Raw genomic sequence first — 143,401 nt, 5'->3', positions numbered from 1 at the left:
AAATGGGTCATGTCAAAAATTAAAATACACCGGTGTTGTCATTGTTGTTTACTACGTACACAATCACCTGGTTTTGTCTATACAATGTATATATCACCCGGTTTTTTATATATATTTTTAAAACCAACAATTTATGAAAAGCAACGTTAACACGGATGTGAACATTGTCTTTTGAAAGAATTAAAATATGTTTATATTGTAAAGTAAACTTTACGTGTTGAAATTTTTTTTAAACGGGCACTTTTGGACGTAGGTAATTATAGTAATACACATTTTCCTAATGAAAGGCGTATCCGGTATTTCACTATCTTCAAACAAATATTAAATGGAATATAAATACTCAATAGCAAACACTGATATCTAATTTTTTTTAACATTATGATATTTTTTTATATAGGTTTTGAGATACATCGCAATATGTGACCACCCCCCCCTTTTTACAAAAAAAACCCACCCTAAATAACACTTAATAAACAAAATCTAAAACATCACCAAAAAGTATTCAGAAGTTAAGATTATATTACTAAGAAGTGTGTTAAGTTTGATGCAATAATGATAAATCGTTTTTGAGATATGGCGCGACTTGTTAAAACACCACACTCCTGTTTTACTTACTGTAAAGTCCTGTAACTAAAAAAGATTAAATTTGATTTTCACTAAAAGGTTAACAGATCGTTTGACTATTACAAGCAATAACTTTCTTAAGTTTCATGAAAACTGGATAAGCTGTTCTCAAGTTACGGTGCGACATGATCACGATGGACAGACGGATAGATAGACGGACGGACGGACAGAATGACTGTTAGATGGAGGAACTGACGGATGAAATGAAGGACAGACGGACGGACGGGTGTATACAATCATACGTCCTGTTAAAATTGTGACGGGCGTGTAAAAATGCAGTGAAATGAAAAAAAAAACTCTTAATTAAAGGTCAATCAGTTTTATAAGGATATTAGACAAGTCGATTTATTTGTGTATCTTGACTTCCTAAGTCATGTTTGCTATATGATTTTTAAATGTTTGAAAATAATAGATCGAAATTGATAAAAAGAACTTCAAATTCATAATTTAAGGGCCATGCAATAACTCCTTTAATTACTTATGTGATAATTTTATAGTAAATGGACAAATGGTGGAGCTCAACATTTTGAAGATAATCATCTGGCCCTTTTCGAATTTTCTATGTCACCGGCTGTTTTTAAATAATTGACATCATGCACTTGCATGCCCCCTTTTATTAATTTCTTAGCCATGACGGCCATTTTGATTGACAAGCGGGGTCGCAGTAAACTTTTTAAAACTAGATACCCTAATTATAATTAAAAAAAAGACATGATTTTAGATAAGGTTTGTTAAAAGCAGCCTAGTAATTTTCGATGTGAAAATGTATGTAAAAAATTGTATTGAAATATAATGAACGACCACCGACCGTTGCCAAGTGATAAAAAAAACTTTCTTTTTTGGTCAAGTGAGCTAAAAACAACCAAGAATTCCAAACAAAATTACACCATTCTTGAATTTAAAAAAAAACGTGTAACAACTGAAGATTTCAAATTTCCCGTACGAGAAAACTTGGACATAGCAAACAACTTCACTGGCGTTTTTTTTCTCTTCAATAAAATGGGGTCAATAGGAAAAAAATCGTTAGATCTGTGTTCCATACTTGTATATGCTGCTTTGAATTCAAATCACTTAGTCCCGCTTGTTTAAAAATATCAATGAGAAAGATTATAATAAACATAATCAAACTCGTCGACCTATTTCTTGCGTTCCGTACTCAGAAATACAAGTATCGAGATGCTCAAAATGACAAGTTTTTTAATCTCCGTGTCAGTATCTATCTTCCCGTACCTTTCTTTCCGTACAATGTGAACAATTTAACGAGAAATTAAACAATTTCGAGGCAAGGTTCACTCAATTCGTCATTTTGACATGCATTTTTACTTATTTCTCCGTTAAATAATATAATACGATTATAAAATATTGCATATCACAATAGAAAATATTTGTATATGTTATTTGTATATGTTATTTGTATATGTTATTTGTAAATATTTTATATATTCTTTGATATAAAAAAATAAGAAAATAAGGAGAAACCTATCTTTATCTGTCTATTGGTGTTCTGTCATTGTGCCGGATGTTTATAGATACCATCGAGTCCGAACAAATTTTTGCCGGTGTGTTTTAGACACAGTGCACTTGTAAATTCTAAAATCATTTTCATCATCAAAGTATGTACATGTGTACAAAATATATTTTGTCTTCTGTGTTTACATTATCGTTTGTTGTCTAAAAATAGTTTAACGTGAGTTTTCCCCCTTGATGAAAAGCTGGAGCTCAAAACTAAAACGGGACAGACAATTAATTTACGTATTTTATAGTCCTTCGCTACTATTTTATTTTTACAATTTATCTGCAATGCTACTATAATTTATAGATAACAACCAAAGCCAGTGGCGGATCTAGAAATTTTCATAAGTGGGGGCCCACTGACTGACCTAAGAGGGGGCCGTTCCAGTCACGCTTCAGTGATTCCCTATATAAGCAACCAAATTGTTTCCCCAAAAAGAAGGGACACGGGACCCCCTCCCCTAAATCCGCCTCTGAAAGCCCTTTCAATGATTAAGAACAAAGTTGTAAACATCAAAGCTACAAGTTGCGTAAATTAGTCATGTCGCAATTCTATACACGGGAATTATAAATTCTATTTTATCCCGAATGATTAAATATTGTTCGTAAAAAATCTTCTGTTTACATATTCGAAATTATATTCAAGTTCTTAAAGAGAGAAAAAAGGCAATTTTGAATAAGTTTATGAGTTAAACAAATTGAACATTCAAAAACAGGTGCTCCGATTACGTTACGTAACATTCCATCGACGTTTTCGTATTATGACGTTTACCTCCATAAGCCTGGAAATGTCATGGCGGGTCACATATATGACCACACTGGGCATAAAATATTAACTTTATCTTAGGTAAACTTTACCCAAAATAGCGCTCACCTTTTTTCTTTCTTTATTGTCTGTGTTTCGAATACATTGATTTGAAGATTTTGTTTTTCGAAACTTCTGTTAGCATACATTTGAAAGAGACAAAAACAATTACGGTCACTGTGATGCTATTCATAATAGTTATCAAAGGTACCAGGACTATGATTTTGTACGCCGAACGCGTAAGAAAATCCCTAGTTTTTCGGAAAATTCAAAGTTTTGTTACAGGATATTTATAAAAATGACCATATGATTGAAATTCATGTCAACTCAGTAGTGCTGACTACTGGCCTGGTGATAAACTCTGGGACGAAACGTCCACTATCAGTGGCATCGACCCAGTGGTGTTAATTACCGATCATTTAGTTGACATCATAGTTACTTCTATTAATGTACGTATCTGATTTATATAAATAAAGGCAACAGTAGTATACCGCTGTTCAAATCTCATAAATCCATGGACAAAAAACAAAATCGGGGCAACAAACCAAAACTGAGGGAAACGCATTAAATATAAGAGGAGAACAACGACACAACACCGAAACGCAACAGCACACAGAAACGGACCAAGCAACAGACAAAACACCACAAGAATAACAAATATAACATCAAAACCGAATACATGAATATGGGATAGACAAGTACCGTGCCACGTCTTATCTCAAAAATAAGAGAAAACAGAAACGACTCAACGTTAAAATGCAACACACACACAGAAACGAACAATATTATAACAATGGCCATCTTCCTGACTTGGTACAGGACACTTTTAAAGGGGAATAAAAGTGGTGGGTTGAAAAACGTTAACATTGAATCGACTAGCATTCGATGAGTTATGTTCCAGTCTTAAACCATATCCAACAGAACTGAACTGTTTGTCTATACGTTTTATGTCGAAGCATAATGATATTTAGAGCAACCTTACGGATACATATAATAAAATGAAAGATGACGTTCCTGTCAAATCGTATAAGCGCTATATATTAACCAGAATCATACAAAATATACACAAAAAACTAAGATTTTTTAGGAAACTTGCTTTACTTCTTCGGGGATAAATATTTGCAAATACATTTACAACGAAAAAGTTCGATTAGATCCACATATGGCCTTTATTCTCAGTTTTACTGTAAATAAAAAGTAAAGCGCCATTATTTGATGGAATTACCATCTAGATAAAGTCTGGATTGAGCAAAGTAATTTTGCTTTTAAAATACATTCGAATGTATTTATTCAAAAATAATCAACGGTTCCTTTAATTGGACATGTAATACAATAAAACATATTTTCTGTTCATGGAGCACAGGATGCATATGTCAACATTATGCGTTTCTTCTTTTGAAAACACTACACTACAAACTGCTCCGAGTCTGAAAATACCAGAGTTTGTGTTCAACCAGGTAAGTCAAGCACACATTTGACTTGACTAGTCTCGAAATTGTCTCGACATTACTCAACTGTACTTAAATGTATTCGACTAGGTCTCGACTTTACTTAATGATTCTGATTCAGTACTTGATCTTGATGTAGTCTGAAATGGTCCTGACTAAACCTCGACCAGTCTCGACCTGTCTCGACTAGTCTGGACCTTCAAATTTAGTCTAAACTGGTTTAAATCAGCCATCTGACTAAATTGAATATAGACCTTACAAAATTCCATTTTATTTGGTAGTTTGGTTTATTGCTGTAAAATTAACAAAAATAATAAATATTAAAGAAAAATGATTAAATTCATATCTTTTATCTTTTAAATAACTTTTCAAAATCAACTTGGATTTCCATCAAACTATACAGCTATCTTAGTCAATTTTAAGAATTAAATCATTCTAGGTCCAAATAGCTTGAATTTGCAGTTCGGACAAAATTCAGGTAGTACACTTTGATTTTTTTTATTGCTGTTTCAAATCAACTGTGATTTTCATCAAACTAAACAAACTATAGCAAATCAAATAAAACACCCAAGGTAAAATCTGGAATAAAACACGTTATTGTAATTATAATAGATACTATAACTAGTCTAAATAGTTGAACATGGCGTCTATATTTTTTTAATACTTTGGGCTTCTTAAAGTGTTTCTCTGCATATTAAAAATACTAAAATTGAATAAATATAAAATTAGATAAAATAAAACGTTTTTTGGGTTTCGAACTAAATTGGACGACAAAAGAGACGATTTCAATTTAACAAGTGTAAACTTTAATTTCCTCGGAAATAATATGTAGATCATATGTTTATCTGTTACCGGATATGATTTTTCTACGTCTCGCGTTTTCCACTGACATTATACTATGTTTGATAACCATATTTTGTATAAAGCTGTATAAGAATACTATTCAAAATAAATATATAAGTATTATATTTGCCAGCTTTTGGAAGTTTTTGAGGATGTGTTGCTGCATTGCTGGATTACAGATGGAAACAGATATGATTCATTTGCCGTACATTTATCTCTTCTTTTCGATTGAGAAATTTCGACTGATCACCAGATATATGTGTGCACATAACAGGTTTTAATACGCGAAGCGGAACCTGTCTAGTTTTCCGCACTTTACACCAGTATTCCCCATTCTACACTAAAAAAACAGTTTGAGAGAATTGGTCTTACTTTGTAAAAAATCACTATGTTTCAAACACAAAATTCTCTGAAACAGATACACCATATACAGTAAAGTCTGCCTCAAATCCTGACTGACATCTAGAAATTGACATGAGGTTCGGTTTTACGAATGTGCCTTACCGAATTAAACTATTTACCGGGTGTTTAAAAACACGAGCAGCACGACGGATGCCACATGTGAAGCTTACCCTTCCGGAGCACCTAATATTACCCAAATATTTTGGTGGTTATTATGTTGCATAGTCTTGAGTTTTCTATGTTGTGTCTTGTGTACTTTTATTTGTCGTTTTGTCTTTGTCATTTTTAGTCATGACATTGTCCGTTTATTTTCGATCTATGAGTGTGACTGTCCCTTTGATATCTTTCGCTCCTTTTTCTGCAGAATAATCCTCTCGTTGGTCGTTAAGTTTAGTTCCAAACCATTCATTTTATCTCAATTCGATTTAACCAACTGTCGTTCACCTAACTGTCCCGAGAACACAGTAACTTTGAAGAACATGTCTTTTACACATCAAATGAAAATTTCAAAAAATCTCATTTGCGCTTTCTCCGTAAAATTTCTACAGCGGGTTGAACTAATTTCGGGACAAATTGTATCAAATTTAGAGAAAACTTCACCGAGCATAACTCAAATTGTTGATATTTATGTGGGTTTTGGGATCTTTTGACAGTTTCTTAAAGACTCATGTTTAAGCTGGACAAAACCACTACTTTTAAAATATATGACCCAAATGTTTTACAGTGTAATTTCATACCCCCTCCCTACGACTTGCTGATTGAGGCATTAAACATTGATGAATGCATTAGGAAGGGGTATAATAAAATTGCAAAAAACACAATGTCTACACTAGGAACTATTCATATAATCATTGCATTTCCCGCCTACTTATAGTATATAAAATAATTAATTGATATTTTTATTCCAGTTATTTCAATAAAGTTAATTTGAAGGCATCCAAAACCGACATTTTTAGTTATGTAGTAACCATTAAACTATTTAAAACTAATAATAATATGTGTCCGTATGTACAGTTGTCAAAATATGTAACATCCAGAAAAATGAACGGTGCAACAGATATTGATCCGCTATTTGTTGACAATAGTAATTTAGCTTTACGCCGATTGTTATTTATAGACAAATTGAAAACAATTCTATCACACTTGGGTTTAAATGCCGATAAATACAGTGGACATTCTTTCCGAAAAGGAGCAGCTACAACTTGTAGTTATAATGGTATCCAAGACCATATGATTCAAACTTTAGGACGTTGGAAATCTGACTGCTACAGTCGTTATATAACAACATATGAAGTAGATATTCGTCAAACTGTCGAAAATGTGTAAATAATTACGATTCAAACTTTGTTAGAAGGAAAATTAGTGATTCGTTATTATTATTTTTTATGTAATTAAGTAGATTATCAATTTCTGCTTATTTTTGTAAAGTTTGCTCTAATTAGTCGAAAACATGTAAATAAGTAGCAATATTCAATTTGGCACAACCACTGTCTCGGAATAATTTTGGGGATACTCAATGCGTTACAAGGGCAGCATGTGTAGCATTTCGTTTTGGCAATGTAATAATGAATTTCATCCATTCTTTACTGGTCACGAAAATATTACCTGAGTTCTAAGGCAACCCTGAATAAAATAAATAACTAGACAGCCCTCTCGTCGGGTGAGCGAATTATTTGTTTGTCCATTTGACAGTTCTTTATATGTATGTTATTTAAATTTTTATTTTTTATATCCATATCAATTGCTAGCATGTTGCCCGTGACACCAATTTTATATTTTGTATTTTTTATTATATTATGTTTTTTATTACTTTTGTTTATATATTATGTCTTGAATACAAGTAGTATTGTTCATTAAGTAAAGTTTATGTAAGTTTTTATTTCCTTGCAGATGCCATTTGTTTACTTTATCTCTTAATCTTGACTTGTTTATAGAAGTCTGGGAATTGTCTGACCGCAATGTTAACAGTCTATCTTGTTTGATATAAGTAACTCCTCCCTTACTTGTCTAGGGTACATCATAATTTTAGTTAAGTTACAGTTGCAGTTTTTATATGGATGAGATACACATGTTTATTTTATGTGATATTTTTATTTGTAATTATACATGCTTCTATATAAAGTTATACATGTAAATTTGTTAAAATCAGTCTTAAATGTATTTTTACTTCGAATTTGAGTTTAACATGTTTCAAGAAAAAATCAGTTTCGATCATAAAAACTGTAAATTCTTAAGTCTGCGAAATCGTTAAAACATAAATATTTACCATACTAAATCATGTATATATTTGAAATTAAAGTAAAGAAATCGCAAGATAAACCATCCAAAGGTTATTTACTAAGTAACTAATTAAAAGCAAAACAACAGTCCAAAGTAAAATCCCCTTTTACAAATGCATGGTTGCTCTTTTTTACATGTTACGATTTAATCTTGCTAAATTAATGCTACGGTAATTAATGCTAGAGTCGCCATCATGAGCTGGTTGGTCATTATGTCAAAAGTGTGTCAGAAATCATATATGATATTCTTCCTCAGTCATAATAACCTACCATTATTACCGAACTGAACAAAGACATTACACGACTGGTGCCGTATACTGTGCAGGAAATGCTTACCCTTCCGGAGCACCTGCTTTCACTCCCAGTTTTTTTGTGGAGTTCACGTGGTTTCCTAATTGTTATTTATAACTGTTGATGTAAATGTTATTTGGTTTAGTGAGTCTTTCTTTACTCCTTGATTTTCATTGTTTTTGTCCTAAACACAGTTGTTATTGAGATTCCATTGTAGCGTGTATATAGTGTGTTGCACTCTTAAATTTATAAATAGAACATCGTACTTTTAAAATGGCCTAGTTTTCAATTTTAAAATCTTTTATATAGTAGATATGCAAGCTAAGTAATTAATGCAATTGGCACCATGCTACGGAAATTAAAAGGTAATGAATTCCAGGTTATAGCTTTTTGAAAGTAATATTAAAGTAGAACTCTATTATGTTGACACATTGCATAGTTATTAAAAATGACTCACATTATTGGTCTTATTATAAATTAATACATTGCATTTTTTGATTATATGATAATTCGACGCTAATGGATCAGCACTTTTACATATATAGTATGTTCTGTTATGTTGCCGATTCAGTCCGTATCTTGCTTAGACCTGTATAGTGTCAATGTAATACATCAGATAGAAAGAAAATGATTAGCATACAATTTTTGTGTTTATGTCTCTTGACAATGACAAATGGTAAGTCTATATACATGTAGCTCTTTTGTAAACATCATCATGAATTAATAGAAAATGAGTACAATTCAACGTATAAGTTAGAGGCATCATGGGTATTTTAATTCCCACACAATTAAAGGCAACCGTAGTATACAGCTGTTCGAAACTCATAAATCGATTGAGAAAAAAAATCAAATCTGGGAAACAAACTAAAACCGAAGGAAACGCATCAAGTATAAGAGATGTAAGAGGGAAAAAACGACACAACAGAATTAGGATGTAACACACACAGAAACGAACTATAATATAACAATAGCCATTTCACGACTTTGTACAGGATATATTAAGAAAAAAATGGTGAATGTGAAACTTTTTTTTTGGCGTGCAACATAATGGTAAAAACACAAATTTAAGATATTTAGACATTAACATACATTTTAATGTGAACATTTCTATATTTAATTTAACACACAAATATTTCATACTGTTCTATTTTTTTACGTGTTATTAAGGAGGAATTTAAGCAAATATCTGTACTGAAAACTAATCTTCGAAAAAAGTAATAGAAATAAATAATATAATTCTATTTACTTAATGGATGTTTCCTAACCCTTTATCCATTATTGCTCTTTATCAAAAACCGACATTATTCTTTTTAAACTGTCCTTTAAGAGCTAACTATTGTCGGGTAAAATTTGTACTCTTATAAATCTTGGCTGAACTAATCGGTTATCAATCTTAGATCTATGAAGAACATGTTTGTTTATTAGTGTATAGATTTATAAACAGCTTTGAAGTGATTCGCTGTTTTATGCTTTGAAAAAGAGCGGCGGAGTTGTTAAAATAAGAAAGGTCTAGTTTGTCTGCTATTGAATATATACCCAGACAAGTGGTATTTGAAGCGGAAGTTTTTTTTGCAAATCGACATCCTACAAAAGACTTTGACTAGCTTCTTTTTGAAAACATGCACTGGATGTGACATTTAGCTAGGTTAAGCAGTAAAGAAACAATTATGCATTGTTCGGCTATCAGATCGGATCCGAGATGCCCGTTCTGTAATTGTGTCTGTATCTTCTATCTTGTTTTTATTATAAATGCTGACACCAACTTGTATCATACTTCTTCATTCAACGCATATATACAGTCACATAATTTAAAACGTAGATTATCTTCTTAGTTATGCATTTAAAATATTATCGTTCAAATTGTGATTTTAGGAAATGAAGTAGTTAACGTGAAATTGTGCGTCAATTGTTATTCAAATCCATACACAGGTAAAAAATATATTAAATTATACAAAAATCAGTTTATATATCAATTGTTTATAATCTTGCACTTATATCTAAGTCTATAATACATATTTGATTAATAATAAACGTATTAAAGATACCAAGATTACATTTGTATGTACGCCAGATTAAGCGGAACTTATTCTCTTTTTGTTTAATCTGATATTAAATTATATATTACAAATACTGTATTAAAATCAAAAGCCATCATGTCCAAGCTCTGAAACATTTTTATCCTAATCATGTATAACTTTAAGACTGTCAGTTTCGGTACTTAATACACAAACAGACTAACATATTCACATACTCAGTTTAATTACCAAAATCAAATGTTATCGGTTTTATATGTATTATATTGTATCTTACTGTACTCAGATTTCTGATTATATTGTAGGTGGTAAAACTTTTTCAAAATTACTGAATTATTATCTAAAGACACAAACAACAACTCAAGGTATCACTTAATACATAAGTTTGGTCTTAGAAATAAATGATTGTGTAATATCCTTATTGACTACAAATCACCGTTTGAGTAAAACCTATACTCTATAGTATTGTTGGAAGATACAGAAAAGAAAACATCAATGTAAAACAAACAAAAATGAGATAAATGCCCGACGGGTTAATGTTTTAAACAATACACCGGATACAAATATGATGCATATGAACAACAAATCAAGAACAACCACTTAATTGCTAGATTCTAACTCGGAACATTCACTTACATAATTTGGCAGCGTTAAAACATTCGAGGGCGCCAAACTTTTTGATAAACACTTCACACGATTATCATTGAATTTGGTGTAAATACGGATTTTTATTTTCAAACAAAGTAGACGACCACTCTTTGCAAAATCATCGGAGTAGGCATTCAATCAAACTGATTATAAGTAAATACGTAATTTATATGTCTGCATCTGACGTAGACAAACTTAAGAAAGAGACAATTTTTGGTTTGTGTAAACGAATTGGCAGAAACACGTGAAATTTGAAATAAATTCCAAAAGTAAAAAGAAGTAAAGATAAAATGATACGATCGATTAATACTTTGCTAAATTATCATATTTTTTGGCCTTTTTTATTACTATGATTATGATGATACACCTATAATTATTTAAACCATAACATATGAATATGTTTTGCATACATATCCTATTATCGAACCGTCTAAAAATGACGTAACGTATTCAAACGGTTGGGCATTTGTTGGAGGAGTATGTGTCTGTGTTGATCTTCGTGTGAAAGTTATATACATAAGCATATAGTATACTAATACGCTTTAATTTGCAATAGAATATAGAAAATTATTAGGAAAAGAGATAAATTCTGTAATCAAATATTTATCATATTTGTTAGAAACCTTTATTATCTAGATTTCAAGACATTACTATTATTATTCAAATCATATTATATGAATACATTGTGCATACAGATCCCGTTTATATGTGTACTGGTGTAACGTGTTCAAACGGCGGGACATGTGTCGGAGGAACGTGTGTCTGTTTAAATGGTTTTACTGGAGCTATGTGTGAAGGTAGGTATAGATAAGCATATATGGTAATTACACGCCTTTAATTTGAAATAGAATTCTAAAATTATGATAAAGAATTAAGACAACTGTAGTATACCGATGTTCAAAACTCATTTATCGATAGAAAGAAAGAAATCAAAACCGAGGGAAACTCATAAAATATAAGTGGAGAAAGACGACACAACATTTAAATGTAACTCACACAGAAAACTAACTAAACATTAGTTAAAAATCCGATGAGAATAACAAATAAAACATCAACACTTAACCTGCCAAATACATGAATTTGGGATAGAAAAGTATCGTGACACGTCTCATAATAATGTGAATTCCCACTCAAATATGAGAGGAAACAAACGACAAAAAAAGAAACACATTAATAAAATGTAACACACATTGAAACGAACTGCAATATGATAATGACTAGATTTTTGTTTTCTCCAAATCTATGGCAGATCTAACATATAACGTCACAATTCAATAACGCCATATGACATCGTCGGCGCTGCAAACGATGGCGGAACCCATAGATTTGAACACCATTCTAGATGACAACTCTTTGACGATGGTTTGCATAAAGATGTGACCCATTATCCAGAAAAGGGACACAATGTGCTGTACTGGTCGAAGTCCGCGATGAACAAGGACACATCTTTTTTTTCAGTAACGGATATTTCAGAAATGGAGTTATTATAGTTAATATTTTACTGTCTACGGTTGGCAAAGCTTATAAAGTGAAACATGAAATTAACGGATACTAATTTTATTTAGATCGTCATAAAATAAAACAGATGCAATAACGATGAATAATATATTATTTGAACATTCAAACTTTTCATTTTTATGTATCCCCCTTATTTTATATATAAAAAATCCACCTCCTTGTTTATTAAGGGACCCCTTTACCATAAAAATAAAGATTTGGTTTTGAAGTGTGGCTGTACCTGTAGAAAACTTATTTAAAACGGGATAGCACATCCTCATTTTTACGGAATTGTTGTTGACCGTGCCCGGAAATTTAGAAATGATCCATGTAAACTTGTTGCTCCTTTAAATAAACTTATTCTAAAAGGTTAACTCTTCAACACTGTAATAAGATCATTGAATATTGTTTTTATTGGTATAAATATTGATTTTGTAGATCAGTAGATTGAAAGCTAACTAGTAAATATTATTATTGGGGCCTTTTATAGCTGACTATGCGGTATGGGCTTTGCTCATTGTTGTAGGCCGTACAGTGATCCACAGTTGTTAAAGTTTGTGTCATGTTGGTTTACTGTGGATAGTTGTCTCATTGGCAATCATACCACATCTTCTTTTTTATATTAACGTTAATTACTAGTTGGTTAAATGAATGCACAGATTAGAAAATGTTTATTTTTACGAGGCACATCATTTCAATCTTGGAAGTATGTATTTATGTTATGAATTCATCATTTACGGGTTTTTTTGCCGCCATGATTTTGTTGACCAGTATTTACTGTTTATTGGTCGTATGTGTACTGCATTATTTTCCATTTGCAATTCATTTTCCGTAGACTTGGACACACTAAAAATTCGCCGACGATTAGGAAATTACAAAACTTGCCATAGATTAGGATTGTAAAAAACCTGCCATAGATTTGGAATGGCATGACGTCACATTTGCCATAGATTAGGAATCTGACATAGACTTGGAACCCACCAAAGATTTTTGCCCTACATATATATAACGTTTTTTCGAATTTCAAGAACACTAGTCTCCGGGAAACTATTCGCTTTACAGGTGCCGTGGATCATTCCACTTGCCTCCACCATTTCTGTAATGCGGAAAAGAGGGGAAAGCACAGACTAAGGCAGTTGTCTTCTCTTTCCCGTTGAAGGGTTTACATGTTGTTGTCGCTCTGCTTTGAATATCTGTATTTACTTCTTATTTACGACAATTTTGTTGACAGTTGTTCATGTTCTTTCGAGGCTTCCTGGTGAATAAAACAAAGATTTCTATGTATGTTTATTTCGAGTCCAACCATACGAGTAAATTTATGTTTCAGTCCTTAAGGTTTCCTACTTTTAGCCCTTAGAACACATGCTGGTTGGACTTGTTTTATTCACCAATCAAAATGACTTTTAGAATACTAATTTTATAAGGACATTTTCTATTGGTTAGATCTTTTTTACCTTATTCACATTTTTGCATAATTTGGGGTTACTATTTTTAATTACTTAAAACTTTGTTTTTACGACCATTAGGGAAATCCGATTATTTGGTTCGATAGAATTCTAAGTGAACAATAAAAAAGAATTAGACATATTTGCTAAAGGAAATACTTCTAAGAGTTTACGCTTTCAAACCTTATTTATGTCGCCCAAGTGTCAAATAAGAATAATTTCACATCTAATTCTGATATATTTAAAGTGTCATAACGTTAAAGACTTTCTAATTATATCTTTTTATACAAAAATCTTTATAAAATAATTGGTTATTTTCTACAATTACATAGAAGATTCACTTAGTTTGATATGAAATATTAAAATTTATTTCTTTACATATTTTACCTCATTTTACCTTCATTATACTGGCTCGAATTGTTGAGTTTTGAGTTAGAGTATCAGTTTCTTTTTATTGTTAACTGCACTTTACATTTTATAAGTATATGATGTTTTTATATAGACAAGAACACCCTTAAATAGAACAAAATGGAATGGACTTTGAATCAGATTAAGTAGAATATCAAATTACCATGGTTTTTTTTAAAACGATTATGTACATGAATGTAAACTTGGTTCTGGTTTTATCAAAATTTGTTCTTTCTGATGCACATTAAATGAACTTGTGCATTATAATATGTGCCAGCATTTTTTTTCTCGTATAACAATGACAAACCATTACTCCTCAAGTATTATGAGTATCAATACATTAAGATATATTTTGCATACATATCCTGTTATTGACCTATGTGAAACTATAACTTGTTCAAACGGCGGGACATGTGTCGACGGAATGTGTCTCTGTGCTCCTGGTTTTTCTGGAAATATGTGTGAAGATATGTATACATAAGCATATATAGTAATTATTGGCCTTTAATTTGAAATAAAATAACAAAATTGTAAGGAATATATATCAAATGCTTCGGTCAGATACTTTTCTTAAATAATATTTCTTAGAAAATTTTATTTCCAAAATTACTATAACAAAAATGGTTGACATAACTATTACTCTTTCAACCATATGATATGCATACATTTTTCATACAGATCCTGTTGATTTGTGTACTGGTGTAACTTGTCAAAACGACGGAACATGTATCATGGGAACATGTAACTGTGCTGCTGGTTTTACAGGAACTTTGTGTGAAAGTAAGTATACATAAAGCCTGCGGCTGGTGTCTGCTCTATGGTCGGTTTGTTGTCTCTTTTGCACATTACCCATTTCCATTTTCAATTGTTTAAGCATATATTCTGATTATCAAAAACACTATAAAGACTAAAGACTTGCACATCAAATAAATAAACAGATTTTTTGTAATTCATATTAAAAAAGTATAAATATATGCAATACAGATCTCAATAAGTAATTATACACTGCGAGTAGAATGACAACATGAATTTCATCAGGTAATAACTTTTCTCTAAATTATTTGCTTGCATTGTCAATCGAATGATTTGTAGTCTCAAGCAAGTCAAACTGTTTTCATGTAATCGTGGCCTTTTTTACATAATACTGTACAAACTATGGAGTATTTCCTTTACCTGGTTTTTTGGTGGGGTTCGTCTTGATGTTGTCCTCGTGCTTTTGACATTTTTACCTATTGTGTCTGTTTGTTTTGTTCAAACATCGTTTTCAGTATAATGGAATTTGATGCGACTGTCGTACCAGCGAGAGGTTCAGCGCTATGTTTATAAACTTATATCCTATAATTCTTTGTTCTTCTTGTCAATTAAAAAAATAATTCATTATAAGTAAAGGCTGTTGGTAAACCAACTTTCAAGTATTATTGGTCACAGGCTACCAGGCCATAGATTTGAAAAATGACAATAAGGTCAATATGTGCACTAAATATCCTTTTCGCGAACAATCTTTTCTAAAATATCTCGATGTTCTTTTACGAGTTGCAATATGAAACATTGTTTTTTATCATCTACTGAATATATTCGTATGTGTTGTTATTTTTATATCGTTTTTGTCAAGGCACCTTTGATCATGAAAACAACATTCCATATTCATATATCAATAGTCCACTTACAAGTTTTGCACTATATATAAAATTCAACATTTATTATCATGTGTCAGTTTAAAATTCAAAATATTTTGTCTTAATCAATGGTTTATCTCTGTAGACAAATCGATGTTTAATCATAAAACAAGAACCAACTTAAATAAACACCATCTTAAGTCATGTAACTAATACGTCAATGATCTTTTATATCGTAATCATAATGATTTACAATTTATTTACCATTAGAACATGTATTATTTGTATTCATGTTGTTTTAGCGACTCCTTGTGCTTCAATGCCATGCTTGAATGGTGGTTCCTGCCAGAGTGTTGGAAATGTATGGACATGTCAATGTCCAGCTGGGTTTACTGTTATTGATTGTTCCGTAAGTAAAGTGATGTGCATGCAATAGATAAATAACATGTATCACCCAATGAACATGCAACGAAAACTGTCATTTAAATTATTAGAATGTTCTTTAGATTTTTATATACACTATAAATTCCAATAATCAATATATATATATTGCCTAATGTATAAATAATGTAATCGAAATGCATGTACACTCAACTAAAAGACCCGTTAATATTATTATCTAGATTACAAAACGACTAAAACATGTAAAAACCTCATTCATAAGAACAAAACACTCATGATACTAGGATTAAACTGTTGTAGCCGAGACGAGCTTTTTTCTCTACGGAAGACTCATCAGAAGAATATAACTGTATCGAAAATCGATGTATAATCATTCATTTTATATCATCAAAGCTCAAACCAAATCACGCGAAGTTAACGGGTATATAGTGTTTGCTGGACTTTTAAGATGCATTGGTTATATTCCATTGATTTGTTTCCTTTTTCAGAGTTAAAGACAAGTGTGTGAACAAAACACAGACTGAAATAGACTGAAGAAATATCTACTGGATTGATAATATTTTACAGTATGATGTGTATCAAGCATATCACAAATAAAGATTGTAACTATTAAATAGTTCTTTTTTTTCTCAAAAGAGGGGCGAAAGGTTCCAGAGGAGCAGTCAAACTGATAGATCGAAAATAAACTGTAAACGCCATGACTAAAAAATAAAAAGACAAATAGACTAAAAATAGTACAAAAACATAACATAGAATACTAAAGACTTAACAATGCATTTTGAATTATTTAGTGAGAAAACATCATTTTTATAGCGGAAAGTGAAGTTAAAGGATACTATTGAATTCTTATCTTTCTTCCTAATAAGTTCCTGTCAGGCTCATAATAATAAAAAAAAAAGTCGGCAAGAAGATAGGCACAATTGGTTCTATTTGGAATCCCGACAGTGTGTTGAAAAACACGTCATCTAATCGGAACAAACATGTTGTTTTATAAGGAATCATGCATATTGTCAGTTTCAGAGAATTTGTTGTTCGAACCAGAGTGTTTCTTTACAAAGTAGGATTCATCCCTCCCTTAGACAAGATACTTGTTTCTTCGTTCGTCATTCTTTTTGATGAACAAAATAAATTCCAGCTTTTTAGATTTGTCTTTTAGTCTGGAATGGAGAATACTTATTTAATTTGTAAAAAAGTCTAATGCTTAATACTATTTCAAGATGGGAAAGTCTTCGATTGTATATACTCTAAAAAAATATTTGGATTTTTTTTGTATGCACATCTGATTCACTATTTTTCTAGAATAGGCAGTTTAACAATAACCTTGAATGCCTGCTTCGATTGCTGATAAAAAAGATTAACTAATAATACTTTAAAAAGAGGTTTCGTAGAGCACTTGTAGAACCCAGTAATATACCGTTGTTTGTAAGGAGACGTACACAGTTTATGTATTCAATACAGTGATGGAATATCCATCATTTCATTTTGGTTGAAATTCTAAAGGAACATAGAACAGACCTATGATTATCCGGGATTTCCTCTTTAGTAAGTGTAATGAGGGTTTATGCAATGCGATTTACACACTCAAAATAATTATTTGTCATGGAGGTGAGACAAGTGCTTTAAATATTGACGTAGCATGGGTATTGATAAACCCGATTAGTTTCTTAATTCTGACTTGAATCAACACGATCATATCCTTAATTCACTCGGAACGAGTATATACGTCTTCTTTCTATTAAAAGAAGTACAGATCCAATGTCAGATAAGGAAACAAAAGAAACTAACAAAAATGAAAACGATACATAAATTAACAAAATACTACTGCAATTACTACTATGCAATCGCAGGTCCTGAATTAAACAGATTGAAGAGTATGTCTTCATCATATGAATATCAACCTCTTGTTAGGGCTTTAGTATCATACCATCAAACAATAAATTAACATAGCCCTTATCATACACACAACTACTTTTAGGAAAATGTGTATATTTTCAATGCAAGTGCTATGTAAGTGGATTAATATTTAAAGCCAAATTTTGCCAAAAAATCAAATAAAAAGATGTTCTTAATGTCTTTTTCTTTTGGTCTTTTTTTTTGTGGCCTAGTTTTCGTTAATGCTTTTATTTTCGTACAAATATTAGTACATGATTTAATTGTTTTTGTTGAGCTTTTAAAGCATGCTGTTTATGTGTCTCTTGATTTTTGAATTTCTACTTTGATCATATCATGTTGAAAAATAAGTTAACCTTTTGATAACTATGTGATTATCCGTTTTGTTGGTGCTGTAGCACCCATAATTCCAACAAGAACACAAAAAGAACTTTATCTTAAGAGCAATACACAAATAAAGAATAGAATAGAACTAAACGACATGCTAATAGTTATTAAAGATACCAGGCTCAAAATAGGTAAGTAAACCAAACAAAGATGAAGAGCATTTATGACCCAAAATTCCTACATAAAGGCAACAATAGTTTACCACTGTTTAAAATTCATGAATCGATTGAGGAAAAAACAAAGCAGGGTTACAAACTAAATGTAGGGAAACACATCAAATATGCCAGGAGATCTCCGACACAACTTTTTCATACTAGTTTTTTGGTACTTTGCATAAAATTAATTACTGCATAGTTGTTTTACATAGTTTCCATGATCCTCTGCTCTAAAAAAAATCTGCATAAGTGGTTAAGTTCGGTCACTTGTTAAATATTAAAAGATGTCCAAGTTATCTTGTTAATACACATTTGTATGTGTTTCTAAATTTCAGATGCATTATGGGTATAGACCAAAAACGATTTTGTTTAATAAAAAAAAACATTTTGCTTATCATAAACAGCAAAATATTTAATTGTATCACACTAAAAGCATGTACGCACGTGTTTTCTAGATGAATGAATTATGTATCAAGAATATTGTGTACAAAAAAGTAAAATCTTGAATAAAAACACGTTTTTTTAATAGTGTGTTTCTTTTAGTTAGCAATATCCTTTAACTCTACATTCCGCTATAAAGATGATGTTCTTTCACTAAATAATTCAAAATTTGGTGACTATGTGGAACTCATCTATCCCATCGAACTAGAGATAAAGGATACTACAGATACAGTTGAGTCGGTTTTATATCTTGACTTACATCTAGAAATTGACAATGAGGGTCGGTTGAAAACAAAACTTCACGAAAAATGAGATGATTTCAGCTTTCCAATTGTGAACTCTCCATTTCTAAGTAGCAAAATTCCAACAGCACCTGCATACGGGGTATATATCTCCCAATTGATACGGTATTCCCGTGCTTGCATTTCCTATCAGGATTTTCTTGATAGAGGGTTGCTGCTGACAATGAAGCTATTAAACCAAGAGTTCCAAATGGTGAAGTTGAAATCATCCCTTCTTAAATGTATGTAAAGATCTTTTTCACCAACAAACATTCATCGGGTAGACTGCATACAAAAGGTGAACAAGTAAAAGTAAAATCCGGAATAAAACACGTTTTTGTAATGATAATAGATACTATAATTAGTCAAAATATTGTAGTCTACATTTCTTTTTTGGTACTTTAGGCCTCTTAAAATGTTTCTCTACATCTTAAAAATACTAAAATTGAATCAATATAAGATTAGATAAAATAAAACGTGTTTTTTGGTTTGGAACTAAATTGGACGACAAAAGAGACGATTTCAATTTAACAAGTGTAATCTTTAATTTTCTCGAAAATAGTATATATATCTGTTACCGGATATGATTTTTCTAGGTTTCGCGTTTTCCACTGACATTATACTATGTTTCATAACCATCTTTTGAATCAAGCTGTCTAAGAATACAATTTAAAATGAATATATAAGTATAATTATATTTGCCAGCTTTTGTAAGTTTTTGATGATGTGTTGCTACATTGCTAGGTTACAGATGGAAACAGATATGATTCATTTGCCGTACATTTATCTCTTGTTTTCGATTGAGAAATTTCGACTGATCACCAGGTATATATGTACACATAACAGGTTTTAATAAGCGAAGCGGAACCTGTCTAGCTTTCTGCATTATACACCACTTTTCCCCATTCTCACTAAAAAACAGTTTGAGATAATTGGTATTACTTTGTAAAAAATCACTTAGTTTCAAACACAAAATTCTCTGAAATGGATACAACATATACAGTAAAGTCTGCCTCATGTCCTGACTGACATCTAGAAATTGACATGAGGTTCGGTTTCACGAATGTGCCTTACCGAATTAAACTATTCACCGGGTGTTTAATAACACGAGCAACACGACGGGTGCCACATGTGAAGCTTACCCTTCCGGAGCACCTTATATTACCCAAATAACACGAGCAACACGACGGGTGCCACATGTGGAGCAAACTTTCCGGAGCACCTGATATTACCCCAATATTGTGGTTGTGTTCGTGGTACTTAGTCTTTAGTATTCTATGTTGTGTCTTGTGTACTTTTACTTGTCGTTTTGTCTTTGTCATTTATAGTCATGACATTGTCCGTTTATTTTCGATCTATGAGTGTGAATGTCCCTTTGGTATCTTTCGATCCTTTTTCTGCAGAATAATCCTCTCGCGTGTCGTTAAGTTTAGTTCCAAACGATTCATTTAATCTCAATTCGATTTAACCGACTGTCGTTCACCTAACTGGCCCGAGAGCACAGTAACTTTGTAGGGCATGTCTTTTACACATCAAATGAAAATTTCAAAAAATCTCATTTTCGATTTTTCGATATCATTTCTACAGTGGGTTGTACTACTTTCGGGACAATTCATATTAAATTTAGAGAAAACTTCATCAGTCATAACTCAAACTGTGAATATTTATGTTAAGGGGGTCTTAGGACCTTTTGACAGCTTATAAAAGGCTCATGTTTAAGCAGGACGAAACCACTACTTTACTTTAAAATATATGAACCAAATGTTTTACAGTGTAATTTCATACCCTCTCCCTACGACTTGCTAATTGAGGCAGTAAATATTGAAGAATTTATAAGGAAGGGGTATAATAAAATTGCAAATAACACAATGTCCACACTAGAAACTATATTCATAGAATAACTGGATTTCCAGGCTACTTATAGTATATACAATACTTCTTTACAGAAAACATATTGATCTGTATTCTGTTTACAATTGATTAGATCTGCTATCGCTGTATGCATAACAAATAATAAACTGCCGTACATTATACATGTTATAGGCGTCTCTCCGATTATTGTTATTTGTTTCCAGATATTGCAACAGCAACACATGCCTCTTAATAAAGTTATATGTCATTTGTTAAAATCTGTCTTAAAGGTAATTTTACTTCATGTTTGAGTTTAACATATTTTAAGAACATAACAGTTTCGATTAAAAAAAAAGCTGTAAGCTTTTAAGTCTGTGAAATCGTTAAAAGATAAATATTTACCATACTTAATCATGTATATAACTGATATTAAAGTATAGAAATCGAAAGGTTAACCATCAAAAGATTATTTAATAAGTAACTAATCATACCCAAAACAACAGGGAGAAAACTCCAAAGTAAAATCCTCTTTTACAGATTCATGGTTGCTCTTTTTTAAACATGCTAAATTAAACACGGTTTTAATTGAGATTCCATTTTAAGAGGTATAGATTGTTTTGAACTCTTAAATTTATAAATAGAAAATCGAACTTTTAAGCTTGCCTTTCTTTCAATAATGATAATGTTTTAATAAGTAGATTATTTTGCAATCTAAGAAATGAGTGCAATTGACACCATGGTACAGAAACTAAAAGGTAATGAATTACAGGTTATAGCAATTGGAAAGTAATATTGAAATATAATATTATATGTTGACATGTTGCATTGTAATAAAAAAAATATTGTGCATTTCTTTCAGACGATGAAATTATTGGTTTTATTATAAATTAATACATGAATTGTCTTGATTATAAGATAATTATTTACTAATGGATCAGCACTTTAACATATACGTTGATATTTATTCTTTCTTCTTTTATATTGCCGGTTCAGTTTGTGTCTTGTTCAGACCTGAATAGAGTCAATGTGATACGTCAGTTAAGAGAGAAAATGATTATCAAATATTTTTTGTGTGTATGTCTCTGGACAACGACAAGTGGTAAGTTTATATACATGTACATACTATTGTATGTCTGTTGTAATAAGTACTATACATAAATAGAAAAAAAGTACAAGCCAACAGTTTGGTGAGAGGTATCATTTGTACATTAATTAAAACCGGCAATATTCACAGCACCAATTGCATTTCCTTGGCGTGCAGCAGAATGGATGAATTACACATTTTATACATTTAAAAATAGAAATACTTTGCATTGATGCTTGAGGCATATATTTAAAATCCATAGACACAGATCTATAAAACAAAGTAGACAAAAGAGTATAGGCAAATTAGATAATGGAATCAGAGCTTTGCATTACATGTACAAGTTGTGGCATTTCGAAATGTTCTAGTGATTGTTTTCAATATAAATGTTCACACCAAGTTCAATAATACTCCTGTTCTCAACAAGCATATACCATTCTAATTTTAATTGTAGGTAAAAATGTAGTCAACGTGAAATTATGCGTCAATTGTGATTCAAAGGCATACATAGGTAACACTTATATTATATGATAGTTTTTTTATCACAAAATTAAAAACACTTTTTGTTCTGAATGTTAAAATACAAATCAGTTTATATATCAATTGTTATTAATCGTGCACGTATAATTAAATCACTAGTATGTATTTAACTAAATGGCATTACATCGGATAGTTAGGTAAATTATAACACATACTGTAATGATATAAATACACATCATCTTAAACGTCCGGTGCAGTTCCGGTACGGTTGTATGTCCTTATCATATCTAATGTAAAGACTGTGCGTTCATTTTTCAGCGCACAACCACATATACTCACATTCTAGTTAAATTCCAAATAATATCCCTTTTTAATTATTTTGTTATATCTTACATAACTCAAATTTTTTTAAAATTACAGGAGTTAAAACTGTTCCAAATTTAATGAATTATTATCTAAAAACACCAACAACAACACAAGGTATCACTTTATATTTAAGTATTGTCTCCTTATCGACTACAGATGACCGTATGATCGTCAACAAGACAAAGAGTAAAACCTATACCTCATCGTAAAGTTGAAAGATACAGAAATGAAAACACCAATGTAAAATAATGTTTAAAAAAAGAGACAAAGGCCTGACGGGTTTATGTACAAAACAATAAACCGGATACAACTATGATACACATTAACAACCAAGAAAGAACAACCAGTGTATTGCTTGATTATATCGCAGAAACGTCACTTACAGAATGTGGCTGTGTAAAAACCTTTTCGGGCGCCACACATTGGGATAATCTGTTAAAAAAGGCCTAACTCATTTAATTAATAGAAAACTAAACAAAAACAAACTTGGTACACATAAAACATATTGTACAAAGAGTATATTTTAGCCATGGTGTTGTCAGTTTACTTACGATCTATGAGTTTTAATGTTCTTCTGGTAAATCCCCCCACAGTTTTCTTTCGCCTCTCTTTTACGAGAAGTTCATGATGATACCCGCTCCTCGTATCATTTGTCTCTTGATTTTTCATATGTTCAACTTTTCTTTGATAAAAATGTAGTATTTAACATGCAGGCTAATGAAGATTATCAAGCCGATCGTACAAGGACTGTATAGCCAGTCAAGGTCGTCAAAAACTTTCAATTGTTGTTGGTTAATCCTGAAAATCATTTCAATTGATGCAATTCATAATGTGTTGTTTTCCTTTTTACGTCACTGATTCAATACATCTGCTAATGGACTTTCAGTAGCCGAGGGTATAATCATCACAGTAATTAGTGCTTGTGTACTGACCTTATTCATAACAAACCTTTCTAAAAGTGGGCTGTTTTGATAACTTTTGAAATTGTTAGAAACTAAGGTTTTATCTTCCTTAGGAAAGTTTGAACTTAGATGGATTTAGCTATCGTTTATGTCGTATTTCGTAATATTGCCCATACAGATCCTGTTATTGACCTATGTGAAACTATAACTTGTTCAAACGGCGGGACATGTGTCGACGATATGTGTCTCTGTGCTCCTGGTTTTTTTTCAAATATGTGTGAAAGTATGTATACATAAGCATATATGGAACGCCAACACTGTCTTATTATGCCCATTTTTCATTATATGTTGTGCATTAACCTTTATTTGATGTGCATTCACCTTTATATGATGTGCACTTGTCATCATATGGTGTGCAAACGTCTTTATATGATGTGCAAATATCCTTATATGATGTGCAAACATCATTATATGATGTGCAAACATCATTATATGAAGTACAAACGTACTTATATGATGCGCATATATACTTATATGATGTGCAAAAATACTTATATGATGTGCAAACATTCTTATATGATGTGAAAATATACTTATCTTATGTTGAAATATCCTTATATGATGTGCAAATATACTTATATGCTGTGCAAATATACTTATATGATATGTACATATCATTATAAAATGTGCAGTTTCCCTTGCATTATGTGCAAAAATCTTTATATGATGTGTTTGTGTCATTATATTATGTGCTTGTAATCTTATATCATGTGGTTTTATTTTCTTCATTATATGATGTCGAAACGTCATTATATGATGTGCTTTCATCGTCGTTATGGTCAATGAACATGATTACGATTAGAATGATTACTGTCTACGTCATAACTGATTCCGATCTGCTTCTGCGGAGTAACCGTTACTACTAATTAGAGCTACCGTTTGGAAAATGGTTGAAACTTGTAAACCTTGGCATGTTAGTACCTCGTTTAAAGATGCAAAAAATCATTTCTGATGTTGTTGGAAAATTGTAAAAATATATATGAATTGCATAGTTTTGTTAAATTCGACGGGTATTTAATAATAAACATACGAAGTCTACAATACGGTTACGGTTATTAAGTTTAATAAATAATTGTTTTATGTCATGCTCTATGGTCGTTTTAACGAGGGAAGGCATTATATTTGTCAATTTCGGTATACCTAACGTTAGCATTTTTTCTATAAGAAGATAATACACGAAGTTTAGTATTTTCATTTATGTAAATATGTCCTTTCTGATCATTTTAGCTGTTCGAGTTTCTCTTTATATATATTCTCATGATAGACACAAACAATTGGGAAAAAATCGGACTCTGATAAAGTAATGGCTCATTTAAGGAACCGGTCATTTGTAACAAAAAAATAAGGGATAGATAGGATGAAATAAAGGGGGTCTTTCATTTTATCATTTTTGAAATGGAAAAGTGGCATTCAATTTTATATAGTTATAAATTTGCCACAGTATAATTTTTTGGCGATTTCTTCGTCAACCGTAGTCATCAATCTTTACGCCTCGTTTTGCTCACCTGAATTGATAAAACCTGAAAATTTAGTTTCAACAATATCTTCTCGCAGAGAATTTTTCATCTGATGCTATTATTGAATGAAGGTGTGGTAAATATTAATGAAACCACAAACGGCAAATCCAAACTAAGTTCCCTGAAGTCGCAAACAACTTTCATACTTGAGTACTTTGATTATATATGTGCTTGTCTATACCTTGCAAGAAAAGGTTTCTCTATTATTAGTTATCAAGATAATAGCCAATAAAACAACAAAACTCTGAAAAGCCAAACTTTCCCATTAAGAACCTTTACTATAGAGTATAATTCAGACACATTGCACTATTTGTTTTTTTTATAAATCTATTATGTTTCCAGGATAAACGCAAACTATTAAAAGCCGCTGCCGTAAATCTTCACTTTGAAAAATTCAAAACACCACTCTCTTCCTGTAAGAGAACAACAGTCCCAGTAAAAAATAAATAAATGCAGTGTTTTAAGTTCATTTAGACACCAGATTAAAAACGCTCAAATCTCTGGTTTTGTTGGATTGATACACACCTTCAAAAATTTGAAGGCTGAAATTTCATTGACTGATGTAATATATACAAGGCAGAAAATAAAATGACGTGTTGTCAGATCCTTTTATCCAAAGCTTAAACAGATGATCTGTACATTTTATATTAATAAATAAATGTGTTAGACACCGACTCTAGTTTGAGGGAAGAAGCACGTGTATTTACGTGTTCGAAATTAATAAAAAAATAAATAAAAAAAATACTGGTTTATTTTTTTTTAAGTTTCATCATTGTTTTATTTTTTCCTCATTTTAAATGCAAACAAACTATTTCGCTTCCCTTCTGAAATATATAAAATCTATTTCAAGAAATTTAGAATCAAACATTTACAAAACAACTTGCCCCCCCCCCCACTCACATAAAAAATCAATGGTTAGCCCTGTTTAATTGAGTCTAAAGTGTATACTAGTATATGAGCGGCTTCCCACGAAACCTTTTATATTGCAGGTAACTGCATGTCTAGTGGTGGTACTTTCGTCGTAGCATGTTTGCCTTGAGTGAGAGAGGTCGTGGGTTCGAAACGCGGCCGGGTCATGCTGCTTCCCAGCTAATTATAAACACGCGGGATTAAGGATTAAGAGCAAAAGCTGGTCGGCTCGGAATCACAAAATTGTGTCCGGGTAAGGTGATATAATGTCTTCCTTCGGAATGCTACCTTTGAACTTGCATGTTAAAAAATGCGGCTCAGGGTGTCAGTCTAGTACAAAACAGGGTTAATATTCATATCACATTAATATGTTCTTGTACGAATATGCACATATCAATTTCCCGCTGGACCTCAAGAATCCACCCATAATCATCTATAGCTGAAACTGTGAAATATGCACAAAAACATGATAAAAAGCTGCACGTAAATGTAATGCACCGAGTTCAGGTTCATTCAATATCTCCTTTAATCCATTTCGGGAGAAAGTGATGGGCGCTCGGTGGTCGAGTGGTTACATTGTCATTTCGGGGCTTTTTATAGCTGAATATGCGGTACGGGCTTTGATCATTGTTGAAGGCCGTACGGTGACGTATAATTGTAAATGTCTGTGTCATTTTGACCTCTTGTGGAGAGTTGTCTCTTTAGCAGTCATACCACATCTTCTTTTTTATAAGTAGTCGAACTGCTGTATCACTAGCATGTCAACACTTATGTGTGCGGTTTCAAATCCCGCACGTGAAAGGTAAGCTCGATTCCAATCTTAATTGACCAGAATTGTCTGTTTTCAAAACGTAGGTCAGGGGGTCTCTCCGGGCACTTTGGCTTTCTCCAAAAGTAAACTCACTGCCACGAAATAACATGAAAGTGTTGAAAGTGGCGCTAAATAACAGCCAATCAATCATCCATACCGGAATGCTTATGCAAACAATATAACAAAACACTTAAGATATATTTCTTATTCTCTTTCCAGATCTTCCGGTATAGTTCTGTTAAGTCCTGTAATATTTTTAGTCACTAAGAAATTATTTTAGTCAATCAAAAGTAAATAAAATAGGAAAGGTGATAAGTTTTCTTCTTGTCGAACACCATTGTCACAAGCATGCAAAGTATTCCGAATTATAATTACTACCGTGAATCATCGGTACAGCGGATATAACATTGTAGGTACTTCGAAGCGTGAAAAACTATACACCGTACATTCATTTAACTATGCACCGTACAGAAGGATTCATGTGGTTAGCTATACACAACGCTTCTTGTCGGAATAAAATATTGAAAAATAAATAAATTATGTACAAAATTATTGAAACAGCTATACTTATTACGCACAAACAGTGGCCTTCTTTCAGAAAAAGAGTTGCAATGAATATAGAATCATATCGGATGAGACGAGCGCCAACTTGTTTGACAAGTATTTGCACATGTTTTAGGAAGGGTTCTTGTTTTGGGCAAATGGTCCGAGAACACAATTAATTCGTAGTGCATTTCTTTTAGAACATAAATGAAAATAAAAAAAATCCCACCTGCGCTTTCTCAATGAAACTTTTACAGTGTGTGTTGTACTACTTTTGGGACAAATTATATCAAATTTATAGAAAACTTCATCGCCTCTAACTCAAAATATGGACAATTTTATGTTTAGGGCGTCTTGAAATCTTTTGACAGCTTCCAAAATGCTCATTTTCAACCTTTTTCAGCTGGACCAAATCACTACTTTCCTTTAAAATTCTGTTTACAGTTTAATTTCATCCCCCTACTTGCAATTTGAGGCATTGAACATGGAGAAATAAATTTGGAAAGGGTATAAAAATTAATGGCAAGTAACCCACTGTCAACACTAGGGACTATATTTGTATCAAGGGACGACAATGGTGGTCTCGGACCAAATAGTGAGACTTCTCAAATCACCAACCTTCGACCAAATCATTTCTTAATACAACAATAAAATTGAGAATGGAAATGGGGAATGTGTAAAAGAGACAACAACCCGACCAAATAAAAAAAAAACAGCAGAAGGTCACCAACAGGTCTTCAATGTAGCGAGAAATTTCCGCACCAGGAGGCGTCCTTCAGCTGACCCCTAAACAATATATACTAGTTCAGTGATAATGAACGCCATACTAATTTCCAAATTATACACAAGAAACTAAATTTAAAATAATACAAGACTAACAAAGGCCAGAGGCTCCTGACGTGGGACAGGCGCAAAAATGTGGCCGGGTTAAACATGTTTGTGAGATCTCAACCCTCCCCCTATACCTCTAACCAATGAAGAAAGGTAAACGCATAACAATACGCACATCTCTCTCAAATATGTTTAGATTGAAGTATATATTGATATAATGTAAACAAACAAAGATTTTCGTACCGTGTCAGAAGAAAAATCGATCGCGACACCTTAGTTAGTACCTATATCCGCTGTACCGATGATACACGGAAATGCGAGCGAGTGAGCAAGTGTTGAAACAAAGAGTGATGACACAGTAATAAGGTGGACACAGTAATGACAAAGTTAATGCTTTTTATTCTATTTTTTTAAAGAGACAAAAAAGAGGAACAAAATGCAAAAGACGGGCGTCACCCCATTCATCTTGGTTGGAAAATAAAAATTTTAAATACCCTAAATTGGAAAAAGTGTGACAAAGTGTGATTTTCAGTGGGTTTTTCCCCTTTTAACTCAATAACTGTATCGTCTACGTAAAATTCGTTACCATTACCGAAAAGGATCAAAATAAGTACCATAATGGGGAAAATCCGATCTAATTAAAATCTAAAACACTTCATCAGGAATCAACCCCTTGTTTCTCAGAAATCGCTGACGCTACTCAGAGTCTAAATCTGTTGACATACTAGTACTCATGTTTCAGAATTTTATAAGCAATTAAAAAAATCTCCATTAAAATAAGCTGAAAATAAACAATCTGTATATGCCAATGTGTGCTCATGGTTGAAGACCGTATGGTGACCTACAATGTATAGTTATTAATTTCTGTGTCCTTTGGTCTGTTGTGGACAATTGTCTCATTAGCAAAGATACCACTTTTCTTTTTTTATAATTACCCACATTGCCATTTCGCATTTCGCGGGCACAACGTCGACTAAGCTTGCAGTCTTCGAAATTGGGTATTTTCTCACATAATTGGCGTTTTCTGTGGAAAAAAGATTGGTTCAAAGACAAATTAAAAGTAAAAAACACTACATGTACACGTCATATCACAAATATTTCCGACTTGGTATGGTTTTAGAGGAGTTGCGGCTTATTGAAATCGGTCTCTTCCTTTAGTAGCATAGATTATATGATATACTAGATTTAATATCATTGTACATATTCAATACTAGATTTAATATCATTGTAAATATTCAATACTGCATTATACATCTTACCATTTACAGATTAATATTATTCAATAACATTCTATAAAACAAACCATCTCGCCATATTATGCATCAGTAGATAATTTTATAGCTATTGTTATGAAATATTTTTGTAACAGACTGTGATTTTAATGGTGTATTTTGCAATGAATATTAATAAGCATATGTGGTATGAGAGCCACTGAGACAACTCTCCATCCAAGTCATAATTTGTAAGAGGAAACAATCATAGGTCAAAGTACGACCTTCAACACGGAGCATATGCTTAAACCGAATAGCAAGCTATAAAAGGCTCTTAAATTTGTTATCCATTTCCCCACAGCCGGGAATTTCTTCAACTAGCTCCTGTATTAACTGATCTTAATAATCTTCAACCGAAATGTTTGAAATGCTGATTTTGTTAAATTGCTTTGTCTCATTTTCCCTATAAAATGCACTTTCACTAGCGATAGACACATACTTGAGCCGGGTAAATAGTTAACAGAAGAGGATCGGAATCAGTTATGACATAGACAGTAATCATTCTAATCGTAATCATGTTCATTGACCATAACGACGATGAAATCACATCATAAAATGACGTTTCGACATCATAGAATGAAGTAAACCTAACCACACAATATAAGATTACAAGCACATAATATAATGACACAACCACATCATATGAAGATGTTTGCACGTAATATAAGGGAAACTGCACATCATATAAGGATATGTACACACCATATAAGGATATTTGCACATCATATAAGTATATTTGCACATCATATATGGATCTTTGCACATAATATAAGTACATTTGCACATCATATAATAATGTTTGCACATCATACAAGAATGTTTGCACATCACATAAGTATATTTGCACATCATATAAGTATATATGCACATCATATTAGTATGTTTGCACATAGTATAATGATGTTTGCACATCATATAAGGATATTTGCACATCATATAAAGGTGTTTATACATCATATAATGACAAGTGCACATCATATAAAGGTAAAAGCACAGCATATAAAGGTGAATGCACATCATATAAAGGTAAATGCACATCATATAAAGGTAAATGCACATCATATAATGAAAATGGTCATAACAAGACAGTGTTGGCGTTCCATAAGCATATATAGTAATTATTGGCCTTTAATTTGAAATAAAATAACAAAATTATAAGGAATATATATCGAATGCTACAGTCAGATACTTTTCTTAAATAATATTTCTTAGCAACTTTTATTTCCTAGATTACTGTGACAAAAATGTACGACATAACTATTACTATTCAATCCATATCATATACATACATTTTCCATACAGACCCTGTTGATTTGTGTACTGGTGTAACTTGTCAAAACGACGGAACGTGTATCATGGGAACATGTAACTGTGCTGCTCGTTTAACAGGAACTGTGTGTGAAAGTAAGTATACATAAAGCCTTCGGCTGTTGTCTGCTCTATGATCGGGTTGTTGTCTCTTTTCAACCTCAGGCATATATTACCTTAGCTGTATTTTGCAAAACTTTAAGGAATTTTGGTCCTCAATGCTCTACAACTCAGAACTTTATTTGGCCTTTTTAACTTTTTTGGATTCGATCGTCACTAATGATTCTTTTGTAGACGAAACGCGTGTCTGTCGTATAAACTAAATTAAGTCCTGGTATCTATGATGAGTTTATTTGGCACATTACTCATTTCCGTTCTCAATTTCATAAGCATATATTTTGATTATCAAAAACACTATTAAGGCTAAAGACTTGCACATTAAATAAATTAACAGATGTTTTTGTAATACATATAAAAAAAGTATAATTTTATGCAATACAGATCTCAATGGGCGTATGACATTTGCGCCAATTTTGAAATTTTTCATTCTTACATTTGCGCCGATTTCATTTTTTCATTTGCGCCGATTTTATATTTTTTCCTAATTGGATTTACAGGTAAGTTACAGGTAAGTTCATACTTTTACATTGGCTGAGCAGAGAGTATAAAGACAAATCAAGTGACATTGCAATTGGTAAATGGCTATCCCAATGTTTCGGGTTACCATTTCTTTCCATAAATGAAATCGATGACTGCTTCACGTTTGACATTGCCTGACGCTCCGCTCCTTCTGATGACAAATGTCATACATTTTTAGACAACGTACAAGTACACATTCGGCATAACGGTAAACCAATTCGTCATAGCGTCCATAAAATTAACGAAGGGATGAATTCAACTTCACCATTTGGAACTCTTGGTTGAATAGCTTCCTTATGAGAAAATGCTATCCCTAGAAATGCCCCCACCAGTACGTATGTCAGACAAATAAAAGGTGGCCTCCATTATCGACAATTACGCCAAAAATAGTAGAGACGAAATCATAAGAAAGATGTGTTGCCTATTCATACTCGTAAAGAACAGATTTATGATTTGAATATATTCCGTTTTTATGGATTTTAATGCTGTACATATATTTTTAATTCGTCATTTTAGTATAAACAAAGTGCTTTTATCTTAGGTTTTTACTTCTTGATTTTAAGCAAAAGACAACAGTTATATACATGTTATGATTGCATGACAATTCATAACATATGTACAACTGGCTAACGGAATAGGTCTTTAATGATAAATGAAAATTACATTACTGGGATGGAGAGTTGTCGCATTGGCACTCATACCACATCTTCTTATATCATTTCACCTGTAATTTACCTGATATTTACCTGTAAAAAAATCGGCGCAAAGGAAAAAAGAAATCGGCGCAAATGAAAGAAAAAATCGGCGTAAATGAAATGCAGATCGGCGCAAATGCAAAACGCCGATCTCAATAAGTAATACACTGAGAGTAGAATGACATGAATTTCAGAAGGTATTAAATTTTTTCTAAAATATTTGCATGCGTTGTCAATCGAATGATTTGTAGTCTCAAGCAAGTCAAACTGTTTTCTTGTAATCGGGGCCTTTTTTACATATAAAATCCATGCGAGACTTGCAATAAAAGTCTGTGTTATGTTTAGAAAAAGGGCACAACGTAGGGCACAACTGTGTCAAATATGTATACTTTTATATATACATTACCTCAAAACATCGATTTATATAATACATTTGTCTGTCTTAACTGATATCTGATTTTTTTCTTACATAATATTGACCTTAAAATATTGATTTGTGAAATAAATCCCATTGAATCATCTATATGAATTCAAAACTATGTTTCAACATATTCAATTAAACACATTCAATTTACATAATGTTTGTAAAATTATCTGTTGGCGCGTTTTGCCACGTTTGGTTATTTTGACGGAATCGAAAGAACACATCTACATGTTTTCTAACACACAACGTAGTCTAAAGGACATTTAAGCCATGTTAACGTACGCTTTTATTAAATTGCGAAACATAATGTATTTAACGAAACGAACTAATTTCGATTTAGCTTCTGGCGAGGAATTTTATTAAACAATCTTCGTGGACTTTCCATAAAATTGAAACATGTCTCCAAATTTGGAAGACTTCAAAGGTTTAATGCAGGTTCAACATATTGCACAGTAATTGAGAAAAGGATTATACTTGAATTTATTGTAAGATTGTTTCCTGATATAAACCAAATACTGTCACCGTCATGAATAAAATAGTATGTTCCGAATCTAGGATCATCGTGTTTTTTCACATGCGCAAAGAGAATAGAGATTTGGTTAATACTATTTTAAGCGTTGGCGCGTCACAAAAAGCTTACACCTTTTTCTACGAATCAAAAGTTAGAGCACATTTCGCAAGAACATTACATATATAATAATCGTTATGAGACCATCTTCTTAATCAGTACTTATTTTCTTAAAATAAAGAAATGAAATTAAGACACTCATTTCTCTTGTGTATTCTGTATAAAGTTATATGCTACAGGCAAAATATAGGAATCGGTATACATACACTTTGTGCTAGTGTAGGATGGTTAAAAAATAAGATAACAAAACCAATGATATACAAAGGTCGGATCAATATCGAAACAACTTTTGCTATTTCTACAGTATAAAATGTGAATCACTAAATGCATTTCCGTATATTAATGAGTAGCAAAGTATGTTTTTATTACCCTTCACGTGCACCTAAAATTACCTTTCGGTTGTTGGTGGGGTTTGTGTAGCTGTTGTTGCCCTGTTTGTGAATTTTTTCCCTATTGTGTCTGTTTGTTTTGTTCACACATCGTTAGTGTAAACAATATTTTATTATGATAAATACAAGTATAAATTATAATCACATATTCACAATAAGGATCCAGAAACAAGCAACACACATCGTTGTCAGTATAATGGAATTTGATGAGACTATCGTACAAGTGAGAGGTTCAGCGCTATAAAACCATATTTAATCCACCATTTTATACTTTTGAAAATGACTGTACAAAGTCAGAAATATGAAAGTTGTTGTCCATTCGTTTGATGTGTTTAATCACTTGATTTTGCCATTTCGTTAGGGACTTTCTGTTTTGAATTTTCGGAGTTAGGTTTTTTTGTAATTTTCCTTTTTTCATTCGATTCTTCGTTTTTATACCAACAATTCATATGTTTAAAAATTGTTTCAATAAGTTGTTTTCTTCGATATGTTAACATCAAATTGGTTTAATTTTCCTTTTTACAATTCAAAATCCTATCAGTTTTTGTTCTTTTTTTCAATTAAAAAAATAAGTAATTATAAGCTAAGGCTGTTGGTGAAACAGCTTTTAATTAGTATTGTTCACAAGCTACAACGTCATTGTGTTGAAAATTGACAATAGGGTCAATATGTGTACAAAATATCATTTTCTTGAACAATTCTTTTAAAATATCTCGATATTATTTTACAAGTTGCAATATGAAACATTGTTTTCTTTTTTTATTTATTAATTATCTACTTAGTATTCTCGTATGTGCTGTAATTTTTATATGGGTTTTGTGAAGGCAATTTTCCTCATGATAACAGCATTCCATATCTATATATATATAGTCCACTTACAAGTTTTGCACTATATATAAAATCAACCATTTTTTGTCATGTGTCAGTTTAAAGTTCAAACATTTTGTCTTAATCAAATGTTTATCTAGAAAAATCGTTGTTTTATCCTAAAACAAGAACCAACTGTAATAAACACCATCTTAAGTCATGTAAGTACTACGTCAAGGATCTTTAATATCAGAATGATAATAATTTACAATTTATCTACCGTCAGAATATATATTATTCATGTTGTTTTAGTGTTAGAGTTTGTTTGTGATTCAACGCCATGTATGAATGATGGTCAATGCCAGAGTTTTAATCGTATTTGGTCATGTGCTTGTAAAACTGGGTTTACTGGAGTAGATTGTTCCATATCCCCCGTAAGTAAATGTATGTGCCATATATAAATTTACATATATTACATGATGCACACGCAACGAAAACTATCATCTAAATTCCAATAATCGATGTGTATAAATTATTTAATGTATGAATAGTTGAACAAAAATACATGTACACTCAAGTAAAAAACCCTTTATTATAATAAGATAGACTACACAACGACTAAAAGCCATAATCATAAGAAATGAACTCATGATATATACAAAAATTACAATTTGTTGGTCCAAACGCGAGTTTTGGTCTACAAAACACTCATCAAAACAATATAACTGTATCGCAAATCGATGTATAATCATTCATTTTAATATTATCAAAACTAGAACAAAATCAGACGAAGTGAACGGGAATATATTGTTGGTTGAAATGTTTAGATGCATTGTTCATATATCATTGATTTTGTTTCCTTTTTAGGGTTAAAGACCAGTATGTAAACAAATAACAGACTGGAGTGATATCAGAAAAGTTGACAATAGTAAACAGTACAATGTATATAACAAATAAAGATTGCAAATATCAAATATAATTCCTTTTATTTCAAAATAGCCAACGTTAATCGAAAGTTTCTCTTTTAATGATATATTTTTCAATTAAATATTATATTTTACAACAATATCACTTGGTTAGCACTGTTGATGGTTTAATTGTTGATAGGCGATAACAATTCTTCAATAACTGTTGAAGAATAACAGTTTATCCATAATGTGCTTTTAAAGCACTTTTCTTGATTTACCGTCATCAAGAACGCTCAAAACCAAACATGACGAAAGCCATATATGTATAAAACATCAATTACTCCCATCAATGCAAAAGGAGTTACATAATATGACCACACAGGACATACAATATTAACGTTGTCTTAGGTTTACTTTGCACATAATAGCACACATCTTTTTTCTCTTTAATTTATTGTCTGTCTTTCGTAAAGATTTGACGATTTTGGTTTTTCGAAACTTCTGGTTGCATACATTTGAAAGAGGGACAAAACATTTACGGTCACTGTGATACTACTCATAATAGTTATCAAAGGTATCAGGAGTACAATTTTATACGCCAGACGCGCGTTTCGTCTACATAAGACTCATCAGTGAAGCTCATATTAAAATAGTTATAAAGCTAAACAAGTTTAAAGTTGAGGACCGAAAATTCCAAAAATTTGCGTCAAATTGAAAGAGAACAAAAAACAGAGAATTACGGTCATTGTGATGCTATTCATAACCCATTATTTAATCGACGTCATAGTTCACGTATCTGATTTATAAATTTCGAGTCCACATGGAGTCCACTTTCATTCGAAATGATGTGTTCCAGCAATAAACCATATCCAACAAAACTGAAATATTTGTCTTTAAGATTACTGTCGATCCGTAACGATATTCAAGACTAACACTACTGATACATATATACAAATCAAATATTTCATTCTTGTTGAAACGTAAACATTTTACATTTTAACCAAGATTATACAAAATATACAAATGTAAAAGCAACACACTTTTAATTCTCCGGATATAAATATTAGTAATTACATTTACAACGAATCAGTTCGATCATAACCATATATGGCACCCGTTTCCGGCTTTACTGACAAATAAAAATTAAATCTGCATATTTTGGAGGAGTTACTATGTAGACAACTGATAGATAAAGACTAGAAATAGCAATGACATTAAGGTAATGTTGCTTTTAAAATATATTCGAGCGGTTTTGTTAAAGCTAAACCTTTTATTTCAATTGGACACAATATACAATGACAACATATTTTTGACGCACGAAGGACGGGATGCATTTGTAAACAAAAGGCGTTTCTACTTTTTAAAACATATGGATTATTAATCTCAAATATTTACATTGGAGAACCATGTTAGCTATGTGTCCCATGTATACGTTTGGATGAAGTAAATGATAATTACACATAAATATATACACATGGAAAAATATATTGCAATACCAAATTGAAATTCAAATTAAAAAACACTTTTTTTTTGTTAAAATGATTTGTTGAAATAGAACCAGTTAAACATTATTTAAATATCACCTGAGTTTAATCAATAAATATCGACTCTATCAGTTCTTAGGGAAAAAAATCATATTGAAGGTTGGTCAGAAGGAACCCCATTGTAAACAATACAATCCTAAAAAGAGAATGATGAACATGCAGGAGCCTTTAAGCTGGAACTGTTCGAGGTCGCCTCATCGCTACTGGTTATCGTGCGATAATACTATTTCGGGGACTTTTGCCTACGAACAGACACACAGATGCCTGTATCCAATAAAGTGCAAAGCTCGCCAAAGTTGGAAACTAGCGTCCCATAGGGAGATCCACTGTTCCAATGGAATTCGGTTTATCTTCCATGTCCCAATCGTAGCCCGAATTTGAACCATATCGAGCATATATGGGACACTATTGGGCGTAAAGTGCATGAAAGGACACCCTAGTTCAAACAAGTCATGAAATAAACAATACCCTTTGTGAAGAATGGTTACTGCTAGCTGAGAAACAAATTAGTGGACGTATGGTAGGAATCCGAAGACGTTAAGATGCGGTTATCAGTTTGAATGGAGGATGCGCACAAAGTACTTATTCTTTGGCGTATTACGATCAACCATGATGTGAACAATCATCATTAAAATATAATTTTGAAATGTCTGACATTGTAAAGTTTGACTACAGTAAAAGTTTTAAAATGCATTTTTTTGTACAAAAACACTTCATTTTGTTATAAAAAATTTTGTTAGATAAAACTTTTTTTTTCATACATTTTTTGTTCGTTTTAAAGCCAATGTTATCATTAACTACGTTTCAATATTTTTTTAATAATATATTAACATTCTCCATCCGAAATAAGAGACTGAATTTTCAATTTTTTAAAAATCAAGGTGTTGCAATACTTTTTCCATGTGTATATAATTTTGACCTTGATTTTAATAAACAGTGTGGGTGTGTTCGAAAAGCAGGTCTTTAAAACAGCTATGTATCACTTTCCTTCACGTATAGTTTATCATTTACTTTTATATTTTTTATCATGTGTTTTATGTTTCATGTGAATTTAGTTATACATCTGACTGATTTGTTAGTCTTTTAAATGTGACAGTTATAGTTTGGCATGCTTTATAATCTTAGAAATAACATTATACACGACATGTGTTAAATAAAATGAAATGAAGGTACCCATGTTTAACATTACAAAGATTAAAAAAAAAATACAAGTGTCCAGACACATATGAAAAACAAATTAATAACCTTCAATTTCTAAATGTGCCTTTACCAATTGAGGATCCCGAATCAGGAGTTGTGGTATAAGTTCCAATGATACAACTCTCTTATCCAAGTCAAAATTTGTAAAAGTAGACCATTATAGGTCAAAGTACGTTCTTTAACATGAACCTATAGCTAACACCGAAAAGCAAGCTTTAAAGGGTCTCGAACATGGCATGCGCTAAAGAGTTCATACTAGGGAAAAAACCGCTCTAACATATATAAAACACGAGAAACGAGGAACCCTTATGAAATGTATCAACAAATTACAACTACTGAACACCAGATCCCCGAATTAGGACAGTTGAAAGCAAATGCAGCGGTTTAAACGTTCCTTCGCACTTATCTGAAACAATAAGAATAAATGGTGGTTACAGTAAATCGTACTTGTGATTCGATTGATATTTTGGAAATACAAACTGATTGTTGTTGGTTTTCTCATTTGAATTCTTTCAACATTTTCAAAATATAGGGTTTTTATAATTTGCTACGCTTGGTATTATTGCTCCATGTTAAACTCTGGTATATTTCGTCCGTCTTTAATAACCTCTAATTTCTAAATGTGCCTTTACCAAAAAGGATCCTGTATTTCAAGGATTGCTTGTTACAGTAAATGATACTTTTGATTCAATTGTTACTTTTGAACATACAAACAGGTTGCTGTCGATTTTCTTGTTTAAATTGTTAAACATTTTCAAGGTTCCGGCTTGGTATTACCGCTATGCTGGGTGAGTTTTCTAGTTGCATGTTTATACATATAATTTATCAGCATCATTTTTGCAAACTTACAAATGGTGCACAAAAACATGTTTGTTTTGATTGTAAGTAGATATAGGAACATGTGGTATGAGTGCCAATGACACAAGGTTAACACGGTTAATATGCAGCCTTCTCCGCACGATACTATTTCTTCGTCAATAATTAAAGTTAAATTACACAAAAAAAAAACGAGCTCCAACAGAAATGAATTCAAAACGGTAATCTTTATAATGGCAAGATAAAAAAAAATGTAAACACATCAAATGAATGAAAAACAACGGTCAGATTTCTGACATTCTGACTTGTTATAATAATTTTCTCATGTAGAAAATAAGGCGGTTTAAACCTGATTTATTTTTTAGATAGCGAATCCTGTCATTTGTATCACAGTCGCATAAAATTCCATTTTATTGAAAACAATGTGTTAGCAGAACAAAGCAGACAAGTGCACCATTGTAATATAATCTTAGACAGTATGAAAGCAAACAATTGTTTCAACAAAAAATAACAAAATGACATGTTTACAAAACGCATCAGCATAAATGAAGGACAAGAACTTAAAACTGATAACAACACAGCTGCGGGATGTATAAGTAATGGTTCTCGGAATAAATGAATCTTGATTGCTTTGAAAACAATACGTAGATATCGTTGACTATTACGACATAAGTGTTGATTAACTGTCTGACCATGAAGACTTAGTTTTTTATATCCCTTTTGTTTCTTAACGTGTTTCTCTAACTCCTATAAAGTTTGTCAAAAATACAAAGTTGTATGAAAATATATTCAGATAGATTGAAATGAAGCTGTTTTGGTTGGTTTAGAAATAAAACTTAACGACACCAGAAAGGATTTAATTTTAAGTTTTGTAAATTTTCAATTTCCTTATATATGAAGTACATGTATATCTGTTAGCTAATATTATATGCCACGTCCTGCACTTTTTCTTAAAGATTTCTGTGATATCATATTCCGTTTAATATTGATCATTTGTATCAAGCAGTCTAGAAATACATGTTAAATGCATCAATTGTATGTTAAAACTTGTTGAAGCAATCGTCACCTTATATGGACAAAGATATGACGCACTTGCTATTTATTTGCAATCACTAATTTTGTTTTCGATTTTAATATTAGCAACTTATCTAGATCTGATGTTATTATTCTCTCTTTTGTCGTCCAGTTTGGTTCCAAACCAATAAACACGTTGCATTTTATCTGAGCTCTTTTTAACTGACTGTCGTTTTTCTTACTTATATTATTTGAAATAAATATAATATACTCACTCAAATCTTTTACAGAAAACATTGTTATCTGACGTTTCGTTCGTAATCTTTTTTATGATTTCAACGATCTGCCATCACCCTATGCATAACAAATAATCGACAGTCGTACACTATACATGATAGAAACTTATCTCAGATAGTCAGTTAGTTGTTATTCTAGAGATTGAAGTGTAATGAGATGTTTTGGAATTATGTTATACATGTTATTTTGGTTAAAATCGCTAGTAAACGTATCTGTACTAAATTATGGCACGTGCTATATTGACACAAATGTCCAAGTTATTTGCGTAAAAAAGGTTCATTTGATTTTAATTATTATTTTCAGTGATTTTCAATTTTTTAATGTATTCTTGTCACAACTATATGTATGTGGTCAAACGATAATAAAAACTGGAACTTCGAATAATAAAGTATGAAATTGAGTAGTTGAACTGTTGATGTCGATTTTAAACGATATACTTGAAAGTCAGCCAAATCGTTAAAATATCAATACTGACGTTATTAAAGTTTAAAAATCAATATTTAAACAGCATTAATAAAAGATTTTTTAGAATAAGAGACTTATCTTCATGAAACAACAGGCAGAAAAGTCCGAAGTGAAAATCGGCTTTATACATTACAGGTTGCTCTTGTTATACATATCGGCTTTATCTCTCTTATTAAGACACGCTTGTTCGTTAGCGTCTTTTTAACATTTTATAGTTTGTTTCGAACTGTTATATTTATGAATAGAACGACGTACTTTTATGAAAATCTTTCAATTATAAGACATATATACCTTTATAAACAAATGCAATTGGCGACATGCTGCAGACGTTAACAGGTAATTAATTACTTGTAATAGCTATTGGAAAGTACCATTAAAATAGATTACCATTATTTTGGAGTGTTGAATAGTAATCAAATGATGATTCAATTGGTCGGTCTTAGTATAAACTCACTAATGGATAAGCACTTTTACATATACGTTGATATTTTATTTTGTTCTATTATATTGCCGATTTAGTTTGTGTGTTGCTCAGACCTGAATAGAGTGAATGTGATACGTCAGTTAAGATAGAAAATGTTAACCTTACATGTTTTGTTTGTATGTCTCTTGACAATGACAAGTGGTACGTATATATATTTATACATATAGCTCACTTATAAAAAAATATTATAAAGTAATATTAGTAGTACAATCGATCAGTTTAGGTAGAGAAATCACGTCTTCTTCAATTCAAATCTAAAGTATTTACAACCTATAGATGTCATTGTGTGCAACATATTTAAAGGAACAAAAATTGAATATATTGAGGCATTGCAATACATCTCAATGTGACAATTGTTTACCTTTTCAAAGGTTTAATCAATGTAAACTATATCCTTAAATCCACGCATTAACTGTACTGTAGATTATAACTAAAAGAAGGTACAAGCCAAAACAGATACTAGCAGGTTATTTCTAATAAATCTCAAAACTGTCTCGTGGACTGTTGTTCAACATATTTTTATATCATAATTCGAAATCATACTTTTAAAATTGTCCTTTTTAAATGAACTTTTATCGATAATTTGTTTATTCTTATAAACAGTTGTAAAACAAATCGGATCTATGAAAAACAACTATTTGTACACATGTTTTTGTTTTCTGAATAGTACTTAAGTTATTCGCTGTAATATTTTTTGAAGTAGGTTGGTGATAACCTATAATTAAGGACATTGTTTGTTCTCCTGCAGGCATAAACATAATCAAAGTTTTTACACAATATGCATTTGTAAATGAATACTTACATTCAGTTGACTGTTTTACTATCATACACATAACCTGGCCGCGGCATTTTATAGCAATTTGATGCAGCGTTCGCAAATTGCCGATAATGACTGCTGTTTGAGACCAGACAGCGATTAGACACGAAAAGAGAAAATGTCGGATCAGTATAATCTATTATGTACAATGTTATATTACTGTCTGAACTCAGTATATGAATTCGTCACATATTTCTACAGATGGCGAACGGGCCGGTGAGGTCGGCCAAGCAACCCAACAATAAGGTGCGTCCCGTAATATTCGGAGAAGTTCAGCCAATGTTGTTAAGTCGGATTACAATCGTGACTATGAATTGACAGATACTGCTTTATTGGATCAAAATTTTAACGACGTTCTGTGTTTTCTGAACGTTGTCCTGTGGAATGGAGATGATCTAGAGAAATTTGTCATTGCTGCTTTTATGCCTATTATGTCAAGATTGCATCAATATCTTGTACAAAATTCGACGTCAAAGTCCAGACAATTACAGATTACAACACGGCTGATTCCAGACAAAGTCATTTGTAATGCGAATATCTTCCATCAGCCTCCGCTCACTGTCTGGTCACTGTCTGATCTCCGTCGGATTACACTTAGTAGAATTGGGACGCTGTCGGGACAGATGTGGTCCCTTTTAACCATGTGAAGGATAGAAATCGGATAAGTTTCTTGTGTATAATTCGGAGATTTGTATGACATCCATTATCACTGTACTAGTATACATATTTTTCAAGGAGCCAGCTGAGGGACGCCTACAGGTGCGGAAGTTTCTCGCTACATTGAAGACCCATTGGTGGCCTTCGGTTGGGTTGTTGTCGCTTTGACACATTTCCCATTTTCATTCAAAATTTCATTAGAATCGGATCGAGAACGGGATTGTCGGGACAAATTTACTTGGTACGGTTGAATATTGACGCTTCCTGAACAATATCTGATTGTTGTCGTGATTGATTTTTTTTTGTCAAATTCTTGTTAGAGTTTTTAAATTCCATCCACGATTTACAGGATTTTGAATATGTGAATATTGGCAGGAAACTGAAAGATTTCCAACATGATGTGAAACAATACTATATCATGTATATGTTGTTGATAAACAAATGCAGATGAACATTAATTTGTGTAATTGATTTGAAATTAAGCAAACTTGTTGTTCTCATGATTGTTTTCGTCAAACCAACTTTTACCTTACTTTAATTTATTTAAAACGTGTATACAGTCATATTTTCAAAACATAGATTATCTTCTTATTTGAGCGTTTGAGATATAATTATTCTAATTATGATTTCAGGGAATGAAGAAGTTAACGTGAAATTATGCGTCAATTGTGATTCAAATCCACACACAGGTAACAATTATATTATATGATAGCTGTCTTTTTACCACAATATGACGAATATTTCTTATTTCTAAATCGTCATAAAAAATATAATAATTGTTAATATTCTTGCACTTATACCCAAGTCATTAATATGTATTTGATAAAACGGCACTATTTTTTTTAAATCTGATATTCAAGTAAGATATTACAAAAATTGTATTAAAATCAATACCAATCATCTCATAGCTCTGGAAGGTTATTTGCCTAATCATGTATAATGTAAATACTGTCAGTCCATGTACTACATGTATGTACTAATACACAAACAGACACAAACACTCTACCGTACTTGGAACACTAACTTACAGAATGTGGCGATGGTTAAACATTTGTGGGCGCCAAATCGTTGGACAATCACTTACAAAAGGGTCAACTCATCAATTCAATACACAGCAAAAAAAAGAAAAAAGAAAACAACCACATATCACATAAAGTACAGATTAGAGAGTTCTCGCAGTGACAGAAAACCATGACAAAGCCGACAGCAACAAAACAATCACTTATTTAGTAATATACCAATAACAATTAGAGAAAAGTATGTGTTAATAGGGAATTTTAATTTTGTTCTTTATAATTTCCGTTTTTATGTTAACTGTCGTATACCTGTACGTCTTATAACTTTTTAAAAGAAGAACTCGACCATTCATCGCAAAGTAATCGGAGTGGGAATTTAGTCAAATAAATTAATGTATCAGCATTTGAGGTAGACAAACTTCAGAATGTTTTTATTTTTGTAAACGGATAGACAGATACACGTTAAGTTGTATAATTTCATGTACAATTGATTTCATCATGTGTGCAGTAATGACATTTTCGAAATTATCATGAATGTCAGAAACTCTAATTTCTGAGTCAACGAAAACATATTTATCATTCCTCAAATAATAATACGAACTTATGTTTTGTACTAAGATCCTGTTTCTGATCCTTGTGATGGCATAACGTGTTCAAACGGTGGGACATGTGTCAGAGGAACGTGTGTATGTGTTGATGGTTTTACTGGAACTATCTGTGAAAGTATGTATACTTGAGCAAAGTTTATATAAGCTTTGGATTTCAAATATTTTGGCAACGAGCATCACTGAAGAGACATGCATTGTCGAAATGCGCATCTGGTGCAGCAAAAGTGGTACCATTAATTTTATTATGTATATGTGTTTAATATAAATTTGGGATAATTCTGCAATATGTTAAATTATATCAGAACTGAAGCTTGATTATGGCTTGTTAATCTATTCGCTTTAATTATTATGTATGAATTTGAAGTTATGATCAGGTTAGTTGTTGTTTTGAGATAACTGCACTTCGAAAACATTAGTTTCTATTTAGATCTAGAAAAAAAAACACAAAAAAACTTTCGGATAAGGCCTTAAATCAAACTAAGTGATATATTCCGTTGACATCGAAAACCTTATAAAAATGCATCTCTGCCGCTGCTTTTTATTAAACAAATACATCGATAAATATAAATTTAATGATATGTCGCCGCATTTATTACATTCTAAATAAACTTATGCGTGATAATGACTTTTTCTTAAACATCATATGTATCAGCAAATTGTATTCTCATATTACAATTAGATACCAGTCCTATTATTCATCGTCCAATAATGTATAAATATATTTTACACCAAGATGCTGTTGACCTGTGTGATGGTGTTGATTGTGTCAATGGTGGTATATGTTCTGGAGGAATATGTGCTTGTCCTCTTGGATTTTATGGATTGCTCTGTGAAAGTAAGTATTTCTTCTAAAATAGAGCAGAAATTTCTCAAAAGATTTTTTTTTTTCACAAAAGTTCTATAACATGATTCAAAGTTATTAAACTTGTTGCAAAGCAATATATATTTTTACTTTAATTCTTTCATTTTTTTATATTTTGTTGCGTTTGTAAAAAAAATGACGATTGCAAGAGCCTATTTTTATAATACGATTTTGATATCAATGAAAAAACTGGCAATTCAATTATCCATGAGATGAAATGCACAATTCTATTCAATTTGTTTAAGTTAGAGGCGAACCTTGTAATCCAAACCCATGTATGAACGGTGGTACCTGCCAGAGTATTGGTCCGTTGATCCTGTGTCAATGTCCAATTGGGATTGTAACACATAGATGTACTGTAAGTTAGTGCTTTACAACTGTATACATACACATATAGTTAAGTGAACATGGTATACAAACGGCTTAAAGTAGTGTCTGAATATTTTTATTTAGTTAACCGATGTGAATTAGTTCATATCCAAATGGTTTTACAGAAATAATTGCACGTTCAACTTAAGGACTATTATTGAACAGAATTCAATTTATTATTTTGTTTAAAAAAAAAACGTCAATTAATAAGTGGAAAGTTACATTAATGTTATATTGATCAACATAGTGGTTTAAAGAGTGAATACCAAAAAATAAATTGATTATGATGGGAGATGATTTGCTTTAAAAAAAAAAAGGATGTTTTGATGCACAATTACAGATACATGCCCATGAATCATCATATGCAGCTTCGATCGTTTTCCATTATTTAATAATCGCTATAAGTCGATCCAGCTCTATAGTCAAATTATAATCACGAGCATATAACGAGTGAATGCATTTTGATTTGATAAAATATACAAGATATAGCTAAAACATGACAATGCATACACGGTTTTGTTTTAAAAAAAAATAATAACAACATCTATGGATAATGAAGTTGCCTTTAATTTAAGAGAAATCTATCAAAAATATCAAACGTTCGATTATTCAATGGCAAACCGTATCTGTATATCACTGTTAAAGATCCGAAACGTCTGTATGAATATTCATAGGTTCATTTTATTTGAAAGATTGTAAAATTACAATGCTTTTATTGTTGGTTTGACTTTCTAGATGCATTGTATATTTCATTGATTTTTTTTTTCTCAGTAAAACGTCAAGACAAGTGTGTGAACAAACAACCTACTGGACATATGTATAGATGCAGATAAAGAATATAGTACTATTTATACCAGTACAGAAAATAAAGATTGCAAATAGTAAATTCCAGTTCATTTTTAAAATTACACTCATCATACATACATACATGCATCGCAACTGACTCCTTTCGCGATGTATCTTAACTATGCAATGTGTGTTGATAAGGTGTGATTCTATAATAATATGTAACGTCATATTAGAATTATAATATATATAAAGAAATTATAGAAACTTAATTATGTATTCATACACTACAAAATGCACTTCAATGCATGGCAGTGGCTTATAGCTACATGTATCACTAGGACCGGTCTTCACTCTTTCCTAAAGAAATCGTACAATAACTCGAGTTTGCTTTGAACATTTTTTTTACGTTCCACTAAGCTTTGATACCTAATTACTATGTTTCAACTTTGTTTAAATTTTCGTTACGTTTGTTGTTGAACTCCTGTTTTCAACAAAGGATCAATACGTTTTTTTACGTTTCACTGCGTTTCGATACGCTTCGTTACGTATACTCTCGTTTCACTACCCTTCAAAATGTAGTAAATTGTAGCTCTTGAATCGTGACAGTGTGACTGGGGCTTTTGGACCTGCTCCGTATGTTTTGAAAATTCAACAACAAACGTAGCGAAAATTGAAACGAAGTAGAAACCTAGTAAACATGTATAAAAACATTAGCGGAACGCAACAAAACGTGCTTACTGCGTATCGAAACGTATCAACGCGTAGTGAAAACGTGGGTCTACACGTACTTCATGTAGCCAAACGTAATAAAAACGTAGCACAAACCTAGTTAACCCTAGTTTTAAAAATAATCAAACTCCCCGGCACTTCCAGCTCCGATCCGAATACGGGTCCGCATACTACTCTACATTAAATTGATAAAACCTTCCAATTTCAATACCTCTATTTTGGAACATCAAACAAAAGGCGCGACTTTATTTATCCCTTCCGTTTAGACAAATGATTTATCTAAATCTTATATTCTGTCTGGCAATTTTACCTGTTCTATGCCTAAGTTTGCCATATTTTTCATTAATTGGTACATGTCTGCATACAATTTTGTTTCGATTTCGGTAATTATTTTTTTGATGAATAAGGCCGTTTGATTTTTTAATTGAATAGTTTCATATTTTTCATGTCTGGGCCTTTTGAAACCGACTATACAATACGGGCTGTTATCATTGTCGAAGGCCGCTTATAACTTCTAACATCCACTGTAAACATATATTTGTTCCGCCTTACAGAAGTTCCAATGGCAACTTTGTTATAAACAATGTCTGTATACCTATTCCGTTCGGAACATATACATGTATACTGTATATTTAGTCCTATGCAAAAAATATTTCAGAATATGTTTTCCTTTTGGAACTTATATTATAAAGGAACTTATATTCCGTGACACCACTTCATTTAAACTTCGTGTTTAGTTGTCTAATTTGCTATTTTATCATATGTCTCCTATATTTTCAGATATAAGAAATATGTTCAAGCATTGAATAAAAACAAAAGAAGGTGCGCCAAACTGTCACTTGAAAACAAAGATAATAAAAAATATTTTTGCTTTCTCTTTGTTTAACGGAATGTTTCTTTGGCACCGTCTTAAATATCACAACTCGTTCGCCATGCCCATATCTTTAGTGACCTTTAAGATTTCAATATTGTATGAGTGCCAATGAGCCAAATTTCCATCCAAGTCATAATTCCCGGGTTTGTAATAACAATAGCAACACGACTAAGGCCGAATGTAGATCAGAATCTGTTTACCATTCTGGATCACCTGATGTCGACTCAGTTTTTGGTGGGGTTCGTGTTGCTACATGTAAGTCTTTAGTTTTCAATGTTGTGTATTGTGCTCTATTATTTGTCTATTTTTCTTTTTTTTCTTTTATAGCCATGTCAGTTTATTTTGTATCTATGAGTTTGACCGTCCCTCTGGTATCCTTCTCCCTTCTATTGTCAAAGTAAACTCATTTAGGTCGAAGTACGGCCTTTGACACGGAGTCTTAGTTCAAATCGAACCACAAGATCTAAAGGGCCCCAAAAATGACCAGTGTAAAACCATTCGACCAGGAAAACCAACTGTCTACTCTATATAAAAAAAAGAGAAACGAGAAATATGTATGAACCACGTCAACAAACGACAACCACTAAACAACAGGTTCCTGACTAAGGAAAATTCAAAACAAATGCAAAAAGAAGCGTTTTAACAAGCACCAACCTTCATTAACTAAACAATAGTGTAAAATAAGAAGGTTATTGTAAGGTTGGGCGCTTTCAATTATATATATACGCCAAAATCGTTAGATATGCCGGTTCCAAGTTAGGGTCATGTAGTTCAGTGGTTGCCGCTGTTATAATATAAATTAGTATTTGTTCATGTCGAGGCTTTAAGAGCAGACTACAATGTGTATGCGGTATGGGCTTTGCTCATTGTTGAAGGCCGTACGGTGACCTATAATTGTTAATGTTTGTGTCATTTTGGTCTTTTGTGGTTAGTTGTCTCATTTGCTGTCATACCACATCTTCTTTTTTATATTATATGGTATGGTTTTTGTCATTGGTGAAGGTCGTACGATTGCTCAATATTGCATACATCTACTTTATTTGGCAATCATATCACATCTTATTTTTATATAAAAAGTCAACTACAACAAAGATGAGTTTGGAAAATATACTCGGTTATTCTGATTACAAACGTGTTGTTTCTCGGGACATTTTCTAATATCAAAGTCATGGACTTTCTTTGATCTTCTGGGAAATCAAATAGATTTGTTCGATCTCTATAATTATCATAAGGAGCATTTTGTTTCGTTCTCTTGAACGCACATGCAAGATCATTGCAAGCACCTTTTCATCAACTAAAATTATTGTCAAGGGAGTAAATGATTTATATGTATTAAGAAACAGCCTAGCTGATAAGAAAAACTAGTGTACGTATAATATTTAATAGTATTTGTAATGATATATTTTATAACAATTGCATTAATATGAATGTTTGTACTTGGACTTTTAATTTGCAAAGGTATCACCTCCTCCAAAACATTTAAATATATAGTCTTATAAGAATATGAACGTTGTTTAAACTTATATATTATATGTTTGTAATGATTGTCATGTTTGTCCTGGTAACAATCCAATATTTGGATTTTACACCAATAAAATGATTTGATTTGATTTGATTTCAACTAAGAGAAAAGGGTGCACCTGAACATCCTTTGAAGTTCCTGTTAAGTGTTTAGATAAAACAAAAAGATATAATTATATTTAACTTAAAATTTTGGGCCAATACCATGAAACAATCTTAGTGCTTAAGATCATTTAACGATAATCTGATCTTCTTAGATTGGATCGTGAATTAATCTAAGAATGATTAACAACCATTGACATTAAGTTATGCTGCACTCACATCCCTCCGAGAACCTTTCATCCATTTAGGAACGCTCTTGTAGTTTTAACGACTTACAAAAAGAGGGACGAAAGATACCAAAGTGACATTCAAACTCATATACATGTATATATAAAACAAACTGACAACGCCATGGCTAAAAATGAAAAAGACAAACAGAAAAACAATAGTACACATGACACAACATAGAAAACTAAAGAATAAACAACACGAACCCCACCAAAAACTAGGGGTGATCTCAGGTGCTCCGGAAGGGTAAGCAGATCCTGCTCCATGTAGTACCTCAAACGACTATAATACTTAAGATCATCCATATTTATTCTTAGCAAACTTTAAGTTCATTATCTTTTTTTCATCTAACAAAAATAAAATAATGTATTTTTATTATACTGTTTTATTCGTCAAATAATTTTAAAAATCGAGTTATTTCCCTTTTCCCACAGGAAAAAAAAAATGTCAAGGCGTCATAATGGTTGAAATATGATAAATAACTAAATTCAACAAAATTATAATCAAATTAAAATTATAAATTAACTAGCAAAAGTTGTATGTTATAAGCATTAATTAAAAGTGAGAATGAAAATGGGGAATTTGTCAAAAAGACACACCCCAACCAAAGAACAGAAAACAGTCGAGAAAATCCCCCTACTACAGGTGTGCATTAATAGTTTAGCAATACACTAAATATAAATACTTTGCTAAGTTAAACCTGGTATTTATGGCTACCACGTTGATCTGTTTTTATGCAGCAAATAGGTAGTTGCAAATCCTGGGCTTTGCTCAATGTTGAAGGCCGTACGGTGACCTATAATTGTTAATGTTTGTGTCATTTTGGTCTGTTGTGGATAGTTGTCTCATTGGCAATCATACCACATCTTCTTTTTTATATTACCGTAATGACAATGTATTTGTCTACCATGGTTTTCTAGTCTAAAAGTTCATTTTTTCAAACTGTAAAAAATATGAATATACTTTCGTTATTATATATAAAAGTAAGAGCAATTTTTTTATTATTGTTATTGAGACTACAGTCTACAAAAGACTACATGACATAGAAATTAATAACTATTATAATCAAGGCTTCAACAATGAGCAAAAAAAGCTAAACCGCATGCATGTATTTGTATCACGACATCCCCTTATTGCAAAAGCTCATTGTTTCTACAATGCGTATTCGTAAATTGGTATACTGTCTCATAAAAAAACGACTCCGTTCTCGAACATGGTTGTGGTTGTCCGTTTAGTTTCTGATTATTCTTCTCATGCAGGCTATGTGTCTCAGTGTCTTGTTGTTCATACAAATTCTCAATGCAACTGCTCAGTACTAATTTTCGTCCCGCGTTTTTTGTTTAACGGGTCCAGTTATTTCATTTATCTTTTTAATTTGACTTGACTCATGTGTGTTAATTGAGATTCTGTGCTGTTCAACATATTGTTTCTGTGTTTTGTATTACCTTCTTTTTTTATCCTCGGTTTGCCCTTTTCGTACAACTGTACAAAGGGAACCAGTCCCTTAAAGTCATAAAACTTTCGAGTCATTTTTTTGTACTCATACTCCAAAATCAACCAAAATACATGTTGGATTTCATATTTCGAGCATGATTTTCGTGCTCAGAGCTTCAGGTTTCTGAACTATCAACTAAACAAATAAATATATATCTGAGTTGAATGACTCTATTGTTGGGCAGGTTGTGTGAATTTTAACAAAACTGTTAACAAAAAATTTGAAAGAAATGAACCAACGACAATTATGGGCTCCTGACTTGGGCTAGGCATAGGAATGGGGTTCGACAAATTTCAAAGCGCTTAAATTCCCTCTCAAAACCTGAGACAGTAGTGTAGCAGTACATTATAAGAACACAATATAAAAGTCAGTACAGAAGGACTTTACTCATCAGATTTAATAGTATAACAAAGTAGAAAAAGCAAATTACACAATTATAGACCTAACGTGGTAGGGTATGTATACATCCCTAACATAAAACAAAGACACAAAGTATAGAGAGAACTCGCAGTTACTGACAGCTATAATTAAAACCAAATAACAATTAATAAAACATCATGCATTTAGGACACTTTCTTGTCAGCGTGTGTCTTTCTCAAATTATTTCCTCTCTCCTAGACTAATGGTATTGTAGAGATATATTTATCAAATTTGGGAGTAAATTGCCGTCGATGTTTTTAAAAAAGACATACATGTACTATGATTTTGACAGTCAATTTTAAAATGCAAATATATTTTGTATCTTATGAAGTAACTCATGTTCCGACTACGCCGCATGTGTTTTGATATTTTAAGAAGAATCTGTTTAAAGTTCCCTGTATAACGTATTTCGAATGCATTTGCGTATGCGATATACAAATAATTGTTACGTCATCATTATTATGAGTATACGGAATTCAAAGTCTATTTACAAGAAAATGGTTCTGTATGTATATCAGTAAAGTAAATTTCAAACTGAATAAATAGAAATAGAAAATAATGTTACCGAGGTCATATGTTCTAGAACAAGGTGTGCTAGTGACCTAAAACGAGATATTTATATTGGACCAGTAAATTCCTAAGGAACGAGAGCAAGTCACTAGCACAAAGTAACTTTTTATATATTTTTTACAATTTATTATTTATGAATCGATTATACGTTTTCTTTACCGAAAAAGTTAAATTTGTTTTTTAACCATTTTCGATATTATTAAAGTAACATCATCCGCCTAAATTTCACGCTTAAATTCTTGCAAACATTTTATTATATATTTCAAAAGACTGAAATTACATCTTAAAGTAGGTTAAAAAAAAGAGTACCTACAGACGGAATATAATTCTAGTTATGACAACCAGCCCAATATTAAAGAAAAAAATAACTAGTATCTAAAATGGTGTATAGTGATATTATTACACATGTCCTGTATCTGAGTGTCGATGTATATTCGAAAGGGTAGACTTTCTAGTCTGATAAATCCAATGCAACTAGACGTCAGTGCATAGTAAACGGCCTAATGCTACCCTCTATTCTTATCCGGAATTATCCTTGTGCATCCTTCTCCGGAAGTCAAGCAAACAAAATTGCAACGAAATACCGGTAATGATGCACTAAGATTGTGTACTTCACTAAAAATTGAGATTTACAGCACACCATTAGATTTTATGGGAGCAGCCATTTTATGGTATTCAGAATTAAGAGTATGACTAATCATGATTGGTCAATATGTACGCCCATTATTTTTAATTATTAGAGACTTCGTGCACTCTGCTTTATACAAAAGGCGAAAGAAAAATTATTCCGTAGCCCTAAAGGCACTGAGTTGACTTTTCAACGCTAGGACAAGACACGTATTTTTAAGGGCAAAATTGATAGTCATTGGAGATAAGTTAAAAAAATACGCTAAGAAAAGCAACGCGAACCTATATTTCTGGGACCAAAAAAATACTGTCCTAATAACTTTTCTTTGATTCTAACAAGTTTTCGTTAAAAATAAAATCAACTTTCTAAAGTCTCGAAAAAGGCTACCATTGTCGTCTATGGGGAAATTAATTGTTTTTTTCAATCTACATGTATAACCAATAGGTGCGGATCCAGCCATTTTAAAAAGGAGGAGGGTTCCAGCTATATGCTCTTATCCAAATGCATTGATCGGCCAAAAAAGGGGGGTTCCAACCAACGGAACCCCCCACCCCCATCCCCCCTGGATCCGCCAATGGCCAATCCATAACATGAAATGAAATATCACTACTTAACCTAAAATCACTCAAAAATATTTAAAAACATAATGTCATCCCGATTCTTTATATTTCATGCATAAAACATTACGAATTACATTTAAAAATCATGAATATGATTAAAATGTTGTTGGCCACAATTTTATTATAGGTTAATATATCAATTAAACAGTTTCTCTACAATAGATAATGTGTTAGTTTATATATTAACTAGACTTAAATTTAGAGAAAGTATACAATTTATATGTATATGAGTATGAAATGATCCTTGACTACTAAAGACCAATTTTGCTACATTGTATGCTACCTAGTAGCGGTATTATCCTGCTCTTCTTCGAAATCTACAAAGGGGTTTCTAATATGCAAAAGATATGGCTCTCTCTTAACACGAGTCAGTCATTCATCGTCCCCTTACGACGGATTATCATCGTTTCCTCAAGACCATACTCGCAAATGGTGCCAAGGGAGAGACGAAAATTCCGTCCCAGAGCATCCAGGAACGGGAACCTTTGTGTTGATAGTCCGATACACTAACCACTACACCTGTCCACGGCTCTCACCAGAGTTTATAAGTTAATGAACGAAAACAACACAGACTTCGTCTTTCGTATACCAATAGATATGTCAAAAAGTACATGTACCTACGTGACTCTGCATCGATCTCAAATCGAATGTATTCGGAAACAATATAATTTCAGTACGCTTACTATGCATATCAAGTAGAGTATTGCAGGTTCATTTCCATTCGGAACATTGCACACATCTTTTTTTATAAAATCTTTAGAAAAACAGAGTTTATGACATTGACACAAATGACATGGACTAACTGACTACCCACAAATATTACAAAATGATTCGTTCATCTTCTATAAAAATATATTTGTAATACGTCATCAGGTTCTAATTAACATAAGTATATTCGAAAAGAAAGATTTTGTTCCCGACACAGTTATCGTAAAATGTACATTCTATATCATTCGATTGTCATCAAATATTAATTTCCCGCCCATTTTTCCATATTGTAAAAGTCTACATAGCAATTTAGAAGCAATCAAAATATAATAAATTTAACACTTCAATGGTGGACTGATCGATTTCTGAACTTTTTTCATTTATAGGTTTTATTATGCATATTTGATACCATGAAAAGTGACGTTTGTTTTTCGTCTCATCTCATTTTCAATTAAAGGTGTGTTACTTTCTTTGCTTCAAAGACCAAATGTTGCAATAATGCACCATTTAAAATTCAGTTAGAGAAAGTTTAATGCATTAAATATCTATAGATACGTACATGAAAACGTCATTTTGCTGTAACAATTTAAAAATTGTATGTGGGTTTTAGCGAAAAAAGCAATTTAGAAGGGGAAAAGAACTATCAATATACAAATAGGTTTTATTTATATCACTTTGCCATTTTCCTTTTTTTAAATAATTTGTTTTGGAAGAGGGAAATTAGGGATAGTGTAAAAAGGTTACTAAACTTTATATCATTTTGGTTTCTTCGCATTATCCCTAAGATACCTTCATTTTATTTCTATTTTAATACGACCGAAACATTTTGAATTTCATAAGCTGTCCGCAACAGAATGGGATTAAACAGACTGATACTATTATTAACATGGATTGGAGCGGTGCATTCATTTTGTAAGTGTAACTGTTCATTAGTGTAGAATACAATGTATTTATTTGGGAAAAACAAGATAAATAATTCAAATAATAGGAATGAATTCATATTTGTTGTGTGCATGTAAGTATAGTAGATCTACTGGAATTCACGAGACATGATCCTTCAACTTAAAAAAAAGGGGGGGGGGGGTATATTTTTTTCGTAAACAATATTCCGATCCCTAATTTAATGAGGAAAATATTGTGGATAGGCAGATGGCCAAAAATATTCTGAATGCAGATTTTCCCCATACCTTATATGGTTGGAGTTTGAAAAAAGAAAATTAATAGAAAGCGTGGCAAAAAAAAAAAAATAACATATCAGTCTGGCTGAAACAAAAAATGTAAGACCCCCTAACCCCCTTTTTTAAAGTTAAATGGTTGCTAAATAATTATATCGGTCCTGAAACATAGCAACATCTATTGACTTTTGAATTGTATTTTTACTCGATTTACTCCCCTTTCATTGAGACAAAACTGTTAGCAAAGTCTTTTCGTTTTTCATTATATAAAGGATTGGGATAAACATGTATATATTTATATATATACAACTCGTCTAAACATCAACCCAACAATGCTAGATCTGTAAATTTGCTTTCGCAAATTTTTGGTTCTTCCCTCGCCGGGATTCGAACCCATGCTACTGTGATACCGTGACACCAAATCGCCTGCACTGCAGCCGTCCCGCTAGACCACACGACCACCTGGGCTCTACTATTTGTATAGTGTACATCTTATTTCGAAGTGACGAAACTTATACGAAATATTTCAATTACTCAAACGCAATAGTATTTTTCAAAGCAATCGTAAAATTTATGACCAGTAACGACTTGTAAAATATAAATGACGTAAATTACAACAAAATAAAACTTTGGTCTAACGCATTATTACCACATCTGACTTCTGTTATAGATTGGGTTTTGCTCATTGTTAAAGGCATACGATGACATTATATTTTTACTAGCCCCTACGTCATTTGTTTTAGATGGATAACTGTTTCAACTCATTGGCACTGTTATAACACATTTTATTCCACTGTTTATAATGGATAATAGTTTAACCAATACTTGATTGGTTGAGACTATCCCACGTGCCAATGAACAACTCTTCATATCTCCCTCTACGGGACCGGGAAATACATATATAATATTCCTAATGATTATAACGTAATTCAATACTTCTGGTGTACATTTGAACGATTTTTCTTCACATCTTAAAAATACTTGTTTTCTTTAATTAAAATAAATCCAAATTTTAATTGGTGACTAACATATATTGTACGGGGTTTTCTGCGTCGATAAATGCTATACAATGACCTTTAATTAACTGTTCAGTCATTGGCAATTATACAAATTAAAGTACATACGGAATTGCTCTAAAAAAGAAAAGCAAGTATAGAAATCACAATAAATTTAAACTTTAACAAAAAAATGAACAAATATATAATTATGGCACCAATTTGGTCATTTTTATTCGAAATTACAAGCAATTGAAGAAAGACTTACAAGGTTGATGTACTGTTAACCAATTCTTCTAATTATATCTAGATCAAAATATTTTGTTTTACCAAATTCAAGTGTACGCCCGGGCGTTTTGACGTAAACATAGCTACGCGCATGCAACATTTCTTTACTTTAATTTAGCCCAATGATTTCCTAGATTTACTTATTCCAAAAAAATACACTCTTTAAACCGTACGACCATCAACAAGGAGAAAAACCTACTATACTGCATAGTCAGCTTTAAAAGGCACCTCAACGACTTATAACTTGTTTATACTTCATTAATTTTGAATATCAAATTAGTTTGTAAAATTGTTCCGACTTACTACAATTTTAAAATCCGCTCTTTGCGGGCGATTTGATTATGCATATTCGTTAATGTTTACATTGTAGTTAACAGGTCATCGAGTTTCGTGTACCTCTCTGTAATATGCTGCAATGGCTTAAAATTTCGTAATTCAAACCTCAGTACACACCAAAATCCCATCATGTTGAGCTTGTTTATAAAGAAGGGTTTGATAATACGCATTCGGTATATACCTTGGACAGAAACATGAGGACATCGGTTACGAGAAACATAATCTCATGTCTATAAGTAAGGGAGCTACCATTTGATTTTTATGGGGGGGGGGGGGGGGGGGGGGGGGTTCTAGGATGAAAAATGTTGTCCTGCATTTTTTTTAGCTGTAATTTCTGTCCTGCCTTTTTAATTTATCACTCTGTTCGGTCCTGCATTTTTTTTTTAGTTTATCCTGACTTTATTTTACGTAAATTGTCGTCCAGATTTTTTTTTTACTCAAAAGTCCTGTCCTGCCTATTTTTTTCAATTTTCATCCTAGACACCCCCCCCCCCCCCCCCCCCCCCTTAAAAATCAAATGGTAGCTCCCTTAACCTTCAAAACTTTATAAAAAAAAAATAAAAATTAATGAACAATCTGTAGATTCAAAAATATATTAAAGGTAAGTTGTCTTATAAGATATCTGAAGACATATGACATGTATTACAGCTAATCCGTGGAGTATTTGTGAAAACGCGGGTGAATGTGGAGATACCAGTTGCAGTTACTGTATATGTCATATCGGTTATACTGGAAACTACTGCGAATGTATGTAGAATTGGTGTAACCCTGCATGGATAAATTCGCCCGCAAAATTTAGTGAAAGCATGACATACATTCGTTATGATTTTTTATGTAAGCACGTTGTAATTTTTTTTACGGTTATTTATTTATTTAAACCATTTACCTTCTTTTTTTTTTATTTGTGAAGCATGCCATATTTACATTGTGTTATCTTATTTGGGAGCATGACATAATTCCGGGCTTTTTTTCTTTTTTTTCGACGCACGATATATTTACGCCCACGCCGAAGTGTGTACATTGTTCATTTTTCATAAATCAAAATTCAATAATGAATAATAAAATAGTTCGTTTAGTGATGAATAATGAATATAAATATTTTTATTTTAGTAATCAAATTGTTAATAGAAAAAAATAAATGTTTGACTCTGACACCATTTCTGAATTTGTAATGTGTGTGTTAATTAACAAATATTCAAATTAATATAAGAAAAAAAATCAAAACACTCTTTTAAACATTTTATCATTAGGGAGCTACCATTTGATTTTTATTTGGGGCTAGGATGAAATTTGAAAAAAAAATTGGCAGGACAGGAGTTTTGAGTAAAAAAAAGGCAGGATGAGACACTTGCAAAAAAAAAGTCAGGACGCCAATTTAGGTAAAAAATAGTCAGGATAAACTAAAAATAATAAGGCAGGACCGAACAGAGTGAAAAATAAAAAAGCAGGACAGAGATTACAGCTAAAAAAAATGCATGACAAAATTGTTCATCCTAGCCCCCACCCCCATACAAATCAAATGGTAGCTCCCTTATGTATTTATTTAGTTTCGGAAGATTAACTAGTGGGGTTCCCTATTTTTCTTTTATAGCAACAATGGATATTATCATTATGTACCGCAATGCCTATTAGAGGGGAATCGTAGGACCTTAATGTTCACGCGTGTTTTGGCATTTACATGTAGGTCCTATATATTCCCTCTAATTGTCATATCAATTAATGTTGGCAATATTTTAGCGTTCGCGGTAAGAACATGAATATAACAAATATTAAGGTTAAATTATCATACTAATAATTGTCTAAATGGTGTGCCATTAAAACACCATCACAAACGAATAAAGTCATTACAAATATAAGATTGAGTTCAGGTGTTATTTTGATAATAAAAACTCTGAAGACATTATAATGTATGCTTGAAAAGCATTGTATCTAAATGACTTCAGGCGCATGCTCCATTTGCATTATGTGTCTGATTTATGTGCGATATATTCAGTCAAGTAATTTTGTGCAAATCAGATGTATCTTTAAATGGTTTGCCTTGTGTGTGGTTATACATGTACATACATGTTGGTTTTTATATCTCCCTTGCAGAGTTATCGATCCTTTCTCTCTTTCAATCTTTGCTAACGTCTCGATTTTACAAAATTCTTGTCAAATATAAATATGCTACAGATAATGAGTTTTAAAAGTTTGTTGCGTTTTTATATATTTGTTCAGGCGACCATTCTTTTTAATAAAGGCTTTAGAGAGAGAGAGAGAAAGGACTATGGGTATTGACAGCTGACAGAGACTTCCGAACACACCAGTCGTCGTGTGAATCTTACAGTGCTAGTTGTCCACTTTTGATTTTAAAAAAAAAATAATCCATTTGTATAGTCTGTTCTTATGTTGTACTGGTACACTTCGTGAACTGTACCAGGTTAGGCGAGGGTTTGTGCCTTTAAATTAAATAACCTGCCACATTCTGAATTAGCCTGTTCCAAGTCAGAAGCCTGTTATTTGGTGGTTGTCGTTTGTTCCTGTGTAATCCTTGTTTTTATTCATTGTTTTGTAAATAAATTAGGCCGTCAGTTTTCTCGTTTGAATTGTTTTACAATTGTTATTTTGAGGCTTATCATGGCTGACTATGCCATTTGGGCTTTGTTCATTGTTAAAGGCCGTACTCCGACCTATAGTTCTTACATTATGTGCAAGTTGGTCTTTTGTGGAGATTTGTTTCATTGTCAATCACGACATCACATCTTTGTTTTTATATAGTTATATATTTGAGATATGTAAACACATTATTGTGTTACTTTGTATCTAGGGATTATTATATTTTTCGTCAAAATAAGAAATCACGCACATTCCTTTTAATGAACGTTTCTCAATTAACAATTATAAAATGTAATCTTACAAACATACATTGTATGTATATATGCATAAAGTGTTGATGTTCTAACCAAAGAAATCAGTAAAAGATGAAAACACGGCTAAAATTTATTTCATTTACCCCCAAATAAAATGATTAGTTTATGTATACATGTAATTACATGTGTTGTACATTTTATTATGTTTTTGGGGGTTGGACATTCGTTAGAGTATCCATTCAAATGATTGATTGATTTGAGTACAGTGGCGAATAGTTCATAGTATTGTAATTCCCTGCACAATCGAACACATTTTATTTTTTATCTTACTAAAAAAAATCTGTATTCATGTACATGTAACTTGATAACTTCAATATAGGAGTAAATAATAGATTGACTATTGTCCTACATATTTGTATTTAATATTTCTTCATTGACCCTGAATTTTTTGTGTAAGCTTTGGAAGCGAATGACCACTCTTTAATCCGCATTTATGATCAGATAATCCGATTCCAGAGACACATGGTAACTTAAGTAGGGACAATTGTGCACAGATTTATGGAACTGAAAATCTTCCTTTCTTTCGCGTTTAAACGGTCAATAATTTAAGTCCACCAGTACACTTGAAAAAAAAATATTGCAACACCTTCATTGGAAACAATGTAAAATGACATGATTTTAGAATGTGTATAATTTTGGTTTAACCAAATACTTTTAATCTGTTTATGGTTTAAAATTGAATGCATGGTATTAACTTACTGTTCATTCAATAGTAATCCTACATGGAGAGGACAGATCATCTGCACGAAAATAGTTTTACGCACTTTTCACAAAAAATGCAAATTTTGCAGGACTCATTTTTTCAATAACATTAGTTCTACAATAAGATCTAATGCTGCGTCTCTCTAGTCTAAATAAAATTGAGAAAGGAAATGGGGAATTTGTCAAAGCGAGAAAAACCCGATCATAGGGTAGACCACAGCCGAAGGCCACCAATGGGTCTTCAATGTAGCGTGAAACCTGACCTGGGACAGTCGCAAAATTGCGGCGGGGTTAAACCTGTTTATGAGATCTTAATTAACCCTCCCCCTATATCTCTAGCCAGTGTAGAAAAGTAAATGCATAACAATACGCACATTAAAATTCAGTTCAAGAGAAGTCCGAGTTTGCCTGAAATTCAAGCTTATAACACAAATTCAATGTAAACCATAAACGGATTAAAAGTAAAAACCAAATTATAAATAATACATTCTACAATCATGTCTTCTTCTTCTTGTCTCCGTATGAGCATCCTTTATAAGGATCACCACCATGAGTTATGACGTATAAAGGTGGACATTTGGAGCTTGTATCGGTACAGATTAATGTCAGCTTTTGTCTACTTATGTCATTTTACATCGTTTTCAATGTAAGTGTCGGAATACTTTTTTCCAGGTGTATATATAATCATAAGGTAAACAAGTTCATTGTTTTAGCCGATTCATTAGGATTAGTTGTGATAGTTTCATAAGTTTTTTTTTACTTCTAATGAAATTTTCGCAAAATATAAACTTTGACCAACTATGCACACGCTAAAGATGCGTCTACAGTTTGTCGTTCCTCTTTTGTTAGTTCAAACGCTGCATTTGTTTCTAACTTTAACCTGATTAAACGATATATTTTGTTTCTACGTTTGTAAAACATCTGTTTACCAACAACAGGTGCATGCATTATTGAAAGTTCAAACAGGTCAATAAAGACTTATTGAATTATGTATTTTTTTTCTACTTTTGTAGCGTTTAGAAAACAATGTCAAACGCCATATAACGTTTACAAAATTTTGGTTAGAAAGAAATGCACTCTATTTCAGAGAATCAGATTCCAGAGACATATTCTAACTCAAGTCTGGATAATTATGCACAGATTTATTAAATTGAAAATCCTCCTTTATATAGCGTTTAATCGGTCAATAATTTCAGTCCAATTATATAATCGTAAGGTAAACAGGTACATTTTTTTAGCCAGTGCATTAGAATTTTTTATGATAGTTGTATAGCCAGACTATTTGCTGGGTATTAAAATGAAGATTCAAGTCGGTATAAAGTTTAACAATTTAATAAACGATCCAACAAGAATATAACGATGTTACAATATTGAGTCCGGTGTTCACCGTTTAAGAACCTATCCAAAAACTGAATATAAATTATTTCTAAGAAGTATATAAAACAGAATGACAAAGAAATACATGTAATTAGGGATTAAGCAATTATTGTCCATTGTTCAGATAATCTGCTAAAACTGTCTTTGACACGTAGATACGAAGTCCATTATCGGATTAGCAGAAACATACATTTTAAACCAACAGATAATTGTGTAGGAATATTTGAGCTAATAATGACAATTGAAAGATATAGTAATTAAAGTCAGGAAGATGATAGTCCAAATAATTAGCATGCTTTTCGTCCGGTCATATTTGCCCCTCTCGTCTAGAATCACGTCCACGGGATTTGAATTTTAACTAATATCGTCTTCCACGGTATTGATAGTTACGCCTATGTTGATGATAATTTCCTGAATTTGTTCGAGTGTTGTTTTTCAATTGTTCTAGTTCATGTTCGTAATTTTTGCAAGTTGCCTTTAAATCAAGTTCACTTTTTCTAACTGCATTGTACATTTCTGAAACATCACTACACTGTAATTTCCAATTTTCTTTTTCTTCTTTAATCTCAGTGATATAGTCTGTAATTTTGTCGTGTCCTTTCTCATATCTTTGTACGGTGCTCTCCAGTTCTACAATTTTAGCGTCTCGATTTTTAATTGTTTTTCGAAGCTTCCGAACGTTTTCTTGTTCTTCTTGCAATTCCATTAATGTAGACGTATGGTTGAAACTTTCGTCTCCCAATTGCGTTTTTAAAGTTTCAATTTGGTCCCTTAGAAAACAATCACTATTAATAGTTGAAATGAAGACAGTATTCCCGGTTTTGTTAAATGGAAGTTCCTGCAGTGTCCGTTTTCGATCAAAATAATCTTGAAGTCTTTTAGAATCTCTTTCCTTTTTCTTAATTGATTTCTTATTGTTACAATTTTCCGTTTGTGTCGAAATTGAAACAGTTTTAAGTTTATTCTTATGAGTTTTAACTCGGCCGACACGAGTGAAGCACTGTCGAGCAAAATGTCCTGGTTTTTGACATTTGAAGCATTTTGAATTTCTAGCGGCACACAAACCTTCGTTGGTATGTTGCTTTCCACATTTTCCACACATTCTAATAAACTCTCTTCTTTCTGGATAAAAGCGATACGGCGTATAATTCCACATCCATTCTGGTCTTAAGGAATATCCGTAATAATCCATTGTATTAATAGTACTGTCCAAATATAGTTCGTCCGAAATATGATAAATCTGGGGTAAACTAGTCACTTGTCCTTGGGGAAATTTCGCTTGGCTGCGGAGGTAACGGAATCTTGTGTTGATCTATAAAAGATAACACTCACGAGTCTCTAAACACCATGTATAGCCAGACTATTTGCTGGGTATTAAAATGAAGATTCAAGTCGGTATAAAGTTTAACAATTTAATAAACGATCCAACAAGAATATAACGATGTTACAATATTGAGTCCGGTGTTCACCGTTTAAGAACCTATCCAAAAACTGAATATAAATTATTTCTAAGAAGTATATAAAACAGAATGACAAAGAAATACATGTAATTAGGGATTAAGCAATTATTGTCCATTGTTCAGATAATCTGCTAAAACTGTCTTTGACACGTAGATACGAAGTCCATTATCGGATTAGCAGAAACATACATTTTAAACCAACAGATAATTGTGTAGGAATATTTGAGCTAATAATGACAATTGAAAGATATAGTAATTAAAGTCAGGAAGATGATAGTCCAAATAATTAGCATGCTTTTCGTCCGGTCATAGTTTCATAAGCTGTTTTTGTTTTACTTCTAATGAAATTTTCGCAAATAGCAAAATGTTAATAACAATTTTACACCTTTGACGAACTGACTTGTCAACCTGTTGAATATTGCTTTTAGAATAACACCTAGATTGTTTAATGTCATTAATGATACTGAACAATGTTTTCTACGAACACCTGCCGAGAAAACTTTGTCATAATCGTGACTATATCTGTTAGCTATATATTAATTGATTGCATGGAACAATGTGACCGTAAAGACCTTTTCTCGTTTGAATTGTCAAACCATATTCTCATTTCAATGAATTTGTCTTTTATACAATTGACAAGACGATACACGCGACATCGCGAATCCGTGACTGAATTACAGAAGTTACGCATTATTTTATGCCTGGATTTTTAAAATTCGTATTGTCTTTTGGCAAACACGCGCTAATTATAAGGTGCACAGTTATTTCTATATATGGTTTCCGAGTAGTTTCGACTCAATGAACTCGGTCTTTTCCTAAGTAGAATATATAATGCCGTATGGGTTTTACTCATTGTTTAAAACCGTAAAATGACACTCCTTGGTCATTTGGTCACTGGTGGATTGCTGACTCGGTTTGGCAATTATATCACGTTTTCTCATTTTTAAAGGCTCTGTTTTAAAAGTCGGCAGATACAGCTAAGTCTTAAATCATTACAGTACCAGTGCTTTATGTAGTCCGTTTAACAGAAATTAAATAAAAAATTCACATTTCAGATACTGCATTATAAATCATCAATAATAATCCTGATCACTTTCTATAACCTAATTGTCCACTGCTATCCTATTTCTATAATGCTTCTGTTAAGTTGTAAGCATAGATTATAGTTTTGAATCTGTAGTTTTAACACAAACGCTGAAATTATTTGTTTGCTACTTATTTGATGTACAGATGACAAAATTATTGATAATTAAACTAATAGTTTGAATTATTGTTATAGGAAATCAAGGATATAGGGTATAAGTCCATTACACAATATCACTATTTGCCTTTGAATTGCAAAAAACACAAACAAAACGATTGCTTAGATATAGGAAGATGTGGTGTGAGTGCCAATGAGACAACTCTCCATCCAAATAACAATTTATAAAAGTAAACCATTATAAGTCAATGTACGGCCTTCAACACAGAGCCTTGACTCACACCGAACAACAAGCTATAAAGGGCCCCAAAATTACCAGTGTTAAACCCTTTAAATGGGAAAACCAACGGTATAATCAATATAAAAAACAAGAAACGAGAAACACGTTTAAATTACATAAACAAACGACAACTACTGTACATCAGATTCCTAACTTAGAACAGGTTCAAACATTTGCAGCGAGATGAAATGTTTAAATGGTACCAAACCTTCTCCCCTTTTCTGAAAAAATAGTGCAACATCACAACATAGCAAAACACACAATAAAATATCAATTGGAAGGCTTAACTCAATCAAAAAACGTAAATGACCACAATATTTGTATTGTTTTAATTGTGTTTATTGTATATTTTTTATAGACCAAAACAGAAAGTAAAATACGCAACAAGCAAAGTAAGAGCGATTGTATTATTCTTTTATTGTTTTTGTTGTGTTTTTATAGACCGTAATGCAGCATGTGATACAAACCCGTGCCAACATGATGGTACGTGTGTAATACAAGGAACAGATGGCTATGTATGTCAATGTAAAGGGAACTGGCATGGACTAACTTGTGGAGGTAATATCACAGAGAGACACAGGATAATATAAACACATTCAAACTCATCAGTCGAAACAAAAAATGACTACACCATGAAAAAAAAACCACATTCACCATCATACGTCGAAAATAAACTGACAACACCATGGAAAAAACACATTCAAACACAAACGTAACTGACAACACCATGGAAAAAATCATATTCAAACTCATACGTCGAAAATAAACTGACAACATCATGGAAAAACCACATTCAAACTCATACGTCGAAAATAAACTGACAACACCATGAAAAAAAACGTATTCAAACTCATACGTCGAAAATAAACTGACAACACCATGGCAAAAAAAACACATTCAAACTCATACGTCGAAAATAAACTGACAACACTATGGATAAAACATTCAAACTCATCCGTCGAAAATAAACTGACAGTACCATATAAAAAAAACACATTCAAACTAATCAGTCGAAAATAAACTGACAGTACCATATAAAAAAACACATTCAAACTCATCAGTCGAAAACAAACTGACAACACCTTGGAGAAAAACACATTCAAACTCATCCTTCGAAAATAAACTGACAGTACCATATAAAAAAAAACACATTCAAACTCATCAGTCGAAAATAAACTGACAGCACCATGGATAAAAACACATTCAAACTCATCCGCCGAAAATAAACTGACAGTACCATATAAAAAAAACACATTCAAACTCATCAGTCGAAAATAAACTGACAGTACCATATAAAAAAACACATTTAAAACTCATCAGTCGAAAACAAACTGACAACACCTTGGAGAAAAACACATTCAAACTCATCCGTCGAAAATAAACTGACAGTACCATATAAAAAAAAAACACATTCAAACTCATCAGTCGAAAATAAACTGACAACACCATGGATAAAAAAACATTCAAACTCATACGTCGAAAATATACTGACAACACAATGGAAAAAAACACATTCAGACTCATAAGTCGAAAATAAACAGACAACACCATGGGAAAATCCCTCATTCAAACTCTTACGTCGAAAATAAACTGACAACACCATGGAAAACACATTCAAACTCATACGTCGAAAATAAACTGACAACACCATGGAAAAACCCTCATTCAAACTAATACGTCGAAAATAAACTGACACCACCATAGATAAAAACACATTCAAACTCATACGTCGAAAATAAACTGACAACACCATGGACAAAAACACATTCAAACTCATACGTCGAAAATAAACTGACAACACCATGGCAAAAACACTTTCAAACTCATACGTCGAAAATAAACTGACAGCACCATGGAAAAAACACATTCAAACTAATACGTCGAAAATAAACTGACAACACCATGGAAAAAACACATTCAAACTAATACGTCGAAAATAAACTGACAACACCATGGAAAAAACACATTCACACTCATACGTCGAAAATAAACTGAGAACACCATGGAAAAACACATTCAAACTCATACATCGAAAATAATCTGACAACACCATGGAAAAAAAACACATTCAAACTCATACGTCGAAAATAAACTGACAACACCATGGAAAACAAGACAAACAACAGTTCACGTCAGACAACATATGACACAAAAGACTTTCCAAGTCGAACACCACAAGCACATGGAAAACGTTTTCATGAACCCAGGAGGATAAACAGCTCCCATGTACAAGAAGTATTAGTTTCGGGAGCTACCATTTGATTTTTATGGGGCAGGACAGGAGTTTTTAGTTAAAAAAAAAAGGCAGGATGAGACACTTGCAAAAAAAAAGAAGTCAGGATGACAATTTAGGTAAAAAAAATCAGGATAAACTAAAAAAAAAAGAAGGCAGGACCGAACAGAGTGAAAAATAAAAAGGCAGAACAGAGATTACAGCTAAAATTTTCATCCTGCCCCTCCCCCCCCCCATAAAAATTAAATGGTAGCTCCCTTAATCATTAACATTGACCTGATAAGTGTCAGTAGATGTCTGCGACTTATTATTTCACCTAAAAACATTTTTACAGTTAAAAAACCTGGCATGGACTAACAGAAGCCATACGTAAATATTTTTTTTTTAATCCTGATATCTGATGAGTTTATTATGGACTAACATAAGTCATAAACATTTCAATATAAATTGCGACCAATTTCAGTAAATATTCACCCATTATATTGTTACGTCTACAGTTTTTCATATATACTTTATTTATTTTGGTGATTTTTCTAACAGAATTTCAGTGTCCAGTCTATACTTGTTCTACTCAACTCCCGTTTACCTCATGTGCTATAGCTCCATGTGACGTACAGACCTGTCCAAATTACAAAAGCGCATTTTGTTGGTAAGATACATTTGTAACAGAATAGCCTATGTATATGCTTATTTGTCATATAAGTATTTATAATTGTTTTAACAAGAAAATTTAGAAGAAAAAACAGCAGGCAAAAATAACAACAGTATGAGATTAATGAGGCACAGTCGATATGCTACATTTGAGAAAAAAGATTGAAAACTCGATCTATGTAACACAAGATACCTTGTCCTTGTGTTAATATAAATTCAGGCTCTTTTTACGACTGATACTGTTTGTTGAAGTTGTCATGCTCTTCACATGATACAGAATCCTTGCAACTGCTGTGGAGGTGTTAGTTTAAACATATTTATGTATAGTGGATTGGGAATCAAGTTTTGCAACTAATATTAATCCCTTTCCACTTTGCGGGTGCGAGTGCTGCCTTGTAGCGGCATTAGCCTACTCTTTTTCGAAATCTACAAGGGTGTCTTTAACGTGCAAGAGATATGGCTCTCTTTTAACACGGGTCAGCCATTTATCGTCCTCGTCCGACGGACTCTCATCGTTTCCTGAAGACCATACTCGCAAATGGTGTCAAGGGAGAGCCGAAAATTGAGTCCCTGAAATTTTCATCCCAAACGGGAATCGAACCAGGAATCTTTATGTTAATAGTCCGATGCACTAACCACTACACCACGGCTCTCTTAATTGTTTGAGGTGTTCGCAGGTTCCAAAGATAAGACCAACTTGAAAACCTGCTCGTACTGTACAATGACAGTCATTTTTTCGAGTCTTCTTTGCTGGTCGATTTAGTTTTTAAGCACCTGTGTCTATATGTTTTATTGTCAATTGTTTCTTGTTTTTTCATGGACGCGAAATATATTTCACAGAAACTATAAGTTCCTTCTTCAAACAACGGATCGTAGAAAGATAAGAGAAAAAGTGTTAATTTATATTAAAATCTATAGCCACATTCTCATTTTACCTCTCTTTTCATCGGATATTCATTGGTTGCCTCATTTCGGGGCCTTTTATAGCTGACTCAGCGATATGTGCTTTGCGCATAGGGAAGACCGTACGGTGATCTGTAGTTAATTTCTGCATCAACTGGTCTCTTGTAGAAGTAGTCTCATTGGCAAACAAATAACATCTTCTTTTTTATATGCTATAGGCGATTGATCAAATATATCATTTGGTTTTTCTCTTTGTATACTTATTTACAAACACGTTAAAAATGTAATATTTGCAACTGGACATTAACAACTAATGTATGCATCTACCTTTGCTGTTTGTGTCAATAATTGACGCACCTGAATTATACCATCAATATGTCAAATATAAGCTTGTTTTTCCATGTTGTGATGTTATGCTATTGTTTCAGAAAAAAGGGAGAAGGTTTGGTACCATTAAAACGTTTAATCCCGCTGCAAATGTTTGCACCTGTCCTAAGTAAGGAATCTGATGTACAGTAATGTCATTTGTTTATGTAATTTATACTTGTTTCTCGTTTCTCGTTTTTTTATATAGAATAGTCCGTTGGTTTTCCCGTTTGAATGGTTTTACACTAGTAATTTTGGGGCCCTTTATAGCTTGTTGTTCAGTGTGAGCCAAGGCTCCGTGTTGAAGGCCGTACATTGACCTAAAATGGTTTACTTTTTTAAATTTTTATTTGGACGGAGAATTGTCTCATTGGCGCTCACACCACATCTTCATATATCTAATTAGTAAGATCAAATATTCCTTAAAAATTTGGTCAACACTTTCATTCTTTTTTTTTAAGTAAATCAACCCGACTAAGATTGTCGGTCTAATTAAAGAAGGTTTCATGGTCAAGATGTGGTATGGTTTCAAATAAGACATCTGTCCACATATGACACATAAATAAGAAATTGAAGGTCAACGAACAGCCTTCAACAACGAGTAAAAGTACCGCAAAGTCAACATGTTCTTTTCATGATATAAGTCTATTAATTGTAAGTGAACCTGCACCACTAGTATATTCCTTTTCTCTTAGTCTTCTTCAGGTAAGTCAAAAGGTTTATTTATTGCATACATGTACCTTAGATGTGGCAATATACTATCACACTGATTTATTACTTACATATTTATATTTCTAGTAACAATTATTGTGGTGGATGCAATGCATTTTTCTATACCGGCGGAAAGGGAATAAAAATACCTTCGGCACAATGTGGATGTAAGTATATATTATTATCTATTTCGACTGCAACACTAAAACAGGAGCAAATAGTAAGTCGACGACTAAGACCCCGTTTACACTGGCAACGACATTGAATCGATCTTTATTTGAATCAATCTTAAAAAGACCAATTCGCGTTTACATTGCACAAGCAAGGATCGACCTCGATCTTATTTAATCCAGTGCGTTCACAATACAACATTAAAAGAACCAGTCTGACCTTTATTTTCCTATCTAAATATATAACAAACACATGAAAAAGATCGATCTGAGCGTTTACACATAAAAAATGATCGATCCAAATAAGATTGATCTTTTTAAAACACCCTCTAGAGGTAGATTTTTTAATTCTATTGAAGATCGATCTTCCCCGTTTACACTGGACTAAAGATCGATCTTAAAATGATCGGTCTTAATAAAGGTCCGTCTTTCTGGTCAAAGTAAACGGGGTCTTACACACGACGAGGAGTAGACACTGTGAACTTATTTGATGCACCTAAGCTTACCCCCGGTTTTTGGAGGGTTTCATGTTACGTTTCTGTGTAGTGTTTTGTGAAATTTTTCATCTGTTCGTCCTTTTCTTGTTTCGGTTTTGCCATGGATCTGTAAGGTTTTTTTTGCGATTATACATGTATATGAGTTTTGAATGTCCTTTTTGTATTTTCTGCCTCTAAACTGAAAAAAATATGATCTTTTTAAAAATGATAAAAAAATATATAATAAAACCATACGAACCTTAAAACATTTAAACTTTTAAAGTAACAAACATATGTTTGATGACAATAATCTGTATTGTTTCATATTATTGTATATTTAGACATCTTAATACTGCTAAATACTGTCTTACAAGTGAGAGGTTAAGATATCTATAAAACCAGGTTCAATCCACCATTTTCTACATTAGAAAATGCCTGTACCAAGTTAGGAATATGACAGTTGTTATCCATTCGTTTGATGTGTTTAGACTTTTAATTTTGCCTTTTGATTTTGGACTTTCCTTTTTGAATTTTCCTCGGAGTCCAGTATTTTTGTGTTTTTACTTTTTATAATCTCTACCTAGAATTGTTTTGTTTTTATTTGTGTCCATAATTTGTTGTCTTATTGGAGTATAGTTTACCTCCCATGTCTTTTATTTCACATTTCTTAATACGAACCAATTGTGACTGCATTTCTTTTTGATTGTATTCGTTATTTTATGTAAAACTATGTATATATTTAAGAGGGTGTCCATGGAACTTACCAGGCAGTGAGTGGCACATGCCATATTTTGTTTTCCAAAATTTATCATCTATTTCATATCACAAATTCATTCTTTCTTACAAATTTTTTTTTTTATTTTTTATTTTCTGCAACAAATAAAGAGAAAACAGATACATAGAAAGCACTGAAAATTCACTGAAAAGGGGAGATAACTCTTCATTTTGTACAACATTTTGTTGCAGTGTTAGTGAACTTAAAAAATATTTTCTGTTGATTCAAAATAAAAATATCTTTGACATATATATCCTTTGTATGATATAAACATTGCATTGGAACCAAAAATTCAGTGGGAAAAAAATTATGTTGTGCCACCAATATCATAGGATTTGCCTGATATGTACTTGGACAGCCTCTTAATAAAGAGTGAGTTTGATATTTGATATTTTTTATTTTTTTTAAGCAACACAAGTAACACAAGTTTCGACAGATCCATGTAAACCTAATCCATGTCACAACTATGGATTATGTATTAAGAAGGATTACACTTTCGAATGTAAATGTCCAGTTGGCTGGATAGGACCAACTTGTTTAGGTATGTAATGCCTCGATTATTCATTGTCCTCTTATTTTTTGTCGAGTTTGAAACTTTAAAAAAAACAGTCATTGAGATCCTGCAAACTGCACCTTAGGGAAAAACACAATCGTTTGATATACTCTATATTTATTTCGATTATGCGTTTTTACAACATTTTGCAAGATTCTAAAAAAAAAAAATCGAAGCTAACTTGTTAGTGCCAGTTATCTTTTAGCGTGCAATCAATGATACCGTGCAGACTAGTGCAGACTTTACTGAACATAAATATTCAAGAAAATGTGGTACATTTATATCTCCAAAAGAGACAAATGGCACAACCATAAACAATAGAGACAAACAGAGAGAACGCGTACTCCTTTTCTTTGATTAAAAACAAAGGAAAATATAACGTGTTTTCACTGTTTTAGGAACTTTTTACAATAAACATATTGATTATCGGGAATTACGCCCCGTTTTAAAAAACCATAATCCACCCATGAATACAAGTTACCATGTAATAATGTATATGTGTTCATTGTATATTATTTGCTTATTTACTATCTATTTCCAGGATTACAACCAGAAGAAAAGAATTACTGCTGGCCTAACCCATGTAAAAACGGGGGAGTGTGTTACCAACAATTTAAAAAAGACAGATTTAAAGAGGACGGTTACAGCTGTGTTTGTTTGGGTGGTTACAAAGGCATAAACTGCGACCGTATGTTTTTTTTATAATAACAGCTATATTTTATCAAGTTGCTTAATTTGCATCCAAGAGTTATTCGCTGTATTGAAAACCCATTGGTGGCCTTCGACTGTTGTCTGCTCTATGGTTGGGTTGTTGTCTCTTTGATACATTCTTCATTTCCATTTTCCATTTTATTTTTTATCTACAAGTAAGGATAAAAATATATGATGTGAAAAAAAACCAAGAAACAACAACGTTTCTTGTAAATACAGTAATTGTTATAATGCATGGACATACACTGTACGTTTTCTTTCAAAAATTGACGTTTCCGATTGCGCAAACAACCCAACATGTGTAAAATGTGGTGGGTGGATCGGGACTATTCGACTGCATATAATTTCTTGCATGAATTCCAATGCTCACAAAAAGTATGTGTCGTAAATTCTATAATATATTTTTAAAATATTTTGATTGATTAGAAATTTAACAGTTAGGACAATATTTGGAAATGTATAATTGTTGACATTTGATCTCAAGTTTGCAAAATTCCGACCACTTCTTATGCTAACGGCATCATTATTCTGAAAGTTTACAATTGTCACTTTCAGTGATATATACAATACAGCCATGTGTTCGGTGGGTGCATTAAATTATATTTTTTTCTGATTCTACCTCTGGTCTAATAGTTATCGTGTTAATTAGTTGTTTCTATACTAGTTTAATTGTATACTGATCATGAGTGGTGTTGTTCTATAAATACCATTGACTGATTGAGCCAAGTGTACTTTGTTAAATATTGTTAATTTTAAATTTTCTACATGTATGTTTCGTCTCATCTTCGCTCGCCAAGGAGTGGATCGTAGCCCTTGGCTAGCGGAGATGGTGTCGGCTTTTATCGTAAGATACTTCCCTTTTTCAGAATCTAGTAACCCATGTGATCCCAATCCTTGTAACCATGGTGGAGTATGTACTAAGACAGGTGATAGTACTTATACATGTACCTGCACGTCTGGATACGGTGGTAAAACGTGCAATGGTAAGTTGAAGAAATTAGTTGGTGGTAGGACAATTCATTGAAAAAATACTTACAACTGATTTCAATCAGTATGCAGCTAAAGGTAATATATTAAGTTAGCTTGCTTGCTAGCTAAACCATGAAGTAATGTTAGGTAAGGTGTCACGGAATAGAAGTTCCGAAGATTTTTTACATGATTTAATTATTAAATGCTATCACTTGCCCTTCTTATTACTGAACGCATTATAACTTTAATTGCGGACTTTGATTCGTTATCACTTTGATATAGAGTTGTCTCATTGGCCGTTATACCATCTTACCTCATATCTATATCTCAATATAATCAGTCAGGGGCATTACTTAAACAAGTAACAATTAAAATTACCTATAAAAGTAATGTTGAAAACGAGGCTAATTTAAATATAACTTATATAAGTTATTTTTCTGAATATTATATTTATAGGTGTCCAAGAATACAGATTTTACTAGTTTTAAATAATTTTCACAGTAATCTGGTTATTTTTCCCTTGATATATAAAAACTAATTCTTCAGAAACACTAATTAACTTTCCGACGCACTTATCTTTCATACCGACGCTTCTGGTTCAAAGATTGGTTTCTTGGGACTATTAAATTATAATTTTCCTCTTAAATCTTGAAGGTAGACTGATATAAATAGATAAATACTTGTGAATTAATTAAGACCTGAAGTTATTTATAATTTGTAACCTAAATCAATTACATATGTGCCTTAGATAAGTGTAATTGCTATTTTTTTTCAAAAATGTTTAAAATAACTTATTCAAGTAATATTGTAATCATTATTTTCAAAGTAACCCTTTATCTCTATACCCCTCTCCAATCTGATAAATTCTTTATTTTATGATATAAAATGTTGTTTAAAATCATGAAAACTACATTTAGTCTATGTTTCTATTGAAAATTAAAATAACTCTATTAAGTAATTTTATTATTTTCAAAATAAAAAATTACTTATATAAGTAATTAAAAAAAATAACTTGTTTAAGTAACGCCCCTGACTGATTATTATATACACGTATAATTCAAACTCTTAAAAGTAACAGCTGCTGTTCAGTATTATGTTCCTTGGAGGACCCAATTTAATTACATTTACTGCGAAGGTGTGTTCTGTAGATGGACCATATGTCATAACAGTTGCTGTAAAATGCTGTCCACTTAGGAGACACTATTTCATGGCAATGGACATTATTTGTTTTCTATTGCTTTCTTCTCTGCCAGGCCCCACAAAATATACGTGTAGTATAGTTCTTCAGATTTTATTGTACACTTACTTCTTATTGTCATTCTGTCATTGTCATTTGCTGGAAATTTCTTAGAACTTAAATTTCTCTTTATTCACTTCCATCCATTATTTGTCTGTTTACATTTGTATATATTAATCCATTTCTCATCAAACTTTCATATTTTAATTAAGATCCACGTATAATAAGTAGCAACTATTATGAAAATTTGTCCTGTGGGTGGACACTATTTCATATCTTTTGTAGAAAAAAATCTGTCCATTTTAGGAACACTATTCATGGGAATGGACATTATTTAAATTCTATGAAAAACTGTCCACATGGACTCTTTTTCACAGGACACTATTATGTCTTACAATTGTGCCTTGTAAGCTTTCTTGTAAATAAAAATGTACAAGCAAAATCGAAAAGACTTGCTTTAGAACCGGAGTCACCACATTTTGTAGGATGACAAAGTTTTACGACATCTAATATACATGTATTTATCCATTTCAGATATCGCAAACCCCTGTGACCCTAACCCGTGTAAACATGGTTTTTGTGTAGGATCAACTGATACCGGTGCCTATACATGTATTTGTCCAAAAGGTTATTATGGTCAACTATGTGAATGTAAGTAAAATAGTATGTCCAGTACTTTTTTTAGTTTTCGTTCGATTGAAAGCATCATTCACCTGTACGGCCATTCATCACTGTTAAATGTGTATACACAGCTGTGGCCATTGTTAGTCTTGTAAGATTTTTAATTTTAGTTTCTTGTATGACGTCAATTATTACTGTACTTGTATACATATTTTTTAGGGGCCAGCTGAAGGACACCTACGGGTGGAGGAATTCTCGCTACATTGAAGACCCCTTAGTTGCCATCGGCTGTTGTCTGCTCTATGGTCGGATTGTTGTCGCTTTGACATATTCACCATTTCCTTTCTCAATTTTATATACATCTGTGTAACTATATATGTGTTATATGACGCAACGGTCAGTTAATCATACACCGAAGAAATATGTTAGTAGATGATGCTATTTTTGTTTTCGTCAGGACATATCTAAGCTTTATGTTTTTGGTCTGGATATACCTTGTAACGTCTATTATTGAAATATATAAGTACATATAAAAAAAGAAGATGTGGTATGATTGCCAATGAGACAACTATCCACAAGGGACCAAAATGACACAAACATTAACAACTATAGGTCACCGTACGGCCTTCAACAATGAGCAAATGCCATACCGCATAGTCAGCTATAAAAGGCCCCGATAAGACAATGTAAAACAATTCAAACGAGAAAACTAACGGCCTTATTTATGTAAAAAAATTAACGAAAAACAGTGGTATAACAGTACAACATTAGAAACGAACTATAAAAATCAGTTGAAAAAGGCTTAACGCATCAGATAGACAAAAAAATAAAAGTGGACGTGGCCGGGAACTTATACATCCCGACACAAAAGGACACAATGAATATTTAATTAGCTTTAGTTACATGCATGTAAAGAGAAACTCATGACGTTAGCCCGATCTTTTTATAATATTAATTTCATTTGAATACAAAACAACTTGTTATACTATAAATATATCGTTAATTGCTTAGCTATTATATAGTTGAAACAATTTCCCGTTTGTGGAAATAGTAAAAGAAGAGGGACGAAAGATACCAAAGGGACAGTCAAACTCATAAATCTAAAACAAACTGACAACGCCATGGCTAAAAATGAAAAAGACTAACAGAAAAAAAATAGTACACATGACACAACATAGAAAACTAAAGAATAAACAACACGAACCCCACCAAAAACTAGGGGTGATCTCAGGTGCTCCGGTAGGGTAACCTACTCCACATGCGGCACCCGTCGTGTTGCTTATGTGATTACAAATCCGGTAAATAGTCTACTTCGGTAGGTCAAATTCATGAAAGGGAAGGGGATTGTAGTTACGACGTAAGGAACATATCCGATATCATTTGTGAAAGGGTTATTCCATAACGGTCAACCAACTCGTGATAGCGTCCTTAAAATTTACGAAGGGATGATTTCAACTTCACCATTTGGAACTCTTGGTTTAATAGCTTCCTCGTGAGCAGTAACCCTCTATCAAGAAAATCATGATAGGAAACGCAAGCACGGGAATATCGTATCAATTTGGAGATATATACCCCGTATACAGGTGCTGCTGGAATGTTGCTACTTAGAAATGGAAAGTTCACAATTGGAAAGCTGAAATCATCTCTTTTGTCGTAAAGTTTTGTCTTCAACCGACCCTCATTGTCAATTTCTAGATGTAAGTCAAGATATGAAGCCGACTTAACTGTATCTGTAGTATCCGTTATCTCCAATTCGATGGGATAGATGCGATCCACATAGTCACCAAATTTTGAATTGTTTAGTGAAAGAACGTCATCTATATAGTAATACACGTTATAAACGGAGTCGATGCCGACGCGTTTTTTTTCTTTTTTCAAAAAAGATATCAGATGTCAACTTATGATCAAAGATAAAATTGAGAATGGAAATGGGGAATGTGTCAAAGAGACAACAACCCGACCCAGGGGTTAAAAAATCCACTTGACCGACGCCCGGGACTACAGCATTTAGGCCTCGGGCAACCAAATTTGTAACCCAATATGCCCGACGGACTAGTGACAAAACATTTTTGGCGTTTCCACTCCCCTCATCACTTTTCTATCTTAGCCAATCAGATTCGACTACGTCATCAGAATGTTAACTTATTTTGTACAAGTTTTAAAATAGAACAAATAACTCTGAATGGATCCCGAACTTTCAATATTGATGTATCAGTACATCAATTCAGGCTTTATATGCAACCTGATTGCACCTTCTTCAGAATAATTTATTGCAACATACATGTGAATCCTTTTTTACAGCAGAAACCTGACTTTTGTCAGATATAACTTTTGAAACATGTGTACTTGTTCTGAACGCCATTTTGTTATTGTTTTCATACTGTAAAGATGCCTCTAGAACCATGATCTAAACATTAACAGTCTAGGAAAACATAAATAAAGGCAACAGTAGTATGCCGCTGTTCAAAACTCATAAATAATAATAAAATCGGGGTAACAAACTAAAACCGAGGAAAACACATTAAATATAAGAGAACAACTAGACAACACTGAAATGTAACACGCGCAGAAACGGACCAAGCATCAGACAAATATAACATCAAAACCAAATTCATGAATTTGGGATAGACAAGTACCGTGACACGTCTTATCGCAATATCAATTTACACTAAAAAAATAAGAGAAAACAAACGACACAACGTTAAAATGTACCATACACAGAAACGAACAAAAATAAAACAATGACCATCTTCCTGACTTGGTTCAAGACAATTTTAAAGGAAAAATAGTGGGTTGAACCTGGTTTTTGTGGCATGCCAAACCTCGCACTTTAATGGCAATGTTAAATATTACATTGAAATGACAACATAATATAACAGGACTACAATACAAATAAATAGGAGAACATATTAGACAAAGAAACACATGATTAATAGATAACAAAAAAGCATCAGGTTAAACTTGATGCAATAAATTTTCATCAATCATGATAATCTTCATTAATGTTCAAATGAATTCGATTTTGAAAGAAATAAAAAAAATTAACAAATACAATTCCAGTTCAGTTAAAAGATCGTGCTCAGGTTGTAATCTATTTATAGCCCACAATTAGCTTACCTGTGATGAATGTAAATATGGACAGTACTGTACTTCGTTTAAAAATAATTATAAAAGACCAAAGCTATTGATTGTGATATTATTCACAAAAATATTTGTGGTCAGAATTTTATAAACTGATAACAAATATGAGCATTACATAATTAAGCAGCTCATAATTCTTTTAACCAAACGCGATAATGTATCTGGTAAAAACCAATCCAATCCTTTATATTCCCATGTATATCAGTGGTGAAGACTGTGAAGACTTGTATATTGTCGGGATTTGGGCAACTCATTATTACAGAATACCGTATAGCGGGTTATTTTCGCGGGTGTAAAATTTCGCGATTTTCATTGAACAAGGTATACGAAATATTTTGGCGGTTATTATTTTGGCGGATTGAAAACTTTTATTAATACCTTTGTATGCACACCTTTAATTTCGCGGAATTTATTTTGGCGATTTAGTTCTGTCCGCGAAAATAAGCGAAAATTTGCACCCCGCGAAAATAACCCGCTATACGGTATTCAGTGAACATTCAATTATCAATAAATTGAATATATCTGCTAATGCCAGTAATTGGATAGTTTTTGCGAAGTTTTGGGTATCCAATTTGCACAAATCTACTGTACAATGGATAAAAATTGTTAACTGTATATAATTCATTGATATTGCAGCGAACTCTGAATTTGTGAGGCATACCAGGGCTAGCAGGTCAGTTTTGCTGGGCTAGTAGTTCTTCCAACAGGGCTAGTTAAATCATGCTACCAATTAGCCGTGGGCTAGTCATCTAATACAAAATTTCTTAACCCCTGCCGACCATAGAGCAAACAACAAGCAGAAGGTCATCAATAGGTCTTGTATATCTCTGGTGTATTAACTTACTTTTTCTATACCATTTTACAGGGAATCCATGCAACCCATATAATCCATGTAAAAATGGCGAACAGCAGAAGGTCAGCAATAGGTCTTGTATATCTCTGTTGTATTAACTTATTTTTTCTATACCATTTTACAGGGAATCCATGCAACCCATATAATCCATGTAAAAATGGCGAACAGCAGAAGGTCAGCAATAGGTCTTGTATATCTCTGTTGTATTAACTTACTTTTTCTATACCATTTTACAGGGAATCCATGCAACCAATATAACCCATGTAAAAATGGGGAACAGCAGAAGGTCAGCAATAGGTCTTGTATATCTCTGTTGTATTAACTTACTTTTCTATACCATTTTACAGGGAATCCATGCAACCCATATAACTCATGTGAAAATGGCGAACAGCAGATGGTCAGCAATAGGTCTTGTATATCTCTGTTGTATTAACTTATTTTTTCTATACCATTTTACAGGGAATCCATGCAACCCATATAACCCTTGTAAAAATGGCAAACAGCAGAAGGTCAGCAATAGGTCTTGTATATCTCTGTTGTATTAACTTATTTTTTCTTTACCATTTTACAGGGAATCCATGCAACCCATATAACCCATGTAAAAATGGCGAACAGCAGAAGGTCAGCAATAGGTCTTGTATATCTCTGTTGTATCAACTTACTTTTTCTATACCATTTTACAGGGAATCCATGCAACCCATATAACCCATGTAAAAATGGCGAACATCAGAAGGTCAGCAATAGGTCTTGTATATCTCTGTTGTATTAACTTACTTTTTCTATACCATTTTACAGGGAATCCATGCAACCCATAATACCCATGTAAAAATGGCGAACAGCAGAAGGTCAGCAATAGGTCTTGTATATCTCTGTTGTATTAACTTACTTTTTCTATACCATTTTACAGGGAATCCATGCAACCCATATAACCCATGTAAAAATGGCGAACATCAGAAGGTCAGCAATAGGTCTTGTATATCTCTGTTGTATCAACTTACCTTTTCTATACCATTTTACAGGGAATCCATGCAACCCATATAACCCATGTAAAAATGGCGGTACTTGTCACACTGATGGTACCAACTGGTCCTGTAAATGCCCCAAGAGATACTGCGGCTCGGAATGCTCAGGTAGTGATCATAGGATTAGTTGTAATCTTTAGAGTTTAGTTTTGTATGTTAAGAGAAGGAGATGTGGTATGGTTGCCGAAGACAAAGGTCAAATGACCTGATAACTCGTAATAGAAATGATATTGGATATGTGTTCAAGAGACAACTACCCGACCAAAATATCAAAAACAGTCCAAGGCCACCAAGACGTCTTCAATACAGCAAGAACATTCCGCACCAGAGGTGGCCTTATAATCATTTATTGATCACTTACATATATTTACAATGTGAACAGTAAATAAAATGAATGCATGCGTAAACAACAACAAAATATCTAAAAGGACTCGTAAATTTAATAAAACATATAAGGAGTACATGTACCTATACAGCTTCGATATCCTAGTTCGGAGCACATTTGCACACACTTTGAAGCTTCACTCATATTATAGCGGATAATTATTGTGTGTGTTACCACCTGCTTATGGTTACTGTATTATCAATTCAATTTGTGTTTCAGAGGAAAAGAAGTGTCCAGTAATACCAGTCGGTACTGCCGGTACTTGTGACGAGAAATGTAGTAGTGACGACACGTGTCCTGCGGGACAACTGTGCTGCTCTAACGGATGTGGACACCAATGTATGGGAGTAGCTCTAGGTTGGTAAAAATAAAAAATGTGTTTTTTTTGCACTTATATTTGGCAATTGTAAAGCAAATTCATTTACAAATAGGAAAAAAGGTTGACATTGTAATTGTTTGTCCTTACTCAATTATATCTGTTTATAATTAGAAGTGGGATGTTAAAAGTCAGGTGAATAATCGGGGATTGATTTATCGATGTCTTTATAAATAAAAATATGTGGTATAGTTACCAATGATACAACTCTCCACCAGATACCATATTACATAGAAAATTATAAACTATAGGTTTACAACCGTACGGCCTTCAACAATGAGCGAAACACAGCACATAGTTAGCTCTTTTTTTAGTGATGAAAGGCGTGACATACATGTAAGTTAAGATGGAATATATTAACAACTTGACACTCAGTTTACACAAATATCAAAACTGTACTGAAACGGCAAAGGCTAGCCACAATTATAATCAGTTAACTACAACACATACAAATACATGTACTTAATGATCAGCAACATGAAAACATATAGTTCAAAATGACTATATGCATCTCTGGAATTGTGGGCACACCAATTGAAGTTAGTCATGAGAACCAACATTTGCGTAGATACATTTTATTCTATATTGTCAAGAAAAAGCACAGTTTTCCAAAAAGATAACAAACGAAACATAATCTATATAAAATTGAGGTGATGTGATAGTTTTGCTAAAGACAAATATCGACCAGAAACATACGGTCGGGAATGAATCAAACTATCACTTATATATATACTACTAGTATAAGAAATGAATGTTATCGTCCTATGTATTACAAGTATTACACACTTACACATTATTCCAATAATATAATTGTATTTTGTATGTTTTGCATTCATATAGCATCACCAGGTTCCTGTGATTACAACCAATGTGCTAATGGTGGCACGTGTATTTATTCTAGTGGTACATACTCGTGTAAATGTCCACAAGGATACTCCGGAATCCTCTGTGATATATGTATGTATTATATTTATTTTTGGTTCATAATTCAGTTGATCTCACACTTGTATTTGGATTACAGAATATACATTATACTGTTAAACGAAACCAAAGATATAAAGTCATTTTAACATTATGAATACTTTAAAAACAGTATTTAGCTTGTTTCACAGAGCCACAGCATGATGAGTTCACTTTGGGGTTGTAGAGGTAAAATCACAAAAATACTGAACTCAGAGGAAAATCTATTCGGAAATTCCGTAATCACATTGCAAAATCAAATGACAAAACACATAAAAAACGAATGGATATTAAGAACTGTCATATTCTTGACTTGGTATAGGCATTTTCAAATGCAGAAAATATGGATTAAACCTGGTTTTATAGCGCTAAACCTCTCACTGACTTTTGGGTTGTAAAAATTATATGGCTCGGTTCTAAACAGATACAAATGTATTTACTAACTTACGGAACTGGAATGAATCAAAGCGCGATATGTTGTTTAGATACATCTAGATATGTGTTGACCTCAATACATTTTTTGTTAAGCTTTGTCGTGGAGTTGCTGTATTTTTTGGAAATGTAACACACAAAATTCATAATTAAAAAAAAAACAAGTGTTAAAAAATTGCTATAAATAATTTTTAGCTATACAAACACTAAAAAAAGCATAACAACGTACTTTACTATCGAAAATAATGTTGTTTTGTTTTGTTTTTTAGCCAACAATCCATGTGACCCAAATCCATGTAAACACGGCGGGAATTGTTATACATCCGGGCAAGGAACTAGCTATTTCTGTGAATGTGCATCTGATTACTATGGAAACAACTGTGAAAGTAAGCATGCAATTTTCTAATATTTTTTTTAATTGCATATTTTGTGTTTTAAAGAATACCACATGATTAAACCAGATATTCACAATTTTGAAAAATGTTCGTATGATAAATTTATTGATTGACTTTTAGAAACTAATAGAAAACGTAGAAAGATGTGATCGTTTTGACAAACATCAATACAATATCACCATTTGCATATTCTAAATATAATCTGTAGAATGAAAAGTATTCAATTTGTAAAACTCCAAGCATATATTATTTTGAAAATTAAAACAAAATCAGCCTAAATTCAAAACTCGGAACAGTAAGTTTTTAATTTAAGAATTATTCAACCTGGAGTATCATCATGGTATAAGCCATACACATACATTGTACTGAGGATTGGAACGGATGGATAGACGATTTTTATGTTTTATTGTACTTTTAGCTTATAATGATCCATGCAGTTCAAACCCTTGTAATAACGATGGAAGCTGTCAGCGTGATGGAATATACTACACATGTACATGTAAAACAGGTTACACAGGTCCGAGATGCTCTGGTAAGTTGGAATGATTAGTTGCATTATGGCGCAACCATTTGGGTTTGAAGGGGGACGGGGATGCTCTGATGAAATTTGAAAAAAAGGCAGGACAGAAGTTTTGAGTATAAAAGTTCAGGATGAGCAACATGACTAAAAAAACAAAATGACAATTTATGTAAAACAAATCAGGATTAACTTACAAAAAAATGCAGGACCGAACATACATCTGTAGGGGAAAAACAAAAAGGCAGAACAGAGATAACTAAAAAAATCAAAGGTAGCTCCCTTAGATATTTTTTAGAGAACACTTATATCAATTATGTGTCTCAATTTTATAAATTTCCTGTCACAAAACTTTGAATTTTTCGAAAAACTAAGGATTTTCTTATCCAAGGAATATATTAACTTAGCCGTATTTGGCGCAACGTTTTGGATTTTTGGGTCCTCAATGCTCTTCAACTTTGTATTTCTTTGGCTTTACTATTTTTTTGATACGAGCGTCACTGATGAGTCTTATGTAGACGAAACGCACGTCTGGCGTATTAAATTATAATCCTGCTACCTTTGATAACTAATTAGACTTCAAAGCCAGCCAACTGAATCAAAAATGATATTAATATTCCTTTGTGTAGCGTAATGTAAAATCATCTGCCGACAGTTGTTTGTCAGAGTTAAAGCTCACACATTATTGAAATAAAGTTGAAATCGTCATGTTCTTGTAATACCAAACCGAGGTTTGCTTAATATATGATATTATCACATTGATGAATACATTTTTCCTATATTTATTATTATAAGTTCGAAAGAAGCTTGATTGTATTTACATGTACATTCCTATTCCAATCAATTAGTATGTAAACTATAAAGGTCGATAATCTTTTCCATCCTTCATCTTGATACTTTCCTAAGTCTTTGTTTAGTTTGTTTTGCCGGTAATTAAATCCGTGCACGTAAATTCCAATATTTAATTTCTCGGTAGATATTCAATCAGTAATAAAGACTGGATTTCAGAAAATACTAATGTTCACTTTTTGTATTTTCTTTAATAGGAGAGATAAATTCATGTTCTACTCAACCATGTAAAAACGGTGGCACATGTCATACACATGGAGCAGATTACTACTGTACATGTAAAGAAGGTTATAATGGAATAACATGTAACGGTAATAAGTGTATAAGATGGACATTTAAGGCCGTGTTCACAACAAACGCCGTGTACAGTAAACATGTTTACATTTGGTTTAATGTAATGTACACTAGTTTCACATTACATTTGTTCACATCTATACACCTTGTTTAGCTACCTGTACATAAGTTTAGTTCACACTTGTAAACTATATGTCATTTAAATGTTTATTACGTAGGACAGAATTCAAATTTGCAAACAACTTTTCTAGCAGTAAGGGAACGACCATTAGACTTTAAAAAAAAGGGGGGTGATTTTATCACAATTTGATTTTTAAAAAATCGGGTCATACAGATAATTAGAATGAACAATTATTCTGAATCCAAAGTTTGCCCATACATTATAGTGTCAAATATTGAATTGGTACCATAGAAAAAATAAATAAATATAAACTTTCGCTCGAGAGCCCCCCCCCCCTTTTTTTTAATAAAGTGTTTGCTCCTTTAAGAAAGTCATTTTGGATGATTTGCAGTAGTTTAAAGATGTCTCGATTACGCATTAAAAACGTAGGCTGCATCAGCTTGCTTACAGGCCAGACTATGAAATAGAATTGCGACGTTAAGGATCACTACATTTCTATCTTTTCTGTTTGTTTAAAATGATGTTTTTTTTCTCCAAAGAGTATTTAGCAAAAGGAGGGGGTTATGGTTTTTTTCTAACTGTATTTTAACGGACTTGAGATACTGCACAAACAAAACGTTAGCCTTACCCTTTTTCAGTAATGCATTTATGAGTGAATCATTGTTTGAGTAAAGACCAGTGGCAAATATTTCTGTCAGTGTGTACGTCCAGTCGATTCGGGAAGACCTTTTCAAATGAATTATGTATTCGGCAATCATGATGGATGAGTCTTGTCTGTCTTGATAAGGGGTTAATATGGTTACGGTATAGTGTTTTTTATAACCAAATAAATATATCAAGTTTAGACAAATATTTCTGCAAAGAACTTCATTAATAAGTGTTATAAGTGTCAATTTTATATAAAAATCGCTTCTTTTTTAAATATACACGAGCAAATCAAAGTTTTGAATGCCTAGTTTTGTGTAAAAATAACCTACACAAGGCCTACATCGACTATCGACTGCGTGTAGACAAAACATGATTTACACTACATGTAAACATTGAATTTTATCAATGAGAACGTAATTATGTTTAGTTTATGTGTGAGTTACACTAACACAACACCGAGTTTAGGTCAATGTGAAGACGGCCTTAGAAGCCTTCAATATTTTCCTTGAAAGCAATACAAACACAGCTGTAAAAACTATCGAATAAAATTCGGATGGACCTGAATAAAGATACTTTCCAATTTCTTTTAACAGTTTTCCCTAATGACGTTTGTTTTTTGATGTGGGCGTATGGTAGTGTTCAATATAATCTAAAATCTATTCATGCTGTTTAGAATGCCTCCGATATTTTTTCAAGGAACCAGATTAAGCCTTCTACATCTGTGAAAGACATTAATACTCATACCAAGACTATCAGATACATTTGTTGTCAAAAGACCAAAAGACAATCAATTGCACACAAAACAGAAACTGTTAAACTATAGAACGAGCTACACAAACACCCCCAAATAATATATCATTTATTTCTAAAGCTAGCTATTACATTGGTCTAAGATAAATAGTTAAACTATAGAACGAGCAACAAAAACACCACCAAATAATATATCATTTATTTCTAAAGCTAGCTATTACATTGGATCTAAGATAGATATAACAATACTAGTAATCTTCAGAGTAAAACGTGTATTTGTATATTATCAGATGTTGTCGATTCTTGCTATCCAAATCCATGTAGAAATGGCGGTACCTGTACCCGAAAGCCATTTAATGAGTTTGTATGTCAATGCAGAACTGGATATACTGGATTAGTATGTCAAAGTAAGATGCTGTTTATATACATTTTTTTTGTTATACATGTTATAAAAATGTAGCTTAATCATAGTTGGACGTTTCGAAAGACTTTTGCAAAACTGAACATTATGTTACGGTGTAAGTCTCATCGACAGTGGCAGCACTAAAAACAGTAGTTTCACAATTCGTATGTGTAGTGGAGAAGGAGAAGGGCATCTTTAAATAAAATAATTATCAATGTTTTGTCAACAAACGTGTTATGTAGTACATTTTCCAATATCTAACTGTGAAATCTCTTATTATACGGTTGGCTAACAAGATGTCCTTATTGAAATTCCTGATAGATTGACGTTTTAAATTTGTACTAATGAATATGTTTATATACTAAGAACGTTCTTTTGGAAGCTAGTAGCTTCTACATTGTTTTAATGTTTTGTTAAATTTCGTCCTTAAAGAATGACTGCAAATTTTGTCTGTCTATGAAGAAATAACATCAACCATTAGGAGTACACCGATTAATGTGTGTATCATGACATGACCCGTAACGGTTTATATCTGCACCAAACGACAACTGCTTACAATCATTCTTTTTAATTTAATTTTTAATTCCATGTTTTGTTATATGAAATAAAAGTTCCTTCATAATATAAGTTCCAAATAGAAGAAATATTCTGTAATATTATTTCCAATGGAACAAATATTACAGTATTTGTTCCATGCGGAATGAAGGATAAAGAATATTTGTTCCAGCATGAACATATATGAATATTCCAGTAGAACTTCTGTTAGGGGGAACAATAAATCTTGACAGTTTAAGTAGTTAATCTTGAAAAAAAAATTCGTCACAGTCACTTAACAAAATTATATATATGAGCTGATATACAAAACACTTCCTGCAAACAGAAGATGTGTTACAGCTAAATTAAATTATTTGTGTATACAATAACATATTGAGTGCTTGGTTAATTTATATTTCATTTGTTTTTATCAATTCAGTATAGCTTTATGACTTTGTTTTATATATTTCTTAATCATTATACATTGCACTGATGTACATTGTACTGGACCTATATTGGTAGTATACATATCCATTGATACCTGTAACATTTTATTTAGATACTGGCGTCCCTGATCCTTGCAAGGAGAATCCCTGTCAAAATGAAGGGTATTGTGTAGTTGATGGTCACAGCTATTGGTGCAGATGTAAAACTGGTTATACAGGATCCACGTGTGAAGGTAATGATATTAATACGTACAAAAATAACAAGGGGATATAATTTACTTAATTAGTTCTCGATTGTTAACACTTGTAACAAGCAACTTATTAAATTTGATCTGTATCTCTTTATAAATTGACTAAACATGTTTAACCCCGTCGCATTTTTGCGCCTGTCCCAAGTCAGGAGCCTCTGGCCTTTGTTCGTTTTGTATTATTTTAATTTTAGAATTCTTGTGTACAATTTGAAAATTAGTATGGCGTTCATTATCACTGAACTAGTATTTATTTGTTTAGGGGCCAGCTGAAGGACGCCTCCGGGTGCCGGAATTTCTCGCTACATTGAAGACCTGTTGGTGACCTTCTGCTGTTTTTTTTTATTTGGTCGGGTTGTTGTCTCTTTGATACATTCCCCATTTCCATTCTCAATTTTACTAAAGTACACAGCAATCTATCTGAAAATTTATGTAGATGTGTTACGTACACTTAAAACAAATTGTGTTTGATTTAACAAGTTTACAAGTTTTACAAGTTTTATTAATATTAATACACTCAGAACAAGAGCAGCATTATGTTGTATACAAAATAATAAATTGCTCAATAAATATTACAAATACAAAATAATGCAAACCTTTTATCTCTTCTGGTGAAAAAGAAGTTTTTAGTATATGTGAAATAAGTTTAGGATAATACTAGCGTTGATTAAATTTTTCAAGATATATTATTGATAGATTTCATGTATTTTCGCCATAATTTATATATGTAGACCAGGCTTTACGAATTGGGGTTCTTCAGCATTTCCCTTGTAACACTGTAACAATTATTTCTTCAGTCCCTCCTACCCAATGCAGAACCCAGCCATGTCAAAACGGAGGAACGTGCGTTACTAGACAAGACGGTAGCTACAGTTGTCGATGTACGGAAGAATACTTTGGACGGACATGTACTGGTTAGTCTTGGTGTAGAGCAGAGTACATTTATTTACATTAGCTAAATTTTAAACTCCCTTAGACAAAGTTGATAATATATGACATTTTACATGAGATGAATTAACATAATAGATCTTATTGTTAAATTATGTTTTAATGAATCATTTTGAGTAAATATAAAGCTCCATGAGCTAGCTTTCGAGTTATAAACGTTGTCTTTGCATCGTTAACAGATTCCTAACATTAACTTTTTTTATCGTAGCAAAACAGACAAGGTTCTTATCACATTAACATGGGGATTTCAAATGTCAAAAGCTTGTTTGCATTATCGTATAGTCTTCACTCTCATCCTTTTCAGTATTTAAGAAGAAACGTTTATATTATGTGGATTTACTTGAAGGCAATTTTGCTGATTGAGAAACAGGCTGTGGATATTGATTTTTTTAAATACATGTATGCTATAAGGCAAATTTGTATACGTGTGTTAGTGTACCAACAACATCAATGAAAAATTGTACACAGCAATTAATAAATAAATCCAAAGTTGACATTAGCAAAAATGTGGATGCAAAATATGTTTGTTTATTAGAAATAGCTGACTAAATTGTATAAATTGTACAAATGATCCATTAAGAAGATGTCATTTTAGGTGAACGAAAAGTCAACATAACATATGTGCCCAAAAAATTAGTTCTGTTTTAAATTCATTGTTATATACTAGTCTGCAGCTTCCAATGGATCTTGTTGTGATATATTTCAATCAATTGTATCAAGCGTAATTCAGAAGTAAAATAATCTTATACTATATTTTCCCTGTAATTGTAGAACGAAATCCATGTTTTTCAAATCCATGTAAAAATAGTGGACATTGTGCAATTCGAGGCAGCGACCCCTTCTGTGAATGTATTCCACAGTGGACAGGACCATTTTGTGAAAGTAAGTCATAGTGAAAACCGAATACGTGGGCTAATATAAGAGAAAAGTCCAACATTTGCAAAGTTTCTATCCTGTTTTATGTGCATTGTCAACATTTGAAAAGTTTTTCTCCTGTTTTATGTGCATTGTCAACATTTGAAAAGTGTTTCGCCTGTTTTATGTGCATTGTCAACATTTATAAAGTTGTTCGCCTGTTTTATTTTCATTGTCAACATTTGAAAAGTGTTTCTCCTGTTTTATTTTCATTGTCAACATTTGATTCAAATTGTTAAGATCTTTCCCGACGAAAAATAACACTATCTAAAAAAATATGTTGTCTTTTATTACACAACTTTTAAATATTCTCTGTACAAAGAAACAGCATTTAACGTGTGTGATTGTGGTAGACTGTATTTTATAGGTTTTACAGTATTTTGTTTAATTACCTCATAGATAGTGCTAATAAAAGAGGGACGAAAGACACCATAGGGACAGTCAAACTCATAAATCTAAAACAAACTGACAACGCCATGGCTAAACATGAAAAAGTCAAACAGACAAACAATAGTACACATGACACAACATAGAAAACTAAAGAATAAACAACACGAACCCTACAAAAAAAAACTAGGGGTGTTATCAGGTGCTCCGGAAGGGTAATCAGATCCTGCTTAATATGTGGCACCCGTCGTGTTGCTTATGTGATTACAAATCCGGCAAATAGTCTAATTCGGTAGGTCACATTCAGTAAAGGGAAGGGGATTGTAGTTTCGACGTAAGGAACACATCCGATATCATTTGTGAAACAGTTATTCCATAAAGGTCAACCTACTCGTGATGGCGTCTGTAAAGTTTACGAAGGGATGATTTCAACTTCACCATTTGGAACTCTTGGTGTAATAGCTTCCTTGTGAACAGCAACCCTCTATCAAGAAAATCATGATAGGAAATGAAAGCAAGGGAATATCGTTTTAATTGGGAGATATATACCCCGAATGCAGGTGCTGCTGGAATGTTGCTACTTAGACAGAAAAGTTCACAATTGGAAAGTTGAAATCTTTTCTTTTGTCGTTAAGTTTTGTTTTCAACCGACCCTCATTATCAATTTCTAGATGTTAGTCAAGATATGAGGCCGACTTAACTGTATCTGAAGTATCCTTTATCTCTAGTTCGATTGGATAAATGGGTTTCCCATAGTCACCAAATTTTGAATTATTTAGTGAAAAAACATCATCTATATAGCAAAAAGTAGAGTCAAAGGATATTGTTAACTTCTTATCTTTCTTCCTAAGAAGTTCTTGCATGAAGTCAGCCTCATAATAACAAAGAAACACGTCGGCAAGTAGAGGGGCACAGTTTGTTCCCATTTGAATGATAGTCTGTTGAAAAACACGTTCTCCAAACGTAACGAATATGTTGTCAATCAAGAAATCAAGCATCTTTTTACTACTACATGATAACTGTTGATATGTAGTCTGTTATTTGCTTTTTTTAATTATGAGAATCAGCATAGCCCCAGGTAATTTTATTCGAATCAACTAATGTAGTGTCCCTTCATTATTAGGCAATACAGATATATTAAAAACTAATAGTGAATTTCTGTTAAATTACAGATTTGGTTGATGTAAATTAATACATTTCAATTCAAAATTGATATCAAATTGATCATTTATAATTAAATAAAAGAGAGACCATTTATACCTAAGGACCTTTCAATAGCATTAGTTAAAAATAATCTGACATCACCATGACACAAATAGGTAAAGACCATATGCTCTTAACAAATATACTCCCTCATGTCCATGTAGACATTGTTTATATATATTTTTGTTATTTCTGAAAAAAACCCATTTAATTTCGTTTACATTAAAATCAACGGCGGATGTAATTGGTCATTAAAAAAGTGAATGTATGAAATGGTGTTTAAAACATTATTTCCAGGGTACGTTGTTAATTTACAAAACGTTTTGTATGCATCTGTGATATCCATAAATCATTTGTTAAAGTCTTTCCTTAAATTCATCCATCAGCTCAGTGATACATGCATACGAATATGAAAGCAAGTCGTTTAGATATGAGAATTCCAACGTTGTTTGCTGGACATTGTATACCAGTTTCTATTAGAGCATTTGCATTATTCACGTATCGGGATACATGCACGGACCTACGTATACGTATCGAACAGATTTGCTTAAAATAATAATTTTACCCCGATCTCAAATAAAATTTAATGCACTATAGTAGTTCTCGTTTGTTTATGTAATATATACGTGTTTCTCGTTTCTCGTTTTGTTTATATAGATTAGACCGTTAGTTTTCCCGTTTGAATGGTTTTACACTTGTAATTTTGGGGCCCTTTATAGTTTGTTGTTCGGTGTGAGCCAAGGCTCCGTGTTGAAGGCCGTACTTTAACCTATAATGGTTTAATTTTTAAATTGTTATTTGGATGGAGAGTTGTCTCATTGGCACTCACACCACATCTTCCTATATCTACTATAAAATTATTTCATCGGGACCAACTAGCCTTAATTTATTCCTTCCTCATATACGTGTTATACGATACGTCGATACGGATACGCCAGCAAATACTTGATTAATGCAAATGCTCTCATAGAGCATTTGCATTATTCACGTATCTATATACGTGCACGGATCGACGTATACGTATCGGGAAGATTTGCTTACAATAATGATTTTACCCCGATCTCAATAAAATTTTAAGGCATTATAAAATATTTTCATCGGGACCAGCTAGCCTTAATTTATTCTTTCTTCATATACGTGTTATACGATACGTCGATACGGATACGCCAGCAAATACTTGATTAATGCAAATGCTCTAATAGTAGTCTCATCAATGACGTTCAAATAAAATTGTAAAAAGGTCAAATAAACTACAAAAAGTATAAAACAAGTAAAAGTAATAACATCTTAAATGAAATTAAATCTCTTTTTCAGCTCCGAACACGACACCTAATAGTTGTGATACTAATCCATGCCAAAATGAAGGAAGGTGCAGCTTAACTGCAAGTGGATATGTGTGTACATGTCCTCCGACACATACAGGCAACCAGTGTCAATGTAAGTCTAGTATAATTAAAGATATATTTATTTGCTTTGTACAATAAGAACTTATCCATTGTATCACCAACTATGTACTTGCAAAAACAGCATGACGGGTGTTAAATGTAAACCAAAGTACCCATAGAACACATATGTATAATGATCAATGTATTGTGGAAGGAAGAGAAGCGACAGACAAGATGAGGGCTTCTCATTTAATAGTATAAATATATGTGGTCTATACCCTATATTACATTTGTTTTCTTAAATTACAAACGCGTCTATAACATAATAAAAAAACTTCCATACACATAAAAGTGATACGATGATTAAGGAGTCGTTTGCCTCACACGAGTTGACGTTCAAATTTAAAACGTATAATGGCTTATTAATATATAAGACGTCTTAGACAAATTAAAAAGTGAACGTTTTAAATTCATTCTTTTCAGTTCCAGTGTCGCCATCTAATGCTTGCAATTCTAATCCATGCCAAAATCAAGGAACATGCAGAATAACTACAGCTGGATATGCGTGCACATGTACTTCTTCATATACAGGCAACCAGTGTCAAAGTAAGTCTTTTATTCTTGACCTGTTTACTTTGTTTGTACGATAAAAACTTACATGTATCACCAGATACGTACTATCACAACCAACACGACGGGTGTAAAATGCAGTGCAGAAATGGTCTACTCTTCTTTGACACGAGAAGTTATCCACAATTTTTAGTGGGGATTGTAATAGTTCGTTGTAGTCATCTGTCCATCATTTATAGAATTAGCTATGGTGTTGTAGATGTTTTGAATGTTGTGTTTATGCCCTACCTACGATAGTAGAGGGGCATTATGTTTTCTGATCTGTTTTTCCGTTCGTCCGTCTGTGCGTCAGTTCGTCCGCTCTGCGTCAGTTCGTCCGTCCGTGCGTCCGTTCGCTTCAGGTTAAAGTTTTTGGTTGAGGTAGTTTTTGGAGAAGTTGAAGTCCAATCAACTTGAAACTTAGTACACACACTCCCAATGATATGATACTTCTAATTTTAATGCCAAATTATAGTTTTGACCCCAATTGCATGGTCCACTGAACAAAGAAAATGATAGTGCGAAGTTCAGGTTAATGTTTTGGTCAAGGTAGTTTTTTAGGAAGTTAAAGTTACATCAATTTGAAACTTAGTACACATGTTTCCTATGATATGATCTTTCTAATTATAACTCCAAATTAAAGTTTTGACCCCAATTTCACGGTCCTATGAACATAGAAAATGATAGTGCGAATGGGGTATCGGTGTACTATGGACACATTCTTGTTTTGGTATTGGATAAATAAAAAAAAAAGTCTATGTTTTTCAATCTGTTCCAAATTAAGGTTTTCTGGATAACATCTTTTACAGTAACTGTGGATTTATTTAGTTGGTACCAATTTCTGTAAAATGAGGAAATAGCATTTTCTATATTTGATTTAGAGTATACGTACTTAATATATGTGTAATTCGTTGAACATCGGAACTCCTGGTTCAAAAAAACAATAGAAATAATATGCGCTGAACAATAATGAATCCACTGAATTTGCCTGGAATATTTACATCAGCTATCGCAGCAATGAAAGATACATACAAGGGAAAAAAGATACTGATGTGAGAATTGCAGATCATATTTATTTAAAAAAAAAATATTCTGCTATAATGTCCAATGGTCCTCCTTTAAATGAAACGGAATTGATGTAAGATATGGTGTAGTGGTAAGAGATTATGATAAGTTACATAGTGTGCTAGTGACCTTTTACGGTATATATGGGGTCACTAGTTCTAATTTATCTTACCGACTACCTTCAAGTGTAAAATTTAGACAAGTGACATATCAAAATCAGCAAGTCTTCAATACTGTTAGCATTAAGAAACTACTTCAATTGATCCTACAGAAACAGATACCAACAATAACAACTTGATAGGTTTAAATGTGTTTTATGAATTTATTTCAATCTTAGTCATCACTTTCGTCGTCTGTTGAAACCTTTACGAATTTTTCTCAGTACCGTTTTGTTTTTATAAAGAGACGTAACACCACTACTTACCGTGTATGAAATAAGCCCCGCTTCCCTACTACCTTATAAGGAATATAAAGGGACGTTACACCACAACTAACCGTGTATGAAATAAGCCCCGCCTCCCATACTACCTTATAAGGAATATAAAGGGACGTTACACCACTACTAACCGTGTATGAGACAAGCCCCGCCTCCCTAGTTACCTTATATGAAATATACACGGTCTCCACATGGGCACATTTAACAAATAACATTCCTAGAAATGTATAGGAGGTAAGATAAATGGGAATACATTATGTACATTGAGCAGTGCAAATCCAATAATGTTAATATTAAACACGAATATAATGAAAAATCATATAGAAAAAATGAAGAAAAGTATCTTGAACAGCAATCCACACAAACATTATTAACTTCATGATACGACATTTATAATTTCCAGACTGATTTAATGAATTATTCAATGGTAGAGCAAGAATAAAATGAAATATACAAAAATAACAGCAATCCCCAAAAGAATTAAAAACCAATGCAATTTACAAAATCTATATACACGTATTTGTATCAAAAAGTAAAATCACAAAAATACTGAACTTAGAGGAAAATCAATTCGGAAAGTCCATAATCACATGGAAAAATCAAATAACAAAACACATAAAAAAACGAATGGACAAACACTGTCATATTCCTGACTTGGAACAGGCATTTTCAAATGTAGAAAATGGTGGATTAAAACCTGGTTTTATAGCGCTAACTCTTTCACTTTTAGGACATATTCATTAAAATCCGTTATATTTACAACGATGCGTAGTAGTATCAAAGAAGTTTCTGATTAAAGTTTAGATGTATGTTTCATTTCCCAAAATTATGAAATAATTGGAATATAGGTCGCCATGAAAGTATGTTCAAAAAAATATTTCACAGATAAAACCTACACTTAAGAGTTAAGTGTGGAATACAAAAATATAAAGCTCAATTAAAATCTAAATATGAATAACATGTGTAACACATTATACAGTTACGGAACGGTGCTACATGTGGAACAGGTTTCGATTACCCTTCTGGTATCACGTCCAGATTTGGGAGGTTTAGTTATGTTTAGTCTTTATATACTGAGTACCAATGAAAACGCAACACTTGGTTTTTCAAAAATAAAATTTATATTAGAAATGATAATCTTTCAAACTAAATTGTTCTTGAAAATTAACTATTCTAACAATAGATCGATATGAAACCAAAATGTTTCATTGTCATCTTTCCGACGCTATAGGTAAACGAAACATCCAATGACGAATCATCAACTCACAGTCCTAACAAAACATGTTACAACCCCGTTGTGTAGCGCAATCTCGACAGCGTCGTGGAACTAATCATCCCGGACGTTTAGTTTGATCTCAAGGAATGTTGTTCCACTTATCCCGCATATCAAACTCAAGCTGACTTTATGATATTGGTGGTGGTTGTCATCGTCTAAACCATGTCCAATCTGATGCACAATTTGCTCGATCGGACCAAAATCGGGCGAAACACATGACTTTTGGCCAAGATGGGTGCCAAATGTCTATGTTTCCACCACTGACGGTTTTTGGTGAACAATAAATTATTTTTGGTCTACAGAATTCGATATTTACGCCTTACGGCCGTTTAGATGTCACTATGGAAAGACTTTGGTGCTCTTTAACAATTTATGCGCAAATGGTGCTTTACTGAAATTGCTCCAAAGGATCTACCATGACCACCACTGAACTCTCGTGACCTTTGTTCACCCATCAGACTCAATATCGAATATGTTTAAGACCAAATGTATCGGTCTGGCTGAGCGTTTCTTGCTTTGTGTACCCCGAGATGTCGCTTATCATTAAATGATCCATTTTGGTTGAATTTATGGATGATTTGGGTTATTGTAGAGGCTACAACTTCATTCTTCTGGTAGTTGTATGCAGTGAAAGGCTTCATTGGATCATGCCTAAAACTGCATGTCGCTGGTTGTCAGAAAGTCCTGGCATTTACTCAGATGTTTATTGCAGTTTCCTTACAATAAGGGCGGGAAAATTCATGACATTAGCCAAGCTTTAAATGACAAAATCTTGAAAATGGTGCGTCGGTTGAAAAGCGATAGTGTACGTGTTTGTTAATCAATTTTGTATACATTCAATGAATAGCATTCATTGTTTTGGATTGCTATTAAACTTGGTCAGAATAAGACATAGCAGATTTACGTCAATTACTATAATTAAAACTAATGAATCATTTTGTTTATATTTTAGTTCCCGTTAATCCATGTGTTCCAAGTAGATGTAGGAATGGGGCGTTATGTCAACCTACAGGAGGTGCGACTTTTCGTTGTACCTGTACAGCTGGTTGGATAGGCCAACTGTGTGATAGTAAGTATTATTTAGTATTTCAGTAAATATTGCGAAGAGTATATCATGTGACTGTCTACCTTAAAATTAGTGTTGAAAAAAACCCACAATCGCTCAAATTTACATGTTATTGAAGTTAAAATGTGTGTAATGATGTACGAATATAACGTTCCATTCCGTTCTCTGTATTTGGTATTTCAAGTTATAATTTAGTCGAAATGAGATTTCTAGAATTACCTGACTCACTGAAACAAAAAACCTAACATTTTGTATCTCAGGATGGAGAGTAACTATTATATTATATTTAAGTTGTGTTTGTGTTGCTCAGTCTTTTGTTTTCTATATTTGCACTGAAAGTTTTAAAGAAGAGTTTATTTTTTTTAAACACTGAACCTGAAAGTTTTGTAGATAAATCAAACTAGATATCTGGTTCACCGCTATACTCATTATAGCGTCATTCCCTCTCAATCTATACAGCAACTATCCACATCAAAAATGCAAAAAATAGACAAGATGGTAGCTACAGTTGTCTGTTAATGAGTTTGAATGTCATTTTTGTATTCTTACCCTTTAGATAGGAGTTATAACCCTTTACATTTGTTTGTGATATAACTGACGGAATGATGAGACTCCTCATGTGTTGTTTCAATTGAGTGATAACCTGGCCGTTTTCATATTGATTATTTCACTACCAGACCATTTTTTTATATTTTAGTTCCCTTTAATCCATGTGTTCCAAGTAGATGTAGGAATGATGGCGTTATGTCAACCTACACTTTGTACTACTTTTCGTTGTTCCTGTACAGCTGGTTGGATAGGCCAACGTGTTGAAACACGTTACTATGCGGTATGGGCTTTGCTCATTGTTGAAGGCCGTATGGTGACCTATAGTTGTTAATGTTTGTGTCATTGTGGTCTTTGGTGGATAGTTGTCTCATTGGCAATCATACCACATCTTCTTTTTTACATATATTTTATAATAATTGATTTTTTTATAACAGTAAATCATCAATCTGATGTAAAAAGAAATGATATATATTTTAGGACCAGATAGATGTTTAACAAATCCATGTGCTAATAGTGGAGTATGTACCAATACTGCAACCGGATTTTCGTGTGCTTGTACTGGCCAGTGGACGGGACCTACATGCTCAAGTAAGCTGTCTTCTTTACAAATAAACTGATAGATACCATGATTGAGATTTTATATGTGCGCCAGACGCGCGTTTCATCTACCAAAAACTCACCATTTACGCTCGCTCAAATAGAAAATGTGTGTTGATTCAATTAATAAATGTATAATCTCCATTTCAGAATAATAATCCCATTCTTCTTGAGAGTCCTCAAAATGATAATAACATATTTAAATAAGCATGCAGTATTATAATGATATTTTAATCAAATACAACATACAATTGTATCTAGCTAGATAACAATGCAAAAAGCATATGCATTGGCATAGTATTGATTTGCATATTAATTAAGCATAGTAAGCAGGTTGTCATGCATAATGTTTTGAAACACGTTAAAAATAAGAAGCATTAAATGGTCTTTTCATGTTAACTCTGCAGTGAAAAATGAACCCAAAGAACATACTAGTAGTACAAATATATATGTTAAAAGTTGTACTTTCGAAGCACTTTGATATGGAGACAAAATTTCGTGCAATGAGATATTTATCAACTCTCAACAGTTATATTTAACAGATTTATAAATCTCTTGTTGAACCTTGCGTTTTATATTTAAATAATTAACTGTCTCTTGTGTAATCATATTGTGTCACACTTGATGCGATGGTAGAATATAACTTATACAATACATAACACGTTTAATTAAGAACTGAATTCCGTAAATATTTCACCTGGTATTTTGGCTTTAAACATATTGGCTATCAAATTTATATTCACAAGTTTGAATCAAATCCTTATTTTTGATTTAGAACACTGAAACGTATATCTGAATTTTATAAAGACTAAAATAAACAATAAAATGTATCATCGCTACAGGTGTATCTTAGTCTAAACGTCATCTAATTAAATAACGAGAGGACATCGGAAGACTGCCAACGGTCATATAAGTGATATAAACATAATAAAAGATCTGAAAACATAGTGAAATTGTACAATTGGAATTGGCTTGGTCTATTTCATATCAGAAGTTAAAAATACATGTTAAATCATTTTTTGTTTTATTTTCATAAGAATTTGTTTTTGTAGATCGAATCAGTCGAGTTTACCTTTGTCTTACTTTCTATGTTGACATCTTTGTCTTTTAAATAACCGAACAAGCATAATTTATGAGTTATCAATCTCTAGCTAATGGATTTTAAGGTCTCATAAATACAGATTCAATGGGGCCGAATTATTTACTTCAAGCTATTGCAAGTGAGTAATTCATCATCGATGTTTGTTGCTTATTTTGATACAATTAAACCACACTGGGTGGTAAAAGGGGATTAATATTTCACTATTTTACTTTCGTTAATGATTGAACATAAGAATCATATTTCAATTCGTGTATTTATCTTGTTGTCTGTGCCCTTTTAATGTTTTTTTATGATTTCTTCCCATAATTTAAATTAAAAAGGTAAAAACTATTTCTCTGACTTGGTATAGCTTTTTCCATATGTCTGAAGTGTAACTAAACCTGGTTTAAAGATTTTTAAGTAAAATGAGATGTTTTGTCTAGCAAAATAGTTTTCAATCAGATGTTCACATGACATTATGTAAAATCTATAGTCTGATAGTTAAAAAATAAGATCTAACGTGTAACGTCTTTAATCATAAATTATCTTAGTATCTCTCTTAACAGCAACACATTTTGCAATTCTATTAAAATGTCTACCATGATCATGCACGATAATGTAGTAATTGAATCTCTATTAAATGAAAGTGTCATACATTATTCTCCTTCCAGCTGCATCAACTGATGTTTGTGCAACGGATTATTGTATGAATGGTGGGCACTGTAATATCCAAGATGATTTCACACGCAGATGTAATTGTATAACAGGGTGGACCGGCATCAGATGTCAAAGTGAGTCTCTTGGTATGATTCGAAAAAGGAAATAACCAACGCCCACTAAACGAAATGAAAAAAACAACCAAATTATCAACAACACAATATCAAGCAAAAGACAAATTAAACTAATTTTCACTAGATTGATTGATTGGTGATTGCTTTACGCCGCATCAACACTTCAAGGATACAGCTATTTTAAATACAACAAAAAAATATTTCTTAAAATTGAGAATGGAAATGGGAAATGTGTCAAAGAGACAATAACCCGACCATAGAAATAACAACAGCAGAAGGTCACCAACAGGTTTTCAATGTTTAATGTAGCGAGAAATCCCTGCACCCCGAGACGTCCTTCAGCTTGCCCCATAACAAATATATACTAGTTCAGTGATAATGAACGCCATACTAATTTCCAAATTGTACACAAGAAACTAAAATTAAAATAGTACAAGACTAACAAAGGCCAGAGGCTCCTGACTTGGGACAGGCGCAAAAATGCGGCGTGGTTTAACATGTTTATGAGATCTCAACCCTCCCCCTATACCTCTAGCCACTGTAGAAAAGTAACATTCTAGCATTGACAACATTCTAATAACAAAATAAGGTAAACGTAGGGATAATTAATTTCGAGTACTATATCAGAAAAAAACACTACATACATTTTTTTTTATACCTTCAGATTGAAAGTGAGTTTTGTTATGCATTGATCTTTGTCAGTCTTAACTCCCAATTATTAAATAAGAGAATGACTGTATATAAGGGAAAAAAGGTTGTACCGCGTCATAAATATGACAGCTGTTATCCATTAGTTTGACGTTTTTGAGCTTTTTTGATTTTGCCATTTGACTACGGTCATTCCGTTTTGTTTTTTTCTTTCGCGTTCGTTTTTTTATATAATTTTACTGTTTATGCAATACTGTCAGACTGTTCCTAGTCTAATCTAAAATAGTACTCTCCTCAAGTATTCTCAATTTTTCAAAAGTTTAAATATAAAATAAATCTCAATGCACTCAATCATTGCTTCTAAACGAGGTATGGGGACGACCATGGATATTCTGGGGGAAAGAGGGGGGGGCAGGAGGATTTGTTTTGGATCGGTTATTTATTTTTTTTGACTAAGAGGACAGTTTATCTATTTTCTGCACTATTGAAGTAAGATTTTTTATTTTCATTAAAGCAAGTGCTAATTTTTTTTTTTTATATTAATAAAATTTGAAAACATACAATTTTTTTAAGTCATTATGTACCATGTATAAATTATCATCCTCTGCAGAAATGAATCTTCTATATTCCCAACCGCATATACATGTATTGCATACATATACAGTATTAAAGTGCGGTTGTATCTAGCCTTTTTTTAAGTATTATCAAACATGTTTCGCCGATCGGAGCGAGGATCTTGGAGCCACTGAAGGCCCAAGAAGCTACAGAACAAATGATGCAAAATCATGCTTTCTGGGTGTTTCCCAGACCCTTTCTTAATCTGAAAATGCAAGTTCTGTTTTAATAATTTTAGGACAATATTTTGGTCTCAAAGCAAAATGTATAGATTCAGTGTAAGTCTTTTAAAAGTTTCTAGGGACAACATCAAAAGACAAATATGCATTATAAAGCAAAAATGTAATTCACATACTAGTTAAGTCTGTGGCTTCTGTTTTTTTTTTAAACTTATGATCAAGTTAAGAACAAAATTACTAAATTACAAAAGTAATGCAACACTAACAGAACACAGAAGGACAATCAATGAACAAAAGACAAATAAATCAATGAACAAAAGATAAATAAATCAATGAACAAAAGACAAATAAATAAGATACATTGATCCCGAAAAATCAGAGGCTACGTCTGAGAGAGAACAGAACTTGCTACTTGCAAGCACTCGCCGTGAACACAATTTGAAATGGAGACAAGCGTTTGGTTTTGAAATTTCCTACATGAGGCGTTTGCCTCAATGTACATAGTTACGGCCTTGTTAAATAAAATTCAGGTAAGTCTTCCTGGAAAAATATACCTCAAGTTTAATGAAACCAATTTTCAGACATAAAGTATATTAAGATAATATTTATACTTGTATTATTAAAAGTTTGGGAAGTGTTTCACTATTTTTTTGGAAAAAAAGATGAATTTATGAAGAATCTGGTGCCATCTCATACTTTCGATTATACCTGCTGAGTTATTTATTTTCAATACATTAAAAGTCAGGTAATTTATTTTCATACTACAACAGAACAAACCATTCATTTTTGTGGTAATCAAGGCTGAGTTAGTTATTTTCAAAATCCTCCTGCCCCAGAATTTCAAATGGTCGTCTCCTTATCTAATGATAATAATAAACTCAACTGCTCTTATCCTTAAGGGGAATACAGACAAAGTAAGGTAATAAGTGATTAATTTTAAATGACATTATACAAATCCTTTGAATGAAGATGTTTCATATCTTGTTTTTACGACTCATTTTTTTTTGCTTTTTAGCGGCAACGGCAGACAACCCCTGTATTAACAACCCATGTGGACCTGGCGGTACTTGCAGACAGGAAACCGACGGGTTTAGTTGTACCTGTCCTAGTGGAAGAACTGGGGATAGATGTCAATGTAAGTATACTTCTTCTTTTTTTCTGTATCTTCCTCCTGCTAATGAGGAGCACATCCAAACGGATTTAGTTGTACCTGTCCTAGTGGTAGAACTGGGGATAAATGTCAACGTAAGTTTACAACACCGGTTTGTAATAACATGAGTAACACGACGGGTGCCACATTTGGATCAGGATCTGCTTACCCTCCATTATCACCTAAGATCACTCCCAGTTATTGGTGGTTTTTAATAAAAAAAAAAGTTAAGTTGGTATCTTTCTCCCCACTTTTGTGTTTCATAACTTATGTATGTTAGTCTTTAGTAATCTATGTTGTGTCTTTTTTACTATTATTTGCCTGATGGTCTTTTTTAAATTTTTTAGCCATGGAGTTATTAGTTTATTTTCGATTTAAGAGTTTGACTTTCCCTCTGCTATCTTTCGCCCTTCTTTTGTGTTTCATTCTACAATAGATTTGTTCACTAACAAAATACTGGCGTATATAATACAAAGAAATATATTTCTTTCAGTTAAAAATTAACCCTCAACTTTTGGTTAATTTTCTTCTATGCTCCTTTCATAATGTATGCATTATATTTGTTATTGATATACATGTACACACACAGTTATAAGTGAAAAGGAAACCCATTGTAAATTCCCGGATATACTATATTTTGCAGTTGATATGAAATAATTTATTAAAGAACTTCAGCTTTAATAATAATATTGTAAGGTTTACAATGAGACAAATCGCCACCCCAAACAAAATGAGAAAGCCAAATTCACTTGATCATTGTATCCTTTCCTTATTCAACTTTAATAAAAAAAACACATATAAATACTTGAAGAAGTTGTATACTAGTATCTGATTACAAAAATGGTGATGTCAGTGTAAATGAAATTGGTTTTATTTCTACGCCAACTTTTTCGGTAAAATGTTATAAAAAGCTGCTTTATAATGGGCTCATGTTTATAACTTGATTGACCAACATTTACCGTCTCTATGTTATACCGTTTTAAATATACGCATCTACAGAAATATATGAAAGACAAATTTTGATTGTTATGACGATACTCACATTTTTATGATCTGATTTAAAAAAAAATCATAATGGAATGAGTTTATAAAACTCTTACGGAAGTCGCTTTGAATTATTACATTTTTTTTATTTCTGTTAAAATGTTTGATATCGTTAAATTTCGTCACCTATGTAATCACTAGCTCGAATTTCAAGACTTTCATTACTGAAATGCATTCATTCATTCATTCATATCTTTATTTCCTCTATTAAGAGATTCAATGAACAATCATATATTTAAACAGATCAAATTACAAAAGTTTTCAAAACATGATAATAACACAATATAACATTACAATATGTACATAACAAAATAAAGTTCTGTGCTTATTTATATAAATGAAGAAAATTTTGACAAAAATTGCTCTCACTAACGACGGTTCATGCACTGGCACATTAACTAATCGTTGTTCTCAGTAATCTACTATAAGCAGCGACACAGTGTGCAACGTGCACACGACAAAGATTATGAAAACTGTCGATGTCTATATTGCTTGTTGTTACGTGCTTCCCCAAGAGAATGCAATATAACTCTTCATCGTCGTATGAATAAAGTTCCACAAATAAATGCAACGGAAATTTTTCCATTATAAACTCCCACCACATATCTCTGATTAAATGAGTTCCGCTACAGCTACAACATGCATGTACATATACATCTAAAAACTGAGTGTTACATAATTCACATGTACCTCCAGTGGTATTTGGAATGTCGGTTAGCAGTTTTGTAATATAATAGGAGTTTACGATTTCTCTGGATGAATTAGAACTTTTCCAGAAATCTGGAACCCTAACCGATAGGTGAACACTTCTAAAACGAGAAAAGTTATTATCGTTATGTAAACGCCGAGTCCATTCGTCAGTTTGTACTTTGTCAACTGTATTTTTCACTATAGCTTTCCAAGACTGCTTCGTTGGAAAAACTCCCTCTCGAAAAAAGTCAAGCATATAGGAATGAAGGCTATATTTATACAAAATGTTCATAATATCAGGAATGAACCCATGATGATTGCGTTCATTGTCAATTAAATAGGTAAACAGACGCACAAGAAATATTTTCTTCGTTAGGAAGTTGTCATCAAGACTACACAGTTTTTGCAAGAAATACAACTTCTTAGTCTCTATAGACGAGGTAATAGTATGAAGTCCAAGTATACTTTGGCACATATCTGATCTCGTAGACGTTTTCAAGTCCAAAATACGCTTGACTATAAAGTGCTGAAATCGATTCAACGCAGCAATGTCGTTTGACTTTAAACTAGTCCACATTTCACAACCATACAGAACAGTAGGTAACACTATAGATTTAAACAGTTTAAGTAGAACGCATGGGTGTGTTGACTTGTCGCAAACACCGTTGAGCGCAAAATAAGAGTTCTTGCCTTTTCTACATGCATTTGATGTTCTTTCTGTCGATCTGAATTTGGAATTCAGCGCAATGCCTAAGTGAGTGTATTCTTCAGCTACCGGTAGAACACTGTTCGCAATATGCCAGTCGTATGTTACTCGAACTTCTCGTGGGTTTAAGGAAAATTGCATAACGCAGGACTTTTTCGCGTTGAAGCAGAACCTCCATCTATGGGCATAGTCAGCACATATATCTAACATACGCTGGAGACACAACGGAGTTGTGCCAATACATGAAATATCGTCAGCGAGAGCAGGAGAGCAGCTAGCTATGTGATAAACACCAGTTTTTTTATTACATTTTTCAAGATCAACCAACATATCGTTTATAAATACTAAATATAATAAACCAGATAAAACCCCTCCTTGTCTAACCCCTTGTAATACAGGAAAGAACTCAGACTGACACTGGTTTACAATTACTGAACTCATAGTATCAATATGACAGTCATTAATAACTGACCATAATTTGCCTGTTACACCTATTTTATACAATTTAAACATAAGACCAATTCTCCAGACAGTGTCAAAAGCTTTCTTACTGTCTAAAAAGGCAATAAAAATTTTACTGAATAATTCTAGGTTATGATAAATTGTTTCATGTAAATTAAACGATGCAGTTAAGCAACTAAGGTACTTTTGAGATCCTTGTTGTTGGAGATTCGGAATGTTCTTGTCATACAACACGAATTCAATTAACCGAGCTTTAATAATACTTTCAAATAGTTTCAAAACACAGGACAGTAAACTAACTGGTCTATAATTATCGGGTGAAGTTTTGCACTTATTTCCACCTTTGAAGATAGGAACAAGGAGGCCTAGTTTCCAGTTCTTTGGTATACGTCCTAATCTGACGATGAGATTGCATAAGACCGTTATACACTTCACAACAGGGCTACCTCCGTGACGCAAATGCTCGTTTTGTACTCTGTCATGTCCGGCAGCTTTTCTATATTTTAGCTGACCTATCAATTTAGAAACTTCTTGTTCAGTGATCAATCCACCAGGTAAGTATCCACCTTCAACACCACAGGTTTTAATAATGTCTTTGTACACGCTCTCGATCGAACACTTAAACTCATTGTCAAAGTTATCACTTTCTTTTGGTTGGTACAGCTCATGAAAATACTTTGCAAAACAGTTTGCTACAGACTCCGGAGAACTGTACACTTTATTTTCATACACAATCTCGGGGTATATCTTGGAGGAACGACCTTTAAAACGTTTTATTTGTTTCCAAAACAACCGTATATCGCACTCTGCGGTTTCATTTTGATCATCATAACACTTTTGCATATACTGTTCATTAGCCGCTTGCTGTACACGTCTAAATTCGGACTTTGCTCTTTTGTATATTCGATAAGAGTCAAAATGCATTCCTCGAGGTTGACCATCTAGAACCCAAAGTTTACGCATTGACCTTTCATTGTCGTGTGCTCGTTTCACATCTGCGTTCCAATACGGTTTGGTGAGTGGATTAAATCCGCATTTCGGAATTGCGATGTTCGCAGCATTATGCAATGTGCTAACGAAGTCGTCATATATAGTGTCAATATCAGCAAAAGAATAAGAGTTCATTTTATCAATTAATATTTCCACGGGGTCAGACAATAGTTTTTGGTATTGATTGATCTGTGCGTCAGTTACCTTATGCCAAGCTGGTAATTTGTCGCTGGAGTTAATAACACGATGTGGGGTGGAGTCCGTCTCAAACTCAATCACTACTGGCAAATGATCGGATGTGCTACTTATTGCCCCTTCATCAAGGATTTCATAGTACCTTAGTTTTCTATATATAATTTCATTACACAAGATATAATCTAACATTGTTTGTTTAGTTACATACGTATACTTTGGCCCTTTACTTTGTATTTTACCACCAGCATACAACAAATGATGCCTAGATACAAAATTTGATAACTCTTTTGATTTATAAATATTTGAGATAGATCTGTCTTTATGTAAGCAGCTAGCATTTAAATCACCTGCAATTATACAATTACCATAAACACTATAGTATGCATATAAACTCTCTAGTATACTCAATTCAGTCTTGTAATTTTCAATAGAGTCATCAGATGGTAAGTACGCACCAAAGATAAAAAGTGAGCCATAAGACTGGTTTTTAAGTTCAATGCCAGCTATTCTACTGGAGTTAATGTCACTTATTTCATTTACAGAAAACTGAAGTGAGGTTTTGTATAATATGGCAATGCCACCCTTACCATGATAAGCGTTATACCCTATGGGTAATGCATCAGCTTTACTTATACAGTTGTACCCTTTTTCTATAGTAGATAAATAATGTAAAGACCTTTCTTTTAATTTATGTTCAGATATAATACAAATTTCACAATCAGTGTCCTTTAACAAATTACTAAGACAAATAGTAGAGGACATGATACCCCTGACGTTCCATGCTACTAACTTAATACTAGACATAAAAACAAAATGAGAAAGACATTCATGAATACTACAACAGTTGAAATACTAGTTCTATTCTCTTTTCTGTAAAAAAAACTGCTTACAAATGCTTTACTTGCAAGTGTTTTGATTCAAAAAAATATATTGCATGCTCAACAATAGGACAGCAATATTTTTTTGGTTGAATCAATTTATAATTTTTGTGTCTCAAGCAAATTTTGCTTAAGGCTTTGTCTGCTGGGACTGTGATGTATTTGTTGTAAATAAAAAAAAACACCCATAACCTCAGGCTGTGCAAAAAGGGCTAGACAAAAATGTGTTCATTGTCCATCTCAGATTTTTTTTAAATTCAGACCCTAACAGGAAGTGTATTAACTCGGAAACGACGATTATTATACAACATAAAAACAAGATCTAAAATTCGTGACCTTAGTAAGACAATTGTGGCATAATTATCATCCAGCTATCTTTCGCATCTTTAATATATATCTATCTCAAGTCAGCCATTATGAGTTTCATCGTCCATTGTTCGAATTGCAAATAGACCTAGGCCAGCGCAACAAATTCTCTATTGCTTCTGCACCTTATTGTCAACAATTATCAAGTTTAAAACTAAAACACTTATCTAGATGCAACAAGTTTAACATAGTTACATTTAAATCAATACATATTAAGGTTTGGCTATTTATAACTGTTGTGTTAATAATAAATTACTTTTTAAGATGTAGCAAGTCTCTGTAACCCAGGTCCTTGTCAAAACGGAGCCACATGTACTGTTTTTTTATCAATTGAGTTCTGTCGCTGTCAAGATGGTTGGAGGGGATCACGTTGTGAACGTAAGTATAAATATATAGATCATACACTTTTTAATCAGAATTTAACGTAGAACACTTTCTACAATTGTTTATTTAGAACACAGGAAATAAACTTTGTATGTTAATGTCTGATAGTCGGACCAAATCTCCAAATGTTTAAAACAAATTCTTATCTTATAACAAATAGAATGTATGTGTATACTTTACTTCTTATTATTCATGTTGTTGTTATTATGATTGAAATTTGTATAATTAATCCTACTATTCTCATTATAAATATATTCTATAATTACTATTCTTATTCTTATATTTATAAAGTATTTCCACTTTTTCGTTGAAAACCTTTTAGATTTTGTTCTGAATATTTTTTTTCTTCTGCCTATTTTTTTTCTTGCACAGTTCATTATTTGTCATGATGTCGCGTTGATATTTGGTATATGATATCGAACAGTTAACGCGCTTATGAATCTGACCCTATCTAGCCGAACAATATTTTTTTGCAAGAGTTATCTCCCCAAACACTGTTTTTTTTTGGTGTCGACTTCTCCTTGGCAACCGTAAATGATTACGACACATTTCTTTTACCAAATTGTTCGCTATACCTTTAATATGTTCAGTTTGGTTTTCACCGAAATGTTCTGGATACTCCATATGAGAGTTATTTCACCTTGTACATTTACTATTAGTGATATGTATTTATAACTGGTAAAACATAAGTTATAAAGACCTAGGGTCTTTGGATTATAGGTCCTAGGTTCAAAAAGAAGGAAAATTATGTCAAGGACAAAGGTCAAGGTCCTCTATGTAATTTTGATTTTTCGCTTATTTTCACATTAAATATTTTGTTTTAAATTGTATAAATTATCGACAAATTATGTTTTTACTAAATCGTTAGTTGCGTCATTTTGTAACACGAACATTTTGGTTGAAAGGATACCCTATCATTAAATAAAATTTTTCCTCCCTTATATTTAAAATAACGCTTATGATGATATAACTCATGAACCATACACTTAGACCTAGACTTTTTTTATTTGAGGTCCTTGGTTTATGACCTTCAAATTGACCTCAATGTCATTGGTAAATTTGACATTCTTTTGACCTTTGATTTTACCTCATGTTGATACATGATAAAGCCGTGGGATTGTTTGCATAAGATATAAGTCATATGACCTTGAAAAGGGCAACCGTAGGTGACCTTATGACAACCGGAAGAAGCTATTTGTTGTACTTGTGTAATGTACAAGTATTCAGAACCATATATTTTTGGAATCAATGTCAAGTAAACTATCGAATAATACCGGAAGTGAGATTTTTCAAATCACAAAGAACTATTATCTCCCTTATTTAAAACAAGAATGTCTAGAAATCATATATAATGCATAAGTAATCATTTGACGCTGGAAATAACATTTTAAACGGAATAGTGATATGTTTGTATCAAAATAGGTCGTTCGGGTGGAAAGACCACCAATTGTTCTCTGAACAAACGTGTTTTTTATATATTTTTTTATTCGTATTATTCTTAATATATTGGTTGTATCATTAACAGATCTTTCTACTTTTCCCTGTTTTGATTATTTTTTTCTTCTTCTGCAACTTTATTTTTTGCGTATTTTTTTTGATTTGCAAGATGTTTCTGATATGTTTGGTATATGACAATTTCGCATAATTTATGGTACATTTCGACTGGTGGACTATAAGTCCTAGAGGATTGCAAAATATCAGAAATCAGTACATCGGTATCGATGCGATTTGAAACAAACATTTCTTACATTTTCCTTTTTTAAGTTTTAAACTTAATGTCATAAAAAACCTCAAGTAAAAAAAAAAATGCATATGTTTTTTATAACTCAATGGATAGTTTTCTATATAAAACTTATGTACATATACTTTTTTCTGAAGAAAATTCTTCAATTTATTCATATTTAGAAGAAGTTTACTTTATTTGAATTGATTCCTAAAAGCAAACAATTCCCCCGACATATTTTCCGTATGCAAGGTGACCTCAGTGTGACCCATCTCGTAAAAATCCGGTGACCACAATACGCATGGATGTCCTTAAAATAAACTATTATCTGTATTTACATGTTAAACACGTGCTCAATTTCCATGCTTTTTTGTTTATTTTTCGTCAATTGTTGACAAACAGGTGACAATCGTTAAACTTCGGCTTCAAAACACGACCTTTAATTACCTGCCATATTTTCACAACAGCACTGACCGATTGAACAAAAAATTGACGATTATAAGAAATTTACACGAAAAAAATGATAAATTCGAGTACAGAAGACTAAGTTTGTGATGTTTGTATGCGTTGGTTCAATAATTGGAAGAACATTATTTTTTACCGGTCACTCGTTTCTTATGACTTTAAAGAAACTGAGGTTTGAACTTTGAGGTAAAGTTGACTTTATATTGCTTCGGCTTTTTTATGTACATCTCTTTAACTGTTTCGGTTCTTAGACATCGTTGTCTTTCAAATATATACGGCCTTGATCATTCCTGATACAGATCTTACCGTTAAAGCTCTTTAAACTTTTTAAATTACATTCATAACGTGTTATTTTCATCTGAATACTTTTGTGTGTACGAATTATATTTCCGACCAATGTTTTTCTTGTTATCGCATTTTATCCTTTGCCAGTTATATCCATTGCTCATTATAGGCTCAGGATGTTTGTTCAATTTTGACCGAATCGGAACGGATATGAAACTTATTCCCCGACACTATTTAAATTTAGTTATATATTGATGGAATGCTTGAACTATAAGGTATAAACCAAAAGTATGTTGATTTGAGGTCCTTGTTTCAGAAACAATACTTTTGAGTCTATTGTCAAGTTCAAAATTCACGTTTTCAATCGTGTCTTTTGCTTGTTTTTATGATCTCCTCAGGCATTTTTAAAGATTTATACTAAATAACTAGTGCAAACGGTTCTTGTCATTATGATAAAGGTATGATTGTTTGCTCTGAAACAATACATTGACAACTTATAGGAGTTTTTTTACTTGAAGATTTTAATCTAAGGCTAGTTGATAAACTTTTTTTTTTTTAAATTGTTATTTGGATGGAGAGTTGTCTCATTGGCAGTCACACCGCATCTTCCTATATCTACGTAGTACATGTTAAAACCAAAGTAGCATTTTGTAAATTGTTGTGTGACATATGAACATGATAACCATGCAGAAGGACAATAGGAAGTGACATTTAGTAAATGTTCTTGCAAATGCTGATTTTGCAATAGTTTTATAGGAATATGCACCTTTTAAAAAATAAAATTGAGAATAGAAATAGGTAATGTGTCAAAGAGAAAACAATCCAACTAAAAGGACAGAAAATAGCCGAACGATGGACACAGAAACCATATATATAGTTCTTTTAATATTAAAACATAAATCTATCATTTAAGACCGGAAGTGACATAATATACACTCAATGTAGCTAATCATCGCCCTTATTACAGACATAAAGTATATGGAAACCAGATATGTTCGAATCAGTGTACAAACACCAATATTTTTAGACCAGAGGTTTCATTTTCACAGTTGGCAATTATCTACCTTATTTTACGCAAAAGTATATGGATACTATATACACTATTTCAGCATGAAAAGAAAACCAATATACAAGACCAAAAGTAACATTTACGTATCAAGAAGTAGCAAAGTATCTCCTTTGTTTCAAACAAATCAAAATTTAGGTTTCGAAGAAGTATGAAGAAACCTATGATTGGACCTCAATGTTTACTTTGTCAAAACTTAAAGCAGCTTCTTAACACTTTTTTGATGTAATATAATCAATTTTGATTATTTTGATAATTAATATTATTATTAGTAGTAGTAGTAGTATTGATATTATCATCATAAACATATTTTTAACACGTAGGTGTCGATCCATGCTCACCATTCCCGTGTTCTTCTTCTCAAGCATGCCAAGTTGTTAATGGTCGAGCAGATTGTGTAGATCAATAGAAACATACAGGTGAGTCACCAATTCGATAAAAAGCTATGTTATATAGAATCAAAATACTAATTGTTCGTCTCCACATGGTGTACATAACAACAAGTAATATCACAACATTAACGAACTCCGAAGAAAATTCAAAACGAAAAGTCCACTATGAAACTGCAAAACCGAAAGCCTAAACACATCAAACGAAAGAATAACAACTATCATATTCCTGACTTGATACAGGCATTTTCGTTCGTAAAATTGTTATGGTGAGAATGATGAGAATATGATCTATGTTTCACAAATGTAATTTTTATAACATTTATTTTGAATAATTATCTTCTACATTCTTGGCCGGTTTAGTTTACGGTGTTTATTTTGGGGTTCGTGTTGTTCTGTTTTATTTTAAATTGTGTTGTGTGTATTGGTGTGTTTGTCTTTTTGTTTTGTTCATACTTTTGTCATGTCGTTGCAAATAGAAATAAGACGTTGTGGTATGAGTGTCATTGAGACAACTAACAATCATAGTCATGATATGCCAGAACAATTGTCGCTGAAAACGACATTCATCATAGAGCATTAGCTAAGTTTATTTTCGACTTATGAGTCAGATTTACCGTTAAATTTTGCTTCCCTTTATCTGCAATCCCGATATCGTATGAATAATTGGAAAAAATGTGGTTATCTATTAAAATTAAATCACTAAAATTAAGAAAGATAGCTGCTTTACATATCAAAACATGTCAAAAGTGAAATAACAAAAAGTCCGAGAAAAATTCAAAACCGAAGGTTTGTAATCAAATACCAAAATGAAGAACTAAAACATATGAACAAGCGTATAACAACTGTCATATATCTTACTTGGTGGTATCATGTTCTTAAGTAGAAAACCGATGAGTAAAACTCGTCTTGAACTAGTCAGAATAAGTTTTTATTTGAATGATATAGGAGATTATAATAATGTTTGCCCTCGTGTAATCTGTTTGGTTGAATTTTATATTATTTCAATAACGTCAGTAGAGTGCTAGGAAAGAACAATGGTTATAAGTATTTTCTGCTTTTTGACGTCATTGGTAAATCAGAGATCTTCTTATCTTATCGTGTAATTATGTAAGCAGGCAGATATATTTATGTAAAAAGTGAATGCACAAAATAAGCAGTGTATCCAAAAAAGTAAAAACACAAAACTATTGAACTAAGGGGATAATATACTCAGAAAGTCCATAATCACATGGCAAAATCAAAGGACAAAACACATGGACACGAACTGTCATATTCCTGACTTGGTACAGGCATTTTCAAATGTAGAATATGGTGGATTAAACCTGGTTTTATTTATTCAGTTTATAAATATTGCTAATGATGTTTTGTTTTCATAAATAGTTTTATGTTAAACACATACATTCTCTTTTTTTAGATCAAACCTTGTAAGGCTTTCGACGAAGATATTAACCAGCTAAACTATGAAGAACTGTTTTTTTAATTTATTAGCATATATTATTTACTTTTAATTCTTCAAGTGACTTCAATTCCTAATGAACGTTATATTCTTATGATTTAGACACAACTTTTGCTCTCCATGTTTGATAATATAGATGTTCGCTACTCGGTTCCAAAATAACAAGCTATCTTAAATACCGTGATAAATTATATAGTATCAAAATAAAAGATATAAAACAAGTGTGTGCTTGTTTTTTAGATATAATTCAGTGAAAATAATTCTCTCTAGATTTTTCTTACATTTGACATAAGCACCTGTTTCATTTTATAAAATAAGAAAAAAATAACTATGATGTCATAACATTTTCAAATATGCATGTAACAATTATATGTAAGAATACTATCAAGAGAAAAGAAGAAGTCAGTGGGCAGATTGTTTTTTAATTAAACTACATGCAAAAAACCAGAGAATTCAGACTATTTGGCATTTTTCGAAAAACAAGTGTAGCGAACATATCAAGTTGTTATACCTGCTCTACTTCCAATAAAATAATAATCAATGCTGATCCTTGTTGTTTATTTACTATCATTTTTCAAGATTGACAATTATTATGGTAAAATATATACATCAATATGGAAAAGCTGAAAAACAAATCTATTGGAAACAAAAAGATTACTGGCAACCAGATTTTACTTAAATCGTACCCAAGTTCAAATACATTGTTTTTATGATCCCTTAAACTCTTCAACTTCGAACTTTATTTTGCCTTTTTAACTTTTTTGGTTTCGAGCGTCACTGATGAGTCTTTTGTAGACGAAACGCGCATCTGGCGTATATACTAAATTTAGTCCTGGTATCTATGATGAGTTTATTTACAGAACAGGGATGGTTTTTCAACGCAAGAATCAGACATGTCAGACTCGTAATTTACGGATGTATTTTTCTGACGTTTCAGTCTCGTTCAGTCTCGTTGAAATCTCGTTCTGAAATTATGTCTTAAACATGTGATACTTTCAAAAGGCCGTAGCAAAAAAAAAGAAGTACACCACCATTTTCTTCACCAATTTTTGTTTACTGTCATATGAACCCAAAAAACAGGTTTAGAAAAAAGTTTAATTCTAGAAATGTTTGGCTCCTCAGAGGTGTACATCCTTAAGGAGGCTAGAGGAGACACTAAATTCACCAAAAATTAAACTTTTGAATTGACATTAAAACCTTTATTAATAACACTATAATTTATTACTTTATGATAAATCAACCAAAATAATCAATTCATTTTGTTTATATTATAGAAAAAGATCCAAATTATCTCCCTTTTGTGCAAAAATGCTAATTTTTTGCTAAGAAATTGATATGTATTTTTTTAAATCATTGGTTACCTATATTTTTCAAAACTTAATTCAAATAATCTGTACTTCAACTAAACAATTGTAAAGTTAAAGCGATTTCTGAAGTTTAGTCCTTTTTTATTTCGATATTACATTTATGCCTTCTATTAGTTCAACAGAATATAAGAACCTTAACAAATGTGTATTCTTCTTTCGAAGGCAAATTGTGAGCTTAACAAAACCGTGATTCCATTGTTTTATTCTGTTTTTGAAACTATGATAAAGTTCATTTATAGAAACAAATAGCGAAATCCTATTTTTGTTTAAATATGTATTTATAACCGAGCGCCCTCTTAAAGGAAAACTTGGTAGGCGTGGGAGATCAGTATGAATTGAGTTAAGAAAAGCCACTGGAACCTTTATTTGTTTGTAACAAAAAGTACTATCCAAATTTTTTTCTTTAATTCTAGCAAAGTAATGTTTTAAAAATCAACTTTTTTCCTATTGATACAATATTCCCGTGCTTGATTTTCCCATCATAAATTTCTTGATGGAGGGTTGCTGCTCACAAGGACGCTATTAAACCAAGAGTTCCAAATGGTGAAGTTAAAATCATCCCTTCGTAAATTTACGGACGCCATCACAAGTTGGTTGACCTTTATGGAATAATCGTTTCACAAATGAGATCGGATATGTTCCATACGTCGTAACTGCCATCGCTTTCCCTTTCATGCATGTGACCTACCGAATAAGACTATTTACCGGATTTGCTATAACATTAGCAATACCACGGGTGCCACATGTAGAGCAGGATCTGCTTACCCTTCCGGAGCATCTGAGATCACCCCTAGTTTTTGGTGGGGTTCGTGTTGCCTATTCTTTAGTTTTCCATATTGTGTTATGTGTTCTATTGTTTGATTGTTTGTCTTTTTTAAATTTTAGCTAGGCGTTGTCAGTTTATTTTCGATGCATGAGTTTGACTGTCTCTCTGGTATCTTTCGTCCCTATTTTCTACTTTCTTCATCTCCAATATGAATATAATTGTCATCTATGGGGATATAAAAAGTTTATTACAATCATGACTAGCCAACAAACAAAATGTCTATACATCATTCGGAATAAACTAGTATGTCATTTTTGTAAACTGTTTTTCAGAATGGACTGTTACAGATTGATATCTTACTTAAAACATCGTTTAACATGTCACATAGGGTGATATAAGCAACTATATTCAAACGTTTGTTAAATTTTGTTTTCCAGTGTATACATTGTTTTGTTGATAATTATACCCCTGCCTTACAAAAGTTTTACCATTCGTCCATCTGTCAGTCCATTCATTCGTCATTCCTTCAATCCGTTTGTCCCATGAAATTTTTTCGTCGCATCTTTCTCAGAGGTATGTTACAAAGATATCTGAAATTTGATTTCAGGGTTGAGTTCGTAGGTATACCGTTTAATACGTTCACAGATTCATTACTCAACATTTTCCTGTTTACTGAACACTTACACACCATTAGACACACAAAAAGCCAATTTGAAAATGTTCGTCATTTTTTTCGCAAAAATTACTATACAAGGATTTCTGAAATTTGTTTCAGGGTTGATAACAGTCAGCTATACTACGTTTTAGATTCATCGCTCAACAACTTCCTGTTATCCAAAATATAACGATGGGGGTATCATCAGTGAGCAGACCCTAGCAGTTTCACTTGTTGTTATTTAAATTATCATACATGTTGGCTCATTTAAGGTTCCACTAAAGTCAAAATATAGGACACTTCATAAAAATCTGAACTTGCCTGTATTTTACAACCTATAATGAATAAAGTCCTAACCTTTATGCATGTTATTAACATATCTTCATTAAAACATACTTAACATATACACGCTATGTAAATTGTAAATAAACTTTATATTGTTATGGTTTGGCCACAACATAACAATTGCAAGTTTATTTACAATTGACACAGTGTATATATGTTTAGTATGTTGAAATGATGATTTTGTCATATAGTTTAGGACTTAATTTATTTAAGGTGGAAAAATACAGGCAAATATTAGAGGTTTATGAAGTCCTGTATTTTGACTTCATTTGAACCTTAAACATTAGCCCAACATCACAGGAGACAATATTAAAGTATAGTTGAAGGTACACACTATATAATGCTAAATGTATACGAAGAAACAATGTATACGTATCATTTTTTTTTTGTGCTAAGGCTTACATTATATGTTATCCGTTAAAACCTTTACACATGTTTAATGTTTAAAAAATGTATAAAGACGATGGAAGTATGTTCTTATACAAACCGAAGACAAATGATGTTATCAGTTGTTTCACTGTGGTCTAGTTATGTGTAATACACATGCATGGTGGTATCCCGGGATTATCAGCAAATTGATCTTCAAAAACAAAACAAAAAATAGTAGTTTTATTTCTATTTTAATGTAAAAGAAAAAGAAAAATAAATTGTACGTGATCTTCAGTCGTAGATTTTAGTCAAACCTGTCAACTGTCACTTTGCGGGGGATTTCCCCCATGGAGGCTCCCAAATTGAAATTTTGAAAGAGCAATTATGTCAACAATTTAAACAAAACAATTAATTTTACAATGCCATTAGTCTTATAAAAGTATGAAGAAGCCAAACAAACGCCATTATAATGTATTTGCAAGCCCCCTTGAAGGTTTTTTAGGACTATGGCAGCCATCTTGCACGCAAAACCCACACGGGCATTTCGAAAAATTGGCAGGTATCACTATGTTTATTAAGTGGTAAATACATGCAATAGAATCCCTGCTTTTAATTACAGCAAATAGTGCATACCTGTTTATCGCATGGTGAAGGGAAATGCTTTTCTTTTTTATTTTAGGTTAACAATTTAGAAAAATGTTTATACAGGAAAACAAAGAAAATCAAAATTGATAAGCATACTTATTTGACTTTCATTATAAAATCTCTAAATAGCACTGATTTCGGATAATAAAGTGCAAGTAACAGTCAGCAGTTTATGGTTGTTTAATATCAGGGGATAATTGTAAAATTCATCCTATTCTGGTAAATTACAGGATTTTTAGTGATTACATGAAATCCTATGATTAACAAAAATAACACGTAATTTCTTCTATCGGTAATCCCTTATTTCGCTTAATCATTGTCATATATACAAATAAGTTCAGGATTGAGGTCATATTAAATGAGCTTCTGGTAAAAAAATAATCAAGGGTATTAGGTACGAGACAAAAAGAACCCAACTAAAATATGATTATTTTTTTTGTTGAATTATTAAGGTAAGAGAAATAATCGAACCAAACTTGCTACATTTGTACTTCACGCGAATTATTATAATTTCACGTTCATTAATTCGCTTGAAGTAGCTAGTTTAGTTCGACCTTGACGATATAATCTTACAAACATCGATGATGAACTATTCCGTATTCATGTGACCAGCCATTTTACCCCCTAATAACCTAAGCGTGATCAGCTATTAAGGTGGTGCCTAACACTACAAGGAGATAACTTTATAAAATCAGCAAAACGTTGTAAAACGTTTTGTGGTTAAAGTAATCATAAGCTTCTCAATGATCAAAATAAGTGTTTGTCAAACTGCTTTACAACCAGTGTAATTTTTTTGAATAAACGGTCAGTGTAATTTTTTGAATAAACGGTTGGTTCATTTTTTTTTATTTTTTTTTTTATTTTTGTCAAGGGTTAACGTTAATACTTTGTCAAAAGGAGTAGATCCAGTACGACACCTTTTTGGCCCCAAAATATAGCAGGTTGACAAAATTGTTAAAATGTAAATTTTTAGTTATTTGTTGGATAGTAGAATACTTCTGCTACATAAATATGAGATGTTCGTGACAATACAATGTACATATGTCGGGTACAAGCACCATTTAATCATGCTAAATTACTGAAATCTTCACAATTCTAGCATTTTAGTTAAATTTTAGACGGTTTCCGTGTAAAACGAAAGTGGCCGCATTCCTGTTCATCCTTGATATTGAATTGTAAGTTGTATTTGATGATAATATATAACATATATAAAGGTTGAGGATGAACACGGATGCGGCCACTTTCATTTTTGACAAAAATAATCCATAAAGTGACATTTTTCGGCATAATTTGTAGATTTTTCATATTTGAGCTTGAATCGGATCGTTTGTTAATGCCTGATCAGTTAAAGTTAAGTTTGTGTAACGTAAAGAAAGACGAAATATGCATTAAAGTAGTTATAGGTTGGTAACTGTTGAACTATATTTTTTTTCATAATCAGGCTTTCCTTTATAATGTTACGATATTTATAAAATTGTGTTTTAAAGACAGGGGTTTGGTTGATTTTGTGAAAACTCACAATTTGATTTAAGTTCTGCGAGTGAGCTTAAGAAACGACATGGACGATTTAAAACTTTTCATTTATTGTTTGATTGCTGTCTTATTGGGATATAATCGATACATGTATCTCACACAATGTTGGTTTCGTGTAATGTACTTTTAAATCGGTGTAACAAAAATTTGGAAATGGTTGTTGAGTATATATTAATTGTACTCCTTTCCCCAATGAATATGACTTGTTGAAGATATATGTACTAAAATTCACATTGCAAAGTTAACAACAACAACAAAAACTGTTTCCCAATCTCCCGCTCCACAAAAAATTGTTTACATACATAATATACATATTCCAGAAAAAGATTACACTGTTTCATGTCTTTAAAGTGCAAAATCGTGTACTTTCAATAAGTAACGACCAATCAAATTGAGAATAGAAATGGAAAATGCGTCAAAGAGACAACAATCCGACCATAGAAAAAAACAGCAGCAGAAGGTCACCAACAGGTCTTCAATTTAGCGAGAAAATCCCGCACCCGGAGGCGTCCTTCATCTGGCCCCTTAAAAAATGTATACTAGTTCAGTCATACTGAACGCCATACTAAACTCCAAATTGTACACAAGAAACTAAAATTAAAATAATACAAGACTAACAAAAGCCAGAGGCTCCTGGCTTGGGACAGGCGCAAAAATGCGGCAGGGTTCAACATGTTTATGAGATCTCAACCCTTCCCCTTTACCTCAAGCCAAAGTAGAAAAGTAAAGGCATAACAATACGCACATTAAAATTAAGTTCAAAAGCTTATTTGCGTAAGTTTAAATTCTAGTAGATTTCGTTTATGTATATGATACATGATGATTTAAGTCTAATCTGGGATTTCACGTATAATTCCTTAAATTAAGGATCACACGTAAGTTACTAGTATTGTTATAAATACATGTAATACCTAGATATAGATAAGGATTTCGTGTGCTATCTGGTATCTTTACTTAATACGATAATAGAGCACAACCTTGTCATGATTTTGTGTTATTTTACAAAATTGGACAATATTGAAAATAAACGGTCACAAATTATTTTTTACAAACAATTTGTTTTATTGATTTTGCTTATGCATTTAAGGTGGCTCGGGACTATTCGACTATTTGTCGTAAATTCGAAATAATTTTTTTTAATATTTTGATTGATTAGAAATGTTTAATCATTGTTGCTATGTGATTGAATAATAGAGTAATTTCGTTATAATCCTTATTTGTTAAATGGTCAAAATGACATTTCATCCATTTTCAAGCCAAAATTTCGGTTTTAAGACAAAATATTTTTTTTCCTGATCGCTGACCTACCTTTTTTATTTGCTAATTCTTTGAAGCTATATTTCAGCTTTTTATATTACAGTTCTGCATCAAGTGTCATAAAACGTTTTTTTGATAATCCGATAAAATGATCATTCAACCTATGCCAACATTTTGAAATATCGGTATAAAATTGTAGGAAAAAATGTTGGCATAGGTTGAATAATTTTGAACAGATTAAGTGTTATCAAAACATAAATTGATTAGGATCTAATCAATTTACAACAAGTTTAAATCTATCGTTTAAGTGTACTTGCAACAATTTTTATTAGTGATTGTAGGTAATTGTATGTGTTGATGATCTCTTTTTCATTAGGAATTAATATAATAAAACAAAGTGAAAATAAATATTTCTATAATTTTATTAAAGGATTCTATTCAAATCAAATAAATAACAGTGTCAATCCCATGAATAAAATAATAATGATCAAAACATTTCATGACTATATAAATAATTGTTTTTTTTAATACATTGACATACTGACAATAGCACTATTAAAGCACATAATTCATTGGTTCTGACCTATGCAAAATATCATTATTGAATGTTCACTAATAAATATTACAATATTCACACAGAAACAGAATTGGATAAAGTTCACTGTTACATAGTCTGTAAATGCTAATGTGTTGATGTTTGTGTTGGCTTCATCTATTTCTTCTAATGCATTTAACCAAATGTCCTCTACATGTTGTAATAGTACAAGTGGAAGAACTGCTGCACGTCGAACCAATCTGGTGATGTCGTTGTTGTTCTTGTAGTGAGTCTGAAGACCAGTATCTTGAGCCTTTCCTCATATACACTGACTGTGTATAGTGAAAGCAGCAACCTTTGCCAGTTATACCAGGAAATACTTGATAAGCTGCATTACGTACTGCAACTTCATAATCTAAGAATATAGTACTTGGTTGTAGTTGTAGATCAAAGCGTTGGCATGCTTCTTTGAGTAGTGTCAAGAACCTTGTGTAGATGATTTGGCTTTTGCCGGGTAGTAATGCATAAACCAGTGGGTAGATAGCTCCGTCAACAAAAGCATGGAATGTATAGAGTTGAAAAAATACATCTGGACATGTATAACATGTCCCATCACCATATATGATGTCAGCTGCTGTAAGGTGGGTTAGGTTCTGACGTGTAGTAAACATCATAATTCTATCATGTAAACCATCATCTGCCATAAGTGCATATCCAGTTTACTCTTTCATCTCGTCTGGTTTTTACTCTGAACTGGTATCCATTATGGATAATACTCTGGTTGCCTAGTCTATAGGTAACACACTGAATATCTAGCTGTGCATTTGCCATACTGACTCATAAATGATTGGCTTCCATAAAGACATTTTATTATATACACTTCTCAGCTTGGAACTCAGCAATGTGCCATAAGTGAATTCGTTTCTCTTTAATTAACCTTAATATTGTACTTATTTGGTCAATTAATTTTAAATCACTAAGGGTAGTAGTCCAAGCTGTATCAGTGAGATATTATCATATCGATTATTAAAAACTAATTTTACTTGATATTTGTTTTAAGTTTCAATTAAATTAAATTAAAACTAATTAGTTTTTATTAAAGTTGAGTATTTTTTATTGTATAATTCATAATAATTAATAATTAAAAAAATAATTATCTTAAAAATAGAAAAAGACTTTTTTTGTGTTTTTTTTCTATTATTTATCATTAATTTAATCACAATTTGGCAATATGTTTTTTATTGTTTCTAACTTTTGAAATAGTAGAATTAAGTGCTTAAAAATACTCACTGTATTTTACCTTTTATTAATTAATAATGTTTAAGACAACACCTATTGTATTTTGTTTGTAGGCATAGGTTGAATATATTTTTATCAAATGTTGGCATAGCTTGAAGACACCAAAATTATGTCAACACCTCTATTTTCCCTATCATTTCATTGAAAAATGGTCCCTTTTACATACATGTTTAAAATTAAAATTTTGAGCTTAAATGGTCCGTGATCCCCTATTGTTTTCGACCAATTTGATTTGTTTTCTATAAAAAAAAAAAAATAACCAAAAATACGGCACTTCTGACATTTGTCTGATATAGACTTTTAATAGGCCACGAGCCACCTTAACTGGTGATAAATAATCAAAAGCTGTCTTGAATTGATCAATTGTTATTTAACGTCACTTTCACCATTATCGTGGCGGTCAGTTTTTATTGGCAGAGGAAGCCAGAGAGCCGGTAGAGAACCACCGACCTTCAGCAGAAATACTGATAAAGATCCGTGCAAAGCGCACGCCCGTCGCGCAGTGTTCAAGTTCGCAACTGAACGTACAATGGAAGACTAATGCTACAGTAGTTTGAACACATAGACCATTGGGCCAACATTATCAGAGTGTCTGACAGTAGGGGGTGTACCTTCATTTCTATATTATTTTCAAGGCCATTATTTAAGGCCATTTTTCTCTTTTCTTGATACTGTTTGTCCATACATGTAATTCTCAATTCTTTAAACACCTCGTTATTCTCCATTCTTGAAATGTTATTCTCTATTCTCAATCACATTCTAATAAATAAGAGGAAATATAACCTTATGATACTTAATCGCATGATATAACTACATTGTAGGTTTAACTTTAACAATTAAAACCAAAAAACCTGCATTAAGATGATGTTGGTGTTTTATCGGACCTATGTAGTGTTCAGGAGGCTGTTGATCAGTCACTCATAGGTGTTTCTCGTATCTCGATATTAGGTTTTGTTTTTCTGTTTGAATGGTTTACACTAGTGGTTATTGTTTGTTTTGGTGACAGTATTAACTGTCAAGAAATGACGCTGTGATCCATGCAACATTTTCTATACGTTTTATAATGGCCCTTATTAATTGGGAACATTATACATTGTACCGCGAGACACAACACAACACAAGTTCATCGATCCGATTGGATAGTGTCCATAATTAACCAAATGTGTATTAAACAGGTCAGGACCACTACCTTATATGGAAATGCATAAATAAGCATACTTATGGTCTCGCACATGTAATTGTTTATTTACATGTGACGCAATTTAATTTTACCTAGGTTTTTGACCAATCCACTAAATGAGTCACAATGCATGATGGACTACTACGTGTTTACAATCAACCAAGAACACGTGTTTTTTACTGCAATACAACACATTTTTTCGTGCAATGCGGGATTCACAATTTCGCTTAGTTTTTCATTTTGTGTATCATCGACCATCGTACGGCCTTCAACAATGAACAAAGCCCATACCGCATAGTCAGCTATAAAAGGCCCCGATATGACAATGTTAACCAATTCAAACGAGTTAACTAACGGCCTTAATTATATGAAGAAAAAAATGAACGAAAAACAAATATGTAACACATAAACAAACGACAACCACTGAAATTCTGGAGCCAATTTCACAAAACATCGTAAGTTTAAGTCTTAAGTGTTATACTTAAGACTTTCCTAAGTGCAGTCCTAAGACAATTTCACAAAACATGTCGTAAGTTTTAATCCTAAACTTAGGACCGCTCTTACGCTTAAATCTTACGTCTAAACTTACGACCACTCTTAAGATAAAAGTACCTTAGCAACGTTACTTTCACTTCATCAAAGCATGCGCAGCGGTTACTCCCTATGTAAACAAAACAGGACGGAAAATATTCCATAGATCTCCTTTAACTTGTCAATGGAAATAACAAAGAGAAAGCTTCAGCCAGACTGATCAGAGAGTGAGCTTCTTACTTTTCTCTGGCATAGTAACTTCCAACATTTCTGTGATTAGGGGGCGGTTCGGGCACAGCCTGACTATCCAAGACAAAAACAAGTACCTGTTGGGCACAGGCTGCCGAAAGGTACACAACTGTGGATTTCTTTTCATTGCCCATAAAACAAATAATATGGCAAAATTAGGAGAAAAAGAGCCATATCTTTCATTCTAGTAAAAAGGTGTAATAACTTACTTATTTATTTATTTATACATGCAAAGAAATTGCCTCGGATGAATTAATATTGATCGTTTTGTATATTACACTATTCTAAGCGACACTTACATGCAGTTCATACATTTTAAAAAAAAATTAAAATCAAATCTTTATCTGTTAATGGGTGCCGTAGGAGGTCCACCGGGTTTTTAAGCGAGGATTTCCTGGCATGTAATCGATAGAAAACTCAGGGTTAGAATTCATAGACCAGACAAGGTACATTGACAAATATTTGATGTTTATTTTAAACGCAGAGAGGTACCACCGGCAGCCTTAGCCAAAAATAAATCTTCAATTTCTCTTATGTGCCTTCGGACTTTATTTTTTGAATTGTAGTTCCATTTTCTATATTTGGTATTTATTCTATAAATATTAGTCCAACGTGGTAAAAATCACGTAATGCAGGAATATATTATTTTGGAGTTTTCTTTTCCAATCAGACAACAGATGTGTATAACTGTAGATTTTATTTTTAAATGAAGAGAGTTGCCGGTCCTGCATGTATATAATCGGTTAGAAAGCAAAAGAAAACTTGAAGGTCCCATCTAAAGGGTGAAAATGGAGGGAGCAAAAGGAGGTGTTTCACGCGGAATATTTGTATCTTATGAACTCTTATATACCTAAAAGTTTTTTTTGTTTTTTTTTATTTAACAAAAAAAAGTTAGACAAATTGTGAATGGTCTTCTTTCTCCCATGCAAATAAATTGCCTCCGTTAAAAGTTTGCAAATATCCCTATGAGCAAATTACACGGATGATGAATATCTACCATTTGCTACGTTGTCGTGTTCTAAGTGTACATGCAGGTCATAAATTAATTTGCTGAATGAATTCAAATCTTTACATAAAGCCATTGGCTGCCGAAGAAGGTCCGCCGGAGTTTTGAGCGAGGCCTTCTTGACATGGTGCATTTCGTTTGTATACCAAATAGGCAGCTATTATGAGTCCTATTATAGTTTTTATTCAGTGTTAGCGCACAGGTACTTTGTCTTATGAATATAAAAAGGGAAATATAAACTAGACAAAGTGATGCCCCCGCGCTCCACTCTGAAGTAACTGTATTATAACAAAATTAATGCGGGACGTTCTTTGACATATGATGGCGTCTGGGCCCCCGCAGATGCAAAATGATATTTTAAATTAACTATTACATTAATGCAATCCTCCAAAATGACAAAGTTCAACCATCTCACAAAAGAGCAAATATTAATAAAAAATCAAAACACTGACCACATGCACACCTTCAATATGTGGTACAAACAGCCAGAAAAGTGAAAACTTTTTAGCATTCACACTGTAGGAGGAGTTTCCTGAAAATGCTCCTCTTATGCAAGTAAATAATCCAAAAAATGAAAAAGTTTATACATATACACCTAATAATAATCCAAAACACTAAATACAGTTGACATATTGCTTATAGTTTCTAAGAAAAACACTTAACCAATAAAACTAAACATTGACCAATGAACCATGAAAATGATATCAAGCCTGGTCAAGGTAAGACGAACCATGCCAGGCAGACATGTACAGCTTAAAATTCTTCTATATATACAACAAATATTGTGTACCGGCTATTGCTTTATAGTTTGAGAAAAAATTACTAAAACACAAAAACTTAACACTGATCAATGAACCGTGAAAATGAGATCAAAGTCAATAAAACCTGCGAGACTGACAAATTATACATAATGATATATTTCCATACAACAAATATAGTTAACCTATTGCATATAGTAATAGAAAAAAAGACCAAAACTCAAACACTTAACTGTGACCACTGAACCATGAAAATAAGTGCAAGGTCAGATGACACCTGCCAGCTAGACATGTACACCTTACAATCCTTCCATACATCAAATATAGTAGACATATTGCAAACAGATTAAAAAACCCAGATCAAAACACAAAAACTTAATTATAACCACTAAACCAAGAAAATGAGGTCAAGGTCAAATAACACCTGTCAGTTTGACGTGTACACCTTAGTCCTCCCATACACCATATATACAAGACCTATTTCTTAGAGTATCTGAGATAAGGACTTGACCACCAAAACTTAACCTTGTTCCCTGATAAAAAAAATGAGGTTGAGGTCAAGTGAAATCTGTCTGACGGGCATGAGGACCTTGCAAGGTACGCACATTCCAAATATAGTTATCATATTACCAATATTACTCTTAATAAGAGAGAAATTAACATTTAAAAAAAATCTTAACTAATTTCAAGTTGTCACATAACCATCAAAATGAGGTCAAGGACAATGAACATGTAACAGACGGGAACTTCGTAACATGAGGCATCTATATACAAAGTATGAAGCATCCAGGTCTTCCACTTTCTAAAATATAAAGCTTTTATGAAGTAAGATAACGCCGCCGCCGTAGTCGCCACCCTATCTTTGTAGCAAGCTTTCTACGACATATGTCATAGGTTCAACAAATACCTGAAACATATATTCTAGCATACCTTAATGTTTAACTACACTTCGATTGCTGTTCTTCATTCTACACTAGCTATAAAGCCCTCAAACTTCATTATAAAATGATAAACCCTTTTGTTTCAAATTGTTAGTGTGCATAGTAGATTAAGCCACGAAGCAAGTTTCCACGTGAGCTGTGGTCTGTTGATTAAGTGGTAGTAGGTTGCATATGCCAAGTATATATGGATTTGATTTTATTAATTTTCTAATTTATTACAATTTTTGAAATCAATTGAAAAGTCAGAATTTGATATGAGTCCCTTTAAAAAGTATAAGAAATATAAAATATTTAACACTTAAATGAGAATATAAGAAGATGACACAACTGGAACCCTTAACAGAACTTATAAAGAAACAGCAGTCGGAAACGACAGCTTAGCCACCTTCTACAAACGGAATGGACAATAACAAAACACTTAATCAGACATTAGATTTAGATCATAGGAACCAAATTTATGGTCTTGATTACACTTTAAAATACAATGCTTTGTTGAGATCAGCCTGGTAAGACCGCAGAGGTCGATCCCTGAACAGTTGGGGCAAGTTTGGACACACCATTCTAGCTTGATACTGTCTGAATTTGGATTGTGATCAAGTTTTTGACATAAAGCCAAATAAAAAGATATGTGTTTCCTATGTCCCTACCTGCCCCATATCTTAAGCTGAGAAATAGCATACCTTTAAATTTTACTGCTCATTTTTCAATAAGCACTGTTAAAGTAAGAATTTATCTCACATAGACTCAATGTAAAAAAATAACCTCTACCTATCTGCCCTATTTTTTTCAAAGATGTAATAGGACACACACATATTATTTTGTTTGGCTTAGTATAGGTTTCTGACACAAACTAAATGTGGTCAAAAATCTATTGTGCAATACTGTGATATTGATTAAGATTTAATGAAATGTGCTTGTAACGAGTGAATCTCCCAATTGCTACGATATTCCCGGGCTTGTATTTCCTATCATGATTTCCTTAATAATGGATTGCTGCTCACAAGTAAGCTTTAAAAGCAAGAATTCCAAATGATGAAGTTGAAATCCTCCTTTCGTTCATTTTACGGATGCCATCACGAGTTGGTTGACCGATATGGAATGGCCGTTTCACAGATGATATCAGATATGTTCCTTATGTCGTTATTTTAATACCCTTCCGTTTTCACGAATGTTATCTTCCGAATAAGAATATATACCGGATTTGTAATAACATAAGCAACAAGACGGGTGCCACATGTGGAGCAGGATCTTCTTACCCTACCGGAGCACCTGAGATCACCCTCAGTTTTTGGTGGCTTTGTCAGTATATTTTCGATTTATGAGTTTGACTGTCCCTCTGGTATCTTTTGTTCCTCTTTCCGGTAAAAATCATGTTTACATTTGTTCTATTGAGCTGAGTGCGTACGGTTATAAATTTATGTTATTACATTTAATACTGTACATGCGTGCTGTGGTAAATTTACACCGACCGTATACTATAGTAGTAGGTCTCTCTATAATGCGCGAACGCAGTCTATCATTTCCAAAACAATGGTCCTTGAATTTGAAATCGGTAGCGGTTTTAATATCATCTCGGCATCTATATACATATCTATTGGGTTTGTACGGTCTCTACATATGCTTTTTCTAAGTAAGTGGCGTATACAGAATAAAATTGGCAATGCTGCAATCATCTTATAAATACTTAAGATAATCGTAAGAGTGGTCGTAAGTATTTTTTGGACACTTAAGTGTGGATAGAGGCACTCTTAACTTTACGACCAAAGTTGGTCGTAAGTTTTGACGTAAGTTCTTTTGTGAAATTGGTTTTTGACTTAAGACTTGACTTAAGTGTAATCTTAAACTTACGATGTTTTGTGAAATTGGCCCCAGATTCCTGACTTAGGACAGGTGCAAACATTTTTAGACTTGACTTAAGTGTAATCTTAAACTTACGATGTTTTGTGAAATTGGCTCCAGACTCCTATACAATATATTTGTTTCATGGGATAGATTTCTTGTCCTTTTATATGTTAATTCAATTTAGCCGGTTATTTTTGTGTTTTTTTTTTGTGTTTGTTTGGATTGTTACACAATTATTTTTTTTGTCATTAATAGCTTACTTTTCAGCATTGAACCTATGACTGCTTACTTTACTAAAGTATGTTTTTATTGGAAAGATGTCTCATTTGGCACTCCTACCTCATCTTCCTATTTCTAGATACAAAGCACGTTTTAGAAAAATAATAATAGGTATTATGGCACCCACTATGATCCAGAGACTTTTAATATTAGAGATATTTTACATATGTCAACAGGACAGCAGCCGAACGATAAAAAAAACAACCTCTGAGGTATATTTTGTGATAAAATGAGCAACAAACGGATATTATCGATGAATGAAACTATAAAAAAAATTGTTGAGCTATATACCGTATCCACTTAGTGGCCGGCGGATCCAGGGAGGCGGGGGTTCCGGGAGATGGACCCCCTTTTTTTGAACTATTAGTTCCTGATAAAAAAAAAACTACACATTCAGTACAGAAAGAAGTGTTTCAATGAAAGTTTTCGTGTTTTTCTAGGCAGATATGATTTTGGAATGACATTATATATACAGGTTTAAAAGACCTCAAATGATTTTCTTACTGGAAAGTGGTCACTTCATTGGATATTTCACTGTGTCATGTCGTGAAATTAATGCAGGTTCAATTCATAACAATGCACAAAACCGGTTGAACTACTTTTGCAAGGCGAAAAAGAAAGTCGAATTGTGAAGCAAATAAACAATATTTTATTTATCTGAGCATGCAAATTAAAGATTACGTTATATATTTTACATTAAATATATTTGCAGAATAAAAACTTTGGTAATGAGAGTCCCAGACAATATATTAATTGACTGTTTTCCAAATAATTCCACGTGTTTTAAGTAGAAGTTTACTCGTAGTAGCCCACACTGCATTGTAGTTCATTGAGTCGATTGGTAAGTTTTTCAAGGCCATATTGGCCTTGTGTTTTGGAAATTACTATGCAAATATATTCTGACGTCAGAAAATCTAGAGTTCTCGACCTGTTAAACTAGGATGTAAATCTAGCTGACTGAAGTGTCTTTTACTAAGGCAAACGTGTTGTGCAACTTATAAGGTTAATCTGTCATGCCGGAACATCAAGTTGAATAATTAAACCTCAGTATGCTTTTTCTATATAAAAAATGGAAATATTTGTGATATTTAATTCCATAGACTATTGATAAATTTCAAGGGCTTTTACACCCACACCGGTCAATAGCTTTATTAACTTCGCTAGCCAATGGTTATGATCCACTTCCCTCCTAAATGGATCGTAACCATTGGCTAGCGAAGATGAAGTTTTATAAGCATACATTTTTTTCTTTGATTATTGTTCATTGATTATCCGTGAGGTGTTAACTTTTACGCATACGATGTAGAAACATAAAACTACGAAATATCGATGCGGTAAAATCTGAATAGATCTGTTGGCATAATTTCTAATTAATATATTACTTTTCTGGTGCATTGACAAAAAAAGAAAAACAAATTGTACGCGACATATTTATGGAACTACAACGATACAACTATATTGTATGGCATTCGGCAATCCTCGGTAGAATCCGCTACTACGGATTCGGCCGAGTTGAGACGAATGTAATGTATGGGTCTTTATCGTCGCCATCATATTCTGTAATTATTTTATCTACCGTAGTAGATTTTAGTCATACCTGCCAAATGTCACTATTTGCGGGGGATTTCCTCCATGGAGGCTCCCAAATTGAAATTTTGAAAAAGCAATTTTGTCCACAATTTAAACAAAAGAATTAATTTTACAATGCCATTAGGCTTATAAAAGTATGAAGAAGCCAAACAAACAACATTAGAATGTAGTTGCAAGCCCCCTTGAAGGTTTTTTAGGACTATGGCAGCCATCTTGCACGCAAAACCCCCACGGGCATTTCGAAAAGTTGGCAGGTATGTTTATTAAGTGGTAAATACATGCAATAAAATCCCTGCTTTTAATTACAGCAAATAGTGCATACATGTATATCGCATGGTGAAGGGAAATGCTTTTCTTTTTTATTTTAGGTTAACAATTTAGAAAAAGTGTTTATACAGGAAAACATAGAAAATCAAAATTGATTAGCATACTTATTTGACTTTTATTATAAAATCTCTAAATAGCACTGATTTCGGGTAATAAAGTGCAAGTAACAGTCGGCAGTTTATGGTTGTTTAATATCAGGGGATAATTGTAAAATCATCCTATTCTGGTAAATTACAGGATTTTTAGTGATTACCTGAAATCCCAAAAATTACAAACATAACACGTAATTTCTTTTATCGGTAATCCCTTATTTCGCTTAATCATTGTTATATATACAAATAAGTTCAGAATTGAGGTCATACTAAACGAGTTTCTGGTAAAAAAAAATAATCAAGGGTATTAGGTACGAGACAAAAAGAACCCAACTAAAATACGATTATTTTTTTGTTGAATTATTAATGTAAGTGAAATAATCGAACCAAACTTGCTACAGAGTCTTATCTTCAGGAAAAGATATCAATCAACTTGATTTTATAGACAAAACCTCCATTGAAAATATGCATCTTAAATTTTGTAAATCTACTCTAGGAATAAGAAAAATGTATCCAATTTAGGAGCAAGAGTTGAATTAGGGAGCTTGCCTACAGAATGTTTTATCAAAACAGAAACTCTTTAATATTTGGCTAGACTATATAATAATAATATTTATCCATTGATAAAGGAAGCTTATTCTCTAGCACAGTCTCTAGATTTTATAGGCACTTACTAATGGAATACATATGCAAAAAATATTATTAAAGAGACTAATTTTGACCTTAATATTCTTTCTACTTGTAAGAACATAAAAGATGTAAATAAAATAAAAACCGATATAAAGTTAAAAATAAAAAATAGATATGAAGATTTAATTCAAACTAAATTTCAAAACATTGATGATAAAAGTATTTTTTTTCTTTAGAACAAACTTTAAAAAGATTACAAACTAGAATCTTATCTAAATATATCTAATTTTCAGATAAGGAGATTAATTACTAAATTTAGAATAAGTGATCACTCCCTCTTGATTGAAAAGGGGAGAGATTTTAAAATCCCAAGAGAGGAACGACTTTGCCATAAAGGTATATACTAGAGGATGAGAAATATTTTTTACTCTATTGTGAGTATAATAAAACTCTAAGAAATGATTTTTTTCATCACATATGTACTGAAAATAATAACTTTAATAATTTAAATGAAGAAGAAAAAATCAATATTAACTAAATCCATCAACGAATATACAAACAAATAAGTTAGGATCCTTTTTGAAAAAGTCATTAGAACTGAAGGCAGGGAATTCTTAACAACTTGTTTGTTGTTAAAAAAATGTGATGCTGTTGTTATTGTTATTGTGTATGTTTAATGTGTATATTTGTTGTGTTTATTGTGTTAATATATGTTGGTCACAAATTGTAAAGTTTATATGACAATAAAATATTTGATTTAATTTGATTTGATTATATCTGTAAAAAGCCATGATTAAAATAAAAGTTTACGTAGAACATTTATAGTGTTAATTTTTACAGTGTGATTTACCTATATCAAAACTGCAGCAACTATTCATCGGTTCTGTATATGTCAGTATGACAGTTAACCATATGTCTTAATCAAAACTGCAGCAACTATTCATCAGTTATGTATATGTCAGCATGACAGTTAACCATATGTCTTAATCAAAACTGCAGCAAGTATAATATTTTTCTATGTATAAAAACACTCATCATAAATACTAGTACCAGGATTGAAATTTTATATTTACGCCAGACGTATATCAATACCACAGTCACGCAAAGGAAAAAGTAAAACAAGACGTCATCTAAAGTACAAGACCGATTTAGAAATAAATCTATTTATTTTATTCATTCTTTATTGGTATATAAAAAGTATTGAATACATAATTAAACGTGAGCAAATGATTGAAATAACAAAACTAGACATTGTCTATCGTTCCTCGTTTTTTGATATAGATAAGACCGTTGGTTTTCCCTTTTGAATGGTTTTACCCTAGTAATTTTGGGGCCCTTTGTAGCTTGTTGTTAGGAGTGAGCTAAAGCTCCGTGCTGAAGACCGTACATTGACCTATAATGGTTTACTTTTTTTAATTGTTATTTAGATGGAGAGTTGTCTCATTGGCATTCACATCACATCTTCCTATGTCTATTAAAATTTAAAACTGGTTTTCAATTGTATTGGCATCGAAATTTACCAACTGTACAAAACTGGGGAAACATAGTTTAATCCATGTAACATTATAACATCTAAACACAACTATTTGGCAGTTTTTAAGTTACTTAGTATTGATACATGAAAGCAATTTATTTGTAAAACTTTTCATTAACTTTCAGGTAGAACACAACACAAATTACAAGGGATAAATGTTGTTTTATAGACTGGTTGTTGTCAGTTTTTGCCATGCATTTTATAAGTTTTTGGCAGCTGATTTTATCTTTTGACATATTTTCCCTCTCATTAACACCATATTAGAGGGTGAAAATAAAAGATACAAAAAGAAAAGTTACAGTATATAAATATAAAGACTTATTAACACAAATATACTGTATTGTATAGATTGGAAGGAAAGCTGTCTCATTTGCACGTACCTCACACCACATCTTCTTATATCTATTATTTTTGCATGTCATGCTCCACATTTGACATCCGTCAGGTTGTCTGAATAAGAGCATTCTACACATACGTTAAATGTTAAATTTAAAAAATACCGAACTCTAAAGACAATTCTAAACAGAAACCCGTAAGCAAATGTTTAAAAAAAGCTCAAAAACTTCAAACTAATGGATGCCACCTGTTCCATTACTGACTTATAATTAGGAAAGGTAAGTAATTATGTAAACACCGCTTTAAGAGATAACTTAACCTCGCACTAGCATGACTATCCTTAAAATGCTATAAAATTGACAAATAGTGTTAACAAACAAACAGACATAATAGGCAAACATGTGAAAAATAGGGAAACAACAGTCAACATTGTTTTATAATCTTAAGCATTACAAAAACAACCAAATATGTCATCAACGACCAACAAAAAAAAAGGCAAAACCTTATATAGACAAATCATATTCTCTAAAAAAGAAAATCAAGATACACATATTACCATAAGACAACAACACAATGACGTAATGTACAAGTACGTCAATTGATACTGCCAAAAACTAGTCTTACTAGTCGTAACAATAGAAATATTAGATTTCAAAGACAAATAATAGAATATTACTATTAATGGAAAGAACATCATCAATATATCTGAACGTAAAATTAAATGTTAAAAAGGGCAATAGATACCAGACGGACTGTCAAACTTATAGATCGAAAATAAACTGACCAACGCCAGTGCTTAAAAAGAAAAGACAAACAGACAAATATTAAAAACCAATTTTTCAGAGAACAATTGAAGGTCTTTCCACCTAGATAATAAGAATGAAACTCAAGAAAAAAATCTTTCCTTGTTGATGTAATTTGGTACCTCAAACTGATATAAAACAATGAGATTAATAGGTATATGCAGCAGATTTAATTGTTTTATAATGAACAAGAATTTTTTTAGGCAAAGGTCAAAACGTCTAGAACGTCAAATTGATCTTTGACCTTGACCTCAATTTTAAGGTCATAGGTCAGTGATCTGAAACAAAAGACCTTAAGTCAATCACTTGTATGGTTGTGGAGAAATACCGATTTCAAATACAAAAGGGAGAAAACTCCTATAAAGGAGGGACGGAAGATACCAAAGGGACAGTCAAACTCATAAATCTAAAACAAACTGAGAACGCCAAGGCTAAAAATGAAAAAGACAAACAAACAATAGTACACATGACACAACATAGACAACTAAAGAATAAACAACACGAACCCCACCAACAACTAGGAGTGATCTCAGGTGCTCCGGAAGGGTAAGCAGATCCTGCTCTACATGTGGCACCCGTCGTGTTGCTTTTGTGATTACAAATCCGGTAAATAGTCTAATTCGGAAGGTCACATTCATGAAAGGGAAGGAGATTGAAGTTACGACGTTAGGAACATATCTGATATCATTTGTGAAACGGTTATTCCATAACGGTCAACCAACTCGTTATGGCGTCCGTAAAACTTTCAAAGGGATCATTTAAACTTCACCATTTGGAACTCTTGGTTTAATAACTTCCTTGTGAGCAGCAACCCTCTATCAAGAAAATTATGATAGGAAATGCAAGCATCGTATCAATTGGGAGATATATACCCCGTATGCAGGTGCTGCTGGAATGTTGATACTTAGAAATGGAAAGTTCACAATTGGAAAGCTGTAATCATCTCTTTTGTCGTAAAGTTTTGTTTTCATCCGACCCTCATTGTCAATTTCTAGATGTAAGTCAAGATATGAAGCCGACTTAACTGTATCTGTAGTATAAGCGTAAACCAATACACTTCGACTTAAATGTTGTGCCTTATCGTAAACATTAATTTGGAAAACACATCAATTCATTATCTGTTACAGTTTCTTTTGAATGAAGATTACAAGCAAAATAAAAAATAAATAGAATATGACCTTGACCTTCAACTTTGACTTCAATTCCAAGGTCATAGGCCAGTATACACACATCGAAAGACCCGAGGTCAATCACTTGTTTGGTTGTTGAGAAATACGGATTTCAAATACATAAGAGGAGAAAACTCCTATAAGGGTTAACCAAAACACTTCAACTTAAATAGATTAAAGTTGCGCCTTATTGTAAACCGTTATTTGGTTATTTGGCAAACACTTCATAGCAATAACTGTTACAATTTCTTTAACATAAGAAGCTAAATTCAAAATTTAGAACATGACCTTTAACTTTTACCTTGACCTCAATTTTCTTCAAATGGACCAAGGACTTCATATTGAGAGACTATAGGCCTCTACGACTTATGATATATTAATTTATCCTTCATATCGCCCCTCTTAAATTTTCAAAGGGTAATAACTCCCATAAGATGTCTTCCGATCACTCCAGTTAAATTTACAAAATCATTCTTCAGAGTAGACGAACACAGTTTGTGAAAATCTGTTACGGTGTTAGAAATATAGCGATAACAAGAAAAAGGGGACGCGGGGAGACAACCCATATATGAATAAGTGTTCGGTCACACAGGGTGAGTTTTGGAACCCTTATTACTGTACAACATCATTGGTGAATAATCCATTCGATATGTTATAAAACAAGAAAGCATCTCAGACGGCAGAAGAAAAAAAAAATAAAAAAACAATTGTTCAGAGAACAATTGAAGGTCTTTCCACCAAAAAAAAGTATTTTAATACGAAAGTTGTAAAATTAAGTTTAAAATGTCATTTCAATGGTCTAATCATGCTAATGATAGATTATTGAACGCAGATTAAAAAAATATATGGTTCTATACAATATTTTTTAAATAAGGGAGATAATTTGTTACTTCCGGTATGAAAAATGTTACTCCCGATGATATTTGAATATTCACTTTACACTGATTCTGAAAATGTCTGGTTCTATATACTTTTATATTTATAAAGTACAAAAAATAGCTACATCTGGTTTACACAAGGTCACTTCCGGTTGTTTTGTTCAAGGTTAAATGATTTGATACCCTTTGTTGAAAGTCTAATGGCTTTATCATGTATACATATAAGGTAAGCAAAGATCAAAATCTAGAACATCAAATAAAGCTATGACCTTGAGATTAATTTCAAGGTCAAACACCAAGGATCTCAAATCAAAAGACCATAGTCTTAATTATATTTGGTTAATGAGTTATATCACCATAAGCGTATTTTTAAATACAAAAGGGGATAAACCCCGTTTAAGTTCAACGTACCCTTGTAAACAAAATTTACGTGTTACGACATGTCGCAACTAACACTTTATTAAATATAATTTGTTGATATCTTATATGGTTTTGGATAAAAGTGAACATAAGCCAAATTCAAAATTAAAATATGACCTTGACCTTAGGCCTTGACCTAATTTTTTTTTGAACCAAGGACCTCAAATCAAAAGATCATAGGTCTCTATTACTTATGGTTTACAAGATAGAATGCATATCACTTAAATCAAATGGATAAGGGGTAATAACTCTCATATGGAGCGTTTATATTGCCTCAGTCAAAATAGGACAAATCATGTCGAAGGATATAACATGCAATTTTATAACATAAATTTGTAGTAATATTTTATGGTTGAGAGGGAGAAGGGAACACAAGGAAAACAGTGTTTGGGTAGATTACTCCTACAAAGAACAGTATTCGGTAAATTTGAAAAGCGCATTAACTGTTCGATTTCATATACCAAATATCTAAGCGACATATTGCGAAACAAATATTTATCGCAAGAACAAAATTAGGCGAAAGAAAATAATGATACTCAAAAGAAAAAGAAAATGTCTTTCCACAGGAAAGTGGAAAGACCTAATAATCAGAAGAAAAACAAAAGGTCTTTCCACGAAAAGTTGAAAGACCATAATAGTACAAAAGACACTACATAAAAAATTAAATACTAAGCAACACGAACCCCACCAAAAACCGGGTCGAAAAATGATACATATTCTTTTTTAATGGAGATTTGGTGTTGTGTTTTAATTAAATTAGTCTTTGTTTAATAATTCAAAACATTGAAGCACGGTTCGTGTGTATCATATTCAGAAAAGGACATATGGTTTCATCAGTTACTGTCTTTTGAACTCCAAGCACCGTTTTAAAATGACGTTTGATTGCTGTTTAGTTATAGCATTTTTTAGTTGTGAATACTTTAATTAAAGCGGCATGTCTTTTATCAAAAAAATGAATGTACACATTAAATAAAGTTTGTCATATCTAGAATTCGAAACTTTTTTGTTTAGAAATTAGATAGGGAGTTTCAAAATTTCATTTGTTTTGTTGGTATCTTTTAAGCCGACCAGACGTAATAGTGTTAATATTTGTTCAAGACCGTGTGGTTGCTTGTAATCGTTTTATCAACTTTAAATGTTGGTTCACGGTTGTCTTGTTGGCCATTATACCATATCTCTCAATTTTATATTAGGAAATTTTTTATATGTACCTATCTGAAGATGAGTTCTCTCACCAAAGTATGACATAGTTCAGAACTACCAAACAGTATTGTAAGCAGCAACACATGTCTCAGAAATATTTTTATTTTATTTTTCATCTCGTACCATTATAATAAGTAAATGCATTGTACGTTTATTCCATACACATGTATCCAATCATGTTGTCCTTTTAAACCCTTCAGAAAACATATAAGAAAATAATATTAATTTCGTAGTGGATATGTATCAATTTCACGAGGTAGTTCATCGTGATTTTGATTGTTCTACGTTTTTGTGGATGCTTGTATAGTTCCCGAAATCATCCATGCTGATTTTGATTGTTGTAAGTTTTTGTGGATGCTTGTATAGTTTCCGAAATCGTCCATGCTTATTTTGATTGTTCTAAGTTTTTGTGGTTGCTTGTATAGTTCCCGAAGTCGTCCATGCTAATTTTGATTGTTCTAAGTTTTTGTGGATGCTTGTATAGTTCCCAAAGTCATCCATGCTGGTTTGGATTGTTCTAAGTTGTTGTGGATGCTTGTATAGTTCCCGAAATCGTCCATGCTGATTTTGATTGTTCTAAGTTTTCGTGATTACTTGTATAGTTCCTGAAGTCGTCCATGTTGATTTTGATTGTTGTAAGTTTTTGTGGATGCTTGTATAGTTCCAAAAGTCATCCATGCTGGTTTTGATTATTCTAAGTTTTTGTGGATACTTGCAATTGTATAATTCCAGAAGCCGTCCATACTGTGTGTTGTTTTAAGTTAAAGGACCAGCAGATGTCGAAGTAGTTGCTAGTTGAGTCGTTGTTATTGTAGTAGGCATGGTTTTGTTCGACCGGAAACATCTTCTAGCTAACTGACTACGTACTTCTTTGATTCTGAAAATATATATAAAAGGGTCCACCAAGGGATTGATCAAAAGCAAATTGTTGGTAGCTCTAACGATTTCAGGATTAATATTATCACTAACATTAATATAGAGACCATAGAAAGTTCTTGGTAAAATTGAGCAAGCGGTCACAACGATGATACAGCTGAGGGTAATCATGTTATACCGCATTCGTAACGATGCTTTTCTTTGCTGCTGAATTTGTTCCTCACTCAATGTTGCGATTTCCATAACCAAATATTGGTTTGTTCTTATTCTCCAAATCACAACGATGTAACAGCATGCAATTAATGAAACGACAATGGCGTTCGGAACATCTACAAACAGGAGAAAGGTTTTTTGTGTGTTATATAATGGATCGCATGGTAAGGGTACACCTGGATTCAGTAGCTCTACCACACAACGGAATAAGACGTAAACGTGTACAAATAGAAATCCTAATCCTATAGCAATGTTGCTTGTCAAAGCACTTAACACTTTTTTTGGTGTGGTAAATGTAGCATTCAGACGATGGAGGCACATGCAAAATGTCATCAATAGGGAACATAGGATAGCAGCAGGAGAGAGATGTACCATGATTATACAATGGTATTGGTGCGGACCATCAATGCTGAGTTCATTAATATTCATTGTAACGACCATCCAAACATACTCAATCATCAAACAGGCATCAGTAATGATCAGATAAAAAGCCAATCGAAAAAATCTGTTCTTCGCTAATTTTCCTGTTTTCGCTAAAGTTACTGCTGCCAAAACATGAATTCCAAATAAAAGCACACATAATGATACAATAAATATCCACTTCATCTTGAAAAAGTTGCTAATGGATTAGCATAGATCAGCTTTCTATCTTATAAAACCAGACAATTATTGATCATAGTTTAAAAGGCCAATCATATTGGAGATAAGATTTGACGCAAGTATTCAATAAAGTATATCGTATTTTCATCTTCACTTAAGTAAGTTTATATATATATCTAATTAGGTAAGGATTGTTCATAAGACTGATCTCTACTAATTCAGTCATACAAAGTATCAAAGTAATTTATTTCCATACTTTAAATTATTTGTATAGGCAATGTACATAATGAGAAAAGGAAATGTTGAAATACACGCACACAAGTAGGGATTAATACTTTGCTATTAGAGATAAAGTATTGAATTCAGATTTAGTCATTAATGTTAGATGTACTTTACACCAACGGCTCTCTAAAAATATAGTGAATGATGCATCATTTCGGAAAATCTCTTTAAGTGAAAGAATTAGCTAGCTATGGGGCAAGGTTCAATCTATCATTTTTTACATATAAAATGCCTGTAGCAAGTAAGGAATATGACAGTTGGTATCCATTCGTTTGCTGTGTTTGAGCTTTTGATTTTGCCATTTGATTACGGACTTTCTGTTTTGAATTTTCCTCTGAGGTCATTTTTTGGTGATTTTTCATTTTTATACACTATCAGATGGATAACAACTTGGTTCTATTGAACTATTTAACAAAGTCAAAGGGAATGAAACATACAATGATTATGTTAACATGTACAGGCAATTTATACAAAATGGAAACTAAAAACACGATAAAGGCAATTAAAGATACAGGAAATATGATTTTCTGAAAATTAAAATATAGAAATGTATGCATAATCTAGAAGCATTTTTTTAACTATGAGAGCAATCAACGTAATGTTATAAACTTCCGGGTATCTACGTACTTGATTATTGTCTATCTTAACGGAAATTGGAGCACACTCTTTATAGTCTTTATCCTTTTTATTCTTTAGGTTTCTTTGTTTTTGTGAAGATTTATGCATTCTTCTATTTCTTAATCTTCAAATAAGTATGAAAGGAAGCCAGCCAAACAGAATTAAGAACTGATTTTTGTAGACTGAATTGTTATCATACAATTATTGTTTTGTGATAAAAAAATCTTTGATCGTGAGTGCCTTTTTTAGGATACATAAATGTACTTTGTATTGCACTGGTATGCACCTTGTGGATGTAGTACTAAGTACGTAAAATATAAATACAAGAGTATGCATGAAATAAAAGAAAACAAACCTATTGTTAAAGCCTTTCCCGTCCAATGTTCTCCCCAACCCATCGTCAACAGACACGTTCAAAGTATAAAAGCTGATAGCAAATTGTATGAATAGTTAATAAAGTAAAAATTCAAACGACAAAAATTATCTTTTTTAGTTGAATGCTCCATTCTAAACTTCAACCTGAATGTTCGAATTTTGTTATGATATATTCCAAAAGTACTAGAAATGATGTTTGTACACATTTTGTGGTATTGTCATATACATATAAGCGTTTTAGACTATCGTGATAAAATCACAAAAGAGTATCAAAAGATTCACAATATGTGCACTGACAATAAATAACGCAGAACCATTAGTAGTGTTTATGACGTATACACTATCTATGGTTGAAACCGATAAAATATAGAGAATATCATATGGCTTTTTCAATATCACATGCGTATCAACCCGAGACACCAAGATAATCCCAAGAGCTCTGCTCGAGGGATTATTTTGGTTGAGATATTGAAAAAGCCATATAATATACACTTTAGTATATAACATATACCTCAAGTAGATTTTTTTTATGTGACACGACGTCATACAGATAAGGAGGTTTGAGATGACGTCATCTTGATTATACTTTTGACACGACGTCATACAGATTAGGGATTTGATAAAGCCTTTGCAACAGTGACTGCAATCGATGACGTGACGTCATACAGATTAAATGTGTGATTTCTTTTTTTCAACCGTGCTGATATCGATATCATCGCGGGTGGCTGATACATCACGCTTGCCATTGATTGTATTACACATACAATTTATCTATACTTACTACTAAGTATATAATAAAAACAGGTATATACAACGATAAAGTGTGTTCATGTTTATTATACATGTAGGTTTATTACTTTTATACATTGGCTAGAGGTATAGGGGGAGGGTTGCGATCTCATAAACATGTTTAACCCCGCCGCATTTTTGCGCCTGTTCCAAGTCAGGAGCCTCGTGTCTTAGTCTTGTATTATTTTAATTTTAGTTTCTTGTGTACAATTTGGAAATTAGTATTGCGTTCAGTATCACTGAACTAGTATATATTTATTAAGGGGCCCGCTGAAGGACGCCTCCGGGTGCAGGAATATCTCGCAATAAGACCTGTTGGTGATCTTCTGCTGTTGTTTTTTCTATGGTCGGGTTTTTGTCTCTTTGACACATTCCCCATTTCCATTCTCAATTTTAATTTTAATATGAGTATTTACGCCAGATTTTGGTAATGTTGTTACAAAGGACTAGGGGCTATAAGGGCCATTTTTGGCCCCACCCCCAAATTTCATTCAATTTGTCATGTTGTAAGTCTATACCATAGACCTTCTGAAAATAATTGAATTGTGGGTCTAGCTCGTTTATTCAGTTGCCTAGCAACCACTAAAATGGCGAGACTAACAATGGCCAGGAAATCCTAGGTTAGGACAGGCCCAAAAAATGGGCAGATATAAACATGTTATTTTTGGCGATCTCAAGCCACTCTCCCTTAACCTCTAGGCAAAGTAGAAAAAAATCAAACACACAATACACACAGTAAAATTTACCTAAAAAAAAGTCTGAGTCAGATGTCAGATTCAACTACCATGATTAAACCTGAAGCGAGACACAAGGACAATAGGACGAACAGACTGACATACGCACGGACAAACAGACGTATAGACCAGAAAACATAATGCCCACAAATGGGGCTTTACAACAAAGCCGGGTCACATTTTATTGATTGATTGTTGGTTGCTAAACGTCCAGTAGCAAATATTTCATGCATATTC

General features: G+C 32.4%; 3 protein-coding genes across 3 annotated transcripts; 2 read left to right on the top strand and 1 right to left on the bottom strand.

The window, feature by feature from the left end:
- The first annotated feature begins 55,474 nt into the window (after window positions 1–55,474).
- On the top strand, window positions 55,475–114,669 carry LOC134717943 (neurogenic locus notch homolog protein 1-like). The gene is made up of 28 exons (XM_063580443.1): window positions 55,475–55,575; window positions 65,828–65,944; window positions 68,160–68,268; window positions 70,338–70,417; window positions 72,081–72,212; window positions 72,766–72,912; window positions 73,802–73,918; window positions 75,676–75,792; window positions 79,769–79,834; window positions 80,776–80,886; window positions 81,383–81,520; window positions 82,380–82,496; window positions 83,201–83,317; window positions 83,745–83,858; window positions 84,890–85,003; window positions 86,796–86,912; window positions 88,002–88,121; window positions 88,934–89,050; window positions 89,856–89,966; window positions 92,904–93,026; window positions 93,458–93,580; window positions 97,313–97,429; window positions 98,453–98,563; window positions 100,325–100,444; window positions 102,902–103,021; window positions 108,632–108,745; window positions 112,614–112,709; window positions 114,097–114,669. The coding sequence occupies exons 1-27, from the start codon at window positions 55,518–55,520 to the stop codon at window positions 112,697–112,699; spliced, it is 3,033 nt and encodes a 1,010-aa protein (XP_063436513.1). The 5' UTR covers window positions 55,475–55,517; the 3' UTR covers window positions 112,700–112,709; window positions 114,097–114,669.
- Window positions 88,008–93,020, top strand: LOC134718841 (uncharacterized). Its single transcript, XM_063581631.1, has 4 exons — window positions 88,008–88,121; window positions 88,934–89,050; window positions 89,856–89,966; window positions 92,904–93,020. The coding sequence occupies exons 1-4, from the start codon at window positions 88,065–88,067 to the stop codon at window positions 92,967–92,969; spliced, it is 351 nt and encodes a 116-aa protein (XP_063437701.1). The 5' UTR covers window positions 88,008–88,064; the 3' UTR covers window positions 92,970–93,020.
- A 7,114-nt stretch (window positions 114,670–121,783) lies between the features above and the next one.
- On the bottom strand, window positions 121,784–122,314 carry LOC134717942 (uncharacterized). Its single transcript, XM_063580442.1, has one exon. The coding sequence runs from the start codon at window positions 122,312–122,314 to the stop codon at window positions 121,784–121,786; it is 531 nt and encodes a 176-aa protein (XP_063436512.1).
- Window positions 122,315–143,401: the final 21,087 nt, after the last annotated feature.

This window comes from Mytilus trossulus, chromosome 5 (genome assembly GCF_036588685.1).
Source record: "Mytilus trossulus isolate FHL-02 chromosome 5, PNRI_Mtr1.1.1.hap1, whole genome shotgun sequence".
Classification (NCBI taxonomy): Eukaryota; Metazoa; Mollusca; class Bivalvia; order Mytilida; family Mytilidae; genus Mytilus; species Mytilus trossulus.
This window is presented reverse-complemented; position numbering and strand designations above follow the sequence as displayed.

Excerpts from the sequence above, each read along its gene's own strand:
- LOC134717943 (XM_063580443.1), top strand. The coding sequence starts at position 55,518 with ATGGGATTAAACAGACTGATACTATTATTAACATGGATTGGAGCGGTG. Across the intron at positions 98,564-100,324 it reads GACGGGACCTACATGCTCAA|CTGCATCAACTGATGTTTGT; the intron begins GTAAGCTGTCTT and ends TTCTCCTTCCAG. Across the intron at positions 108,746-112,613 it reads GAGGGGATCACGTTGTGAAC|GTGTCGATCCATGCTCACCA; the intron begins GTAAGTATAAAT and ends TTTAACACGTAG.
- LOC134718841 (XM_063581631.1), top strand. The coding sequence starts at position 88,065 with ATGGTCACAGCTATTGGTGCAGATGTAAAACTGGTTATACAGGATCCA. Across the intron at positions 88,122-88,933 it reads TACAGGATCCACGTGTGAAG|TCCCTCCTACCCAATGCAGA; the intron begins GTAATGATATTA and ends TTATTTCTTCAG. Across the intron at positions 89,967-92,903 it reads GACAGGACCATTTTGTGAAA|CTCCGAACACGACACCTAAT; the intron begins GTAAGTCATAGT and ends TCTCTTTTTCAG.
- LOC134717942 (XM_063580442.1), bottom strand. The coding sequence starts at position 122,314 with ATGGCAGATGATGGTTTACATGATAGAATTATGATGTTTACTACACGT.